The 143,516-nt window shown below is 43.3% G+C and overlaps 12 protein-coding genes across 15 annotated transcripts in view; 7 read left to right on the top strand and 5 right to left on the bottom strand.

The window, feature by feature from the left end:
• The window catches only part of srebf2 (sterol regulatory element binding transcription factor 2), a 20,045-nt gene extending 6,227 nt beyond the window's left edge, over positions 1-13,818 (top strand). For both annotated transcript variants that reach the window (XM_080524181.1, XM_080524180.1), the window contains exons 5-19: positions 67-333; positions 844-958; positions 1,173-1,327; positions 1,644-1,848; positions 4,021-4,196; positions 4,870-5,119; positions 6,346-6,515; positions 6,738-6,909; positions 7,045-7,162; positions 7,365-7,474; positions 7,923-8,055; positions 8,805-8,976; positions 10,631-10,807; positions 11,150-11,264; positions 11,476-13,818. In XM_080524181.1, coding sequence (XP_080380307.1) covers positions 67-333; positions 844-958; positions 1,173-1,327; positions 1,644-1,848; positions 4,021-4,196; positions 4,870-5,119; positions 6,346-6,515; positions 6,738-6,909; positions 7,045-7,162; positions 7,365-7,474; positions 7,923-8,055; positions 8,805-8,976; positions 10,631-10,807; positions 11,150-11,264; positions 11,476-11,693 — 2,553 coding nt within the window. In that variant the 3' untranslated portion in view covers positions 11,694-13,818. The remainder of the gene's footprint in view (positions 1-66; positions 334-843; positions 959-1,172; positions 1,328-1,643; positions 1,849-4,020; positions 4,197-4,869; positions 5,120-6,345; positions 6,516-6,737; positions 6,910-7,044; positions 7,163-7,364; positions 7,475-7,922; positions 8,056-8,804; positions 8,977-10,630; positions 10,808-11,149; positions 11,265-11,475) is intronic.
• A 1,961-nt stretch (positions 13,819-15,779) lies between these two features.
• nol12 (nucleolar protein 12) lies at positions 15,780-19,100 on the top strand. The gene is made up of 6 exons (XM_080524211.1): positions 15,780-15,939; positions 16,268-16,373; positions 16,539-16,587; positions 16,960-17,120; positions 17,235-17,326; positions 18,602-19,100. Exons 1-6 carry the CDS (start codon positions 15,833-15,835, stop codon positions 18,804-18,806), a joined length of 720 nt encoding a protein of 239 aa, XP_080380337.1. The 5' UTR covers positions 15,780-15,832; the 3' UTR covers positions 18,807-19,100.
• A 15,553-nt stretch (positions 19,101-34,653) lies between these two features.
• triobpb (TRIO and F-actin binding protein b) lies at positions 34,654-41,768 on the top strand (the record flags this gene model as incomplete). Its single annotated transcript, XM_080523429.1, has 7 exons — positions 34,654-34,774; positions 35,216-35,327; positions 37,843-38,002; positions 39,468-39,581; positions 40,006-40,092; positions 40,319-40,515; positions 40,722-41,768. The coding sequence occupies 6 exons, from the start codon at positions 34,654-34,656 to the stop codon at positions 40,478-40,480; spliced, it is 756 nt and encodes a 251-aa protein (XP_080379555.1). The 3' UTR covers positions 40,481-40,515; positions 40,722-41,768.
• Positions 41,769-42,633: 865 nt separating this feature from the next.
• ndufa6 (NADH:ubiquinone oxidoreductase subunit A6) lies at positions 42,634-44,011 on the top strand. The gene is made up of 3 exons (XM_080524224.1): positions 42,634-42,790; positions 43,251-43,366; positions 43,793-44,011. The coding sequence occupies exons 1-3, from the start codon at positions 42,652-42,654 to the stop codon at positions 43,922-43,924; spliced, it is 387 nt and encodes a 128-aa protein (XP_080380350.1). The 5' UTR covers positions 42,634-42,651; the 3' UTR covers positions 43,925-44,011.
• Positions 44,012-48,620: 4,609 nt separating this feature from the next.
• Positions 48,621-56,075, bottom strand: fam234b (family with sequence similarity 234 member B; the record flags this gene model as incomplete). Its single annotated transcript, XM_080524183.1, has 13 exons — positions 48,621-49,434; positions 49,692-49,921; positions 50,072-50,180; positions 50,393-50,560; positions 50,968-51,049; positions 51,231-51,434; positions 51,628-51,769; positions 52,988-53,138; positions 53,451-53,566; positions 53,728-53,979; positions 54,362-54,484; positions 54,708-55,259; positions 56,039-56,075. 12 exons carry the CDS (start codon positions 56,073-56,075, stop codon positions 49,692-49,694), a joined length of 2,166 nt encoding a protein of 721 aa, XP_080380309.1. The 3' UTR covers positions 48,621-49,434.
• A 2,759-nt stretch (positions 56,076-58,834) lies between these two features.
• Positions 58,835-71,235, top strand: poldip3 (polymerase (DNA-directed), delta interacting protein 3). The gene is made up of 8 exons (XM_080524195.1): positions 58,835-58,914; positions 59,789-60,273; positions 60,552-60,689; positions 60,942-61,169; positions 61,371-61,448; positions 64,981-65,110; positions 70,048-70,114; positions 70,222-71,235. The coding sequence occupies exons 1-8, from the start codon at positions 58,860-58,862 to the stop codon at positions 70,433-70,435; spliced, it is 1,395 nt and encodes a 464-aa protein (XP_080380321.1). The 5' UTR covers positions 58,835-58,859; the 3' UTR covers positions 70,436-71,235.
• Positions 71,236-71,568: 333 nt separating this feature from the next.
• Positions 71,569-74,496, top strand: rrp7a (ribosomal RNA processing 7 homolog A; the record flags this gene model as incomplete). 3 transcript variants are annotated; one of them, XM_080524202.1, is made up of 8 exons in its annotated part: positions 71,569-71,629; positions 72,104-72,246; positions 72,442-72,585; positions 72,859-72,982; positions 73,132-73,229; positions 73,353-73,560; positions 73,818-73,913; positions 74,381-74,421. In XM_080524202.1, the coding sequence occupies 7 exons, from the start codon at positions 71,569-71,571 to the stop codon at positions 73,901-73,903; spliced, it is 864 nt and encodes a 287-aa protein (XP_080380328.1). In that variant the 3' UTR covers positions 73,904-73,913; positions 74,381-74,421. The 3 variants fall into 3 exon arrangements, with proteins under 3 accessions (XP_080380328.1, XP_080380329.1, XP_080380327.1); XM_080524203.1 differs by having other exon boundaries at positions 72,460-72,585; positions 73,818-74,496; XM_080524201.1 differs by having other exon boundaries at positions 73,818-74,496.
• Positions 74,497-76,794: 2,298 nt separating this feature from the next.
• LOC308150614 (zona pellucida sperm-binding protein 4-like) lies at positions 76,795-82,018 on the bottom strand (the record flags this gene model as incomplete). Its single annotated transcript, XM_080523428.1, has 13 exons — positions 76,795-76,841; positions 77,138-77,269; positions 77,429-77,498; positions 77,711-77,855; positions 78,077-78,260; positions 78,803-78,930; positions 79,252-79,331; positions 79,523-79,695; positions 79,895-80,029; positions 80,222-80,339; positions 80,552-80,676; positions 80,866-80,982; positions 82,000-82,018. The coding sequence occupies 13 exons, from the start codon at positions 82,016-82,018 to the stop codon at positions 76,795-76,797; spliced, it is 1,473 nt and encodes a 490-aa protein (XP_080379554.1).
• A 2,345-nt stretch (positions 82,019-84,363) lies between these two features.
• wbp2nl (WBP2 N-terminal like) lies at positions 84,364-89,356 on the top strand. The gene is made up of 8 exons (XM_080524206.1): positions 84,364-84,494; positions 85,248-85,356; positions 85,736-85,874; positions 86,110-86,202; positions 86,361-86,555; positions 86,764-86,847; positions 87,701-87,777; positions 87,944-89,356. The coding sequence occupies exons 1-8, from the start codon at positions 84,436-84,438 to the stop codon at positions 88,001-88,003; spliced, it is 816 nt and encodes a 271-aa protein (XP_080380332.1). The 5' UTR covers positions 84,364-84,435; the 3' UTR covers positions 88,004-89,356.
• Positions 89,357-90,025: 669 nt separating this feature from the next.
• LOC308151361 (heme-binding protein 1-like) lies at positions 90,026-94,680 on the bottom strand (the record flags this gene model as incomplete). Its single annotated transcript, XM_080524221.1, has 4 exons — positions 90,026-90,203; positions 90,442-90,622; positions 91,218-91,356; positions 94,603-94,680. The coding sequence occupies 4 exons, from the start codon at positions 94,678-94,680 to the stop codon at positions 90,026-90,028; spliced, it is 576 nt and encodes a 191-aa protein (XP_080380347.1).
• A 24,975-nt stretch (positions 94,681-119,655) lies between these two features.
• LOC308150613 (ATPase MORC2A-like) lies at positions 119,656-129,983 on the bottom strand (the record flags this gene model as incomplete). Its single annotated transcript, XM_080523427.1, has 28 exons — positions 119,656-119,724; positions 119,845-120,042; positions 120,484-120,577; positions 120,670-120,764; positions 121,264-121,533; positions 121,625-121,711; positions 122,115-122,294; positions 122,736-122,829; positions 122,922-123,007; positions 123,506-123,775; positions 123,867-123,953; positions 124,139-124,271; positions 124,533-124,638; positions 124,716-124,844; positions 124,961-125,115; positions 125,235-125,375; positions 125,737-125,816; positions 125,959-126,035; positions 126,137-126,216; positions 126,317-126,442; positions 126,655-126,766; positions 126,855-127,014; positions 127,980-128,088; positions 128,197-128,284; positions 128,489-128,557; positions 128,672-128,706; positions 128,880-128,933; positions 129,925-129,983. The coding sequence occupies 28 exons, from the start codon at positions 129,981-129,983 to the stop codon at positions 119,656-119,658; spliced, it is 3,243 nt and encodes a 1,080-aa protein (XP_080379553.1).
• An 8,115-nt stretch (positions 129,984-138,098) lies between these two features.
• LOC308150611 (serine/threonine-protein kinase pim-2-like) lies at positions 138,099-139,985 on the bottom strand (the record flags this gene model as incomplete). The annotated part of the gene is made up of 7 exons (XM_080523425.1): positions 138,099-138,190; positions 138,303-138,384; positions 138,494-138,588; positions 138,730-138,886; positions 138,999-139,235; positions 139,410-139,460; positions 139,905-139,985. 7 exons carry the CDS (start codon positions 139,983-139,985, stop codon positions 138,099-138,101), a joined length of 795 nt encoding a protein of 264 aa, XP_080379551.1.
• Positions 139,986-143,516: the final 3,531 nt, after the last annotated feature.

Raw genomic sequence — 143,516 nt, 5'->3', positions numbered from 1 at the left:
CTCATCCCCTTGTGTTTCACTGAACATCACAATCGCTTTTTCCCTCTTTTAACCCATCCCTCAAAGACTCTGATGGGCGGTAACATCCTGACCACCATGCCTGTCATGATGGGGGGCGGGGACAAGCTGCCAATCAAGCAGCTGTCGTCAGGCAACACCCACTGTGGGGGCGGGGCCAGGCTAACGATGGACCAGATGATGATCGGTCAGGTGGGGCCTCTGAAGGAGGGCGAGCGGAGGACCACCCACAACATCATCGAGAAGAGATACCGCTCGTCCATCAACGACAAGATCCTGGAGCTACGAGACCTGGTCATGGGGGGCGACGCCAAGGTCAGTCGCGCGCGCACACACACACACACACACACACACACACACACACACACACACACACACACACACACACACCTGAAGCCAAGGTCAGTCGCCTACACACACTCCCTTAAGTAATTTTTACTGACATGGCATTTGTTTACTTTTTTTCTTATTTGTGGTTATTTTACTTATTATGACAATTGTTTTTCAAGAAAGACCTGGTCCACCACAGCAGTTGGTCCTAGTTGGATTGGATTTGCTTTGTGCCACTGGCTAGTGGTCTGAGGATATTACAAGTAATATGTTGTACAGACGAGCACTTATAACACTGAGTACACAGTGATGCGTTCCCAAATGTTACTTTTATGTCACTGTTAATATCTCAAATATAGCCAATTCAGTCTCCTTATTAGCTATGTTTTCACATTTCCTGAGAGAAAAGAAAGCAGCCATTGTAGACAAGATCTGTGTGATCCTTGCGAATGTACTTTTCGTGCATTCACGCATTACCATTGTGTTTGTTCACAGATGCATAAGTCAGGTGTTCTGAGGAAAGCCATTGACTACATCAAATACCTGCAGCAGGCCAACCACAAACTACGACAGGAGAACATGGCCCTCAAGATGGGCAACCCGAAAAACAGTATGTCCTCCTGTAGTAGAACACACCGTGTGTGCGTGTGTGCGTGTGTGTGTGTGTGTGTGTGTGTAACCTACAGTCTATTATGAGTTCTATATGAGAGTGAGAATGTCTCTAACAATCTGTCTTTTTTTGCTCTCTCTCCTTCTCTTTTTCATTTTCTCTCTCTATTTCTCACCCCCCTCCCCCCCTCTCTCTCTCTCTCTCTCTCTCTTAGAGTCAATCATCTTAACTGAGGACGTGGAGATGAAGCCAGAAGTGGTGATGATGTCACCTCCAGCCTCAGACTCCGGGTCTGGATCTCCCCACCAGGACTTCTCTCCCTACTGCATCGACTCAGAGCCTGGTAGCCCTTTACTGGACCATGATCAGGTAATACACACATACACATACATAGGGCATGTATAATACACACACACACACACACACACACACACATAGGGCATGTATAATACACACACACACACACACACACACACACATAGGGCATGTATAATACACACACACACACACACACACACACACACACACACACACACGCACACGTGATAGGAGCTGGTGTTTTGTTCCCCAAGTCGGCAAGGACATTTTTCTGTTCTCTTTAAAAAAAAATGTTCATTTTCCTTCCCGGTTCCCATACTCAGTGACTACAGTTCATTCATTCCCTGTCTTGCCTTTCCTCTCTCAGGTGAAGAGTGAGCCTGACTCGCCGTCCTCCGTGGGAGTGATGGATCGCTCTCGTCTCCTCCTCTGTGCACTGACCTTCTTCTGCCTCTCCCTCAACCCCCTGCCCTCCCTCCTGGGTTCCGATGCTCAGGGGAGCCCCGGCCTGGCCACCGGCCACGGACCCTCCAGAACCCTGGTCTGGTTCCCCAGTCAGACCCAGAACTTTGGTGAGACACTTTATTTACAAACAGATATGGTATTTTCTTGGTTGTTTGCAGGATACATTGCTGATTGTTAGCTTTTGATATCAGAATCCCAGAGTCAATGAGAGGCAGGGGGCTTTGGTTTTGGTAGACCGGAACCTTCTTCCAGATGAGAGATATTGGAAGAGTTGGTGACCGGGGTGAGAAGGATCAGAGATGATCTTTCCTGCTCTCTTACTGGTCCTGTATCTCTCACACAATAGATTCTGTCTTATTGAGAGACTAATCCGGATAAGTGACGGTACAATCGATTAGAATCTTTTAGAACACATCATATATTTACCTAGGGCTGGGTATCGCCACTGATTTCCCAAAACGATTCGATTCCGATTCACAGCTCCCGATTCGATTCGATTCACGATTCGATTCGATTCGATTCGATTCCGATTCGATTTAGTTACAATATACCAGGGACGTGCCGTCCATATAAGCAGGGTAAGCAGTGCTTACCCAACGAAAAAAGAAAAAAGGACCGTGAAAATATTAAAATAAAAGTGCATGTAACCGTTTGTTTGTTTTCATTAAAAGAGTTGTATTTTAGGTCCCAGGGCAGCAGGAGTCATTCATTTTGACGTTGCATTTTTAGCGCCACCTGTAGGAGTAAAGCACTCCCTACTCTGCGTTGCGTATAAGCATTCCTCTCTCTGCTTTCCCTCGCGTACATTCGAATGCGTGAAAATGTCTTTTTTATTTTTTTCCGATGCCTCAGCCCGCGGTTTAATGTGACCAGGGTAAGCATGCTTACAGCCAATCAGAGTAGGTCTTTCATTCCGATAAGAGCTACTGATTGGCTCTTATCACTTTCAAGTTCACTTAACATTTCACCTCTCGCCCGGCAGAATAGCTTATGCCAGGTAGCTCAAACGATCTAAATAATAATAATCAATAAGGATAACTTGCTTGATTTTGTGAATATGGACATTACTGTCAGCGACCTAAAGGGATTTCGTAGACTGGACTGGACTGGAAAAACACAACTACTGGCTAAAGGCCGCCCGGCCGCCCGCTCACCGATGTTCACACTCAGAAAGGGAGAGTCGCCAGCGGCTACAGCAAGCCTGGTATGAGCTGTTTATATGATGTATATGATTCGCGAGGCTGGTGGCGATCTGTGCTTGTTTATATGGTTTGAGTACTTTGAGAGGGAGGGTCTGTGATGTGATGTCAAGTGCCTGTGTGACAAAGTGTGAAAAGAAAGTGTGTTGTGAGTTTTTTTACTATGGAGGATGGAAACGGTGTGTGTCTGTGTTGTGCGTGTGTGCGTGTGCGATGTTGAAACTGGTCCTGGACTTGTAGATTTCAGCAGGTTGGCTACTTGAAAAGATCTTTGAACAATGAGCACCCCTGATATAGTCGAAACTGGCAACTGTTTTTTTTGGGGGTAATCTGATCACAAAGTGACACTACAGTTTATTAGCGGGTTCTAGGGCATCAAAATTGCATTTCCTTGAAACTGCGTTCACTGATAGCGTGTATGTGTAATTACGTGTATTTCTATATCTTATGCTTACCCAATCTAAAAGCTCACGGCACGTGCCTGCAATATACATTTTCCTTGAATATGAAGAGATTCTCAGAACTAATGCTATAAATGGTTCAAGGAACCCTATAACATGTAGCATTGTTAAACATATCAATGTTTACATTAAGAATTGACTCCAAAGCAGTTACATGAATGTACTTCTTATTGGAACATAAATGAACATCATTGACCAACATTTTGCTAAATCAGACACTACAAAAAGTGCTTTTTAACGTGCTTTACTGCAGCCAGTGTAAATAATGGGGCTACAAACATAGCCTATCGGTAAACAAGACATCACATATCCCTCAGGACTGTCTCAAATAGCTTATTTGCATAATAATTTTTACATCCAAAATGCACCCAGACATCTGCCTTTAAGCCTGGTCGTTGCGTGAGATATGATAAATTCTTGTAGCGCGAGATCTGGCCACGAGATCTCGTTGCGGGTTGAAGCTGCAAGCAGAAAAAAGAAAAAAAGAAGAAAGATCGATCTCGGGATTTATGAATCGATAATCGCTCATTCAATGAAGATCGATTCAGAATCGGGAAATCGATTTTTTGAACCCAGCCCTATATTTACCCCGTCTCCCCCCCCCCTCTTCTCCCCCAAGCGTCGTGGCTGTGGTGCCTGTTGCCGTGGGTGACGGTGTGGGTGTTGAGTGGTGTGGGTGCGGTGTGGGGCTGTGTGAGGGTGCTTCACCTCTGGGAACCAGTCACCCCCCTCCACTCGCCCAAATCTGTCTCCTTCTGGAGGCACCGGAAACAAGCAGACCTGCATCTCAACAGGGTGAGTCTGCACCCCTCACGTAATCTCACCTGTCTTACCTGTGTCCCTTGTCTTTCCTCTTCTGCCTAGTTTTGGTCAGTTTCTCTTTCTTTCGGTCATTTGCTTTGTGCTTTAGAGGTCAACTCTGGGATAGGACGTCATAGCAAAGACGAGCGAGGCGACCCTGCCAGGGACTTTTAAAAATAAAACGGAGATGCAATAGAGGACAGAATAGACCAACAGAGTGGTCGACAAAGCCTGTGTGTCGAAAGTTTTGTTGTGGAGTTGTGAGCGTCTCCGATAGAATACAAGTATCTTTAGTTCTCATCCAGCCAGGCAGCTGTTTACTTTAGGCTAGTTTTCTGAGAAGGGAACCACAAAAGAAGAAACCAAGGGGCATGGTAAGAAAGTATGTGAAAGTGAAGGGCAGCTCTCGTTGGCTCTTGTTCACTACAGTACCGTATATCTGACGAAAGCTGTTTTCACGGGCGTGGCCTCATATCCCTGAGGTCTACCATTATACCGTTTCTTGATTTGAGTTTTCTTGCTCACAGATTCTCCGATATCATTTTCTTGATATTGGCGCCCCCTCTAGGACTCTCTCATTCTCTCTACACGTCTTAATGCTACACTACTACCTCAGTATGAATTCTCATAGCCGTCTTCTCCTCTCCCCCTCCCCTCTGTCCTGCAGGGTGACTATACAGCAGCGATGGCCAGTCTGGAGACCTGCCTGTCGGTCTTGACCAGAGCCCTGCCCACCACCGGGCTGGACCTCGTCTGCTCCCTCTCCTGGAACCTGATTCGCTTCATCCTCCATCGGCCCACCCCCCTGGGCTGGCTGGTTCGCCAGGTTGGTGGGAAGCATGAGGGGGAGGAGTCTAAGACCAGCGCCCGGGACGCAGCTCTGGTCTACCATAGGCTGAGCCAGCTGCAGCTCACAGGTGACTACACTAACACCACTCAGGACTGAGGTATTTACAGATCATTGGGTTTACCGTCTCAGTTGTTATGATGAGAAGCAAGGCACTGGTCCAGGTCCAGGAAGACAGGCTAGTTGTCTCCCTGGTTAGTTAGTGAAACCGTGTCACTGTGTCACTTATATTATCACTGTGACTTAAGCACTCCTTAGTCCACCAACAGATGTCATTGTGGTGTGTGTGTGTGTGTTAGGGCTGCACGATTTGGGGGAAAAATCGAATTGCGATTATTTGGACAGATATCGCGATTGCGATTAATTTGCGATAATTTTTTTTTTAAATAGCAAAAAAAAAAAAAAAAAAAAAAAAGAAGTTTTTGTAAAGTGTGGCCATATCTCCGGCTAGGAAGGTCGTATCAACGTGCAGTTTGTTTGTACGTCTTCAGGGGACTTAGAGGCTCCCTCCTCTAGCACCCCCACAAGTGCTGATATAGGTTTGTGGTGTTGCCTCTGGATGTAGCGACTGTTCCACGACAGGTCGTGCACAACACCTGTTTTTGTTGCACATCAGTCGTCCTAAATCCGAAATACTTCCACACAACAGAAGTGCTGCTTTTCTTCGGGACTAAAACGTCCAACGTTGCTTCTGGTTCTGCTGAAGCCATTATCCACCATGAATGTTGCTAGCTACCGAAACGTGGGCGTTTCACTTGCGATGTTGTTGGTGTGCGTTCATTGACGTTGACGTTCATTGACGTTCACGTCCATTGTTGACGTTCATTGTTGACGTTCATTGACGTTGACGTTCATTGACGTTGAATCCGACGCGCTGTATGACGTATCCCATACGGGTAGTGGTGGTCTAGTGAGTTGGACTTGTGATCGGAAGGTTGTGTGAGTTCAAATCCCGCCTGAAACCACACCACTACTAGTGTGCCCTTGAGTAAGGCACTTAGCCCTCAGTTACTCCAGGGGGAATGTCCCTGTAATTCGTAATTGTAAATCGCTTTGGATTAAAAGCGTCTGCTAAATAGCAAAAAAAAAAAAAAAAAAAAAAAAAAAAAAAAAAATCGCGGGCAAATCGCAGGCTTTGCGATTAGCTAATCGCATCATTTCAAATCGCGATTTCGATTTAAAATCGATTAATCGTGCAGCCCTAGTGTGTGTGTGTGTATGTGTGTATGTGTGTATGTGTGTATGTGTGTATGTGTATGTGTGTATGTGTGTATGTGTGTGTGTGTGTGTGTGTAGGGAAACTGCCCCAGCGCCGTGGCCTGTGGTCCCTGGCTCTGTCTCTCAGCGCCGTCAACCTCAGCGAGAGTGCCCAGGGCAAGATGGCCGCCACACAGCTGGCCCAGATCTACGTCACTGCAGCAACAGCCCTGCGCACCGTACTGGGCCACCACCTCTCCTTCCTGCCTGTGAGTGTCTCAGGGCACATCCTTCCATCCTCTCTTCCTCCATTACTCCCCCCTTCACATCTCTGCGAGTTCTTATCACTGCGAGTTCGAGAGGACCATCGCTTATGTGAAGGACTAATAAAACTTTTCTAAGAGAATGATTCCATTGTGAACAGGGTATACTTTTTCCCGTCTGTGGTACTGTCATCTCACGCGTCTTCTCTCTCGTCACGCATCTCCCAGGGTTACCTGTTGAGCTGTGCTGAGAGCGTGGCCAGCCAATCAGAGTCGAAGCCCATCCCTGACTGTCTGCGCTGGCTCTTCACCCCATTGGGCAGGCAGTTCTTCCTCAGCTGTGATTGGTCTGTGAAGTCTGAAAGCAGAGAGGGCGTGTACACCTCTCAGAGAGATCCAGGCACGTACACTTACGTCTGCACAATGGAGCTGAGTCATTCTCATTCCATTGAAATGTTCTTGTTATACGTAACTTTTTGTCATATAATCCACATTTACAGAAACAGTTTTTGAAAGATTCTCTCTCCTACACTAGCGGACCCTATCGCCCAGCTTCATCGCTGTTTCTGTGAGAAGCTGCTTGAGAGGGCTGTGCACTCCCTCATCCAGCCCCAGAACGACACGGAGGCAGGCAAACGCAAGGACGGCTCAGGGTGAGGCTGGGTGGGGTCCTTACAGTGCCTGATTTTTCTGTCACTTCTGTCACTGCAGTCTGTCACACTGATGTTGTCATAGTCTGGCTTTGACAGATTGTTTATGTGCTCTATTTTCTCTCTCTCTCTCTCTCTCTCTCTCTCTCTCTCTCTCTCTCTCTCTCTCTCTCTCTCTCTCTCTCTCTCTCTCTCTCTCTCTCAGGGAGTTCTCCAGTGCCCTGGAGTTTGTCCAGCTGTTGAACAGCTGTACGGAGGAGTCTCCCTCCCCCTCTCCTCCCTTCCCAGCCCTGCCCAGTCACACCACCATGGCAGGTAGCTACAGCACATACACACACATACACACACACACACACCTGCGCTGTACAGGTTCTCACTGTTGATTCATATTCACATCTCTCTTATCTTCATTCCCGTCATTGACGTTTGTTTGACTTCCGATGTAATGACTATGAGAAGTTAATCATCATCGGAGTTAATAAATGTTCTGAATGTCTTATTATTTTTTCCATTCAGTTATAAGTGATGCACGTTATTACATAACGCTAAGCAATTAATACAAAAATAAAAATTCAAGCATGTCTTATATCATTGATTAGTGCTAATAAAAGACTTATAAATGTAGAAAATATGTTGCCTAATCTCTTCGACAAGCCACGGTGGGTTAGTGGCAAGTCAGATCGTCTACTTCATACCCCAAACACAAACCTAACTATTTTACTCCCAATAGAGAGCTCATAATGTTCTAATCTCTTCTGCGTAGTGGCGGACCCAGTGAGTCGCTGGTGGGCATTGGTCCTGAAGGCAGCTGTCCATTGGCTGCAGGGCGACGACATGGCCGTGAGGTCACTGCTGGCGGAGGCAGAGCGCATGCCCAGAGCTCTACACACACTGGAGTAAGTATCTAGTGTGTTTCTGTGTGTTGTCTGTGCACGTACAATGTATAAACATGTGATGCAATGTGGGTGGGCAGGCGGGCGATAACATCCGTCCACAGTGCATATAAGCCTGGAATAATGACCCAAACCTGGGAGTCAATATCGGGAGTAAAGTATTGGGTGGGGGGGGGGGGGTAGCGGTGGTCTAGGGGATAGTGAGTTGGATGATGATCGAACGGTCATGGTCGGAAGGCCATGAGTTTGAATGCCGCCCGGAACACCACCATTAGTGTGCCCTGGAGTAAGGCACTTACTTACAAATCTCTATTTGTAAATCGTTTTGGATTAAAAGCGTTCTGCTAAATGGTAAATGGATTAAATTAAATGAGTATTTGTCATTTACAGTCATTTGATTTCAGTGAATCACACAACTGCAGAAAGGTGTGGTGCACACGCATTGGAGAGCGGAGTTGTGGGAGATGATTTTGTTGATTTTGTTGTTGTTGATTAAGCCGATTAAGACAATAACTATGAGACTTGCAGGTTCTCCCGGTCCTTGTATTGTAAACAAAAGGTCTGGTGTCTATGTGTCTAGGGATGAGATTAGGCAGGCAATGACTGTGATGTAAACATGTTGTGTGTGTGTGTGTGTGTGTGTGTGTGTGTGTGTGTGTGTGTGTGGTGTGTCTGTTTGCGTGTATGTATGCGTGCATATACTGTACACAGTAGACAGTGACTCTAGTGTTAAAAGCCCTGTTGTCTTTCAGCCACCCTCTGCCCAAGGCGGTGCTGCTGCTGTGTAAGGCGGTCCAGATGAGCCTGACTCCTCTGAAGGGGGAGGGGACCGTAGCCTGCCTGTCTCACTGCGACCGGGCCAGCAGCTACCTCCGCACCAGCATCTCTGTCCCCCTCGCCCAGTCTGGCAACTGGCTCAACAAGGTACTGTAACCATAGTTACACACCCAACATAGGCGCTGCCAGGGAACACACACACACCCCGGGGAGGGTTATTTTCACCATCTTGAGTGTCTTCATGCGTAGCTATGGGGGTGAAAGTGGCCTAGTGGATAGTGAGTTGGACTGGTGATCAGAAGGTCGTGAGTTGAAATCCCACCGGGGGACACCACCACCGCTAGTGTGCCCTTGAGTAAGGTACTTAGCCCTAGGTTACTCCAGGGAGACTGTCTCTGTAATCTCTAATTGGATATCTGCTAAAATGGTTAAAATGTAAATCTGAACCGGCATTTATAGAAGTATTCACAAGGTTTTAAAGGAACAAAGTTGATTTTAAGATTTCCTGTGGATATGCACAAACACACTAGAGAGAACTCAAACTGACAAAACAGACCAATGCTGCAGCATTTATCTCTATGTGACCGTTGTGTTGTATAGTGACAGTGTGAAATGGATGCTCAGTACAGACTCAGTCAGGCTGACATACTGTGGTTGTTGTAGCAGGGGCTGTGGGTGTGGGTGGTAGGGGGTGGCTGTGGTGCATTGTGGGTGTGGGTGGTAGGGGGTGGCTGTGGTGCATTGTGGGTGTGGGTGGTAGGGGGTGGCTGTGGTGTATTGTAGTTGTACCAGGGGCTGTGGGTGTGGGTGGTAGGGGGTGGCTGTGGTGCATTGTGGGTGTGGGTGGTAGGGGGTGGCTGTGGTGCATTGTGGGTGTGGGTGGTAGGGGGAGGCTGTGGTGCATTGTGGGTGTGGGTGGTAGGGGGTGGCTGTGGTGTATTGTAGTTGTACCAGGGGCTGTGGGTGTGGGTGGTAGGGGGTGGCTGTGGTGCATTGTAGTTGTACCAGGGGCTGTGGGTGTGGGTGGTAGGGGGTGGCTGTGGTGTATTGTAGTTGTACCAGGGGCTGTGGGTGTGGGTGGTAGGGGGTGGCTGTGGTGCATTGTAGTTGTACCAGGGGCTGTGGGTGTGGGTGGTAGGGGGTGGCTGTGGTGCATTGTAGTTGTACCAGGGGCTGTGGGTGTGGGTGGTAGGGGGTGGCTGTGGTGCATTGTGGGTGTGGGTGGTAGGGGGTGGCTGTGGTGCATTGTGGGTGTGGGTGGTAGGGGGTGGCTGTGGTGTATTGTAGTTGTACCAGGGGCTGTGGGTGTGGGTGGTAGGGGGTGGCTGTGGTGCATTGTAGTTGCATTGCATTGCATGATCCTGAAGCTCAGTGCAATGCCTCTGCAGTGCAATACAGAGGCCTCCCAAATCTGCAACACACCCCACCACTCACCCCCCCCAGAACACAGAACTGTACGCACACACACACACACACACACACAATATAAAGTAACTGTGCATTATGTTCTATCCCATAATGTCTCCGCATTAGCTATCTCTCTAGCTAATTATATAATGATATATTATAAGTCTCGTAGGCATAGCAACGTCCCGACCACCAATGGGCTTTTTTAAGATATACGAGTCGTAGTTAATCAAAGCCTTGTTGTTATAGCAGAGCAGTGATCTACTTGTTTCTTCTGTGGCAACGTTTGTACACTTGCAAAGGTTGAAGTTTGTTGAAGGTGTGCAAATTGCTTTTGAACTTAAAAACTTAGGTTCCATCATCAGCCTTACCATTGTCTCTCTGGAACACTAAGGGGGTGGAGCTTCTTGTCTGTGACCTCTTGCTGACCCTGAGGACCAGTCTATGGCAGAGAGCAGGAAGCAGCAATGGCGAGCCAGGCCCCGCCCCCGGCTCCCAATTGGCCGGATTCCAGAGGGACCTGAGTGCACTGCGAAGGCTTGGCCAATGTTACAGACAGGCCCAACACAAGGTGGGTCGGCCCTCTTCCAGAAAGCAGCTTGTTCAGCAGTATACTTAATGAAGTTGACTCAAGAAACCTGCTTGTCTGTACTGTACCAGAACGCCTCATCTTTCCGATCAACTGCTGCAATCAGATGACCCCTTTGGGAATCAGTCAAGTACAATCTGATCTAATCTTATCCTAGTGATGAGATTTTGTGAATGTATCCAGTGCAACTGATGTTTTGTTGTAATTTTGGCTGTGATAAATGAACTGTAACTGATGTACAGTAGTGTGTGTAGTGTATTAATGTGTCTTATCTCCCACCCCCCTCCCCCTCCCTCCCTCCTCCCCCCTCCCCCTCCCTCCCAGGTGTTCCTACATGAGACCACAGTGAGGCTGATGGCGGGGGCCAGTCCCACCCGCACACACCAGCTGCTGGAGCACAGCCTCCGACGCAGGAGCAACAACCCTGGATACACAGCCGGTAAAGACACACACACACACACACACACACACACTTAATTTGATTCATGTTGATATCAATCATGTTATGATTATTACTTAGGTTTTAATCTCTTTCTTAGCAGATGTACTGATCCCCCCAAAAATATCTCTTTATATCCTTCCACCTCCCTAAACAATCCAATCCTTCCCCCTCTCCCCCACCCCCTCCTCCTCCCCTCTCCTGCCAGCAGAGGGTGACTGTGTCCTGGGCGAGCGGGAGCGCGCCCACGCCATCCTGCTAGCGTGCCGTCACCTGCCCCTCCCTCTGCTGACTCCACCCGGGCACCGTGCCCGCCTGCTGGCCGAGGCCAAGCGCACCCTGGAGCGTGTGGGCGACCACCGCTCCCTACAGGACTGTCAGCAGATCCTGCTCCGCCTCAGCGGGGGGACCACCATCGCTGCCTCCTGATGCGCCCCTGCTCTCTCACACACACACATACATACACACACACACATACACACAAACACACATACACACACTCATGATTCATACATTTATATATCAGGCTACACATACTGATCTCAGATCAGCCACCCAGCTCCATACACTTAGATTAGCACACCGTTTTATCATGGACCATGCTAATGATTTGACAGTAAAGATTGGACTCACGTTGTTATCTTCATACCAGACACACTGCACAGGACAAACTAAAGGGACCTTTTATCTTCTTGTTGCTACGCAACTGCAACATTCATAGACTGATATTCGCATTCAGACGATGGCATATTTACTGTCTCACACACACACACACACACACACAGACACACACAGACAACACCCCCATATATCCACACAGATGGACTTGCTGTACATGCTCTCCCATGCTCACTGGAATGATGCTAACACTGCTACGGCCCCAAAGGGGAATATAGGGACCAAACAAGATGGCTTCCATTTGGTTCTGCCCCCAATCCACTTTATTTCATTAGCTAACAGCTGTTTTGAAACGTACCCCCTTTACAATAAGCAGGCATATTGATAAACGGACCCCACCCTTGTGTACTCAGAATGGTCTGATCAAGTCAGTCAAGTATGACTGAGAGACTGTGTTACTACTAATGTAGGGTTTACTCAGAGGAAACACAGTGCATTGCATTGAGTCTCAGCCTCGGTAGATGGTAGGCTGTATAAGCACTGGTACCACAGAAAATGCTTAATGCTAATAGTGTCATGTACACACACTCGTGACACTTACATATTGAAATGCATATGTTTTTGACAAACATAGAAACATACTGTGGCTTACAAAAAGGCCTTCAGTGTATTGAAACTTTGTCAGTCACCCTCCCCAGCCTCTACTGCACGATGCAGATTAGCTTGCTTCTCGCAGTGCAGTGCTGAGTAGTGTCTATCAGGGGAGGCTGGTGGAGGAGGATGGGTTAATCTGTAATGCATGGAATGGAATGAGGAATGGTATCCAACGCGTGTCACAACAAGCCTATCCTCTGATTTCTTCCTCCACCAGCCTCCGCTGGTATCTATTTATATCTACCTCATTGACTGTACAATGCCAGTGTACTGTAGCGAGCAATATAGTACCACATCAATTGGCGAGATGACAGTTATCAGTGGCGCACTTAGTACAGTGTCACATTAATTACTGTCCCCAGAGCAGCTTTTATTTTTAGACTTGGCAGCACAGTGCAATACTAATGGGGCTAGCTAGTGCTGTGAAAATGCTATTTATTATCAAACCAGGAAAAGGTTCAAACTAACACAATTGGAGAGTCACTTAAAGGTTACACACACACACACACACACACACACACACACACACACACACACACAGTCAGTCAGTCAGTCCCATACATGGTATCACAGTCATGTGATTGTATATAAGTTGTACATAGCCAGGTAGAGACAGCAGTCTTAAACAGAGTAAAGCAGGATGTTCTTACCTATGCGAGAGAGAGAAAGAGAGAGAAAAACAACATGCAGAGGAAACACCATAACATCTCAAATGAAGGGGTTCGGGTTCAATCATGAACACTAGCCAGGGGCCAGAGCTATTGGGCTGGAACAGCTCAGTCATACATGAGGTTAGCTGATCTATCTCTATCTGCACCCTGTGTTGGAGTGAAGTAGACACAAAGAGCCATGCCAGATTAGGCAAATAGTGATCCATTTGTAGATGGGTGTTCCAGCGAAGTATACAATAACACAGTATACAAGTATACTATATATAGTATAATCGATGGTGGAAAGCTCTCGAGCATAATGGCCTTGATGTAGTTAAATCATTCTTTTATTATGTTTTTGTTTTGTTGTGTAAGCTATCATTGTGGAATCTCAGTCCAATTGCTTTTTAATTGTGTTGTCTGTTGGCTAGGTGTGTGTCTGTCATTCCTGTAATCTATATGTTCTGATTTTCTTATTTAATGGCTGTTCTATTATTATTATTATTATTATTATTATTATTATTATCATTATTATTATAAATGCTCAGTTTTTTAGAGAGCGATGTTGTTTGAATATCATTGTTTTATATTTGCAAGGCAACCTAGGGACATGAACTGTTGGAAAGAGAAGGGGACTTTTTTTTATTAGGGTTAAATAATTGTATATTTTATGCATATTGTAGAATTGTCCATACAACAAATTAGCATGCCAGTTTAAGGATATTCTTGGGCACCTTTTAGTGTTGTTGGCATGGACTCAGTCAAACACAATTATGCCCATACACTTTATGCAGGCACAATTTTTTTTAGGAAAGAACCTTTTATAAGGAAAGATTTGCCCCCCCCCAACCAACTATCTGGAACGATTGCTTTGATGATGTTACAAAATGTATTTTTTTCTTTCGGTGTTTTGTTGTGTCTGGATTTCTATGTTAATTTTGAGTTTGTTTTGTAATAAAAAAACAAAAAACTGATGACGGTCAACATAAAACATGACTTTGTCAGAGTCTTTCTTTATGTGAATATAAATCTGTGTCTCACTGAATTGCTGCTTTGAACCTACATTGTTCATAAGATGTTGTCCTACTAATCAGCTCTGTATTTGGCATGACCCAATAAGATATAATGGCCCTTTCTCATTTGTTAGAAACTTGATTCCTTGTGCCCTCATCTCAGTCCTGCACTCCTTCCTTCGCAAAAGGCAATGGAGAATATCTGAGTAGAGAAACCTAGATCTTCTCCTCCAACGAGCTTTGAGTAGGAAGCGAGTGGAGGACGGAGGAAAGGATGTGAGGAATTGAGTTTCTAACACTTGAGGAAGGACCAAAGTTGATATCAGCAATCCAACCTTTCCCTGAAGTCTGCACTTGTACACTTTCCCACATGGATATAGTTAAGGTAAGTATAAGTATAGCCTACATATAAGATTGCTCTAAGCATGGGCTCCAACAGTAATCCATTCCCATATAAATCCATAGGCTATGAGGGAATGCATACTTCAAAGGAAACGGTGGAGATATATATGGGACACAGAATTTGTCATCCTGATCCCCAATCTGCCTTGCACTACTTACACCCCCACCTCCTCCCCCACTTCTCCTGTTTCCCTGCTCCAGCTCCCCTCCCTGAGTCGTTTCTCTCTGAATAGTGGTGTCTTGCAGCCACTCCCCACAGCAGAAAGGAACTATTGTGAGTCCAGACTGGTTGTCTTTCTGTTTTTAATCCATAGGAACTCCCCAGGGGGACAGTGGCTTGTGTTTGTTCAACTACCTGATGTATCCTAAAGTGTGGAACATTGTCTGTAATGTAATTGAAACATTCTCACCCAAATAACCTGTTCTCCACACCTTTATCAAATGAAGGTTAGACTGCTGTCTATAACCATATTATGGTTCTTCTCTCCCTATCCGGTTGTTAAGTCTGACGTCAAACGTGACGTTTTGCAATTTCCGGGTCCAAACCAGAAATTCTCCAGTGTACTACAGCGGTAGAATGACAGTTTAATCGTTTTTTAGACTCGGATCTATTCATACAACAAGGGACACAGCACTTTCCCGTTTCCCCCATATTGTCAGGGTATTTGAGCCTCGGAAAAGCGCTATATAAATATAATTTAATAATAAATAATAATAATAATAATAATAAATATAATTTAATTTAGACAGCGCCTCAACCAACGTTGGACCCGGAAACACGTCACGACTTAACAACCGAATCTTAGAGAGAAAATGCTTCAAAGATGTGTTTTTTTTATCTGCAGATTGTTTTGCTCTGTATTGAAGAATAGGCTACAGTGTGATTTCAAGTACATCAAGTCACTGGCATTTATCAAATCAATTTTTTTATTTCTCACGTAATTGACATAGTGAAATGCTTTATCACTTGTTTTTGTTCCCTCGGTCAGTGTGAAGCTCGTTAATATACACTACTGCTAATAACGTGACGCCATACATACATGACCAACATGACAACAGTTATGGAATCTTTCGGAGAGAGAACTCACATGTTGGGGGAATGTCATGTGCTTGCGATCTTTCTCCCATTTTCTCGCCGGACGACATTGAGTGACGCACTCGAAGCAGGAAGTTTGGGGATCAACAAGCTTGTGCTGCTAAAAGAAGCACACGTGTTTTCTAGGTCGCAAAAATGAAAAAGCAATTTCAGAATGCGAAGCAGCCGGGGAAAGGCAGACCTGGGTCGAAAGGCAAGAGAGAGCCGAAGCTCACCCTCACGTTCGACGACGCAGTACGAGAGTAAGTTTGTCCACACATAGCTACCCAAAGAGTACAGCTTAGCAACTGGAGGCAGCTAATGTCATGTCAGCCTTCCTCAAGTCAACAGTCAACACATCACAACCGAGTTCTCATTCAACAATCTGGTTTTTGGCAAAAATGTTCATGGTTATTATGAAATACAGCGAATCATCAGCGACATAATGCAGTGGATGCTGTGATGATGAATGTACCAGACCACTACAACTTGTGACTAACTTAGCTAAGTTACATTCATTACTGCATCACAGTACTGTATGATGGTTAGTTTACTGACTAATGTTCTCCCTCCTCCCATGCTGCCTCTCAGGGAGTATCTGACAGGGTTCCACAAGAGGAAGCTGGAGAGGCGCAAAGCAGCCGTGGTGGAGATCAAAAACAAAATAAAGGACGAGCAGAAAAAAGTCAAAGAGCAGGTAAAGGACAACCGCATGAAGAATACACATAAGAGGATTTCCCATGTCATTATTTCATACTGCTGATTATGCTGACAGGTAGAGAAAGAAATGGATGCGGAGAGAATTCTAAATCTATGGACCCTGGACAGAAGGGGGCACTAACCGTGTTTCCTCTCATTCCAGAGACACAAAGAGTACCTCAGGTTGCTTGAGGAGAGGAGAGAAGCTCTTGGTGAGTGATGACAGTTGAGGAAAAGATATCAAGGGTTGATGCTCAGAATCGACAGGCACTGGCAATGGCTAAAATGTACTGGTGTAGGGCAGAGGAGGCTGGTGGAGGTAGAAAATCGTAGGGTGTGGGCTAATTGTAATTAATGGAATTATATCAGTCACACCATTCCTCATTCCATTTCATGTGTTATGGTTTCTACCTCCGCCAGCCTCCCCTGGTGTAGAGCCAGCTGGCTCAAAGAGAAGATGTAGTGTGCAGTAATGCAGACTTGATAGAATTTTCATGGCCATCTTTCACATATCAATAAGTTGTTTGTGTTACCCAGACCTTTTTAAAGAAAATTCAATCTATTCGATCTGCTTATGATGATAGGTGAAGAAGAGGAGGAGGAGGAGGAGGATGAGTTGGAGGCGGCAATAACTGCCACAACAGAGTCTGTACAGTACGATCACCCCAACCATACTGTGACCGTGACAACCATCAGTGACCTTGACCTCTCAGGGGGCGGCATCCTTGGGTCAGCAACCAATCAGGTAAAGAAAGCGTTTTCTTAACCTACTCGGATACTGGTGTAGGTATAGCCTAAACATAATGGGTGGATGTGCAAAGGATTGTCTCTGACGGATATATTTTTTTCTCCTGTGAAGGTTGCTGGAGACAACGCAAATGAGGAAGGTGGGACTGAAGGGGGGATGAGTTCTATGCCCAAGAAATCCTTTGAACCCATCCTCAATAAAAAGTATGTTTCCTTGATATCATCTCTGACATCCAGTGAAACGCCCTAATTTGTACTAATTACTATAATAAACTAGTTTATTAGATTGTATCTATCAACATATGTCCGGTTCTGTTATCATTGTGTATCCAGTCCTGGGGCCGGATTCACCAAGCGTTTTTAAGAACAAATTTGTTCTTAAGAACAACATTTGTTCTTAAGACAAAACTTAAGAAGATTTGGTATTCCCGAAGAAAATCTTATCTTAACTTTAGTTTTTTCTTAACTTTCTTCTTAAGATTTTTCCTAAGATAGAACTTAAGAACAAATGAGATTCTCCAAAACAAAGTTCTTAGATTTCTTCTCAAATGTCTTCTTAACTTTATGAGAAGCTCTCACCTGTCTTAAAGCAGCTAAAGTGAAAGGTAAGTCTTACTTGAACAATTTTGTATTGCATTTATTTGATTTTATTAATATTTAGTTTAGCCCTAGACAATGTGTTAACACATATTGTTAATTCAAGTTGGTCAGAGTACTTTTGTGTGAATGTCTATCACATGTTTGTATGTTTGAGATATAACTGAAATGGGCCTTTCAGCCTGTGTCACATGTAGGCCTATTCCTAGATTACACCACAATGTACTCAGAAAGTAAATCAAGGAGGCAGTTGTTGTATTTGATGTATACTACTTAATTAATCATTATGAACATGTTATTTAAGTAGGCCAAGTAACTGAAACAATGTCCTTACTATTATTTATTTTATATTCACATTTTAGATGGAAGTTCTTCATAAGTTCAAGAGAGAGAGAGAGAGACACACAGGTGTAAAAATCACAGTTCAAAATCTAAGAACTTCTTAAGTGAGAAAACTAAGAAGTTCTTAAGACATAGGACAATTCTTAAGAAAAAAATGGTGAATAGCGTTTAAGAACATTCTTAGGAACATCTTATCTTTTTTCTTAAGAATTGTCTTAAGAATTATCTTAAGAACACTTTGGTGAATCCGGCCCCTGGTGTCTAATATGTCACCAGCACACCTGATTCAACTAATCACGTACAAATCCTAATTGATTTGTACGTGATTAGTTGAATCAGGTGTGCTGGTGGTGGAACAGATCAAATATGTGGAGCGGCTGGGGTTCCCTGAGGAGAGGGTTGAGAACCACTGCACTAGAGTAATCATATGAGCACAATGGTGTTGGCTAATTCTCACCAACCCCGCTCTCCTGGCTGTCCCCGTCTGCTTTGCTGGGCTGTGTTTCTCTCTCACCCTGGGCTGTTACCCCCTCTCTGTAGGATCAGCAACCTGAACGCCTCGCTCCACTCTAACACCAAGCATGGGAAGAGGAAAGGGAAGGCAGGGAAAGGAAAACTAGGCCGGATAACAGACAAGAAGCCGGCCAGTAGTGGAGGTGGCACGGACAGGAAGAACAGGCTCGGGAGGACCAGCAAGAAGCAGAGACGCAAGCAGACTGGGAAGAGGATACACCATCAGGACTGAGAGAGAGAGAAAAGGGAGAATTGCAATGTGAAGAACTTCCTGTTTTGGTCAGGATCCTAAGCAGCCATGATGGACTTTGATATCTCAATGGTGCTTTTTCTTAGACATCTAATTGTGCTCAACCATGGAGCAAAGAAGTCGCACAGTGTCTACTCAGTACAGAACAGCCCTTCCTGCAGTCTACTTTGTACATTGTTTGCTCGTATATCTGTTTTGTTGTAATATTGTATTTCATACAGTCTAAAAAAATATTGTATTTCATACAGTGTAAATTCCCTGAACTTTGATTAAAAGCTTAAGAAAATCATGTGCTAATATATTACTTTCAAATTTAGTCCCATATTTATATGAACACAGTCAATTGTGTCACCATGTCTCTGTGAATCCCTCTACTTCTATACTCTATTGTTTGATAGGAAACCCGACTCCCCGGTCAACATCCTCTCCTGAGCATCAGGATGGATCTCTTGTCTAAACAGTGCATTTATCAACTCATACCTTCACATCAGGGGTACTGTTTATCGGGTTGTATTCATACCTATATTACACCCTTGTTTGTTTGGTTAGTTTCAAGAAATGTGGATTAATGTGGAAATGTGGATCAAGTGGATTAATGTATGTTAATAATCCCATACCTCATTGGTGTTCATTTATTTAAGTTCACCTGAGCCATCGCGTGCCATCTGTCACAAGCCTGAGTGTTTCATTTCGCTTTCTAAAGCCCATGATATTTAATACAACCCTCAATAGAGGAACTGTCATGCCACTGACTCCATATTGGCTCTATACCTGTGTCATCCAGATAGGTTCTATACAGTTTCAAGCAGAGCCAACATGGCCGACAGATGTGCATCAGTTTCACCCATTGTTAGAGCAGCCAATGGGATCTATGTGAGTTTGGGAGCTTGTGGGGGACTGTGAGCGTGGGGATGAGGCATGTGCCGGTGGTGTGATGGACATTTTATTTTCTTACTCTAAATGAAATATTGTTCAGAGTTCAGATGACGGTGGAGGTCTCTTCTGTCAGGTAATGATGAAAACCTCTACCTCTCACCTTATGTAGATGAAAATTATCAGAAATAAATGTATTAAGATAGCTTTGTGAACAAACAACTAGTCTAGTTATATTCAGTTTCATTGTTAAACAGCTTTTAATTGTTGGTTCACTGTGTGTGGTCTGTGGTTAGCAGTAGTGATATTCTGAGTAGAGTTGTGACTCCACAGTGAGCGCTGTGACAGTATTGTGTTCCACTATCCTTGTGTGATTAGTGTTCACTTAGCTTAACTCTTCCGCTTTAGATTGTGCATCAACCATGCAATAATTGCTGTTCTTAGTTACATATCCTACTGCAATGCCTACAGCTATATCATATATAGAACTATACTAACCCAACTAATGATGTCAATAACATGGTTTATTTGGTTTATCTTAAACTTTATCAATACAATTTAAACATTATTGGTTAAATTGGTTAAATTAAATATTTGTTATATATTTTTTTGTGTGTGTATTACTGTTTCCATGTGTTATTTGTGAGTTATTTCCTACCATGTGTACTTTAAAAAAAAATCATGTACAACAGCATAGACTGGTTTTACACATTTCCTGTTTCTCTATGTGTTAATGTGGGTGAGTTCTTGCAGTGTTTTATTTCACATTGCCCTGATACCCTGTGTTCTTCCCCTGTGTTCTTCCCCAGTGTTCTCAGAAGGCTGCAATGAGTGAGAGAGTGCCCCCTCCGGACGCGCCATGCCCGTCTCCGGCGACGACTTCGTCTGCCCCAAGTTCCAGCCAAACATCTTCGACTCCTCCCGCTGCCACGACTGCCTGCGCCAGAAGCACCTGCACTCAGGCACGGGCGCTGTGCCACAGCTGAGCCCCGCAGCGGAGCCAGAGACAGCGCCTGGCTCCACCTGTCCTCCGCCACCGCAGCTACCAGGGCCAGCAGAGGAGAGGGACGCCAGCATCAAGGTGAGAGAGACCAGGCTTAGAGAAAGGGAGAGAAGGAGGGAGAGGGAAGAGCGCTGAGTGAAAGGATTATTAGAGGCCAATAGACAGAGGGCAGACAGTCATAGATCAAAACCTAAGAGGAGAGATCTGTGTGTGTGTGTGTGTGTGGGTGGGATGGGGGGGGGGGGGGGCCTAGATGCGCCTAAAATAGTAAACACCGCTTGTGACGTACGACCACAACTTAAAATATAGATCAGTGGTTATGACTCTGTGTGGGGTGTAATGAATTAAGGACAATGGGGGTGGCGTGGAGGAAGAAGCATGACAGACAGAGAGATGAGGAGGTGAAGGGCGGTGGTGAGAATGTGCTCCCATTACTAATTAATGAAGGGAGATCATTTACTACCCTTCTGGGAAACACTGGTAACGTTATACGTGAAGGCTGGGTACATAAATCCACACAGAATGTCATTGCAAAGCCACACTCACTTAGTGGCAGTGCATTGTGTATCTACGGCCTTTCTTTAATTGCTGTTATCAAACACTAGCAAAGTCAGAATGGTGATGATATAGGAAACAACCAATTGTGGCTCATTTGGTAGAGCATGGCGCTAACAACGCTTAGGTTGTGGGTTTGTTTCCCGCTGGGATGATATATACTGAAAATGTATGCCCTCACTGCAATGTAAGTTGCTTTGGATAAAAGCATCAGCCAAATGGCATATATGTATATATATATGAAAGAGAGATCTCTTCTCTTACAGGATCTCGTTGAGAGTTACATCATAATAACATTATTTACATGCATGTCTACTACCACAATGTTATAGAAACACACAAAAAAATTTGCAATGGTTCTATTGAAATAGATGTGTATGTCTTAGTACTGTTACATCAAAGACAAGGAGATCCTTTTGAAGACAACCCATTTTGAGAGAAGGCTAAATGTCAGGTAAAAAAGCTGTAATGAAATAATGATGAGGAAAGCCACGGTCTAGGTTCAGTTACAATGGTGTAACCCTAATCGAGCGACAGACAGAACATATGAGATAATGAGAGAGATAGAGAGAGAGAGAGAGAGAGAGAGAGAGAGAGAGAGAGAGAGAGAGAGAGAGAGAGAGAGAGAGAGAGAGAGAGAGAGAGAGAGAGAGAGGAACAGTAGGGTAAGACAGAGGAAAAGTCACTATTGATGAACTTCCACACATGAACATGGATCTATAAAAAGAGGCTTGGAGTTGTTAAGTATGTTTACGTTAGACAATGGATAAAGAGTGGTGCATGTATGGGACTATGGCTTGACATTTGATTCATTGTTTGGTTATTGTTGTCTTAAGCAATTATATGTTTATTTGATCTCTAGATGGACACGAGTATATGTTTTACTCTTAAGCAATACTTATACCAAGCTATTGGGTGCATCTGTTGCATTTGTTGTTTGGTAGAAATCCTTTTTAACCACAATTATGTAAATGTAACAAGTCTTCATCAACATGGCCATTGGCTGGTGATGTGGTCGCCCGATGTGTCATTGATCCTGTCGTTTGCGGTCGACCGATCAGGAGGACTCTGATGGCCTGTCAGTGGTGAGCAGCTACTGTGATGTCAGCAGAGGTCAGCGGGGGTACGAGGAGAGCTCCCTGTGCATCCTGAGCCCTGGCTGTGAACTCTACGTCTGTGACGGAGACAACGACGACGACAGCACTGACAGGTAAGCTACCGTAGCTGGCCAGGTTGTCTACGGTGTGGCGGGAAGGTAGAGGGTAGGTACCATGGGGGAATGATTTACTACTGTAGAATGTCTACAGAGGATGTACGCTTTCTAAAATGATATTATCCCTAAACATAAGGTCACTTAGGTGGAGTTTCTCCATCTGTGTTCAAGTATATCTGACCTGAGGACTTCATGTTTCGGATTTAAAGTTCTGTTACCATGATATTTTAGTGTACCAACTACAGTAGAGTACAGTATGTATAATTCATCACTCTCTGCCTCTCTCTCTCTCCCCCGCTCTCTCCATCTCGTCTAGCTGTGACTACGCTGAGTTCAGTGGCTCCATCAGTGGAGACGACTACCTGCCCCTCCAGCGCCGCCCTGTCCATCGCAGCATGACCCGGCTGGACCCGCCCCCCCACAGACCCAATCCCCGTGCCTGGATGGAAGAGGCCAGGAGCAGGGACAGCTTCGGTGGTGGAAGACACTCAGGTGAGAACCACAATTAACCTTAACCACACTGTATCCTGTTACAGCCATAGGTGTTGTTTACATAATGATGCGGTCAGGTACGTGTGTACGATGTCATGGGATGACGTTGGGCCCGTGGCAGCACCTACTTAAAGGAATAATTAAGCATGTTTAAAAGCATCTTCTGGAACTGTAATCTGGATTTCACATTTTGAGCTATAGAATGATATGACTACTTTCATACATGTGCCATTACCAGGTAATTAAAGTCAGGATGTCCAACAGGGGAGGCTAGTGGAGGTAGAAATCGGAGGACAGGCTCATTGGAATGCATTCCTTATTCCGTGCCATGCATTACAATGAGCACATCCTCCCATTTTTCACGCCCCTCGATGTCCAATATATCCTCTCTAAGTCATAAATTACTATTGTTTTTTCAGGGTTCAAAGGAGAGAGGGGTCGTGAGAGTGGGTTTAGAGGAGAGAATGATCGTGAAAATGGCTACTTCTCTCTCGGGAGGGCGGCAGGCGCCCGTTCTTCGAGAGATAAGAGCCCCCCACCCCTTCACCGCCATTATGAGAGGGGGCACCCCCTCTACGGCAACCACAGCCCAGAGCCCAAAGCTACCATCCCCTTCCGGAACCCTAACCTGGGGCTGGCCTCCGAGAGACAGAACCCAGAGATACTAAATCAGGACCTGCCTCCGGAAAGCCTCCCTCCTCCTGACCCCTACGACCTCGCCGTGGAGGTCGAGGCTCAGGTGGGGGCTCGCTCCCCAAGCCCCACCCCTTTTAAGATAGCAGAATCCCTGGCTTCCTCCTCCAACCGGAGAGGCTTCAACAGCTCCCACAGCAGAGGAGGAAACTCCTCGTCCTATCAGCAGTCAGGGAATTTCAATTCATCTAGACAAGGCTCCACCCTCCAGTCTCGCTCCTCCTCTCCCTCGCGGGGGACCTCCCCTTTCAAACGCAGTGAATCTACAGCCTCCCTCAACAAGTGGGGGGCCTTCGATGGCAGTGGGGGGCGGGACCAAAGGCCAAAGAGCCCCTCCCAGAACTCGTATGGACGAGGTCTGGGTTCCGGAAGCTTGCCCAAAAACTTTAAATCGGTTTCCAGTTCAGTCAAAACACAGTCCAACACCTTTACGGATTTTAAAAGCACATTGCGCAAAGGTGAGGTAAACGGCTCGTCAAATGGACGTGGGCGTGACAGTCGTACCTCGTCCCCTTCAAAAAGCGGTTATGACACCCCCAGCCAAACCCTGCTCCGTAAATCTGACATCACAAATGGCTCATTAAATGGTCGTAGTCATGAGAGTCGCAACTCCTCACCCTCTAGGGGGAGGAGTCACGATACCCCCAGGTCGAGCCACACCCTCCTCCGCAAATCTGAATCCAGTACGTCCCTGAGTAGACGCGGCCATTGTGGGCGTAGCGGCTCCCCTATTAGACAGGGCTATGACATCGAGAGCCAAGCTCTTCTGCGCAGCGCAGAGTCGAGGAATGATTTGAATGATTATGAACACGAGAGTTTAAACTACTCCCCTCCCAGGCGAGGCTTTGACACGCCAAGACAATCGGTGCTACATAAAAGTGAACCAAACAGATATGGTAGTAGTCGAGACAGCCGAAGTAGCTCCCCCTCAAAGAAAGGCTACGATGCCCCAAGCCAAACCTTGCTCCGCAAAACGGAGGTGAGCAGTTCGTCGAACGGCCGTGGTCGTGACAGTCGCACCTCTTCCCCCTCAAGGCGGGGCTATGAGACCCCTAGCCAACCCCAGCTCCGGAAAACTGAGACGAACAGCTCTGTTAGAGGTCATAGTAGTCGTGACAGTCGTAGCCCCTCCCCTTCACGGAGAGGCTACGATGCCCCTGGCCAATCCGCACTCCGCAAGTCTGAAACGAACAGCTCTGTCAGAAGTCATAGTCACAGTCGTGACAGTCGTGGCTCCTCCCCTTCAAGGAGTCGTTATGACACCAGCCAATCACAGCTGCACAAAACCGAAACGAGAGGCTCTCTTAGCAGCCGGACCCTCGACAGTCGCAGCTCCTCTCCTGCCAGAAGGGGCAATAATCCGCCTGGTCAATCTGCCCTAAGGAAAACCACCAGTGGTGACTCCACAGGTGACGGCCTCTCTTACCAGAGAAAAACCACTTACAGTGACACTAGGCCTGACTCCAACCCCTCGCCTGGCTCCTGGAGAGGTTCTACCCCGTCACTACATAACTCCTCCTCACCACCTAGACAGGGGAGAGAGAGCAACAGAGCACAGACCCTCTCTCACAAGTCCTCTGTCGTCACCATTGAGACGAACAGGGGTTCTAGTAGTAGTAGGCGGGGTCTTGAGACTCGTAGCTCCTCCCCCGATCCTCCTCCCGCCAACCGATCATCTAACCACTGGAACCACCGGAGTCCCTCCCCCAACATACGCACCTCGTCCCAGAGCTCCATGGAATCCTCGGGATCTGGCCAGTTGTCAGGCGGGTCGGCGGGGCGGAACAGGGAGGAGTACGCCATGATGGCGGACCTACCCAAGGTGAAGCCCGTCCTCCAACGGGAGGGGCCTGGCGGCCATGTGGGAAAGACTCAAAACTGTCCCCCGATAAGACAGGCACTCTTCAAACCAGCAAGGTTAGAGACATGGAAAGAGAACAGTTGACATACGTACTGGAGAGATGGAACAGTATTATATCTCCGTTGTCAGACATAGGTGTGTTAGCTGAGAAATAAGGAGAATGCTGTTGAAAACAGGCAAATGTAGTAATCCTTGATCTGTATTTTGTGCCACTTGATCAGTTTTTTCCATCATTGATTAGGCTTAAACCGTCATTACAATATTCATTGTGACCAAAATATGTGTCTGCATCGGATTTTCTGCCACATTATATATCAGTATCAGTATTTTCTCATTGATCATCCTTAAACCATTATTACATTGTACAGTGGAATCTGAACGTACTGGGATGTGTTTGATGTTTCAGTCACTCGCTGAGCAAGCCTCCGTCCAGAGAGTGGGCCGACTCAGGGGACGTGGAGAGAGACAGAGGATGGCACAACGGCAGCAGTGGTAGACTGTCCAGAGCACACTCCTCCACTTCTTTGCATATGCAGGTACATCATCTTGGCTGTTCATACTCTTGGGTTCAATGAGCCAATCCTCCGATTTCTACCTCCACCAGCCTCCACTGATTCCATACAGTATACACATACTGTACATACTACATATGTCCTTATGAATCGAAAGTGTAATGACACTCAATCAATCAATCCATGCAGACAGTACATTTCTCCTAATAGATGTGTACTGCAGTGTAATGTTTCATCCCATCCAACCTGGGAACAAGGTTATAAATGGCCACAATGTGCCATATAGTACAGTATCACCAGCATTATATGTAAATACCTGAGATACCAGAGATTATAACCACATGTCAACTTTGTCCTAGTGGAGGACAACACCATACATCATCAGCAGACTATCAGTGTTTGTTGTGACAAAGTATAGAGCAGCTATATAATTGCAAATGTATATTACACAGAGGTCTAGCAGCCCCACTATAGAAGAGGCCAGTCGACAACAACACAGATCTTCATCTGAGCAAATGCAGGTACAGTATGCCTGTCTAGTCTGTGTATCTCCTTACAACTGTACACTGCTCGTACGTGTGTGTGTGTGTGTGTGTGTGTGTGTGTGTGTGTGTGTGTGTCCTGCCCAGTGTGTAAACACTTTCTATTACATGAATTTTGTCTGAAGTGTATTGCTCATTGCAGCTTGAATAATGGTTACCATCTAGCATTTACTCACAATGTAATACTGCAACTCAGTGTTTTGTCTCTCTGTGATTCCCTTCTACTGTATGCTGTATTGACTACAGAAGCCATTCTGCCTGTGTTGTACAGTAACTTCTCATCTGTATAGTTTCAAGTAGTTGTCCAGGAAGTGTTTGGGATCTGATACATGAATCTTATTCATTTAAAATGCAGTGGTTTTTTAAACATTCCTCGATTTGACTCAGATGCAGAAGAACGCCCGTGGGCCTCCCTCACCTACACCCTGCAGGCATTTCATAAGAGTGAGCTTTGTCAATTGAGGGCTGCTGGGGCATGCGTTCAAATTCCTGGGCTGAGTAACCAAGTTACCAAAAAAGACGATTTCACCTAGTCAGCAAAAAAAGAGAGTCAAGGAAGAAAAAAGAGTAGATATGTCTTGAAGACGCCATGCGGGGTACACGACATGATCATAGAGTGCGACTTGTCAACTTTCTTATGAGGTGTTGTTGTCCGTCTCGCACTTTACACTCTTGTCTTTGCATTTTAATATGCAAATGATGAGGAATTCAGATCAGTTGATTGGTTAGGTAAGCATTGTTTGCCCAAACGATCTTAACGGGTCCGCCCAGGAAGTGGCAAAAACGGGGCGAGAGTTCAGAACGAGCAAAGAGTGTTCCAAACTGGCCGAAAGTTGGGAAATCAGAGGATTTCGGCGAGTTCTATGCGTCAACGATTCTGTAACATTTTCTGCTGTAACTATTATATGGAAAAGAGGTGTGGCGGGCGATACGATACAGTTCATCTAACTAAAATGGGTAGAAATGGCGCGGTTTGTTTTAATTTCGCATAGCCTCCAGCAAGATAGACAAGTTTTCACCCGAGCGCATCAAGCAGGTAGAAAGCTGAAGCAATAAGCTATTCAACCCAGGTCATCTGTACCACATGTACTCGTTGAACGAAGTGGCTACGAGAAGAATCCGTTTTTCATCTACTTGACTTTTTTTGTGTATTTTTTTTTTTTTGCTGCCTCCTGGATCTTACTATCATGACGGTAAGTCACATAACATTCTCATCAGTCAGTATAAAAACCGTGTTTCACGTTCTTGCATATGTGTCATGTTGTCTCAGGACTCTTTTTTTTTTTCTATTTAAGTGTCTTAACCCTGCCTCGAGCCATGTTATTGTGAATGAAATATTAGAACCTATTGGCATTTTTTGGGGACGAGTGGGTGTGTCCTCTTGCGGTTAGTGTTGCTTGTTGTAATTCTTTGTTTTATAGCTTCATGCTTTTCTGTTTTCCCTGGATGTGTGTACTGGTGGCGCCTGATGCTATTTGTAGGCAAATCAAAAAAAAAAAGCCTCTTCCTATTTGCAAGAAACATCGGGCTTATCTAGAGTTGTTTACTGTAGGCTACGTGTCAATCTTAGAACCAACATTGTGTTCCATATGGTCATTGTTTGCACGTGCAAAGCCCACTCATCCGAACACAACCAATGTCATTTTAAGAGTAGCCGGGAAAGACAACTAATAAGCCTAATGCAAGACATATGATTTTAATGTAAGAAGATGAGTCCATTGAATTCATAGTTCAGTGTTTTCCTAACGAATAAGCAGATAACAGAGGATCTACCTGTGGTGTGTGACAGGCAGGAGCTAACTGGGTGACTGTGGGTCTGTCCTAATTGTCTCAAGTGGCTTACTTTCCTTGTACTTTCCTCAAGTGGCTTCCTCTCCTTGTGTCCTTTCCTTATTGTCATTGATCTGAGACCTGGTTAAAGCAAATCCCCATGTAGTATGCCACCTATCCATTGTTTTCAGATCAAGGCAGATGAGGGGAAATGAGACCAGAAGAGGAAGCAACTTATAAGACGTTGGCCTGCCTTACAGCCAAATGTCAAGTCTTTCCTTGATTCCTCCTGTGCTCTGTACTTGCCCTCTTTTGAGACTTTTGACTTGGTCTCACTCATGCTAACACGGTCTTCATAAAAGAGTTGATGGACATGACAAGTGGAAGCACACCTCTTTCCCTAGAGGTCTATCAATTATAAGGAGACATGAAAAGGGATCTTGATCTTCTGAGCCTCGTAGGCAGTTGTGATGTACTCATCCTGGCACTTGTGGTGTGAACACAAGTTCCCTCTTTAGCCGATTCGGGCTGTCAGCTTCTCAAACACGTTTCTTTTTTTGTTGTTGCTTACAATAGATTTAGCCGACTGGCCTTTCCTTTAAGATGCTATGCCAAATGTGATATATTAGGCCCACGGTACCACCGGCCAGTTTTGTGGTGTTTTGTGGTGTTTGATCACATTACTCTCTCATCTTGTAGGTGAGGTCTAAACTAGATTTGTCACCACCTAACTCCCCCTCATGTTGTTACCATTCCTCTGCAATGGTCCTCAGGACCTTGTAACGTGTTGTTTATAGGACAAACAAAGCCCCAGCAGTGTGGTTGGTTACAGTGTGACAGCTTATATGTTAGAGGGAGAACAGGCTGTGATGCCAGGTACAGGGGGAGGGGGGGCGAGGTACGGGGGGAGGGGGGGGAGATAAAGACTCAAACTCAGGAATGTAGATGGAAAATGTTGCCTAATCATAATCCAGGATCATCTCTTGTGTAAAGTACCTTACCTGTCTTCCGCTCTTCCTGGAACTGTCTCAAACTGAAAGTGTTACGAGAAATAATGAATAATGTCATATTTAATTGAGTTAGCCTAGAATGAGTCCGATTTTAGACGAAGCGTGCGTCAACCTCTAGTTTATCAGACGTGTAAACATATGGGCGAGTTGTGTAACCCCTGAAGCTGTTAACTGTGGTAGAGTACAGTAGAGCGTTTGTGCCTGAGCGGCAGAGTAGACACTGTTACTGTATATGCCCAGTACGGTCTTGTTACTACTGTACATTTAATGACCCTGCAAATCTCTCTTCCCATCAGAGGGGATTTGCTCTGGTTACTCTTTTCTCTGTGTGGATGAGACTCTGTTTCCTGTCTCCCTGTGGACGAGACTCTGTTTCCTGTCTCTCTGTGGATGAGACTCTGTTTCCTGTCTCTCTGTGGACGAGACTCTGTTTCCTGTCTCCCTGTGGATGAGACTCTGTTTCCTGTCTCCCTGTGGATGAGACTCTGTTTCCTGTCTCCCTGTGGACGAGACTCTGTTTCCTGTCTCCCTGTGGACGAGACTCTGTTTCCTGTCTCCCTGTGGCTGAGACTCTGTTTCCTGTCTCTCTGTGGACGAGACTCTGTTTCCTGTCTCCCTGTGGACGAGACTCTGTTTCCTGTCTCTCTGTGGACGAGACTCTGTTTCCTGTCTCCCTGTGGATGAGACTCTGTTTCCTGTCCCTCTGTGGATGAGACTCTGTTTCCTGTCTCTCTGTATGGATGAGACTCTGTTTCCTGTCCCCTGTGGATGAGACTCTGTTTCCTGTCTCTCTGTGGATGAGACTCTGTTTCCTGTCTCCCTGTGGATGAGACTCTGTTTCCTGTCTCCCTGTGGATGAGACTCTGTTTCCTGTCTCCCTGTGGATGAGACTCTGTTTCCTGTCTCCCTGTGGATGAGACTCTGTTTCCTGTCTCCCTGTGGATGAGACTCTGTTTCCTGTCTCCCTGTGGACGAGACTCTGTTTCCTGTCTCTCTGTATGGACGAGACTCTGTTTCCTGTCTCTCTGTGGACGAGACTCTGTTTCCTGTCTCCCTGTGGATGAGACTCTGTTTCCTGTCCCTCTGTGGATGAGACTCTGTTTCCTGTCTCTCTGTATGGATGAGACTCTGTTTCCTGTCCCCTGTGGATGAGACTCTGTTTCCTGTCTCTCTGTGGATGAGACTCTGTTTCCTGTCTCCCTGTGGATGAGACTCTGTTTCCTGTCTCCCTGTGGATGAGACTCTGTTTCCTGTCTCCCTGTGGATGAGACTCTGTTTCCTGTCTCCCTGTGGATGAGACTCTGTTTCCTGTCTCCCTGTGGATGAGACTCTGTTTCCTGTCTCCCTGTGGATGAGACTCTGTTTCCTGTCTCCCTGTGGATGAGACTCTGTTTCCTGTCTCCCTGTGGATGAGACTCTGTTTCCTGTCTCCCTGTGGATGAGACTCTGTTTCCTGTCTCCCTGTGGACGAGACTCTGTTTCCTGTCCCTCTGTGTGGACGAGACACTTTATCTCTGTTGACGAGACTGTTTTCTGTCCATCAGTGAGACTGCTTTCTCTCTCATCAGTCATAGAAAATAGCTTTTTGTTTCCTGTTGCCGGTAACACCTCTGAATATGATCCTTCCTTCCGTGTCCTCCTCACACATTTGAATACACAGCCTAGTGAACTAGTTGTCATGGTGCCGTGTAATATTGCATGACATAATAATGTTGATGTCTGTTGTTGAAATTCTATGGCTAATTGATGGCCTTTGTATCGTGAATGTGAACATCCTTTTTTAGCTACACAGGCACCCTTTGTGTGTGTGTGTGTGTGTGTGTGTGTGTGTGTGTGTGTGTGTGTGTGTGTGTGTGTGTGTGTGTGTGTGTGTGTGTGTGTGTGTGTGTGTGTGTGTGTGTGTGTGTGTGTGTGTGTGTGTGTGTGTGTGTGTGTGTGTGTGTGTGTGTGTGTGTGTGTGTGTGTGTGTGTGTGTGTGTGTGTGTGTGTGTGTGTGTGTGTGTGTGCGTGCGTGCGTGCGTGCCACTTCTTCAAATGTGTTCCATGAAGGCCAGTTAACATGACACTATCATCTCTTTATCTTCTCTGTAGCCTGACCTCCTTAACTTCAAGAAGGGATGGATGTCAAAACTGGATGAGATTGGAGAGGTAAAGTTATGTCTCTAGTGACTGTCTGTCCTCTCTGGTTTGTACAGATATCTGTTGTTTATCTGTTTTCTCTCCTCTTTCTCTCTCATTCCATTCCTCTCTCTTGTGTATTTCTTCTATTATCTCATCCTTTCTTTCTTTCTCTCTCTCTCTCTCTCTATCTTTTCCTCCATCCTAATGAGGAAGGTTGTGTGTAAGTCGATGGCTCCAGACTATCCCATGTGTTAAACCGATGTGTTGTCTCGGTAAGTCGGTAATAGCCTAGTGTGCATCAACACAGCAGATGTCTGTGCTATCATGATAAGAATGAGTATGTATGTTCATAGGCCTATGTGTTTTTCTGTAGTGGAAGAAGCACTGGTTTGTGCTGACCGATGCGGGTCTGAGGTACTACAGAGACTCAGGGGCGGAGGAGGTATGTTCAAATAGTATTTATTTACATTTTTACATATTTGGTCTATTTGGACTATTGTCATAATTGTCACTTGGAATATCAGTCATGAATGATTGACTGCAGTTTGACATTCATGTTTCTGACTGTATTTAATAGAAGGATGATTTGGACGGGGAGATTGACCTGAAGTCCTGTGTGAAGGTGTCTGAGTTTGACGTGGAGAAAAACTATGGTTTCCAGATACAGGTGAGTTGGTGTCTGTTTCACTGTTCCACTTCTTTGCTGTTTTGTGTGGTTGACTGGTATTCACTGAAGATCTGTTTGTCTACCTCTCCCCAACTCTCCTACTGCTTATCTCTCCCTCACCACACCCATTTTTTTCTCTCCCTACCTTTTGCTTTTTCCCCTCATACATCTGTCTCGTCTTATTTCCCCCTCTGTACTGACCTCTTTTGAATTCTCTCTCCACCACTGCTTTCTTCCATCTCTCTCTTCCTATCCTCTCTTTCGACCATCCCTCCCTCCCCTCTTTCGCTCCTGTCCGTTCCTAAGACGCGGGAGGCGGTGGTCACTCTGTCGGCTATGACGGCCGGTATCAGACGGAACTGGATCGAGGTTCTGAGGAAGAGTGTTCGACCGAGCAGCTCTCCAGACCTGACACAGTGAGTTACTGACCCCGTCCGTCTCTGCTAACCGTCTCCCTGTGTGTCCTGGCTCTGCCCTGGAAAACACACTCAGATAAGGAGAAGTCCTGTTGTTTCTCTTATTCAGTATACAGGTGGACATGCTACCAAGCCCTTGCAGAGTTACAGTATGGTAGCTAGCTATACGCTTGGTCAGTCAAGGATTACTTCCTAGTCTCATTAATCTGTTGGAATGTTATGTTACTTAGCGAGTCGCCATTCCTTCTCTGTACATAGTGAGTACACTCTGTTACCCTACGAGCTATAGGACTACCATTGACCCTTTGAACCTCATGATTGGCTATCTAGATTGTTTGTTATGGTCTGTGTGGCTGTTCACCCAATTAAAGAAGCCTGTCTGTGTTCTCTTCTCCCTGTCCTCTCCTCTCCTCCCCACGTCCTCTCCTCTCCCCGTGTTCTCCTCTCCCTGTCCTCTCCTCTCTTTTCCAGACTGCCTGACAGTAGTAGTGACAAGGAGAACACTCACTCCCGCTCCTTGTCCTCACGGCGCCCCGCCTCTCGCCATGGTGACACTCGATTAGAAGTCCCTACCTCCGCCCTAGCCTTACGCAAAGTCGACTACGTGGAACTGTCCCCGGTGCCCGTCCCCTCCAGTCCCATGCTAGCCACTCAGAGAGAGGCAGGGGAGGGGCAGGGCCGGGAGCATGCCCAATGGCAGGATGAGAGGAGAACCAGAGACGCAAACAGTAGCCAATGGGAGGCGGTGCTGTCGAGGAAAGGGCCGGGCCTAGGCTCGGACCCGAGGCGAATGGAGGAGGAGATTGAGAGGAAGTGGGCGGAGTTTGAGCGGCTACCCCTAAAGGAGATGAGGTCCTTGATGTCAACGGGCTCGCGGTCCAGCCAGCCAGCCAATGAGGCGCTGCAGAGGGAGGTAGTGCGTGGAAATGATTTTCAATTTGCACAAACAAGGAAATAAAATGCAAATTAACCATTCATCTACTGATTTCAGATGAATCAAACTTTCTGCCTATTAACAGTAGCGCTGCTGTTCATAGTGCATGTTGGATGCTACTCAAGATCCTCTCCACTCTTATCTGTTCAACTTCAAAATGCCAGGGGGAGGAAGTCTCTGTGAGAGCCATATACGTGGTCCTCTGTGGCTCAGTTGGTAGAGCATGGCGCTAATAACGCTTAGGCACTCACTGCAATGTAAGTCGCATATAGTCGGCATATATTATATATTATTATTTTACGTGTTCTCACTGAAAAGCAGAAGTAAGAAGACAATAGATTCCCCTGGTTGAGTTGGTCAGATAGGACAGGGCTTCTACTCTGACTATCTTTGAGTGCTGTGTGCTCTCTCCGATGTTCTACTCCGTCTTCTCTGGGGCCGTTTTTCCTCTGGTACAAACCGTCCAATTACACGTGGGTTTGATCCAGGAGAAATGTCATCTTTGCACTGTGTCTTCTCTATGTCTGTGTGGTGTGTCCCCACAGTCCCTAAGGCTGCTCCTTTAAGAGGAAATGTTGGAGGTAGATGTTGGACATTAAGGCTGTGGGATTGATGAAAATGTGTTAATATTCATGGAAACCTATTGGAAATAAACACTCATTAACAGTCATAATCCCACAACCTCATAGGGTCTGGAGCCTTCACAATCGTCATCACGACACCTATACCACTCTGTCCATATGTTAAGGTACATGTGGGAATACGGTACATGTGGGAAAACTAGGGTTAGGTGCTAGGGTGCTAGGGTTAAGGTTAGGGTTAGGGTTAGGATTAGGGTTAGGGTTAAGGTTAGGGTTAGGGTTAGACATGCCAGCATGTACCAAGTCACCCTAGCACCTAACCCTAACCCTAGTTTTCCCACATGTACCGTAACACATAGATACCTGCCAGACTGTCTCTGGACAGTTCACATGGACCCATGAATTCATTCCCCCTCTCTCTCAGTGAGCTTTACCCCTCTCTCTCTCTCTCCTTCAGGTGGCGTCACTGAGGCAGCAGCTGGAGCGTTTGCAGGGAGGAGGAGGAGTAGGAGGAGGTGGAGGGAGAGGAGGAGGTGGAGGGGGTGGCTGTGGCCCCTTGGCGTCGTGCGGCCGCAGCCTGGAGGCTATGGAGCGCGCCCACAGACAGGCCATGGACGAGGTACAGAAGCAGCACGTCCGTGAGACCAGGGAGCTGGAGAGAGACAGGGACCGGCTGCTGCGGGAGGAGACCCAGGCCACGGCACAAGGTCAGGGGTCACGCCAGGGCTCATTCAAACTGCACCTGGGATGTTCGGAGTAGTTTCCTCTGCGGTCCAGTGGTCTAGTACCGCGGTCTACCATACACACATTATGCCCATGTCGGCGTGGGTTAGAATCCGGCCCATGCCCTGCTGACCTGCCCTCTCCTCCTTACATCTCCTTGAACTGGTGTGGTCATAACCATGTGAAACACTCCAACCAGGAAACACTAGGGTGCCAGGGGAAACTACTTTTTCTTTAGTAGTTTCTTCTAACACCCTAGTGGTTAAGACCACACCAGTTCAAGGAGATGTTTGGCAATGAGACATGTTAGAGGTCAAAGTTGAGGTCAATACAATATCAGCTTTTGTTGTGAGATAACGTCATCACATGATTTAGGGTGGTAACTTTTTTTTTTCCTTCTATCCCCGTCTCTCTGTGTGGTTCAGTAATGGAGACATTGAAGAAGGCTCACAAGGAGGAGCTGGAGAGGGAGGTGGAGAAAGCGAAGAGACTGAGCGGAGGGGGCGTGGACACACACAGCCTGCGCGCACAGCAACAGTGAGCGTTCAATCACAAAACACAGTCCGCCCGCATGCACATTTGTTCGTACAGTACACACTGCAAACACATTTATGCGCCAGGGTTGCGTGAGATATTGCTCAAGGCTTCCACGCTGACCTGTGCTTATTTCTGTTCAAGCTTTGAAGCTTGAAGCCAACTTTTCACGTAACAACAAGTCTATACACACACACACACTAGGGGTGTAACGGATCACGGAAATTCCGTGATCCGTTCGGATCGCCCTCCACGGTTCGGAACGCATGTGTACCGCGGATCAATTGCAAAATGTTAACAAGTAATAATATTACTTAATATTAGTTAATATCTCTTGTAAATCACAATGTAGAGTTGCCATGAAAAGATAGACGCGACAGTTGCGGGCTTTGTTTGACTCTAAAGCGCAATGATAGGTTGATAATGCGAAAGAAAAATAATCCGTTGTTTGCTCACTACATGTGGAGCTGGGAATCCACAACAACAAGGCTGCGTTCGTAAATCCGCTCTGGAATCTGATCAGCGTTCAAGGAACGCCTCTTGTCCAATCAAATTACTTGGTCGCTTTATGACGTCGGACCCAGTGTGCGCTCCGGCGCTCTCAAAGCGAATTTACGAACGCGGCCCAGGTGTATCATGTTACGTTGTTCGGCGGAGAAGAACTCGAAATGCCTCCCTCATTTAAATCCCATGTATGGGAGCACTTTGGCTTCTCTGTCAACTATGACGGGAGGCACGAAAAAGGTAGCTCGACAACTTCTGATAATGTAGGCATTTTTTTCATACCATGTTCAAAATAAGGGTTCACTTTATTATTTAGTTAAAAGTGGCATAAAACATGTTTATTCATCTGTTTTAAAGAGCCCAGTGACTCACTGCTGCAACCAGGCGCCTCCTCCCTCTCTCCTATCATTTAAATTGAGTGTATTTCTGTATAATTATGTAATGTTTGAGTGTAGAATATGTTATATATATTATATATATGTATAGATATGTATGTATATATATATATATATTACCAGTTTTGACATGACTTGAATGTTGTTGGTTTTTGTCACATAGTAAAAGTGGTGTTTTTACAGAATTCAAGGAAAAAGCAGTTTTTATAAAAACCAAAATGTTTTGTGTTGATCCGAAAAATGATCCGATCCGTGACTCAAAAACCGTGACCCGGTCCGATCCGTGAGTTAGGTGATCCGTTACACCCCTAACACACACACACACACACACACACACACACACACACACACACAGTTCCTATTGCCTAAATCATCTTGTGCTATAAAGGTCAGACAGTCACAAAGGGGTAATGTAATGTTAGGGAATTACAAGGTTGATTATGGACACTCAACAACAATTGTGTATTCTCTTTAAGACCATTACTGCTGTAGGATATAGATCGTTCTTCTTAGGCACTTGAGGAATGCAAGCACATTTGGTCAAAGATTAGACCTTTGCTACTTTCCCCAGGAACCCAACAAACCCACATGCGCGCGTGTGTGTGTGTGTGCGCGCGTGTGCGTGTGTGCGTGTGCGTGCGAGCGTGTGTATGTACATTTGCGTGTGTGTATCTTGAGAGAATGGGCTTTTTTTATGCTATGTGGTTTATGGGTGTTGGCAGAGAAGGTTGTAGTGTGATCTAAACCACTGTAGTAAACAACACTGACTGTCTCTCAAACAAAAACACACTCCACCCCAGAACCGTTCACATAGTTACCATAGTTACGCTCTTCTAACTTCATGTTATGGTTTGTCATATACACTTCAAACATGCATGCTGCTTTTTTGACTCAGTGCAGACTGAGAGAATCTGAAGTGTAATAGGTGGACTTTGCACAGGCAGACGAAGTGGAACGTTGTATAAAGAGATTATCATTAGACTAGTTGAGTCACTCCGGTTTTGGTCATTTTAAGCTCAGCCGTGACGCACAGATGAATTACGTTACATTGAATTAGAATGGTTAAGTCAAATAGTAGGATGGATTTGGGTGCTATAAAAGATTGCTGACAGACTTTCCTCAAAGTAGGCACTTTCTATTTTCAGAATGCTTTCATGCTCACATGTGAGGAAATTATCTGAGCTTAGTATGTCTGCAAGCAGTAGATAAACAAAAGATACTGCATAAAACCTGCAATGTCAGGTTTATTTGACTGTTATAATAGCCTATATGTTGATTTAATAGTTTGTGTATCCTCTCTGGGCGTGGCGGTAGCCTAAAGGTTAGAGAGGCCTGCTAGCACTCAGAAGGTCGCTGGTTCGTTCCCTGCTTCAGGAGGGAGCCGCATGTGCTCTTGAGCAAGGCACTTAACTCCTATTTGCTCCAGGGGCACCAACTATGGCGGCCCCTGTGCCTAGAGCAAAAAAATACCAAATTCCAACAATTGGACTAAGAAGTTCATTGTTTGATTGATGAACATTTGTTAATATGTTCATTCTTCTTCTTCCTCTTCTTCTTCTTCTTCTTCCTCTTCTTCCTCTTCTTCTTCTTCTTCCTCTTCCTCTTCCTCTTCCTCCAAGGGCTGAGACCCAGGCGCTGCAGAGGGAGTTGTCCGGCCTGTCAGAAAGGTACTCCCAGAAGTGCCTGGATCTGAACAGGGCCGAGAAGAGCAACGGCGAGAGGGAGAGAGACGTCAGCCGCAAGGAGAGAGAGATGGAGCAGCTGAGGAAAGAGAACAAGGTGAGCCTGTCGCGGTCTTTCTGTTCGAAGATGGTTACTGAAACGTGTTAAATGTGAAAAGATTTGGTTGTTTGTTGTCAACCATTTGGGTGTCTTGTGTCCGTTTACCATGTCTTCTGGTATTTGTTAGTGATGTTACGCTCGACGCAGTAGTCACGACACAGCGTCGATCTTCCGACGCAATGTGCGTCGATACAAATGTATCGATGCTTGTGTCAATTTGGCATAAACCAAGTGATTACTCGAACGAAGCTTCGTACATCACACAAGCACCTCTGTGTGTGTGTCAATCATTCCGTAAACGAGGCAGTGTTCCAAGTTTCGTACTGCATAAAAAGACGTGGAACTCACTCATATTCGAGGGTTGTAGTCCGAGTGGAGACATACGGACGCTAGACAGAATCCATTTATAGACAGAGACAGAAATAGAAATAGACAGGAGATCGGTAGATATTGATAGATAGATATAGGACATACAAAGATAGTCATAGATTCATAATTGCAACACACAGACTAGCTAGATAGATACACATACATGAAAAAAACGTTGCCTTTTCATGTACACAAGCAATACATATTTTATTGTTCACATAAGCACATCGTTGTATGGTACCTGTACTGTATTAATGACAATAAAGACCATTCATTCATTCATCTCTGTCCAGTTCCCAAAATATAGCCTTGTTTTGCACTCTTTTCCTGTTCCACGAGCACGTCCCCACGCTGTTGGCCCTGTTATGACATGTTGACCATTTATATCTGCTCCAATTGTCAAACAGCCATGTCCCACACATGCCGAAATGTCATTCAGATTTGTATCCTTACATGTCAAGGGGATAGTGGTGGTCTAGTGAATAGTGAATTGGACTGGTGATCGGAAGGTTATGAGTTCAAATCCTGCCTGAAACACCACCACTAGTGTGCCCTTGAGTAAAGCCCTAAATTACTCCAGGGGGAATGTCCCTCTAAGTAGCTTTTGGATTAAAAGCGTTTGCCAAATGACAAATTCTATTCTATTCATATCAGAAATGGACAGTTGCATTTATTCATATATGTATTTATTATAGTCTACTAGACACACCAACATTTAAGACCACATATATGGCCACATACACATCGACACAGTTTGTCACAGCACCTTTATTGAACAAGACATCACAGATGACGGTGGGCTTATTGTATTTTGCCCCAAATTCCTGACTTGTGAATCAGTCGATACAGCCGCCATACCATGACCTGACCAGCAGATGGCATTATGGAGCTGCTGTATCGACTGCATCGATAGATCGACACTTTTTCGGACACTATTGTGTTGAATGTGTCAATGCGTCGAAAGCTTCCCCCATCACTAGTATTTGTAGGTCAGTTGTGTGAATCGGTGCTTGCTGTTCATATTACACATGTGTCTGCCACTGTTAGCGTATTGTCAGTTCAGCTCAATTATTTCAACCTCTCATTCTTTCAGGACCTGCAGGCCCGCCTGACGGAGGAGATCAGCCGCATGCGCTCACTCATGTCTGGCCAGGGGTCAGAGAGTGTCTCCAATGACAACCGAGACAGGACGTCCTCTGAACTAGAGGTGGGTCAGGAGGAGAAGAGCAGTAGAGAAGACACGTTTAACTTAAACCAATATTAACATTAACACAACATCCCGAGGCCTCTTTATTTACAACAGTTGCACAGCAGTGACACGAGAAGTCCGTAAGTGTCCGTTTTTTAAATAGAGGGGGAAGCGGTGGTGAATGGTGTGGCACTGGGCTGATATCTAGGGTAGAGCATTAGGAGAATGTATGTAATTATGTAGAAGGAGATAAATAAGTTGGGAACTTTAACATCAATTTGTGGTTTACTTCACAATGAAACAGTCTGCCCTCTAGTGGATGTATCTGAAGAAGGTGCATGTGTTTCCACAATGCTTTAGATGTTGAATTAGAGGTTTGAGGTGTTGAATTTGTGCTTGTTGTTGTTAGCCTGTGATGCTATTCCGTTTTGCTTTGTCACAGGTTCTTCTCAGAGTGAAGGAGAATGAAGTTCAGTACTTACACAAGGAGATCAGCTGTCTGAGGAACGAATTGCAGTTCCTTAACACGGTACTGGCTATGTTTGTGTTTGTTTGTTTGTTTCGGTGTATGGATGTATGTCATTTGTTTTTATGGTATCAATCAGTGTATGGTATCACTTTGTAACCTACTACGGTATAAAGAAACTGACATAGCTGGTAGCCCCCAGTCTAGCAGGAATGTAAAGCAAGTTTCCCTGAACTCTGTGTCTCTCTCTGTCTTCTTCTGCCTCCGTGTCGACGTGCGCCCCGTGCAGGAGAAGCGGACAGCCTGCGATCGGTATAAGGAGGTGCGCGAGGAGCTGAGTGGGATGAAGAGCAGGAGCGAGCGGGAGATCCACAGCTTGAAGGAGCACCTGAAGCTGGCCATGGCTGCCCTGCAGGAGGGGCAGAAACTGGGCAACAGCCTGGAGCACTGAGGCCCCTGCCCCTGGTCAGAGACACAACGAGAGAGGTAGGGACCGAATGATACAAGAAAGAGGGATGGAGAAGGGAGGGAGGGAAGGAGGGATGGATGCTATGAAAGATGGTGAGAGAGAGAGATATATTGTAATGATGCAGGAGGGGGGGGCGGGGGAGAGGGAGAGCTGTAAAATGTCTTTACATCATGTTTGAATGTCTTCTTTTATGTGTAATGTGTTTTGGGTGTTTGTTTTTCAGTGATATGGGCACGGTGGAGACTGAAACATAGGAGGAGCAGAAGTCCTCGGAGCAGAAGACGGCGCTGGCCTGCCTTGAGGACTATGGATAGTGCCTTAGCTTTCAATCATTCAGCCAATGAGCAGCGTAGACTAGCATCAGCTAATCGGTCATATTACACTGGGTCGCGAAAACATGAATCTGCACTTTTTAAGTTTTTTGTTTTTAGTTTTTTACTTTTCTGTGGGTGTGTGATAGTACGAGTGTGTGACAATATTGGTCTAAATAACTGGAATATTTTAGTAAAAACTGTTCTGTAAAATAATTTGTGACATGGAACAGTACTTGTTCTTGTTCTCTGCCTACCTTGTATAAACTGTCTACATGATTTTGGTTTCAGTGTCTTAACAGTGCAGAATTTCCAAAGGCAGCACTACCATCATCTCAGTTTGGCTAACACAGTCTTTACATCATCTTTACTCTGTCAGCATAGAGGATTTAATCCTTCAGAAATGGGAGCTTGCATTGATTGTTGTAATTTCTTATTTGTTCACCCCAAAACCTTTTGGTTGCTTTATTCAGTGTAACATGTACAGTAAGATGCAAAAGTCCTCGTTGTGTGACTCCTTTGTGACCATAAAATAGACTGTGTACGGATTCTCCATTGGGATTGATACTAGGATAGACTTTCCGGATTGGTCACTGTAGATTCCTGGGAAGCCAAATTGGAAATCAATTTACCAATCCACTTGTGTAGACATAAGAAATCTGTTTTTGCATTATATAGTTCCTTCTGTGTCTCTAGTTTTGCTTGTAGAAGTTTGATGAACTGTACAGTTGTTGTCTTACATCCAAGGATTCTTGATTTTTGACCATGGCTGAAAAAAGTGGATTTTCTTTTTTATTCCAATCCCAACCTCCACTTCCAAACATTGTTTCAGCATGTTTGTGTGCCACAACAAACAACTAGTGTTGCGTCAATGAGCCAATGTTTTTTTTGTATCATGTGTTTTGTGATGAAATGATAAACTAGATATCTGTCTTTTGAAAATGTTTTTCATATTTAAAGTAGGGCATGTGACATCTTTGTAAATTACCAGCATTTTACAATCAATTAAATACAGGTGAATACAGCTGTTTGTGAGTCCAGTCATTCGTGTACTGCTAACAAACGTTATTAGTGTGCATACTTATGTCCTTCACTCTTTACACACCTTTATAAACATTCATACTACAGTACAGGCCAAAAGTTTGGACACACCTTCTCATTCAATGTGTTTCCTTTATTTTCATGACTATTTACATTGTAGATTCTCACTGAAGGCATCAAAACTATGAATGAACACATGTGGAATGATGTACTTGATGTAAAATGATGTAAAAAAAGTGTGAAATAACTCTAATATGTCTTAGATTTTAGATTCCTCAAAGTAGCCACCCTTTGCTTTTTTGTTAATAAAATAAAAAATTGTTGTTGTTAATAAAATATATTATAATATTATATATATATATAATAACATATTATTATTAACACATATTATATTTAATATTATTATTATATATTTTATTAACAAAAAAGCAAAGGGTGGCTACTTTGAGGAATCTAAAATATAAGACATATTTACAGTTATTTCACACTTTATTGTTAAATACATAATTCCTATGTGTTCATTCATAGTTTTGATGCCTTCAGTGAGAATCTACAATGTACCAAATAGTCATGAAAATAAAGGAAACGCATTGAATGAGAAGGTGTGTCCAAACTTTTGGCCTGTACTGTATATTACATTATATGGACAACTTTAATTGACATGACACATGCAGAGTACCTGGCTCGTTGTGCCTCACGTTTAGCCTCCGCTCCACTAGATGGCAGCATGGGTATAAATGCGTCAAATCAGCATCTATTAATTACACCATAGAAGAAGGAGAAGGAGTGAACGTAACAAACATGGCGTCCACGGCGGCGACCCGTACAGCGGCCGGAGCTTCTCGAGTTGTCAAACCGATCTTCAGCAGAGATCTGGATGAGGCGAAGCGCAGAGTTCGGGAACTGTATCGGGCCTGGTACCGAGAGGTCCCAAACACAGGTACGACAACCGCTGTCTCTGTGTCTGAGTGCCCACAAGCTGGATCTCGGCGTCAAGGTCGTAGTAGTGCCACTAGTAGTGGCTGAACAGTGAACGTTAGCCTGGCTCACACTGCTCGCTGTCTTTCATTCTCATGTTGGTCCATCTTCTGACTAGAACAACAACAATGTAGTTTATATGATGTATCGTGAGACTTGCAGTGTGGCCAAACTGTCTGTGTGTTCATGAAGAGCCCCCTGCTGGCGAACCCAACACCTGGCTAGTACTAGGCTCCTTCTCCTTGTCAAGAGGTGTCAAGCCTCGTAGCTTCGTTGTAGCCTAGATCACACAGTTCCAACGTTTGTCTCTCTTTTTGTTGGTTGATCATTGGTTGCATCATAGACCTTGATACTGTATGTGAATGTGAATTCATGACTATATGGCTAATACGCCTGGCTAACCATGTCTTAATGTCACACAGTCGCCACGTTCCAGCTGGATATCTCAGCTCGCCAGGGAAGAGATAAAGTGAGGGAGATGTTTGACAAGAACAAGCACGTGAATGACCCCCGTGTGATTGACATGCTTGTCATCAAGGTAAGACCGCTGTCACCTTACCTTCTGTGCCTCATTCTACACAACCAACAGACCTGATATGTGTAGGTTGTTCTCAATAAGCAATTATGATAGAAAGATGTTTGATTGGGCAGAGGTTTTGCATTTATGAGTCAGCGCAAGCGAGCTACGCCTGCCCCTCAGCTGACAAATCGTTCGCACAGCTATTATGACATTTTTAATGATCGCAACCTATTGTTCTGTTCCTGAAACATTTCCTCACCTCAATAGCCATGATGAAATATCAAGTCTATAGGGGTTTTCTCACTAGACTACCCTATCCTGTCACACTCAGAACCTCAATTGCAGGCAACTTCAGAGGGCTGATGCGCATAGATCACATCACTTTTTGACAGTGTGTAAGATAATATGTGATAAAATGTTCTTTGTTTTCCTCTGATCAAATAGGGGAAGATGGACCTGCAGGAGACCATCAACGTCTGGAAGCAGAAGACTCACCTTATGCGCTACTTCCATGAGACGGAGACACCACGTCCTGTAGACTTCCTGTCCAAATTTTACACTGGACACGACCCATGAACTGCTGCTCCCTGGCGTCTCACCCTCTCATGTCCTGTGTGACAGATCCCGCCCCCCCCCTTTATTGAACTGTAAATTATATACACATGATACCGAACCCTGTGTCAAGTCATCTTTGTACAATGTCACTCATTGTGGTGATGTTGTTTTTCATTATGGAAGTATGAAGGCTCTCTCCTTAGTGTTCCCCTCAGGCAGAGCTACTCTCCTCCTCACTTACATGCTGGCCATTAGTGCTGGCCACTACCTTCCCTCCAAAATACCCTGCTATACAGTAATAGCTTTTAGCGGGCTCTCCACATGACCCAAACTTGTAGCAAATCTACAGCAAGTAGTTTCTCTCTCTCTGCCCATCGGTAACAGCCCATAAGTGTGGTTTATTACAACCTCCATCTTTAGCGTGTGTGTGTAAACTAGGCCTTAAGGCATTTGCCTGTCAAGACAAAGTCATAGGACTTTACTGCTACTCATAAGACTTGGCCTAAGCACACATGATATGCAGCCAGGCAATTATGACAGTCTGGAAACAGCTGAGTAGAACAATAATGAAATCAGGGAGTATCAAGGTGGTTGTCATGGATCCCTGGATATGTGTGGTAATGTCTGCACCGGTTGTTTAGTAATCACATTGGTCATGGTGTTGTTATAAATGTGACAGCAGCTGGTGAAAGCGGGATCAAGTCGGCCACACTTTTATTCTGACATTTTTAAATAAATTATATGAATTATATTATTGCAATGTTATGGATTTGGTGAGTAATCCCCACTACTACCTAGTTAGTGTAGAGTAGTGGGGATTACTCACCGAATCCATTGTAATATTTTGGCTTGACTAGCGAGTATGTCATTGACTTTCAACCACGTTGGAATTTATTTAAATTTTTCAGAATAAAAGAACGTTTTGATTGGTTGCCGACTTGTTCCTACTTTCACCACATGCTGTCACAAATGGCTTAATCGCAGACATCAGATTCTACTCTCTGGAGAGCTTGATTTTAGAGACTATGAATAGCTTGCCACTCATGTCTCTAATTAATTTGATGTTAGACCAGAAAGCTAATTTAAAATCCGGGAATCCAGGAATACCTATCACTTGACTAGCCTATTTATAGAAACAAGCATCACTTACCAGTGCACATTCATGGATGTACAGAATTATTATTATTATTAGATGATCACATGCAACTTTAATTGTCCCAGTTGTTCACTTGCAAATGTTTTTTATTTAGTAAGACTTGGCAGTGCATGCATATGTGAGATCACCAGAGTGAGGGTATCCCTGTCACTTCTCTAAAATAACAGATCTTTATCCATGATAGGCACACGTACGCCACAAGGGACAGGGTGAGGATGCAGGAAGGAGAAGCACCAGGAAGACAGTTGAGATTCAGATCTAATCTCTTCAGCAGTTCACAACATCTTCATATAGTAGTTTTGCCATTGACTGATAATGCATACCGTTGGGAGTGAGATGCTCTGTGGAGAGAGAGAAGGCACGATTATATTATCTTTCCTGACCGAAAAATGGACCCACAATACATCCAATTTAAACAGATTGAATAAATAACAGCTATTTATGTGAATCAAAAGACACAACCAGGTGATTGATATTGATCCTCTGAGCATACAGACCCTTCAGTCATCGTCATCGTCATCCTCTGGGACAAAGATGTCATGCTCTTCCAGCAGTGCAGCAAAGCTCTTGCTGATCTGAGTTCCGACATATAAGAAGGGTATCACTACCATAGCAATCCGGATAAGGCCAAAGGAGGTCTGGGCAATGAGTGAGGATTCCATCACAAAAACAACTTTAAGTTAGTCCTTGTGTGACTGTGGAAAGGCTGTCAAAATGCTGTGCTGTGTGATTGTACATATAATGCAATTATATCCAGACACACATTTCAGTAAATTATGTTCATGCAGGAGTCATGCCGGTGTCCTCAGGTATGTTTCCCAACATGCATTTCTTGCCAATCACCTCAGATAGGGAAGAGTGGGGTAAGATGAGCCAGTGGGTACATTGACCCACGCCCTGTATCTAGGCAACTGTACCCATTTGTTGTCCTGTTTTTTTAAACAGTTTTTTGCTTATCAAGTACATTTTCTATATGTCAGGTATAATGACTGTTATGTCAAAGCTAATTTATCCAGGTCTTAACTAGGGCTGTCAATATTAACGCTCACAATTAATTTAGAAACCATGAAGTGCAATATTAATCATATTACCATACATTCATATTACTATAAATCACAAGCTACTGACATGCCTGGCAAACGCCTGTAGAGGGGTTTCAAGACAGACTGATTTGTATACTGGATTGTAATAATGACAGTCGTTGGTTACATCCCTGACCACTTATGATGTTTAGATATGTTTTTAGACACTAATCACCACCATGTTCTGTCCTTTACACGTGTTCTGTCCTTTATGTCACAGAATGAATGAACATCATATGAATGAACATCCTGTCTGCAATCAAATCGACACACCTTTTTTTCCTTATAGTATAGTATAGTTGAATGAAGACTTCATTATGTTTATTTGGACCAGGAACATCCTATATTTTCCCTTATTACAGAGATTGGGACAGTGACACTAGCTTCAATAACAACGGAGGCTAGCTAGCTAGCCCTGAGCTAGGTTCAAAAGACAGACAGTGTTCTGAGACACAGGCAGCTGTCCTACCCGCTACGGTGGTTAGGTACAGAACAGATCTGCTGGCGATAAGGTCCGGTGTATTTTAAACTTGTGATTAATCATGATTAATCTGATTAATCACAGAATATTATTGTGATTAACTTGATTAAACATTTTAATCGATTGACAGCACTAGTCTAAACATATATATCATACATGTTGGTGATTTGCTAACATGTGAATCACTTAGCTAAAGATTAGCCTGAATTGCTAAGGTAGGCAGTTCTTTCCAAAATGGTGGCGGTGGGGAAAAGTGAACTAAATGCTGTGGGATAAATTGAGTGGTTCAACTTACCCCACCATGAGGTACTGATGTTAAGTTAAGTCTCTGAAGTATAAAATTGGTTAGGGTAGTATTGTATTGTATTACACAACTGATTTGGTTTTACATATTTTAAACATTGTAGAAAAGCCATCATGCCAAGAAAGTACAAGAGAAAGACTGACTGGGGCTCAACACCCCTTGAGGAGACGGAGAGAGCAGCCACTGATGCCAAGGGTGGAAAATCCATCAGAGCAGTGACAAAAGACAGAAATATTGACAGGTCAACCCTGCGATACATTAAAAAAGAGGGAAATAAGTGAAAACAGCAGGGTACAGTGGAACAGCAGAGGCAAAGAGGGTCTTCACAGAGAAGATAGAGAAGGAGCTTGCAGACCACATAAACAAATGGCAGACCAGTTCTAAGGCTTTACTCCAAAGAAATGCTGTGAACTGGTATTTGAATTGGCAGACAGAAACAACAACATACCTGTCCCCAACAACTGGAAAGAGAAGGCTTTAGCAGGTAGGGTGCGAGAGATCACATGATTCAGTAGGTAACTGATTTTGCTAACTGATTTTGTGTAGCTAAATACAGTATCTTAAAAGAATTAATTATATTCTTTTAGGTCAAGATTGGTTCAACAATTTTACGGCACGCTACCATCTCTCCTGCCGTAAGCCTGAACCGACATCTTTGGGTAGGGCTTCAGCCTTCAACAAAACAAAGTGATGTGCTGAAGCTCTACCTCAACCTCAAAAGGCTGGGGAAACTGCAAGGAGGGAGCAACACTTCATATTTCCCTGTAACCTTATGGGTGGAATGTTGAATAGTCGTTGAAATGCCGAACAGATGATGTATGAACATTTTTTCACCACTTTCGAATGTTAGGATTCTGAATAATACATTTGATTTGGTTGGTTTTATAGTGTTTAAAGTTACCTTTAAGAAAATAAATCGAACTATTTAGAAAAGCAAAATGCGTTAGTAATAATCATTTTTTTTAAATGCTCATGATTAACATAATCGTAGTTAGTTAATTTGTCAATTTACCCATTGACTCGACTCAACTAAGCTGAACCAAGTTGAGCCACATGATCACTTGTTAAAAAATATTTTCACAGCCCTTTGTCATAGATGCATTCTTATCATTTCGATTGACAGAAGACATCCTGAAATAAAGGTAGATGTTTTAGTTTTACTTCCGTCTAATTTTTCCTTGCCTAGAGGACATAAGTAAAAATTGGCTCATATTACCCCACTCTCCCCTACGCCAATTACCTAGGGACCATTCCTCAACTCCTCCCCCTCTCCTCTTTTCACACGTATCTATCTGTATCTATCGACCAATAAATAACTCACCTTTTTGGGTTTGGGTAAAATTGCCCCAGAATTCGCGCATACAGCTGTTCGGCACTGAGTCTGTGTCGTCGCAGAGCCATTCAACCCAGAAGTTGATATGCGAATACGAGGTTTTAACGCAGACAACATAGCCAGGCGACCCAAGGCCAACGCCATTTCGTAAGGTTGGATGCAGCGGCAATGCGGAAAAAAATATTCGATGTGCCAAAGCACCGCCCTTGAGCATACGCCGTCCGCACCCACTTTGTCATCATCTGTACCCAAATGATCTGGACCATTATCTATGTCAGTGATCTAGATTCTAGACCAAAAACAACGGCATAGTTTTGCTATCTTAAAATAGATTGACGAATGACATCAATACAAAAACAGTAGCAAGAAGGATTTTAATCTTCTTTTGATACACACATTTTTTCAAGCACATTATCATCCGTAATATTTACAGTTGCCAATATATACACAGCCAATAAAGGACCCTCAGCAATCAAGTATTTTCACAAAGTTAAAGTTAACCTTTTGGTCTAATAAAGCAGATCAATAAATACTGTACAGCATTAAAATATCCATAGACCTCCTATATTACAAAACTGAAAGATTCCCCCTGAATACAGCGGATAGTGTCACTAGCCTATTAAAAAGTGCTTGTAAGAGGGGAATGATTAAGGGGAATGAACTTAGTAACAGTAAATAAAAAAGAACAAAAAAGAGACAGAGAGAGACTGAGGGGTGAATCATATTGAGTGGGCCTGCACTACATTTTTTTGTGCATCCATAGCCCCCACTCTCCCTCCATCTACCTTTCATTCCATTGTGCTTCTATTCTATTTAGATTATATTTTTTCATATATTTTGCAACCTATGCAACAATAAAAAGTATGACATTCATTTACATTCAATTCGATATTTAAAGGTTCCTCCCAATAAAATTAAAAAACAAGACTGATCATAAATAAAGGTATTTACATTAAATTAAATAAAACTTAGTAACCTTTCTTGCAAATGACATGGAATTCAAATCAAACTTAGTGGTGGACCAAACTGGAAATGTAAACAGCTTGAAATGATTCTCCGTGAGTCTCCTTCATTCGGTGCAATAGTGTCTCCACAGGTTTGATCCCCAAGTTGGTTCCCTTCTGTTTACCTCTGATGATTTTCGAGTAAGCAAGTGGTATCCATCCCCTCAATTCCTAGGAATACAAAATGACAGTAGTGTAAACTTTTGTAGCTTTCTTCATTTTCACGCAGTCCAGACGAAAACAAATGTTTGCTAATAAAGCATATGGTTCCTAACATATTTTCCAGACACAGATTAGTAAACTTAATCCTAGACTAAAAAGTGTCTTCAACAGAGACTTTCTATTTAAAGTGTGATTTAGTTCAGTACTAGGCTTAATCTGTTTTCAGGTAACTGCCTTACAGTTCTAATGATCCCAAGACTCTTTACCTAATTATGTTTGAAGGTGAGAAGCTTGAAGAACTTGTTTATCTCAAACACTCCAGGTCTGGCTGGTCCTCCGGCCTGGCTGCTCTCTCCCAGCCTTACGATCTGTCCTCTTTTAACTGCAGCCCTCAGACTCAGACTCTTCACCAACTGAGCCCCAGGCCCCAGGCCAGAGGTAGGCCGGGACGAGACAGTGATGTAGGCAGCATCCTTCTGCTGCTCATGGTAACTTACTAAATCAGATAGGATCATGACAGTTAATCAATCGTGTTACTAGGCTGCCTTTATAATCCAGCACGATAAATTAGATTTAATACATCAGTCATAACTATTGTATTACGATGTAATAAACATGTATTAAATAAGATATATCTGGTCATTACCTGCAGAAGTAAGAACAGTGTCTGTGGTTCTGGCAAGCTCCAGGAGGATGGTGGGATATGCAGGGTGCAAAAGGAACAGTTTTCGAATGACAGGCTCAGGTGGTGCAACCTGGAGTTAATGGACAAAACAATGACGTCACAAATTCAACATGCATTTATTAAACTTCAAATAGGTTAACGGTTGGTATAAAAGAAAGGGATTTATATGTGTTGATAAAAGATGTATGGCAGCACAATCTTGTAACTGAAAGTTTAAGAAAAGCTTAATTTCCCTAATCCTTAATGAAGAAAAACTTCCACCGCTGAACAAACTTGACTCACAGTGGTCTTGGTGAGGTTCTTTGGTGGCCCGAGAGGGTCACCAGCCCAAAATAGGAAAACGGAGTGGCCAGATGCTGTCATGACCGAAGAACCTTCCAGAACAAGGCGTGGACACACAAACTCTGTTGCCCATAGGCCACGCCCTGTGGTTCCATCAACTACCTGAACCTGGAATCATCAGGAATAACGATTAAATGCAACACAATGCGCTTTACAGGAAATATAAATAAAAACTGAGCGGGAGAGAATAAAAAGACATTCGTTAAAAACAATTACAGCCACGGAAGCTCAAAAAGTGAAAGCAAAGAAAGATGACACTGAAACGTATTGTTATCATTCTATGTTCACCAGTATAGGCTGGTGGAGGTAGAAATCAGAGGACGGGCTCATTGTAATGCATGGAATGGAATCAAACATGCATTACAATGAGCCCGTCCTCTGATTTCCACCTCCACCAGCGTCCCCTGATGTACACAAAGACATGATGATGGTATATTGTACATATATTTCTATGTGTATTGTTTGCAATGACAAGTGCTAGTATATATTGTGTAGATTGCGGGTATAAATTGTACCTTTCGTACTCCAGGCGCCCATTGCTGCTGAATGAGGAGATCGGGAATTCCATCATCGTTGAATTGGCCTGGTGCTGGACGACTGAGACACAATGGAAAATTATTCTGGTCATTCTGAATAGTTTGGACTACTTTTATATTCTTTAACTATCTTTAACATCTCTCTTCATTTGTGGTTGGCCGCCTTTGTAACTATATCAGCTAAATTGATCTCTTATTGATTTCTGTATCTCTCTGTGTGTTACTCGATGTGTTTGTCATACCTGTGTATCGCAGAGGAGTTGACGGTCCACTCAACGTGTGCGTCCTTCTCTCTCAGGACGGACAGCTTGCTGAGCTTGTTGGACTTGCACACCAGCACCCAATCACTCCGGCTTGAGTTCAGGGTGGAGATGGAGTCCAGGTTGTTGTGGTTGTTACACAAGCCAGCCACAAGGGGGAGCAGGAACTCCACTTGCTCTGCTCCACTTTGGAAAGAGAAAAGGGGAGAGACACCAAGATGGATAGAGTTCTCCTGCATTCTAAACACTTCCTTAGTATTATCAAAATGTGTTGATGACATACTGTTGTATAAAGTTGGGGACCATTTTTCAAATATGCCATCGTATCATAAAAGACAGATAGGGTCTCATTGGTAACCGAGCACCCTCTCAGCCATACCGGGAGATGTGTATGAGGGAGGAGGAGTTGGTTTTCCTAAGTTTCTCCCAGACGGGGTCCTTCAGTTGTAGGCCAGGGGATATGGGCTTCTTGCCAGTGGCCTGAAAGTAAATATCTCCAAGGGAGACTGCCTCTACAGTACCTGAGGAGGGAATTGTCGATGAAAATGCATAATACGATTCTTCATCACTGTATCTGATACAGATTCAGTCATCATACTTTGTACTGTATTATATGAATTATTGCTTTGGTTTATCTGTATTGTATTCTGTATTATTCCTTGTATGTATGATACATTTTGTGAGTGAGAGGAGCTATCTTTTCCCTAGCCTGAGTAAGTGAACTTAATCTTGTTTAAATCATTGTGTTATTGGTAGCTGTGTTGCTTGTAGGAGTTGCTTGTAGGAGTCGTAAAAGTCGCATTAAACGCGACATGACAGTTCAGACAGCAGGCGCGTTGCTAAATATCAGACATGTATCCGATGTAATACCACCCCTGAACGCGACCCAGGTCGGATTTTAAAAAGTCAGATTTCATGTGACTTGCGCTGTTCACACGGTCATGAATAAATCAGACCTGAGTTAAATGTTGGCAAAAACGTCGGATTTGGGTCACATTTCACTGCCGTGTGAACGAGGCCTTAATGGCTGTGTGGCCTGGATTCTAGTTTCTATTGAAAGGCTATTGCTGTCAATTCGCACTGAGAGAAGTTTCTTTTCTTTAGCTATTTATGCCTGGTCAGCTGTGACATTGTTCAATACATTTTGGACTAAGTGAGTACACCTGTCCAGTCGTTGATCGTTAGAAGGGAGGGGCTGCAAGCCTGCTTGTCTTCAGCGATTACAGAATCTCCATTTCTATCCGGACGGTCAGAGAGCAACTCAAATCAGCTCTCCCAACTGTTTACATTATAGAGCCTCCAACTGTTTACATTTTCTGTACGTCATGCTTCGAGATAGCTAACGAAATGATATACCAAATAAATAACTAAAAACTATGGCGGCAGTGGGCGGACATAGCAACCGTGACATCATGTTCCTGACAAAATGGCCTCTGGCCCGAGTATAGATTACTTTTTCTTTGCGATGACTGATGGATAGATGATTCACTTACTTAGACAAATGTAAGTCGCTTTGGGTAAAGGCGTCTGCTAAATGCCAAAAATGTAAATGTAAAATGAGCTGGTATGTTGTATGGATTTAATTAGTGCATGTCTATTGACATGCTTTCTACCTACAATTGCCCCAAGGGAAAATTAAGTATTATGGTGTTTGGTGTGATTTTATATGGTTTGGTAAATTATTCCAGTCTACATGAAGTTTTATTTGGACAGAGAGTTTAAAAAAGAGGTTATTTTACCTAGTCCAAAGAGAATGTAGAATGCCCCTAACTCTGTCTCATGCAGCAGTGGACCAATCAATTTGCCTAGTGCTGTGAGGTTGAAGGTCACTGCATGTCCAATCGGATCACCGGTGAGCCCAGAGAGCAAGAGCAGTGAGAGGTCAGACACCTAAAAATGAACAACAGTTCAGGTTTGCATCAATTCTAAATGCACTGGATATTGTCTGTCATACACACTGAATCGGAAGATCAGGGAATATGATCCACATCATACTATACAGGTCTATAACCATAGAGGTCTAGTAATTCTAGTAAAACATGATCGTTCTCAACATGAAGCAGGCCAAAGAGAGCTGTATAATGTATGATTGTAAAGTTGGGTAAGGGGGATGAGCTGGAGGCTGTTTTATTATCTTTTGTGAAGCTCATTGTATTCATGTATGAAATGTGCTTTATTAATAAAGTTAGATTTTATTTATACCTGGTCAGCAGGCAGAGTAGAAATCAGCAGGTCAGGAACAGTGTCACCTTGGAGATTTGGCAGCGACACCGCCCGGGACTCAATCCTTCCAGGTGCCACAGACCACAGCTGTTTACCTACAAACCAAAACCTAATAAACCATCTTCAACTCCTAACATAAGCCTACTGGCCACCCACAATACATGGTCAACTGCTTCTCTACATCAACAGTTAAATGTTTGTTCCTGATTGTTAATGTTAAAACGAAAGGGATAAGTGGTGACGGCTGGTGTCGAACCTGTGTTGCCGTTGACTGCAGTGAGGTGCACAGACCCGACGAGCAGACACACAGGCCCGCTGGCCTTCTCCCTCTGGCCAGACAGGAGAGGGGAGCTCTGGGGGTATGCTCTCAGGGCAGCGCCCCCTGCTGGGAGGGGTGCTGGGCGGGCCTCGTACTGCAGACCACACTGGATGGACTCCACTGGCTCCTGGAGGACCCTCTTCCACAGCACCTGGCCACTGACCGCAGACAGGGCCACCACACTGTACTCTGAGTGAGGGATGGGGAGAGAGAAACAGAGAAGGTATGAACAAAAGGGAAAGAGATGCAAAGAAAGCATAGAGAACAGAGAGAAAAAGAGCAAGAGAAAGAGGGAAGGGGAAGGAGCAGGAGGAAGTGGGAAAGAGGAAGGGGAGAGAGAAAGGAGAGAGTAATACAGGTGGGTTGGATTTATTGCATGTTTACAGTAAAATAGTGTGTCTCAGCAGCTTACCTGGACTAGCAGGATTAAATATGGAGATTAATATTACATAATGACAGATAGCCCACTGTGGTGTACGGGGGTTAGAGGAAGAGGGACATGAGAGAGGAAAACAATAAATATCAACGCTCATCATTGTGGACAACATTGGCTTACTTTTGCCATAGATACCTTTGCTGTTCCCCATTGAGCTGGAGGGTTGGGTGTCGTTGGACCTCTTGGTGACTCCTATCAGCACGTCCTCTACTGAGTCATCATCAACATCCCACAGTGCTAGAGGAGGTGACGTGACACCTTGACATAATTCAAAAAACTGTGTGTTACAGATTGTATAACCAGTTTATAAGTAGCTACACCTACAGTTTGTGTAACCATTTTATAACTACACCAACAGTTTGTATAACCAGTTTATAACACTCTTCCTCTGGTGAGAGGAAGGTCTGGTGGTGTAAGCAGCAGCGCACAGACAGGCTGATAACTCTAGAACCTGTATAGTTTTTCTACGCTTGTAACTCACCTCCTACATCACCCAGCTCTCTCTCCCACTGCGGCCGTGTGTCCGACTCCCCCTTCTGGCAAGGCACCAGAAATGCACCGAGCAGCACCAGCAGCATGGCAGACACCAGAGGCACCAGGAAGAACGCTGTCCGGATGGTACTCCTCATTCTTGCCTTCTTCCCATCCAGATCAGCACCGGAGCCCACACCCAGTCCAGGGCCCCCAGAGGCCCCAGGAATCCCTTCATCCTCCCCTCCCCCATCCCTGCTCGTCTCCCTCTGGCTCCAGTACTGCATGCCCTTCATCTCTTCTCTCTCCTGTCTTGTTTTGTTGGGAAGCCGTTCTCTCCATTCATCCTCCTCCTCTTCCTCCTCCTCCACTTCATCTTCGTCCCCCCCCACTAGCCGCCCTGTTCTGCTTCCCCGCAGCTCAGAGGACCCTGCCCCTATGCAGTTGCCCCTGCCGAGGCCGTTACGGGGATAGTTCAGGACCAGGTCGTCCTCTTCGCTGTCGTCCTCACTGTCGGCCTGAGTGAGGGGGTCATACTCTCCAAGCTCTGAGCCCTTTTTCCCTGAGGGAGAAACAGACTGTTGATAAAGGGATTTGCATACCATCTGCATACCGATACATTCCCAGAGTTGACCGACAAAGTGGCCCATGCAAGTAGGGCTGGGTTCATTTCAGTGGCTTTGTATTATGGAAACATCAGAGATTATAGAGGAACATATTCTGGATTCTATATTCTGGATTCTAAGGCCTAACTTCAGCCTAACTTCAGTTCAGTATTTGCCTGTTTCTTTCTGTCATGCAAAACAAGGTCATTTTTTACCTGGCTTCTGAGTTTTACATGTACGACATTGTAAGGAATAAAAACAATAACTTTCAGTTCAAACAAAATACATCTGAATACTGAGTGTTATTCGTATAATTCCCGTTATAACGTTATTTCAACTCTGACTATTTTAGTCAGCAACTTTGAGGTAGGACGTTAGCTACTACTACTGTGCGCCACCAGCCAGGATCATGATTGTATTGAATAGAAAGGAAAAAGCAACTGTGGAAAATAATGTATTGAGCCTATCTCTCGATACTGAATAGACCAAATGAATGCCATTTCAATCGACATGGCATCAACCAATATAATGTATGAAAAGCTTTTCTATCCATTAGCTCACGCTAGCTTGTTGTAGGCTAACGTAACGTAACGGAATAGCACCAGTCCAGGTAAGCAAAAGATAACAGCCTAGGCGTAGGTAGACAGATAACTACATACTGGTCATGCGAACCAACACATTGCATTCCTTATTCTGAGTTCATTTATCTATTCATCATATTAATAGCGCATCTTACCGGGCAATTTGAGAGCACGGGATAAAGCAGCAGCCATGGCAGATTGTAACGGTACGAGGAGGAACGCTGCACACAAGCTGATGTTTGACTCCCCCCGTGTATAGAAAAAAATACATTGGCGTAGGACTCAGTGTCCCATAATGCACTAGCCAGTCCTGCACTGTGCAGGACTGGCTAGTGCATTATGGGACACTGAGTCCTACGCCAATGTCCTACGCCAATGTATTTTTTTCTACGAGGCCCTACCAAAACCTCTGGCCTTGCTGCACTTGGTTCCACTTTCCTGCACCGACCTAAATTACAATTATCTCTCAATTGTTTTATTAAGCTGTATCCAACTCCTGTAGAACTCCTGTTGGGCTTTTGGGGTGGGGGTGGGGGGGTTTTGATTGATTGATTGAAAACTTTATTAGAAGGTTTGCAGAAGTAGGTACATGAAAGTACATATTACATACAAGGTCAATCTAAAAGGATAAAAACCCAAGAAAGCCACTGGCTTATTTCAATTGGGGTCCTTGATTTTCAATTCATCGGGTTCGTTTGGGCTGGAGGTTTTAGCTGAAGTTGAGGCTGGGGCTAGGGTTAGGATTAACAATGGATAATTGGTTAGGTTAGGGTCAGGGCATAACAATGGACAGTGGACACCATGTGGTCCACCTGAAACCTTGACAAAACGTGAAACTTAGCTAATGCTCTGTCATTTCTAGGACAGTACAATAATAGGCACAGATCAAATGGAAGTGGTTGGTTTTGCTCTCATTTACACTATATGTATATACTTTACACAATGCTGCCACCTTGTGCCATAAAGTCAATATCTATAACAATGGAACAACCTTGATGGTAAATATTTAATGAATGTATGAAACAAGTCATATTTAATAAATGATGATTAAGTTCAGATAATGCATGGCCTCAGACAGGTGTCATTTACATGATCCAAACAGCTTAAATAAATATTTCGTTAACAGCTGAAGGGTCGGGCAGATCCTTATTCCCGCCAGGCATCTCACAAAGTAGGTGAGTCACCTGAACAGGCGGACCTGTGCCCGTTCAAAAATTGATCTCGTAGTTTGAACGAGGACACGGGCGTCACCCCGCGTCGTTATTTTCCTTACTCATCAGTTTAAGGCATAACCAATCGATGGCCGGAGACATGGCTATATCCCGTTGGAAGGTTGTTAAAGTCATGGTGTTCACCTGGTCGAGTGAATTGAGAACAAAAAAGTCAGCTTTTTCATTATTTTTTTGTTACGCTTACATTACAAATGTAATATGTTTTCAAGTGTTGATTTACAATAAAGTATTCTTTTTATATTAGAATTGATACTTGGTTTGCAGCGTTCTCAATTTGGCCGCAATGGCTTATGGGAATAGCATGACGTCACATTTATAGCTGGGGTTTTTTCTTTGTGAAAAGCAATCGATAGCAGAGGTATACAATGATGGTTTTGTGTTTAATGTTTTTTAATGTTCCATTTCCAATGGAATTGATCTGATAATTTACTGGTTGCACGTAATTCCTGATGTTCCCTGACAGAATAGGCCACAAAGAAAAACTCTCGCAGTTATGCATCTATTTAATATGATCCACTCTGATTTAAGATCTTAGAGTTACTAGCAAGGGTAAACTGTATACAAATATATGCTACGGTATATTTGTTTTATTCATATTTTTCTCAACATTATATTGTTGACAAGGAGTCATTCGAGAAATGATTATCGATGCCGTCTGTTTTGACCCAACGTAATCTCCATAGTCTCATTTTCTCCCGTCCCGAATCCCGTCTCGAGACTTCAGGGGGTGGTAATGCGCCACACAGTCCAGTAGGTGGCGGTAATGCACCTTAAGCTGGTTGCCAACCGCCAATCAAATACAAAGAAGAAGAAGAAGAAGAAGAAGTCTCGAGACTTCTGGTTCCGTCACGCACGCGCTAGTCAGTCAAGAAGATGGCAGACATTTCTTTGGATGAAGTGATACGCCGACGCGGTTTTAACGCAAAAGGACCCGTTCAAAGGTATTCAATTAGTAATATCTTAGTTACCGTGTATTTTATTAAGCTTATGCTGTATTTGAGTGCAAACTGTGAGATTTTTGCGAGAAAATACATATTCCTGAAATCCCGTCTCAAGTCCTTTGAGGAGTCGTTCTACTGAAGGCCCGCCTGTTCTTAACGCTCATTGGTTTACAGCTGTTTTATTCTTAACGCTCATTGGTTTACAGCTGTTTTGTTCCGGCTTTCTCCCCAGCAGCGTTCTCCTCATTGGCTTATTTCCCTTTATCAAGTTGCTTGTCGGTTAGTCATAAGTAGCTAGTTAGCAGTAGCACTGTAACTTCGATTGAGCCAACTCACTGAAATGTGCTAAATGAATATTCAGATTTAGACAAATGCAACATAGTCGAACAAGTTAACGTGTTCAATACAATCATAAACACACATTGTAAAACGCTGGATGTATAGCTGGCTAACTAGCCAGTGAGCTAACAGTCTGCGTATTCCGAATTGAAATCATTAGCTAGCCGTACCAAGCAGCTACGTAGCTAAGCCATTTCAGTTTACAAGGCCAGTAAAGAACCAAACGAACCACGCTCCAGCAATTAATCAGCTCATTTTTACTGTAGACTTACGAGCTACATCTTCATGCGCAAGCACTTCTAATGAATGCTATTTAAATCACAACCTGTTTGTTACGTTTGGGAGAACACATGTATACCCTGAACAACCAATACTACCCCACTCCACTCTTCTCTTTCAGGCCTATGTTTGGTAGGGGTGCAGGAGGGGTCGGGAGGAAGTTTGATGCCCGACAGAAAATTGGGATGACTGATGTCCGACAGCGACTTGGTGGTGGAGGAATTGGTGGGCTTGGAACAGGTAACAAGCAAATTAGACATGGCATTTCAAACAGCTGTACATATGCATGTGATGTTAATGGGAGAAACTAAGTTTGCATGGTTATTTCATTGTAAACTGGCCTTGGAGCAAGCCACACGCTCTTGGATCAGTTTTGCTTTGACCCAGGACTTTGTGGTGTGGCTACCTGCACTGGAGGTTCATGGGTTTATTGCAGAGTAAAACGTTTCACAGATAAAAGTTAGCCTTTTACTAAATAAAGACTCCAAAAACCCTGAGTGAAGTTACAATTGTTTAATCCCAAGATGCATCAGTTGAAGTGAATACACAAACAATGAGAGCTGAATGCAGCTCTCCTAATGTACTCCCATGAAAACACCACCCCACCCCAAGGCGGTGTCAAGATAAACTCTTGAAAGACACGTGTCAATACAATCTAATGAGTGGTACAATATAATGAGCGGAACACATTTTCTTTGTCTGAGAGAACACCAGCAAAGCTCTACTCCCCAATCTTATATTCTGAGACAGTGCTCCGCAAAGCCTTGAGAAAATCAAGAAGACTTGGTTTCTCAATACCTGTTACACAGGTGGTCTATCAAGCCTGTTGCACAGTTTTTGAATATGAAGAACCTAATATTGAAATTATTACTACTTGATGGACAGATTTCATGTCAAGTCAATGGAGGACATGAAAAAACCCATTGCTTAGGCATATCTGGATGGGTTGCTCTTTAAAGAACGTTGCAGCAGCATCCTCTGTTTCTGTTGCATATTATACTGTTAGATACTGTTACCACAGTCACAAACCTTTACTTATGAACATCTATTATCAACCTATTATCCCTCATAATCACAATCCCTCATAGTCATGCTCTCTTTTCCCCCCCAACAGCGTTTCAGGGGATGGATGCCAGGGAGAAGATCGGCCAGAAGGACGCTCGCTTCAAAATCCGTGGAGGAGGAGCAGCGGCAGCTTCCGGTGGGGTCCAGGACGCCCGCCAGATGATCAATTCTCGCAAACAGGGACATAATAATCTGTTTAATGTGGCCCCACAGACCATACAGCAACAACCAGCGGCACACCTACAGACACACGTGCAGCAGATACAGGTGCACGCCAACAACAACATTGCCAGTGTGAATGCCAGGCAGTTCACCCCCAATCTACAAGGACTGAACATTATGCTTGGGGGCATCCCCAAGAGGATGATGGTGGATGCTCGTGATAGGCTGAGCCTCAAGAGGAGCATCGGAGGCACACAGACCCAAGGAATGGGAGGAATGGGAGGAATGGGTGGAATGGGAGGACTGGGAGAACTGGGAGGACTGGGGGGACTAGGAGCCATACCACCTATGAAGATCACTAAAACCATCCAGGTGAGATGAGGCTGGCAATTGGCTTTGAATTTAAATGGATCGTCACTACAGGTCCGGCATCTGGGCTTAGCTGAATACGAGTTTGATGGCTGAATTAGACCCTTATGCTTCAGGATATGATGTAGTTTAATGGAAAGGTTTATCAGAAGTACGATTTAATTCAGGAGTGGTCAAATTGAGTTAATAATGAGTCTCTACATTTATTTATTTAAGTAACATTTATCAAATGTTTCTGTTATGTTTACCTTTCTCTAAACCCCAATAATTTCCTTCAACAGCAGAGGCCAGTAGGGATGTCAAGTGGCATCCGTATTAACATGCCAAACAGGGGCGGCCAACTTGGCGACGATGATGACGACGACATACCTAGTAACCAGATGAAGACGACCGCTGGCAGCAATATGCTGCAGTCACGGGTGAGCAGGCAATCCTATAGTCTTATGTTGGACTACATCACTCTGTCTTGCCCTTTCCCTGTTACTTACTCTATTACGTCTCTCTTACATCTCATATATATTATATATACTCTATATTATACTCTCTGATTCAAACTCTAGTTTCTTAGACACAGATTATGACCAAATGCAGATTCTCCGTGCACTGACTGTCTCAGTGGCTCACTGCCAGCACCCGTCATCAATCACCCTTCTTCCCTGTGTTCCCAACAGCCTGGCACTATGGGTTCCTCTTTCTCCATGTCGGGCCCCATCACTAAAGTGGTAAAAAACGACGCGTACACGGCACCCCGTCCACCAGTGCCCGTGGCGCCCACCAGACCCAACCCGAGTGCAGGGCCTGCCCGCTCCTCAGCGTCCACATTACAGCCTGTGTCCAGGACCCTCCAGCAGTCAGCACCCACAGGGGGGGATGCCAACCCACCGCCTGCTCCAACTCAGGTGAGTCTACACGCATCCCTTCACCAAGTCAAATACTGAGTCTTTATTGCGATAATGGGCACAAGCTTAATACTGCTTTTAGGCTTTCTTTTTACGGCTTATTTCATTTGTGTGTATATAGTAGGCTCATTTTGTGATGTCTCATTTAGCATTCTTTGTGTGTACTGTGATTATGTATTGTGTTGATGCTCCCTTTTCCAGCCCACATTTAGTCCTCTGGAGGGAACCAAAATAACAGTTAACAACCTGCATCCTCGTGTCACTGAGGAGGACATAGTGGTGAGTACCACACACAAAGTATTCATATTAACCATTTAGCAGAGGCTTTTATCCAAAGCGATTTACAATTAGAGTTTACAGGGACCGTCTGCCTGGAGTAACTTAGGGCTAAGTGCCTTACTCAAGGGTGGGATTTGAAGTCATGACCTTCTGATCACCAGTCCAACTCACTATCCACTAGGCCACCACTATCCGTAAATACAAAACACACACTGCACCTGTCTTACGTTTTAGATTCAGACATCTCTGCATTAGGGATGGACGGTTTCCAATTATTGAAACCGAAAAACCGTCAAAGACTAAAACCGGGGTTTTTCGGTTAACCGGAAAATACATAAAAAAAAAAAAAAAAAACTTTTATTTCCCTTTTTTTTTTTTAAAAGAGCGCCAATTTCAAATAATTGAGCCCTACTGCTACAATACACTCATGTCGAACACCATTAAAACACCGTAAGCACAGTCGCAACACATTTAGGCTACTTAGTTTCACAAATATAAGTGGAAAGGCAGACTTTTGTAAGCTACACCATACAAGAAAACACATGAACACTTAACACACCAGCTCCGCTGATCCAGGGTGCACGCTGCACGATTTGGGGAAAAAAATCGAATTGCGATTATTTGGACAGATATCGCGATTGCGATTAATTTGCGATTATTATTTTTTAAAATAGCAAAAAAAAAAAAAAACTTTTTGTAAAGTGTGGCCATATCTCCGGCTAGGAAGGTCGTATCAACGTGCAGTTTGTTTGTACGTCTTCAGGGGACTTAGAGGCTCCCTCCTCTAGCACCCCCACAGCCCGAGCTACGAGTGAAAGAACTAAACTTACATTGGGTTGCTTTAAAGTTGGGTTGCTTTAAAATCAAGCTTCAGGCCCCGCGGTGGTGTAGCGGTCTACGCACTGGCCGCTAGTGCATGCTACCCACCGGGGCCGGGGTTCGTATCCCGGCTCGCCAGATCCAGAATATGGCCGAGGCACACGGGAAGCGGCATATTGGCCGGCCGCTTCCGAGGGAGGGTATAGGAGTATTTCTGGACTAGGATCCGTCGCGCAACACCGCCCCCTGGGGTGCCGGAATAACGGTACTGGGCTCGAGGAGCCAGTCAGCTTAGTCTGCCTGGCGCCCTCCTCTGGGACTGCCGGCCACGGGGTCGGGCGGCGGATCCAATGCAATAGGCAGGGGATAATTGGATGCTAAGTTGGGTTAAATTGGCTACCAAATTGGGTGAAAAAGGGATAAAATCTGAAAAACAAACATTTAAAAAAAAAAAAAAAATCAAGCTTCAGATTAAAACATGTGATGGAGCATTACTAACCTGACTCAGGTGGTTTGTTTCACACAACCATCTAGGAAAGCTTAATTGGAAGCTGTTTGGAAAAGGGCAGGTACTTTCAAAAAATACTTGGCAGGTGATTGGATGAATCTGTCTATCATGGGCTAATTTCAGAGAGCATTACCACATGATACCATCAAACTATTAACTGCTCTAATTCTAATGCAAGGATGAGAACTTAAAAGATATGAATTGTATATATGATAACCTCATCTCATCTAGACAGGTGGCTACTTTCTAAGATGATCCAGCTATTAAAATGATCATTTGGGGATACACTGTGACTATAACTGAAAGGACCACATCTAGAAGACTCGGTCAACAGTCGAACTGATGAATGATAGAATGGTGGTCTCTGACTATGGAGCACAGACACACGTCACCTTGACTTAGGAATCTGTGACATACTTCAGCCCAAGGCTAGGCTAGGCTAACCTCTGCGTCTTTAAAGCCGGCTGGTATGAACGAATGGTATGAGGTTATGCATACAGGACACATTCATGTTTGACAACAGAACAGTTAACTTCCATGTATCCATAAGCCTGCTATACTATATAAACACCAACCCGCAGGTTGCTGAGACTGTCAACTCTGTGTCTGTACTTTAACGCCGGGTTAGCATGAGTAGCTAAGCTAAGCTACCGTCTCGAAGACTACAAGTTAGCTAAGCTAAGTTTAAGGCTGGACTAACAGCACCGACATGCACTTGGCTGGTACAGTTAGTATAGTGAAATTGTACACTTACCTGTCGCAATTATAACATACTAACGTTTATCATACGTCCAGTAAGCCATGTGGTGTCTAATTGTCTCCGTTACGTTAGCCCAAAGTCTCATAATAATTGGACTGACTGTCGTGACACAACCTATGCCTGCGTTCGTAAATTCGCTCTGAGAGCGCCGGGTTCAAAGTCATAAAGAGACCAAGTAATTTGATTGGACAAGAGGCATTCCATGAGTGCTGATCAAATTTCCAAAAGAGGTTTTAATCTCAATGTGACTTCCTGGTAAAATAAAGGTTTTAAAAAAAAAAAAAAAAATCGCAGGCAAATCGCAGGCTTTGCGATTAGCTAATCGCATCATTTCAAATCGCGATTTCGATTTAAAATCGATTAATCACGGAAGATCATCTCTTGGAACAGCGTCTTCATTGAATGAACTGCTTTCTCAATATCTTGGTTCTTAGACAAAGTTTCAGCTGCTGCTCAATGTATTTAAATATTTGAATACTGCTCAATAATTACTGAAATATTAGACTTAGAATTATGCAGTGAACATACTTAAAGCTTTTCATAAAAACCATATGCCGCGAGACTGACTCGTCCTGAACTGTCGTAAGTCAATCAACAAAGAATGCCCCATCAAAATAAAAGTGCCCATGGTAGAGCTGTCAAAATAGAGCTTTCAAAATAAATGTACTAATACAGATAGAGATAAATACAGAACTACCTTTGCGTCACTAAGTGACCGCGTATCTTCTGAGACATGTGTTCTGTCCTCACTTTCAGTAGCGCCTTCACACACAGTGGCGCTGTGCACAAACACTCTTGATCCGTATAGCTCTTGTTTTATTATATTGTGGTTTAGTAAATACTGCACTTGGAGTTACATTCAATGCATGATTTGTGCTATAGAACATAAATAAAGTTTGATTGATTGATTGATATCAAATCACATTTTATTTCTATAGCGCATTTCTCACAAAAGTGACCCAATGCGCTTTACAGAGAGCAGCGAAAATGATCTTATTAAATGTAAGCGAGTAATTGTAAAAAACCTTTCCTATCTACCAATAACTGAAGGCAACTATCTTTCCCATAGAGTGATTCGTTACCCTTAAATATAATCCCAATTAGATATTAATCCTCAGTTATTCTTCACAACTGACCAAACCTCTCACTCATTGCGCAGCAGATTCAGACTGTATCATTGTTATTTTCACACACGACAAACATGTGACATGTTCCAGTTTTATTCTTATTCTATTTTATTCTTCTAAAAAAAATAAAAAAAAAACGGTTTCAGACGGTTTTGATAAAAAACCGGTTCTATTTTTATAAACCCCGGTTTTCGGTTTAACCGAAAAACCGTCAATCCCTACTCTGCATGACCAGATGCGGTCTTACTTATGACGCAAGCGTGATTCATTCTGCAAACTGACCTTTTTCTGTTTGTGTTTGCGTGTTTCTGTCCACAGGAGCTGTTCTGTGTGTGCGGTGCCTTGAAGCGAGCCCGTCTGGTGAAGGTGGGGGTGGCTGAGGTGGTGTTTGTAAAGAAGGAGGACGCTGTGAGCGCCTACAGGAAATACAACAACCGCTGCCTGGATGGTAATGGCCTGCCTGCAGAAAGGGCAAAGATAATTTATCCGTAATAGGGTTTATTTTGTGCACTAAGCTCTATTATGCATGCAAGTGATGATGAGGTGGATGTTGGAGGGCAACATTTTTTTTCTCCCTTTATTTTTCTTTCAAATGAAAATTGTTTTCTTTTCTTTTGATTTGTATTGTTAAGTGGAGTTATATATAGAAAAAATAACTGTTAATTTGGGCACTTTCTGAGTGCAAATGGAGTAGGGGTGCAACGGTTCTCGGTTTTATATTGAACCGTACGGTTTGCCGTCCACGGTTCGATACGCACTAGGGAATGTCGGTTTTTCGGTTTATGCTGCGTTCCGTAGAAAGTTGGAGGTCGAGTTTGTCTGGAGTGCAGTTGCTTCTTGTTCATGGCGAGCGGAGTTGAGAACATGGCAACAGTTTGAGGAAGCCCCGGATTGCTACAAATCTGCGTTGTGGGGTCATTTTGGTTTTTGCTCCATGCGTGTTGTATATGCGCATAATGCGCATTTGGTCAACCTGTCCAAGCCTAAAAGCCACTTTTACATTTGAAAGTGTTTATTTATTTATTTTACATTTGAAAGTGTTTTTTGTTTATATATATATATTTATATTTTTTATATTATACTTTATATTATAATATACCAGTCATATTCTGGAATGTCTGAATGTTAAAGTTCCATAAGTAACTTAAGTTTATTTAAGTAACAAATTTAAGTAACAGTTTGTATATAAATAGTACCATTTTCAGTGTTTCCTCCAGGATTTTTTACATTGGTGGCGGATAGCCCTGAGCGCGCGCGCCAGGGTTTCCGTTAGAAAAAATTGCCGCCGGACATCGTGTCCGGGAAGATTTCGATTTACCGGACAAACGTGATATATTCCGGTCATCATATTAAAATATAATAACATTTTTTTTTTCCGAAATCATATTTTTTCCCCAAAATCTAATATAGCTGTTTGTCGCGGTGATTACTGTTGTGTAGCGGCCTATATATGCCATTTAATGTCTATTTCTCATCCGATACGATTAGATGCGAGCTATATAATATATAATAATATAACATGATTCGCATGCGCGCTATGCCATTATGTCCAGCGCTGAACGGGCGCCTCACTGGGAACTGAACAGACAGCATCGATCAATGAACGGACTCCACATTACGTTAACTGAAGTTTGTTAAATTGTTTGGGATTAATGTGAGTTTTCTATTTTCTCTTTCCAGTTTTACCCTTTTTTTTATCAATAAAACAACGTCATTTCTATAACCAGGTCTCGCTGGTTGGGAAGGCATTTCGTTTAGCTGCCTGTCAAATCATACTTAATCGGACTCGGGAGTATGACAATGAGGAGAACATAACTGTTTATTGAGAAACAATAGGCAGGCTGGGATACGTATATAAAGAAATACCACAATGTCTAGATGTATAACATTTTATTGAACAGTGCAAGCATGTAGGCTTCTGGCGTGACATCGTACCCCTAACGTTCTTAGGGCTTGTTTGAAAAGCTTAGACTGAAAGTTAGTGCCCTGGTCAGATTGTATAACAAGAGGAAGACCGAATGTGGAAAAAAACGTTGTTAAAGCTTTCATCACTGAGCTGGCTGATATGTTACGCAACGGAACAGCTTCGGGAAAACGAGTAGCAGCGCACATAATAGTGAGCAAATACTGACTTCCACTTTTAGTCCTAGGCAAAGGTCCAACACAATCAATTATTACACGTTCAAATGGCTCCCCTATAGCAGGAATGGGATGCAATGGTGCGGGTGGAATGGATTGATTAGGCTTACCCGCCATCTGACAAGTATGGCAACAGCGGCAGTGCTTGGCAACATCCGCCTTCAGTCCGGGCCAAAAGAAATGTTTCAATATCAGCTGATAAGTTTTAGTTATACCTAAATGTCCTGACCACTGGCTCATGTGCTACAGATAACACCTGTTGTCTATAACCCACAGGCACAACCACTTGTTTTACAGTATTCCACTCACAACCATTTGCATTAGAGGAGACCATTTACGCATTAATATCCCATCGTTAAGGAAATAAACTACGTTGCCCCCTATTTCAGATTCCTCACTAGCTGCATGTAAAAAACATTTGTTTAATGACTGATCAGCTACTTGAGCGACACGCAATCGCTCGCCGGTTACAGGCAGAGATAGGCTGTCAGCGGATGGTATGGTAGGACTCGGGGAGGATGGTAACTCTACCACTTTCTCCCTGGGAGAAGCTGAAACAATCGGGTTCTCATCCCTTTCAGAAAAGGCTTGCATAATCACACTATCACAGAGAGAAACATCGCTATCCTCCTCTCTGCCTCGACTCGATTGTGCACGAGTTATAGCGCACACCGGAAACAACCGCTGTTTCGCATAGGCAGCCTACACATTAGGAGTCATCATCATGCCGGTGTCAAATCATATCATAATAAAAGAAATACATAGCCTATATATTCGTCTTTTTTAAAATAGAAGGAATCAGAATGTGAACTTTAGCGAATTGTATTCAAATTGTGCTTAGAGGGAATTATTTTCACCGGACATTTATGTCCGACGAGTTTTCAATTTGTCGGACTTCAACAAATTTTACCGGACAAAGACCGGTAATTACCGGTTAACGGAAACCCTGGCGCGCGCATGAAACGCGCACGCGCGCTCAAAACAACGATCTAATCACAGCCAAAACTAGAGGATGGCCAAAAAATAATAATATGAATATACAGAATATAAACTTGTGACTGACAGTCACATACACACACACAAAGATCATCAGCAATGATATAATACGAAGTAGGCCTACATGAGCACAAAAGCGGCTAACGTTACTGATTAACTGTTTACTGTAGTGCAGAGAGATGGTAGTCGTAGGCGGCGTATCAAATGACAAAGCTAAACGTTTAATGAAGGACATGAACGATTGTCAACAACACACTCAAGCAGTAAATAGAACAGTCTAAACAACTTGGGTACTACGCAATCAACTGCGGACGGAACAATACTCTCAACCTATAGTTCCGTGCGTGAATTATGTCAACCCACCACATTACAGAAGTAAAATCACAGTCAGATGGAGCATTCGGTAAACAGCTGAGTATCAGCTGAGTTAAAGAAAACAAACTCTTACCTTTGATGACACCCACATCAGCCCTGTTTTCCCGTACTTCTCCCGTGTGTCTCTTATTGTCCAAATGTTCCCTGAATTTTAGCTGCATGTTTTTCCAGCATGTAATTCCGTTGTCAATAAAAAAATCGTCTCCCCTTCTTTTCCCCTTGACAATACTGTGTCGTTGCTAAAGTGACGGCACATAAGAATCGTTTTTTGACTTGCTAATGTCTGCTAACGTAGCACTTGAAACTGGCGCCGTTCTCTGGACTGCAACTGCTCCCGCGTTAGCATTAGCATCCATCTTTTCTTCTCCCTTCTCACCGTCACGAGCTCAAATGACACTTGTCGGCCGATCTAACTCTTAACACTCACTTACAGGACTTCTGACACCATGTCGTGTTATTCTATTAAACATACACGTGAGTCCTTCTGTATTTCAATGTAAGTGTCTTTATTTTAACTCGCTCTGTAAGCTCTACAATACCGGTCTCTTGTTGTCTCGTCGTAACCTGCCCACCTGACCTGGGGGGTATTCCATCAACGTCGCTAGGGGAAAATCCTGGCTTATTTTTGATAACTCTCGCGAGACCTATCAGAATATGTGTGGTGGCCTGGGAAAACCCGTCGGATGTCGCTGGCGTTCGTTCGTGGCAAAGAGCAAATATAGATGGGAATCGCGATTTTGGCGATTTTGATATTATGTGGTATTCTAGTACTTTGAACTCCATACTACATTATGGTGAATAAACATTTTAAGAAAACAAAAGAGAAAGTACTTATTTTGATGTTTTTGTGGCGGGTAGTTTGCTAGCGAAACAACATCACGTTGAACGTGTCTCATTCTCAGTTAAGCAACGCACGCACACATGAGCGAAAGGAGAGACGATACTTCCACCTGTGTTATTGCCAGTTTACTGATGCTCACAATAAGCATAAAGTAATAAAATCTTAACTAGAAGACACACAAATGGATCTGTCCCTCGCATACCGACGAGGCGAGCAGACTACCACCGCATCACAAGCAGACAAACGAGACCGGCCGATCTGCATAGGCTCCTCCCCCGACCCGGAGGAGAAAGGGGAGGATTTCTCCCCTTTCACTTTTTTTGACATGCTACATTAAAATGCTCATAACTTTTTTAAATAAAGGGCTATCTCAGTCATTCAACCAGTTATGAATAGCTGAGAACTTCTAATTTATGGAAATATAAAAAAATGAAAATGCCACCATGTGAAGGGTTTTCCCAGGCCACCACACATATGCCTGGATATTTTTAAGAACTCTCGCGAGATTTATCAGACTAGACCTGGATTTTCTCTTTGGCGATGTTGATGGAATACCCCCCTGATGTCACTACGGTGGCCTGTACACAATAACAATAATACCACAGTTCACATTTAGACCAATCAGGAGCCCTTGTGTCACGTCGTCAACTGAATGTCATTAATCTGATTTTGGATCAGCGGTTAGAGAGAGATGGGCGTGGATTTAGGTGCACTTTTAGTCAACATCCATTATAGCGCTGATCTAGGATCAGATATATTTTAATCAGCTAAAATGTTCATATATGTGTTTTTTTTTTTTTTTTAATATATATTTTTTTTTTTTTGTGGACTGAATCAATTCGTGGCGGAGGAAATTCATTCGTGGCGGCCCGCCACCAATAAATGCATGTAGAGGAAACACTGATTTTCTTTCTCCTTACGCAATAAAACACGCACCGAAACCATGACTCAAAAACCGAGGTTCATACCAAACCGTGGGGCAACTGAACCGTTGCACCCTTAAAATGGAGTGTCTAAAACCTTCTCTTTCCTAGGCCAACCTATGAAGTGCAATCTCCACATGCAAGGAAATGTCATCACTTCAGACCAGCCGATTCTTTTGTAAGTGTGTCTGTGCTTCATTTTAACGGCTTTTCCTTACATTTGCTCAGGTTGTATATTGTATGTCACATGAAATCTCACGTGGATTTCTTCCACTTGTTCCACAGGAGGCTCAGTGACACGCCAGGCAGTGGCAGTGGAAGGACAGATGGTCTGCCCCTCTCCTTGTCTCGCCCCGGGGGTCGTCCCGCCTCCTCTCAGCCCACGCCGGAGGTGGACCCCCAGACCATCCTCAAGGCCCTGTTCAAGTCTACAGCCCAGTCCTCTTCTACCACTGAGTCCTCCGGCTCACAGGCTACAGCCTTCCGCATCAAGATATAATGAAGTGATACACATTTACATGCACTCAGATACATGACACGTAACACATACATACTCAATATTCACAAATTTCACTCTAGTCTTTGACAGAGTATACACTGGCAGGCACAGATAACATGAAACCATGTAACTTGTGTAAGTTTTACAGATAAACAACAATTTGGAACTTGATTAATGAATTATCAACGTTTTTAGAAAACAAACCTTATTTGTTGTCAATGCATAAGTCACGCATGTGTCTCGGAATGGATCAACTTGAGGCAATCTGTTCATTTGTTTTAATCGAATTTGATGGGGGATACAATTTAGAAACAGGACATGGGATTTTTGTGTCACATGGTTTGCTTTTATTGTTGAAATAGTTCACATTGAACCCCTTGGAATCTTGAGATTTATTTTTTCTGGTTGGAATTTTTACCTCCAAACAGAACCTCACGATGACTGAAATGTTCACACCGTTGAAGATACTTGTACAGTTAACCACGGGCAACAACATTTAGTGTAAGACCGGTGGTATTGGATGTAATAAAACATGTTTGTTTTCAGCATACTGAGTTGCTAGTCAGTCATATTCCATTCATGTGGTATTTGGTTTGGCATTCTTCTCCTTTTTGTGGCATACAGATTGTTCTGTGCTTATTTGTGGTTATTTTACTTGCTTATGATCGGTTTTGGAGCAGTGAAAAGCAAAGTCATACTAGTATGTTCCAACACTAGTTGTCTGTAAATGAGTCTTTCTACCGCTGCATCGTATGTCTCATGAAGGTAAGGTAGTGAGGTCCGATCTCTGTACAAATGAATTTCTGCCATTAAATATGTTGGTTTGTACAAAAAAGAAATGTGTCCAGACGTCATTGCCTGTCATTGATTTTTATTTCTCCGGATATATATATTTTAAAGCCACGTAATTTTTTGTAGTTCTTATTATCAATGTTATCCAAGCTAGCCTACTTTATTGAGATAAGATTGAATTGTTGTATGAATCGTTGTATGAGGACTATATTTGACACCGAACAGAATGATATCAATGTTGATCAGTGATCCATGCCGAAGAGCGCGCACACTCTTCTCAACAGGACTACAATCACCAGACTGACGTATTCCCACTTCCTGTGTAAAAGGTCACAACGAAGATGGCGCCTTCCAAGACAGAACATGCCAGCCAAGCTTGTGTTATCCCTGGAGGTTTTACAGGTAAAAGTCGCCGAAATCAGTAGTATACAATACCTTATGATACATTTATCAACGTTTTCTGATTGGAAAGCTCACCGTCTGTTTCATTAGCCCAACCACTATGACATTTTCATACAATTTCGAATTTGCTTCGTCGTCTCAAGCCCTATATAAACATGATGCATGAGGCAGAAGCAGAATAGTGCCATAGATCGTGATGCTTCGTGAAGTTGGGGCATTAACTGACGTTGTATGTTCATTAAGTATGTACCTTTGGTTTCACACATAGATCAACATTCTCGACTGCTACTAAAACATAAAGCTAATACACACACACACACACACTGACTGACTGACATAACAGCCTTCCTCATTTAACCAGCCACTCTGTCAGAAGACTCCGTACCGAATAAAGTTCGATTCTTCTAGCAACCTTTTCAGCCAGATGCTTGTCTGTCACTGAATGCTATTAAACCGCTCTCTCTCTCCTCTCAGTGCTGTCCCTGAAATTCAGCTCAGACAGCGTTGCTCAGCACAGTCTGTGCGTGAAAGAGCATAGAGTTCGGGCAGAGAAAACTGCACACAGACCCCTCGACAGAACACTGTTCGTTCTCAACATTCCTCCATATTGCTCGGAGGTAAGTGGTGTATAGAATGTCCATCACAATGATAACCTTCATCCGTGCTGTTGTAACTATCCAATACCAGCAGTGATGCCTTAAGCATACCCTAGCTGTATTACTGGTAGTTAAAGTCCCCACAATATGGATGGAAAGGAAAAACTCAAATGAAGAAGTAAGATTTATTCTAGTTGTCTGACCAATAACAGGTAGTCTCCCACTATCTTCCAGAATATCATCAAGGAGTTGTTCTCTCAGTTTGGTCCTGTTCAGTCTGTGGAGCTGAGGGAGAAGCCAGGGTCTTCTGAGCACACAGGACCCAAACTGGCCAAGTACTTCACACCAGCACAAAAACAGGTACTGTACTGTAACTATGTCCAGAATCTGCTATTGAAACAGAGGACAGCAAAGGGTTGTGTTTTAGATCAGATTATTGAAGAGCTGGCTCTGGTTCTCTGGATACTTCTCTCTTTTTACATTCTCTTACAGTGGAGGTAGAAATCAGTGACCTGAAGCCTCCCTTGTTATCGTATAGTTCTCTTTGTATGTAAGCTCTCTTGTGAATGGTCATCTTCTCCTTCTCCTAAAGGTCCTTTTCGTATTGTTGCTTCTTGTTTTCATTTCTTACAGGGGTTCAGAGTGGGATATGTTGTGTTTCAAAATGCCTCCAGTATTTCAGCAGCCAAATCTCACCCCAATGATGTGCCATTGGTTGTCTCCACAGAGGAGCACCCTGTGAGAACCGGTGTACAGAGTGAGTGAAGTTAAACAATGAAACATTTGTATTTACGTCTGCTTGGATCTTTGGCGAACATAAGATAATAACAATGATTGTTAAATTAAATGCAGCTTGGGTGTCTTTTTATGCTTGTCTCTCAAATCACTTATTCTCCCGTTTCGTAGAATGGATTAATCAATACAAAGCGTCGTTCGTTCAGCCAGACAAACTTCAGGAAGAGGTTGACACCTTCATGCAGAATTACGATAAGAGGAAAGAAGAGGTAACATTTGCCCTCCATCACCTCAAACTCACTACCTCGTCTTTCTTCAGATATTTTTGGTGAGTCTGGTATCGTGCCAATGTTAACTGTCTCTTCTCCCCTCTGTCGCTCCTTTTCTCCCAGGAGGCAGAGCAACAGAAGAAGGAGGCTGAGGAGCAGCAGGAGGATGAGGAGGGCTGGGTGAAAGTCACAAGAGGAAACAAGGGGACCAAGGCTCGCCCCCACAGCGAAGTAGCCAACCAGAAAGCTATGCAGAAGGAGAGCAGCAAGAAAAGGAGAAAGGAGCTTATGAACTTCTACACCTGGCAGCACAGAAACTCACAGAAAGAACGTAAGTTGTCATGGTTACTGTTATGCGATAGTAGCAGTAGCCAAACTTGGAAATTGAGGGAAATTATGATATTCAGAACATATATCGTCAAGGATTGGTGCAATTCTGGTTTCACTGTTGCTAATTTCGCCCACCAGACAGCTCTCTCTTTCAGGCTGGGATTTTGCTAGAAAGTCCAGCCTAGGGACAAGATTACACTGCTGATAATGTCAGTTACTGTCCGCGCACTGAAATTTTTTATTTTCTCCTTCTTTCAGACATTGCTGAACTAAGGAAAAAGTTTGAAGAGGACAAACAGAGAATCGCTTTGCTAAGAGCCCAGAGGAAGTTCCGACCTTACTGAATCAATTGCTAGGGATGCTCCGATCTGGATTTTTGGGGCCGATACCGATCACCGATTTTTTTCCTCAAGATCAACCGATACCGATTTTTTTTTAAATACATAACTGTAGGCCTACTGACTGGATAGCCTACATATTTTTTGCTTTTTAGACAAAAGTTTTGATCCATTAGGCACCAAGCAAACGCAGACCCATTTTTATGGCATAGTAAAGGTCTGGCCTATCACCCAGTTAGGGCCTGAAGCCCAAGTCAGTCGATATGGCTGTATAAAAGACATCATAAACGTGGCCTTCATGGTTTACATACTGTTACGTCCTCCTATGTTTTCTGTTCAGTTATCTGTCTTCCCCAGGAAAAAAAAAAAAAAGATCGGTTTTTGCGATCGGCCATTTTTGCCGATCACCGATCGAGTCATTTGGAGTGAAATCGGCCGATTTAAATCGGTGGCCGATAAATCGGAGCATCCCTATCAATTGCTCTCCTGAGCATGTGCCCTTGGTTCACCTGATTTTTTTTTTTGCAATACATCTATTGAGTTTATTGTATTCTCATATGTCTTCAATTTTGTCTTTACTCTGAATATTAAGAATAAAATATGACTACCACTGATATCATGAGTAGTCTTTATCGATTCTAGAAATTACTGTATGGTGTTCTGACACAGCAAAGCGAGTAGTGATACAGCAAGGGAGGCTGGTGGAGGTAGAAATCAGAAGATGGGCTCATTGTAATGTATGGAATGAGGGAATGTCAATGGTATCAACTCTATGGAAGCGGGGACTGTTAGAGCATCAACTGACTATGGGGTATGACAGGGGTAGTGGTGGTCTAGTGGATAGTGAGTTCAAATCCCGCCTGAAACCACACCACTACTAGTGTGCCCTTGAGTAAGGCACGTAGCCCTCAGTTACTCCAGGGGGAATGTCCCTGTAATTCGTAATTGTAAATCGCTTTGGATTAAAAGCAAAAAAAAAAAAAATGGCAAAACTATGGGTGTCATCCGGGGGAGGCGGATGGGTGTTGTAGATAGTATCCTGCGGCGTAGAGCGATGGGTATTGTTGATGGGACTGGCGTCACACGGAGTGTGGGGCCAGGTGTTGTAGAATGGAAAGTTGGCTGAGATGGAGCAGCTCTCGGGGTGGGCTCTACTCCTGTCCGTAACGGGGGGGGGGGAGAGAACGGGGGCTACAACAAAGCGACAACAGGTAGACTGGAGAGACAACAGCAAGACAACCCCCAAAAAGGAAATGGTTTTGCAGGTGGTGGCCACAGACCATTTCTCTCTCCTTATCCTTTCTGACAGATTTTTCTCATAGTTTTGCATGTTGTTACTAGTTACTAGTTTGTTACCCTTGACACTACTGGTAGCATGAGGCAGTACCTGCAGCCCATTCGGTTGCACAGGTAGTCCAGCTCCTCCAGGATGGCACATCCAAACGTTCCGTCGCAAGAAGGTTTACAGTCAAGAGCATAGAGATGGCGGGAGACGGGCCATTACACAAGGAGAGCTGGACAGGGCCGTAGAAGGGCAACAACCCAGCAGCAGGACCAGTATCTGCTCCTTTGTGTGAGGAGGAACAGGAGGAGCACTGCCAGAGCCCTACAAAATGACCTCCAGCAGGCTACTCCTGTGCATGTTTCTGACCAAACTGTCAGAAACAGACTCCATGAGGGTGGCATGAGGGGCCGATGTCCTCTAGTGGGACTTGTGCTAACAGGTCTAATCGGCATCTCGATATGCCACACCTGTCAAGTGGATGGATTATCTCGGCAAAGGAGAAGTGCTCACTAACACAGATTTAAACAAATTTGTTAACACAGTGATAGGGCTTTCACACCGCCATGGAACCGTTCACGTTCTGGAAACTCTGAACCTTGGTGCTGTCTGGCAAACCAGCCCGCGTTCGTACCAGTGTAACCTGAACCATGAGTGTCATCAATGTTGGGTGACGAAGGGGCGGGATAAACAAAAATGTCACAACAAGATGGCAGCTACTTCACTGGAAATGAGGATAATATCTACCACTACAGTATCTGAAATAAAAACTATTTTCTATGAAAAAAAACAAGACACTTTCTAAACACGTTCTCTTACTAACCAGCTGCTCCATTACTGGAATAGAAATGGCTTACGAAGTTTGTGTGTGTGTGTGTGTGTGTGTGTTTGCCGAGCATGTGAGGAAGATATTGATGAAACTTGATCATTTCTTTTAGCACTAATAATTAGATTTAGATTATATTACATTGTCTCCTTCCTTCTTGCTAGTCTTTGCAACCTAGAATATGAAACACCCACTGACGACATCAAGGTTCTAGTTTTTGGTTCGCACTGACAACCACTATTTTCTGGTTCCAGCTGCGAACCAACTTTTCAGGCTCCGAACCAATTTATTTTCGGTCTGAATGCACCGGCCGGTTCCAGACTGGGTTTGCGAACGCGAAACGGAACGGTTCCTTGGTGGTGTGAAAGCCCTATTAGAGAAATCAGCCTTTTGTGTACGGTACATAGAAAAAGTCTTGATTTGCTGCAACGTTTGCAGGAAAAGTGCAATACAAATGAAGGTTATTATTATTATTTCAACTGATGAAAGATTGGAGCAAAATAAATAAATAAGTGTTTCGTGTTTATATTTTTGTTCAGTGTATTTACTTTTCAGGTGGTGCACTACCACTTGTGTACTCCAGTACTGATGCTTAGTATGTGTACAAATGTACATGAACTGGTTTTTGAACATATTTCAGAATTAACACTTTCTATTCGTGTGTATGCTCATGACATACATTGTGTGATAGTAGGTGAAATAAGTTGAAACTGAGTGTGAACAGTTATTTTGTTATTTATTGCGATTGTTCTGTCTGTTGGCTGCTCTTATTGTTCCTGGTTTCCATCCCTACATTGCTGGCTTCCTCTTCTTCCGACTGAGGGCTCCTCCTCCTCCTCCACACAGAGAAGACGAGGAAGAATAGGATGGAGGAACAGATGGCAAAGAGGGACACAGACACCTGAAATACTGTGAAATGGAGCGAACCAGAGAAAGGAAATTAGTTGCATACGACATTGGACATTAATTTGTGTATTCATAACTGGTTTGATTGATCATATTTCTTTGAATCGTACTCCATGTACAAAGTGCCTACACATTAAGCTGTTGTGGAACTATGAAACCCAATAAACTAAAATATGTTTTTGAAAATGAGTAATTTCACATCCCTCACAGCTATACATGAGCTCACCTGTATTCAGGTGAGACGACTCCGGACTCCCCTCCAGGTCAGGTGTGTTCTGATCCAACAGCAGGGGGCCGGCAGAGACCAGCTGGACCTGATCTGACCCAGACTGCCTCCTCTGCCGCTCACCTTCAGATGCTGTATGGAGGACAAGATAGCAAGACTGTTAGATTGGAAATATGAAATCCTACAGTACACAATACTTGTGTGTGAATGTAAAAAAAACTACATAGACTGCATAGGACGACTAGCATCCTTCCACTTGTAGCTGTAATACAGAGACCAGAGAACACTCACAGGTAATGGAGCAGCGTTGTTCACATTCTACCTCCTCTGTACAGATCTCCACCCAGCAGTAGAAGTACATCTGAGAAAAAACAAAATGTAGCATTATCATCCAAGATCTGGGAATGAGTGAATGAATCCTGATGCAGATAGAGACCACATTGCCCCCAATGTTTCAAGATCCTAACAATGCCTCTGCCTATTGTTCAACAACCCATTGTTCAACAGCCTGAAGTCTTTCCACTTCACATAAACTGGGAGATAGATGCACTGACTGGTTCTGATAGACCTCACCTCCTCCACACTGGGATGCCCAGTCTCAGGGTCGATGAAGGCAAAGGTCTTCACATCGAACCTCCTGACCTGGGAGTGGGAGTTAGTCTTCCCCTGCGTGTCCTCAGGGACGGAGCTCCTCATGTTGTCCAGGAGGTTAGGACACCTGTCAGGGAGAATGAGGGGGGTGGGGATACAAACCAATGATTATCAATCAGCTGTCACTTACTCAACCTGAAACAGAGGTTCTCCAACCAATAGGGAAACATCTCTGAAGGACTCGATGAGACTCCCCTTTAGTATTTTTTCGCATTATTTTGACAGGAGGAAACCAGGAAACCATGAGCAACCAGAAGCTTCTCTGGGGTCTGGCTCCCTCCATCTCACCCATCATAGAGCAGTGTCCACACTGAGTGTCTGGAGGCTGGGTAGGCGAAGCAGTCACGCACGCGCAGGGAGAGGCCTGGGTCAGGGGAAAGTGGAGAGATGGACACCTCCACATACACAGGCTTACGCAAGGTGAGGGTCAGGGGCAGCTGGTCCTCAGGCAGGAAAGAGGTGAAGGACTTATCTGGAAAACAGATAACGGTCAGGATGGTGAATATGAGAGATGACAAATTGCTTGCTAGGAACACTCTACCTCGACCTGGTGTATCTAAACTTGGTAAGGATTGGAATATCTGGTCAGATTACAGTCTGGCAAGAAAGGCTTGGTCTACAGGTCTATAGTAAAAACCACATTGATCTACACAACCTTGTTGAGACCAGGCTTTCCTAGTTTGTAAAGCCTGGGGAAATCCTTTTCACAAAGCAGCTATAAAGGGGTGGAAACCTGTTTGAAATGAGTGACGCCTTGCGACACATTAAACCAATCAAATACCTTGCATAGGCAACAACTCTCTGCAAAACAGTCCAACCCAGTAGGAAAAGACACCACACATGGGCATGTCTGGGGGAGAGTTCTTGGTATGTAAAATACAATGAAATTGCGAGCACATTGTCCCATCGCTTCGTCAAGTTCAATCCAAGCCAGAGCAGCTAATCTAATATCCTCCAGACCTCCAAAAGTGGTGTGAGAACAGTGTGATCTGGCGGTAGATGCAGCCACAGTACCTGTGGCTATTCTCATCTGCACTCTGACGGTCCCGAGTGCAGTAACGGGTGGGAGGTTGGTTGGGTACTGCGACTGCAGACCTTTGTGCAGGAGAGCTGACGCTTCGTATTGGCACTGGACCTGCAGACTGCAAACCCAGTCTCAGTAAGAGGTTCAGTACATACTAATAAATGCCATTTAGCTGTTTTATCCAAAGTGATTTACATTGCAGTGAGTGCATACATTTTTACCCAGCAGGACCCAGCAGGAATCGAACCCACAACCTAAGCATTGTTAGCACCATGCTCTACCAACTGAGCCACAGAGGACCACAAGTACAAATATAATTTCTGACTAATCACATATAATGAAGTTCTGTATGAAATATCAGCATTCATCTCAGGTATGACAACATTGTCCAGACTGTACAGGTGAACAACACGCAAAAAGGAAGACAATTAGAAGTTACCTGAAGGGAGAATATTTGTCCACAGTCTTGGTTTGCCGCTCTTCAACCTCCACCTCATAGCTTACCACATTCCCATTGGCCTTTTCATATGAGACAAAGGAGATAGAGATTCATTTTGATTTGAGTGAGAGATGCACTGTTGTGCTCTATGGAAAGTAGGTGTTCTCTATGGAAGTATTTCATGGTTTACCAAAGGCATCCTGACCAAATATACTGCTCTAAAAGGTAGGGTCAACAGCTCAAAGTGTGAATTAGAACAACACAGACTCACCACCATCTTAGTGCCACACTCCATCACCCCAATTTTAAAGACAGCCATATCTGCATTAGTAACAACAGGGGAGCACTGTGGCTGTCCCCTAACTACGAGGCTGCTGGGGATGAGAGGGGGGTCTGTGTCTGCCGCCTTCACTGAGAAAACAAAATGGCCATCTAGAGAACAGGCTGAAAGAAAAGGGAAGAAGCGGACACAGCATGAACCAGAATGCAGAGAACACGTAAAAAATAAAAAAAAAGTCAATACCAACATCATCCTGCACCAATCTTACAGAAGCACTCACTTGTATAACTTCAATTTCTTATCCAAAAAATGTATACTCCTATTAGTTGTGACAAAATACTTTTCCTTTTACAATTTCCTTACCATTCATCCTGTAATAGCAGGTTGAGTCATGATCATCATAACAGCATCCTAGTTTGAGACAGGCAGCGCTGGTGACGCCCTGGGGTCCACAGTCCACATGCAGAGCTCTCTGGGTGTTGCATTGTCCTGGCAGGACTGGAAAGAAGCATGTATTACTTGTGATTAGTCTTCGCAAATGTTTCTATTTTCCCAATGCTAAACTGCTTTGTTAACTTTTATCTTATTAAATGATGTAGACATAGGTCAACTAGCGTTTTCTTGAGCTTGCCTGGACAGCCACATGGTGCAGGTAGCTACTTGGACCCAGGTCTAGTACTGCTTACTCACCAGTGGGACTGATGCTGGGTATCTGAACTTGCTTCTTGAGGGGGCAGCTAATATTAACCCTGTACCATTGTTCCCCTGCAATCAGCTGGACACCCAGAGATATCACCACGGTGTCACCCTACAGATAAATCAAGCATATGGTATAGAACAGAGAGATAAGAGTTGGTAAATATGCCAATCAATCAATAAACACACACACACACACACACACACACACACACACACACACACACACACACACACACACACACACACACACACACACACTCACAATTTCCAATGCTAAGACCAAAACTGAAGAGACAGGATTTTAGATAAGGCCTTATGTACCTGTGCATGTGCATAGCAGCTGTCATATCTACTGTAGAACGCGAGGGCACCGTTCTTGTCTATGCCCCTCCTCACCCCACAATCTTCTTTGACTTTTGGCACAGCCGTACTGATCCCAGACCTGTCTGAGTAGGCGAGAAGCAGAGAACGACCGTATCGGCACAGACCTGATCACTGAAGCCTTTGAAATACTTTTCAGTCATAAAGTGGATGGCGTGTTGTAGAAAGGTGATAGTTTCATTTGAGAACATCATTAAGTAGAATAAATGCACAGCAGAAATATTTACCATAACCTCAAATATAACGTGTCTAACCTTTGACGAGAAGACTGTGTCGAACCGCATGACCGAAAACTGCGCGTATCCTCCGGCTGGTGCAGGTGACTCGTGGCAGGGCATCCTGTGCTCTTGATTGAGCTGTACTCGGTTTCGCTGTAGGTGAGGCGCCCCGGCAATTTTGCGCAAAGAAAGCAACAATTATTAAAAGTAGTAGTTGCATTGGTAAAGGGGAATGCATTTGTATTTTTATTGAATTATTCACGATTAAGTGGTGTAATTCTGTGACTAATTAATTACACGGATTTTGTCCGGAAGTAGCCTGATTTAAGTGATTAAACTACCCCGTTGCGCCACATCGCACGAGACTTTGTAATTAGAATGATTTAAATCAGTAGTTGTGATGGATTATCATGGGACATTAACTGATTGGACTGCTCAATTTAACAATTTATAAAAAGATGTATTGACCAATGGTAACACATTCAATTGCCTGGAGTTGAGAGGTCTGGACTGGTTATCAGGAAATTATCTTAGATCCCGTTTAAATATCATTAATTCATCCATCCTCCCTTCTATAGCCTACTAACACTGAACTGGGGTTATTGCAGAACAGTCATATACTGAACACTGTTCTTGGGTTGTAATGTAAATACACTGCTAACATTTTTTTAAGGGAACACTTAATCATCGCAGCATAACACCAAGTCAATTAAACGTCTGGGATATCGATCTGTCCAGTTAGGAAGCGTAAACGATTGTTAATCAATTTCACCTGCTTTGGTGCAAATGAAAGCGACAACAGGTAGACAGGAGAGGCAACAGCAAAGACAACCCAAAAAGGAAATGGAACAGTCCATTGATGACAGCATGAGGCGGTACCTGCAGCCCATTCAGGTTGCACAGGTCCTCCAGGATGGCACATCCATGGGTGCCGTTGCAAGAAGGTTTGCTGTGTCTCCCACTACAGTGTCAAAAGCGTCGAGGAGACACGGGCCGTTACACGAGGAGAGCTGGACAGGACAGGGCCGTAGAAGGGCAACAAGCCAGCAGCAGGACCGGTGTCTGCTCCTTTGTGCTAGGTAGGAGGAACAGTGTGACTGTGAGACCTCCAGCAGGCTACTCGTGTGTACTCGACGTCCTCTAGTGGAACTTGTGCTCACAGCCCAGTACTGTGCAGCTCGATTGGCATTTCGTGAGCTTAGAATTATAAGGTTCTATCTCCGTTTAGGGTAGTTCAGAGATATTGAGCGTCAAAGTTTTGACATTCCATTCTGTTTGGTGAGATGGAACCTTTGTATTTGATGAATTACTAACTCAAAAATGTCAACATTTTAAAAATAACACCACACAGGCATTAATAAAAAACCTAATGGATCAGATTATGTAAAAAAAACTCAATTTTGACAAAAATGGAGATAGAACCTTATCATTCTAACGTCACGATTTGCCAGAGAACACCAGAATTGGCAGGTTCGCCATTGGCGCCCCGTTCTTTCCACAGATGAGCGCAGGTTCGCACTGAGCGTGTGTGACTAGTGTGTGACTAGTGTGTGACTAGTGTGTGACTAGTGTGTGACTAGTGTCAATACAGAGCCGGAGACGCCGTGGCGAACGTTATGCTGCCTGCAACATCATCCAGCATGACCGGGTTGGCGTGTCAGTAATTGTCTGGGAAGGCATATCCTTGAAGTGTTCCTCTAATTTCTTTGAGCAGTGTATGTTACTCTGTGCCCATGGTCGACACCATGTTATGAAAACAAGATTAAAGCAAGCGTCCTTTTGGTAGCCCTAGTACCGAAGAGATGCTCACATAATATTTTAAATAAATGGGCAAACCAATAATTTTAGGGAGATGCTATGTCTATGCTGTCCTTTTGCATGTGTACTTTTTACCCCCTTCGATTTGGAAGAAGCTACAGAACTTTTCACCTGGGAATGCAAGTAGTAGAACTTTATGAGCATAGTGAGAATGTTCAAAGTCAAAGATCATCGCTGATGCCATCAAGTTTGACGCTTTCAATTGATGGTTTTAGATTAGCCGAGTGTTTAAGCATATGGGTGTTTTTTTAATTTTTATTTATTTTACAGCTCTTTTTTTAATGATTTTACACCATTGAAAAAAATGTTTAGTTGCTACTGAGAGGATAATGTACATTTTTGCTGGTTATTGGGATACTGATCACATAAGAAATAATGGTGCAGCAGGCCACTCCATTCTTCTTCAGCATTTCATAAAATCCTATCCATAAGTGCACTGACCTGAATGCGATTATTTTTGTCATGATTATTGAAGACATGACACCTGTTTCCACAATCTTGGATTGGTTTTCTCACAACAGGATCACCTCTTTGAATACAAGAATCAATTAGCTCAAGAAGCTCCTCTTCTCAGGTGAAAATGACACCGCAGAAGCTGTCAGCTTTTTCCACAAATATCTTCTTAATGTTTTCCAATGTATCTAGTTACTTCTTTGTAATTCTTCCCATCTCTAGCACTAGTAAGAACATGTGAGGACAAGCTAAGAGGCTGGTACATTTCACAATGTCATCTTGAACTGTATCTTTGTGAGAGCTTTGTCAAACAGACCTGGGGGTATTCCATCAACGTCACTTAAGGAAAATCCAGTCTTATTTTGATACGTCTCGCGAGCCCAAAATAAGGCTGGATTTTCCTTTAGCGACGTTGGTAGAATACCCCCCTGGGGTGTCACCCCATTTGCCTTGAATTAAAAGGTCAGTGTGGAAGTAGTGCATGGCACTGTGCATACTTTATTAGGCAGTATGGACATTTTCACCTCAGGGGCAGTAAATTAAATCATTACATAACAATAACCTTGTGTGGTAATGTTTGTAACCGTCTAATTAAGTGATTCTTCTCACTATTTATTATATTTTATTATATTTATAAGGGGCTTGTTATTATAAAGAATAATCATTATAAAAGTGCATAATCACTTAGTTGCTAGGCTAAATTGAATGATCAACCCTAATTAATGCCATGCAGACACAAAGAACCAAGCAAATATTTAGCAGAATTGGATTAAATATATGTAATGGAGATATTGTTATAATCGTTGACCTCTGCTGACAATAGAGGGCATGCTGTTCCATCAGTCATTATGGCTAGACATGGACTTTGCAGCAGGGATACTGATGACATCTAAATAATGGAGCATCATTTAGATAATACTCAAGGCCTTCACGTTATGTGTGTTTTTTCTACTTATCTTACTTTAAATGTTACCATGGGCCTGATCATCAAGTCATACTGTAGATTAGGTATATTTTGGCTCCATTTGTTGAATTGGACTATTGAACTATGCCAAGCCACCCATTAGCACAGAATGGTTACTACACTGAAAACAATTTACTTAAACTCATTCAAACATGCCAAATTCCACTTGTACAAAGATTATACACGAATCAATTGTCTCTCTTAACGAATACTTTACTTGTTGACACAACACTGTTGCCAAACAAAACGTTTCACGTGGTCACGGGATAGGAGACAGCTGATCCTCTGACGTAACCACATTTCAGACGTTTTTGGGGCATCCTTCCTGTACAGTGTCCCTGCTGACGGAGCAAAGTAGACGGCTTTTAAACATGGCTTTGAACCGAAACCACTCTCAAAACGGAGGGGTGTTGATCAACAACGGCGAGAGGTTAGTAAATAATACAATTTCAGACAAGCTAGCCAGCCAGATAACATATATTAGCAAGCTAAGCTAAGTGACGTAAGCAGCCAGTAGAATGTTAGCTACCTCGCTAGCTAGTGAATCGCACTCAGCTATTCACAATAGGTCTAACTTAGTTAACTAAACTATGTGTGATATGTTCATTCTTGTTGAATAATTAAGTGCCAGTCAGTAGATAGGTAATATTGTATCTTGCTAGATTTGGAGTGTGTTAGCTAGTAGTAATAATAAACAAGACAGGCCCATGGCATTAGCCAGCTAGCATAACAATAGCTTAGCTTAGCTGTCAAATGTGGCTTTCGTGCTGTGACACATCGCTTGAGTAGTAGCGAACGAAGAAGTAACTAACTAACATGCTCTGTTTGTAGTTACTTTAGTTGACCAACTAACTGAACGTGGAGCTAGCTTACTAGATAGGAGATCTTGAACTACATGAATGTCTTGAGATTATGCGAGCTAGCGTTAGTCAATGATTAGCTAACCTGAGAGGAAGGAGCTAATGAAATACGGGCATTTCACAAGCCACATTGACAACAAGGTGTTAACACATTCAGGAAGTTTCAACTTTGCTGCCAGTAAATGTCTTTAGTGTGGTTTACAATGTCCCTGGCCCTCGCACACTTCTGTGAAATTGTATGCGGTATTTTTCCACAATGTGATGATACCTTTCCTCTCTGTCGGAGTTGATTGTCTAAGCTTGTTATGCATCTACCCCCCTAGTGTGCTGAGGGAATGCAAGAATGTAGAGCTGTCCTTCAGTGATGTCACCGGCAAGACAGATGCACTGAGGGGGACTAAAAAGGGCACTGTTTACCTCACTCCATACAGGGTACAGTATACAGTATATAATCCGTCTGTAATTTAAACACCACACTAGTTCTATGTGCCTGTGATGGGATGTTGGGAAGTCAACCCCTATTATCTGGATCCTGTCACATCCTTGCTCTCTTTCTGTCACTCTCTCTCTCTTTTACTCTCACTCTTCCTCTATCTGTCTCTCTTTCCCCCCTCTTTCTGTCTTTCTCTTTCCCCCTTCTCGCTCTCTTTCCCCCTCATCTCCCTCCCTCTCTCTTTCCCCCTCATCTCCCTCCCTCTCTCTTTCCCCCTCATCTCCCTCCCTCCCTCTCTCTCTCTTTCCCCATATCTCCCTCTCTCTCTCTTTCCCTCTATCTTCCTCCCCTTCTCTTTCCCCCTCTCTCCCTGTTCAGTTGGTGTTCATGTCCAATAATGCCAAGGACAGCCTGGGGTCTGTGATGTTCCCATACTACCTGATGAAGGGCTGCAGCATTGAGCAACCAGTCTTCGCCGCCAATTACATCAGGGGAACAGTGTCTGCAGAGGCTGATGGTACAGTGTTTACCATCTGCTTGACATTCACTCACATTCACCTTATGTGAAACCCTGAGGGGCCTTATTATTATTGAAGTACCTGTTTCAAATGGCTATTGCCTTACTCCTGATATTGAGATTGTCAATAAGTGGCACCAGCACCAGTAATGGGATACCTGCAGAAATGATGCTCAAAGGCTAATTACATCACAGGCTCATCAATGTATTGACATGACCTTTTCTTTGGTTTCAGGAGGCTGGGAGGGCCAGGCCAGCTTTAAGATGTCCTTCAGCAGTGGGGGAGCCATAGAGCTAGGCCAGCATCTTTTCAAACTAGCAACCAATGGTAAGGGTTTCCTTTGTCGCTCAACGCGTCTTTCCTTTCCCAGTGCAATTTTTCCACCATAAAGAACTCCTAGTAATAAATACAAAAGTTTGCTATGTAATGTCTTTGGTCAAATCCAGTCTGTTTGAGTACTAAACTTGGAATTGATTGTGTTTCAGCATCTCGTGGCCCTCCTGCTCAAAATGGGGGTGCCTCCTATGGCTACCCTTCACCTGGAGTAATGAACGGCTATGGTGCTCCCACTGCTCCTCAGAACTACCCCTTTGCTCCCCCACCCCAGCAGAATGGATTCTACCAGGGCCCCCCCCCTCCCCAAGCCAACATGGGCTATCCCTACCCAACAGCAGCTGCAGGTTTGTTTTTTTAATATAAGGATGTTTGTTTTGTTATGCAGCAAGCTTATGGCATTGTTATTAACGATAAAGGGAAATATTTCAGACAGCTCACTGGAGTATGTGATGATTGTCATTGATGTCAGTATTTATTTACAACTGCTTCAAGTAAATATGTGTTCCCTAAGGCTGTCATAATGACACATGTATTTCTTCTCTCGTGGTCCAGGAATGTACCCATCTGCTCCTGCCTACATGGCCCCCCCTCCCCCCTACCCTGGACCCCCCCAAAACTGGACTGCTCCCCCTCCAGGTCTGTCTCCCTGCCACCTTCCTTCTTTATTTCTTAGTGTTTACTTTATTCTCTCTCTCTCTCTCTCTCTCTCTCTCTCTCTCTCTCTCTCTCTCTCTCTCTCTCTCTCTCTCTCTCTCTCTCTCTCTCTCGATGTCAGCATCACTGCATCTGTCTGATCCGATCAGTCTGCCTCAAAATGAGTCACAACGACGCACAGTACTGAGAGAGGGGTGCTGATGTCCAATCCGGTACACGTCAAATTAGAAAAGAAAAAACAAACAGAAAATACCCATCACCCTTACTCTCCTCTAGCCCTATTGTTAGCCTTGATTTCAACGGAACAACCTTTTTCTTGTAGTTGTGTGTGTATATTGTGTTATATTTCTCCATACAGTATTGTAATTAGGAATGCACCGATATCACTTTTTTTCAAGTACTTACATTTGGGTACTTGCCGATACCGAGTACCGATTGCCCCTCTTCTGACTACCTGCTATGAGAGGTTACGTTACGTTGCCGTAAAGTGATATCGGGAGTAGTTTTACAAGTATGAGTACATGAGCACAGTATCGGGTACAAGTACGAGTACTGGTATCGATATTGGTGCATCCCAAATTGTAATGATGATTTCTGGTATCGAAGTATAAAATCCAAATGGGTGAGGAATAAAGTTCTGCACACATGGGTCTTGGCCTGGTGCCAGGAAGTCTAGAATCCTTATCACCTTCCTTGGGAACCAAGTCAGTTAAGATGAACAGGAAAACAAAGAAAATGCATTAGGAAGACTTTTTATCCCATCAATGCCTTCGGAAGAATTTTCATCCTAACAAATATCATGTGTTGTTCTTCACTCTCTCCCTCCCTCCTTCAGGTAACGCCAAGGCGGCTGAGGCTGCAGGCAGCGCCTACTATGACCCCAGTAATCCACACAATGTCTACATGCCCATGGTGAGTGACCTTTCATTTTCTTATTTTAATGACCTCTACATGCTTGTGTGTGTGTGTGTGTGTGTGTGTCCTTGTGTGTATTTCTGTGTGTGTGTCCTTCTGTGACTGCACGTGTGCTATCATTTTGTTTCCTATTTATAACTGGCCTCTGTTTATTCCCTCATAGGAGCAACCTCCTCCCTATGCTCCTTACCCCACCAACTACCCCGAGAAGAAGAACAACTGAGACTCCACCATTCGTCTGATTACTCCCTAATTCCCCAAATACACAACTGCAAATGATAATGATTTTGACTATGATTATTATTATTATTATTATTATTATTATTATAGATACTATAATTATAGACTACAGAAAAACGTTCTGTTCTTTATTTAGATAAAAGCAAAAAGATGTTCTCGGCAATTCAGAAATTCACTATTTTGGGAAACAACGTCTTAAATCTTCAATTGTTTGAAATGAAAAGAGAGAATCTCCCCCGAACCCATTGAAGATGGATTATTTCCCCCCCCCCCCCCCTACCACAACCATTATTTGAGCCCATATATTACCAGTTGGAACTTTTTCACTTTACAAATAAGTATTTATAGTTTCCAGTGATCATGATGGGGCTCTCTCTTTCTGTCAGTCTGTTAGAATGTGGGTCTGTCCTGTGTGAGTGCATCTGAACTCTGTCCTTATGAGTTGAAAATAAATGTAAAGGGCAGTATGGGGAATGTATAGGCTTGAGATATTTACTGCATTTTTAAAAGATAGAGATTTATTACCAAAAACATTTTATAAACATTTTACGATTACAATTCTAATATGCTTATTAACAATGACAATTTCTATTCCTACTGGTACAGAATTGTAAAGTATTTTTACATTCACGCTGAAAGTAATAAGTGATTCCTACATGTTTGTGTGTTGTCTATGTTTGTGTTAGAGAGCCTGGAGTGAAAGCTAGAATTCCCAGTGCTCTTAATGACATACAACAACATACCCTTTGCCTTTTCCTGAAAGATGGAAGTGCATGTTGTTTGATAATGGAGGAAGTGCTTAGATGAAGCTTATTATGATTATGTGCAATGTTCCTACATCTCGCAAGAAACGTCTATAGAGCAAGAGCCTGGAGATTAAGGTTATTATGGGTTACCTGAAGAGACCTTGCCCTAGTCTCAACCTTTAGTGTATTTATGAATGCAACGCCAGCCTGAAACCAAAACCTGACTCTGTGTAATTACACAAGTGTGGGGTTACAAGGCCATGTTCTGGCATATAGACTGAAGCAGCTACTCAGTGCTTGCTTGCCTGCAGTTGTGACTAATTTACTTGTGAATGCAACTCATTTATTCCTGATGAAACTGGGGTGAAGTGACTAACAGACTGTATAATTGCTCCCTTCTCTGTGTGCGTAGAGAGAACCTTCTGGAAGACATTTTGCACTAGTTATTAGGATAGAGGTTTGGTGAGTTTGATCTTCTTGAACTAATCTGATGTCTGTAATATCTTGTTTGTAAAATCCTATTCATTATTTTGAGTTCCTTATATTAATAAAAAATTCTAATACTTAATTATAAATAAATGTTTATGTGAAACCTATACCCCGACTGGCTAATGTGTTTTGGTTTCTGGATGTGTGCACTAAATCATTTAGATAATAGTACTTAAGACGTTTTCTTGGAGAAGGAACAGATTTTAAATATTGCACAGACAATTGTGTTATATTGAATGACATTTTTATTATGATATGAAAAGCTATCAAATCCTGACAATATCTTCACTTCATATTTTCACAGAAAATCACACACTATACAAAGGTATTTCAAGAAACAATAATAACATCACATTTCAAAGACTACAAGCACAAACACACCAAAACATTCACAACACAAAACTGCTGTCTTGAACATATTCCATGTGATAATCACAAATTAAAGAATCTGATGCTTCATATTATATATATTCATACTAAAGAAAACCTTTGACTATTACTACTCTATGGCTCAACTCCTACTTCTTTCCAGTCCCCTATTCCTAGGGGAAATGAAATTGTACTTTACCCCCCCCCCCCCATCTGAGAGGCCTGGACAGGTGAAAGTAAATACCTTTTTGGGCCGCCATTTTCCTTTAATTTATCCTTTTTTTTATCAAGTTGAAGATACTACAGTGATCATTGTGGATCAGAGATTAAGAAGATTATGGACAGGAGATGAGGGAGGAGAGGTGAAGAAGTCACTGTATACTGTTGGAATGATGTCTCACTTATGGCTCTTCCTGTATGAACCACACCTCGTTGCGTCGGCCGTAGGGTTTGAGTGGTGGGTCGTAGCTGCAGCAGAAGTACTGTTTGCGCTGAAAAGGGGCGGTCTCGCCCAGGGTTTTGGTCAGACGAGACGCTTCTGCTCGATACTCACTCTCCCCTGCAAAGCCGCCAAACTGCCTGTGAAAATAGAAGAAAGGGGAGATGGGTCAGAGAGGGGAGAGAAACCTTAACTACATCATCCATAGAATTTATAAGAAAACTATGAGAGCATTGGAACTATGAGAGCAGAGTGAGAGTATTGGTTATTGAGAGGTACATCTCTGAATCTCCAGAATGTCCATAAGCCAATTAAAGTGTGTTCTTGTGAGGGAAGGGGAGAGAGAGATAAGACTGTCTGTAATATTGAGACACCCACAGTGCATAGACAGTCATGCCTGGTCTATCCTCGATCCTGACGCCGGTGTCGGTGGGAGCAGGGGGGCTGATCTGGTAGTTGGACGGGATCTTGAGAGCGACAACCAAGCGGCGTGACATCACGCCATCATCTCTAGGATATACTGTGATGGTTATCGGTACTGTCGTTCCCATCGCCTCGCCTTGAAAGACAGATGCAGAGGACACATAGAGGAGGTGGCACCCCAGGCAGCATGCTGTAAGATGCTACCAGTTCAGTGAGTGAACGGAGGCAGAACATTTGCCAATTCATCATGTGATTTCAACTATATCACAGGCAATTTGAAAGGCAACCCTTGTGAACTCGGGGCTAGTTTCAAACAGATCTTAAACCCCTAACACAGACCCTGAAGGATGGCTTATAAAAATCCAGTGCTTCCAGATATTCTAGGAAGGAAGAATATCACAGGAAGTTGATAGGAGATACAGTAGGAGTCAACTGAACCTGGGGCTGACTCTCAGTGAAGGGGTCCACATCGGAATAACCTTTAAATAGTTCCATATAGCTTCCAGGTTAAGCTCTTTGACGTTGGCCAATGGGAAATTGAACCCTTCATTATTAATAATAATAATAATATAATAATAATAATAATAATAATAATAATAATAGACAATTCTAATGATGAGTTTAGATAATGATGCTGTACAGAAAACAAAGAGAACGAAACAAACAAAAACAAATCGTCCTTATAGAACACTCTGGACTGGCTCCGCTCAATGATTAATGACCATTCTCACCTTGGTCGTTAGTCCCCCCGATGTACATGAGCAGCTTCCTCACAAGCTCTCCTGACACCTGGTTGAAGCTCCGCCCCTCTGAGCTCACCACCACGTACTTGGCTCCGTCGTAACGCCGCACCTCATAGCTGATGCCTTCCTGAGGGAGAGAAGGGAGGTCAGACGTGAGGTCAGACGTGATTCACCCATGACACAAACTCAAATTTCCTCAGGGGAGGGAAAAAACAACCTGACATTAAAATAATATAATGTATGCCTTTTAGCTGATGCTTTTATCCAAAACGACTTACATTGGAGTGACTGCATACATTTGTCAGTATAGCCTATGGTCCCAGGGGGGAACATATTATGGGGTTAGAACCAGAGGTTAGCGGTGGGGGAGTTGGGGGTTTAGGGAGGAGAGGCTATGATTGGCAATATGCATCTGGCCGAAGCTGTGCTCGCTCATGACAGTGAAACGCTTGGTGTGTAAATTAGCAGTGTAAAACCAAATGCTAATTTGATTCCAGTGTTTCCTACTGTGCTCTCAGGACCCTGGATGGTTTAATCAGACGAAAGAGTGGAGCAATGCCTGTTCTTACATAACACACACACACACACACACACACACACACACACACACACACACACACACACACACACACACACGTACTATGAGACTGAGTCGGGTTAATGCACTCACTGACTTTATGCTGCCTGTAGTGTGGGTACACATGAAGCAAACCATTATCTACTCCACCCAAATAACTTAATTCACTCTGAATAAGATATATGTTTTTGCAGTGTATTGGTTCAACATGTTGGGAGCCAAACAGACTTGGCAGCGAGAACACTGGGGAGCTTAGGGGGGCTGACAGTGATGCCATATCTTCAATACATGCTGGGTTATTTCACTACAATTATAGCATGCTATCATAAAGAGTCACTGGTGATAGCTCTCCCGCTGCATAGTCATTATCTTTGTTCTGTTCCCTGCAGTATGTCACTGTGACCAACATTAACATCACATCTAGGTGACATGCTCTGAAAGGGGTAATTGTACACTGTATTCTCTGAGTTTGGTTTAAAGGTGCAATTAGTGTGTATGTTTAGCTGAGATCCAGCAAACCTCTGTTGATAATTATTCTGTGTCTGAGCTAGGTAGACATGGCCATAATTAAAGTGTGGATAAAGTGCTAATATTAGCAAGTCGTTAAATATTTAACTTTCACTCACTCGCCCCTGCTCTCCCTCCCTCCCTCTCTCTCTCTTTCTTTTTCCAACTAATAACTCAATACAAAACGTTTGGCCCTTCACACCAGATACGGTTTCACATGAGGCAGCTTTACTATCATATTGCAAATCACCATTTTGAATCCTTTCAGTAAAGAGCCGATTATGATGGTGTATAGTGCATAAAGCAGCAGCTCATGTGATTTGAGAAAATGATACATGTGATAAATAAGACACAATTTCAATACACAAACATTATCTGTGTATTGCACTTGTAGCCTATTACAATGTGTTGGTGTTCAAATCCAACCAACTTTACCATATTTTAGGCGATTAGAATACACTTGAATGTCATTATTATATGTTGGCATATCAACCAAGTTGTTGGGGTTACATCAGTTTGTGTGTGTGTGTGTGTGTGTGTGTGTGTGTATTTGGATTTGATGTCAGTTTTAATTAAGAGTGTACGGTGTCAGAGTCAATCAAGTTCAACACCGATCAGGTGTCTGTGTGATTTTGATGTGGTCATTTATGCTCCAGTCAAGTTGAGAGATTTGGTTAGATTACTTGAAATGATAACTTTACTCTACTCTACTCATGTATATTTTGATACAAAGGCTTAGTGTTTAGCTTAGTTAGTTTTAGTGTTGTCTTTCTGTTGCTGAGGTGGTAGATGTTTCAGTATAGTAATCTGTCTCTTTGACAGAGGTAAATAAATAAAAGGTATCGGTAAATGTGTCTGTGCGTGTCACTTGATTCCACGATCTCTCGGTCAATTGATCCTCTTCTAGGCTTTGTCCTGTCAAAGTAGAGGTTAAATATAAGAAATCAATCTGGTTGAACATGTAGAGCATGACCACACTAAGAGTAAGACCACGTAATGGCAATTAGGGTCATGCATCGAAGATGCTCATATTTTCATATGACGATAACTTTATTATTATACAACATAATTGTTCTGCATTTGTCATACAACAAAGCACACAATCACTGGTTCCACAAAAAATATTTCCGATGCGCATGCGCACGCACACGCATGCACGCACACAGACACACAGACACACAGACACACACACACACACACACACACACACACACACACACACACACACACACACACGCACACACACACACACACACACACACACACACACACACACACACATACCTAACACACAGTCAGGTTCTGTGTCTTATTATGTAATTTTATAAATTCTACATGTTTGTATTTTGATATCATTGGGATACAGTACCATTGTTGTTCTTAATAGTTTATTTTGTGCTCTCTCCTTCTCCCTCTCTCTCTCTCTTTCTCTCTTTCTCTCTCTCTTCTCTCTCTCTCTCTCTCTCTCACTGCCGTTGGTCAGTGCATCAGTGTACATAGTGATGCCACAGCTGGCTGAGGTCAGGCTGAATCTCACACACGCACACGCACACACACACACACACACACACACACACACACACACACACACACGCACGCACGCACGCACGCACACACACACACACACACACACACACACACACACACACACACACACACACACACACACACTACAAATGGTAAGGAAAATATAGTTTAAGGACTTGAATGCTTGACTTGAGCACAATACGTAAATTCAATTATTGAATTTTAAACATTGACATGCATTCAAACCTGACTTGAGCATAATAAGTAAATTCAAATATTGAATTTGAAACACTGACATTGAAACCTGTATTAACACCAAATATCAGGAAAGCTGAACACCAAATTGCATTCAGCCTCTTGCTGAGTCTATGCATAATACATTGGATCTGACTGGTCCCTACTGGGACCCCACAGGTGCCCACATGTGTGGGGTCATTAATATTAGCCCGTTTGTCAATAAAAGGTCACATAACGCTCAGGTTACATAAATCAATAGTCTGTCTTTGGTGCTGACAAAAATGTCAAACTATGAAATTCATTCAACGGAGAAACAACTGAAATATTAATTTGAAAAGTATGAAAAACACTGAACATGACAGAGGAGCTATGAATAGAAGTGTTAAGATAAGACAGATGCTTTACGCAAGTGTGAGATGTCAAACATTAGCAAGGGACAAACGGGCGCGAGACACAATTGACACAATCTTTGACACGCGTAAGAATAGATAATAATTTGAAAGAGGCGAGGTGTGAGTATCCTACCTTGGTTTCGCTGCTCAGTAATTTGTATTCCGTCTCCTCACTGTTTCCAAAAAGCGAATTCTTTATCATTCCAAACATTGCGCTCTGACCAGGTCACCACACCTCTCCGCGCGCAACCCTTCTATTTACACTTATTTTATATCGCCTGTGTTTCTGTTGTTCTAAACTTCCTAAAAGAAATAACTTGTTGTATCGCAATCTAACGAAATGTCTTCTTTTTGGTAAACCCCTTTAATTTAGAGCCTTATTTGCAGCGATTTCTCTCAAAAATTATTATGCGCAATTAAAAATGATGCGCTCTGTTTTTATTGCTTGGAAGTTATTTCCGAATCCGTATCAAAGTCTGTCTATCCCTCAATTCTCTATTTCTCCTGGTTGTGTCTTGTCTCCTTCTGTTGTAGTACCAATGAGATTGCGAATCTTGGCTCCTCGCTCACTTCACAAGTTGAAGAATAACTGCAACGAATATAGCCAACTCTAGCTGTGTCTCCGCCCTCCCCTTCCCCTCCTTCACTCTTGATTTTTGCCCTTTTCTCTCAATAATATCCAGTTGTTCCCGCACTTGCCATTCACACATTCACACAAAATGTGCCATGGACTCATTAAAGCTCGTTTTCATAGTTTTTGGCAATTTAATTGGCATGTTTGTTCTCCACTGCGTTCAGGTTACACTTACATTAAAAATAAATACATGCACACTGAATACTTAATGTAGCTGTGATGCAGTGATGCAGAATCATGATTGCAATGATTCCTTGTCACTCTCTCTCTCACATAGGCCTACCAACATATCCCCTTAAATACGTTGATACACAACTGAAATACTATGTTATCTCTCTCATGTCACAGTCATTCAGTGTCTGTGTGTATAGAGCGGAGCATAGGGGAGTGGAGTGTAGAGAAGCGTGTTTATTCTGTGCTTTTATACCAATATAATTTGACACTATCCGTTGGCGTGTCACTATGCATTGCATCTTCACTGCATGCATGTGTGTGTGTGTGTGTATGTGTGTTGCGCATGTCCGCATATGTCTAACCCTATGTGTCAGCGTGTTGCTTAGCTCTAGGGTCAGTCTATTTAAACTCACACTGAAGGCAATATTAGTCATTAGTGTAGCATGTACCATCCTGCTACTACTAGAAAGATCCAGCTAAGAAGAAGGGATAGATAATAAGGAAAGACAGCAGTTAACTACAGTAGATAGTAAATTACAGTAGTGGCACTGTTTAGAGTGCTGAGGGTTTGTTTTTTTAACCTTGGGCGAGCACGTAGCAGCAAAGGGCAAAGATAGAAGTGTCAGCTCCCAGAGGGGAAAATACAGTATGTTACTGTCTCACTGCAAGACGGTGGACAGTAGAGACAGTGACAGTGGAAGTGTAGACTCAATCTACAAAAAGGCCCAGCAGCGCCTCCACCTGCTGAGGAAGCTCAGGGCTTTTATGTTATGTTATGTTATGTTAATTTTATTTATAATGCGCCCCCCATCCAACTTTTACATCGGCCCGGGGCGCAGCCCGGGTAAAGGAACAGATAAAGACAAAGACAAGGAACACAGAAAGCAATCAGACACAGACGACTTAAACGTAAATCTCAGGCATACCATTCACAACAAATAGGGAGTAGATTTAGGGAATGTCATTTAGGAAGAGGTGGGTTTTTAACTTGGCTCTAAAGGAGTCCAGAGTGGGGGCAAACTTGATGGCAGAAGGGAGCGCGTTCCACAGGGTCGGTGCTAACACCGCAAAGGCACGGTCACCCTTCCTCTTGAGGTTGGTACGTGGGACCCTCAGGCTGAGTTGGGCGTCGGACCTGAGCCTGGGTCTGGGCCTTGAGGAGGTAGACTGGTCCAGGAGGTCCTTGATGTATGGTGGGGCGAGACTGTTGAGAGCTTTAAAAACAAAGGTGCAGATTTTGAACTTCACTCTCTTCTTCACTGGGAGCCAGTGAAGGGAGATGAGGACAGGCAGGGGCACCGCTAGAGATTCTGGGCCCCATGACAGAATATCATTTTGGGCCCCCCCACCTAAACCACCCATCAACCTAAACCCAGTTGAAGTTGATGAACTATTGATGCACTGCAAGAAATCCAATGATGGACATCTTTTGTAAATGTAATTTAAAATTACAGTTAATACAGGAATCAACAATTCAGAAAAGAAATCTCCACATTCTTTAACTTATTAAATTAAGACTTGAACAACACAAGGACAAAAGTATAATTAAATGAAGATTGAACCCAATTATAAAAGTATAAATCACACAAAAAGTAAAAAATATAATTTTAATGGGGTGGTATTGTGTCTAAATAAATGTAGATCTTGTAAAGATCAGTTGGCCATAATACTGTCAGGATTAGATCAATGAAGAATTACAGCAGAGAGATATTTACTGACTCAGCATTGCTTGTTTCACACAAAGACAAAAGTGTCTTATACAAGAGGGAGCAACACAGACATGGTGCCAGCGAAATTGAATGTGAAATGGGAAGATTTTTATTTTTACACTGCGGCAGTAGGCCTACTGTGGAATAGTATACCTGGAGAGCTAAAAACTATATCTAGCCTAATGCACAACGATTCAAGATAGGAGTAAAGAGATCAAATCAAATCAAAGCTAAACGCTGGGCCTTCTTAGTAGCAAAATCTTTAATAAGATCCTTGAAATCTAGTGATGAAGCCAACTTGCTGTGCTGCTGTCATTGTCCTGTTACTTCTTGCTCTTCTTCTTCTGCCTCTTTACCTCTTAATTTTTTTAATTTTAATTAATTTTGCCATTTAGCAGACGCTTTTAATCCAAACAATTACGAATTACAGGGACATTCCCCCTGGAGTAACTGAGGGCTAAGTGCCTTACTCAAGGGCACACTAGTAGTGGTGAGGTTTCAGGCGGGATTTGAACTCGCAACCTTCCGATCACAAGCCCAACTCACTATCCACTAGACCACCACTACCCCCCCACCTCTGCTCTCCTCTCTGGCTGCCTTGCTTGAAGAGGGCCCTGGCATGGAGTATCCATAGGTACATAATTCATAATTATGTCCTATAATAATAATAATAATAATAATAATAATAATTCATTACATTTATATAGTGCTTTTCCGAGGCTCAAATACTAATAATAGTATTAATAATAATACATACATTACACCAGATTAGCTAACTTAAATGTTATCTAGCTAGCTAACAATATTATTAAGATGCCAGTGGTCAATGTTATTGCAATTACTGGAAGAACTATTAACTAAATATGAATATTTATTAGCTAAAATTGTATTCAATGCTTGCATTGTAATGCAGCATACATTAAAATATTCAAAATCTGTTTGTTAACCCCAAACTCCTACTGCTCACCTCCTTCTCCTTCAACTGGGAAGCTGCATCTGTGCATGACGTCATTAGCATGTAACCTTATACTAGTTAGCTAGCTAGCTATAGCAAGAGTGCATAGCTGCTGAATTCACTGAGCTCTAATAACCTATATTTGGACCAAAATTGCCCTAATCTCATACTGAAATTATACTGACAGTGCACTGTAAGTTAACTTTACTTGAAGTTAATGTTAATTAGCTATAGCGAGCTAACTAGATCATCCACGTAGTGATTAGATCACTAAACCACTGTTTTTAGTGATTTTTTTACTTTTCTCTTTTGAGACCCTGACTTTGGCTTTGCCTTTCACGACATCGTCCACGCACGCACACGCACATTTGATGCATTTCCAATCTGGCTGTCCTCCATCTGTCCCACACACATACTACAGCAGGACATGTTGGTCATGGAAACCTTGTCAGACTATTCGCGGTAATGTTCCTCTAGTCTAGCAGCTCGCGCTCGGTGGACTGAACCATGCAATGAATAAATAGAGGGGTAAATAATAAGGCTTAATTTTGGTAAACATAGAGAAACAAAACTCCAGTTTGTTTCTTTTGTGACTTTTTTTAATACATAGAATTATAATTTGAATTCGGCTACATTAACGTCCTTATGATAATAATAATAATATATTTTTTTAAATTTTAAAAAAAAAAATAAGATTCTCATGGGCCCCTGTCAGAGCTGGGCCCTTAGAATCGTCCTAACTTACCACCCCCTAGCGGCGCCCCTGACGACAGGGGAGATGTGGTCCCTCATTTTGGTGCCTGACACCAGCCTGGCAGCGGCATTTTGGACTAGCTGCAGGCGGTAGATGGTCTTATCAGGAAGTCCAGCATATAGTGAGTTGCAGTAGTCGAGCCTAGATGAGATTAGCATGAGGACGACCCTCCTCAGGTCGCTGGGGGTGAGGAAGGACTTGATCTTGGCTATGATGCGTAGTTGGTATAAACATGCCTTTTAACGTCAGCAAGGACATTTTAACCCTGGTTTACAAATCACTCATTGAATCCATTCTCACCTTCAATAACACATCCTGGTACAACTCCCTCACTGTCAAATAAAAAACCAAACTCTCCCGTATAGTCAATCAGGCAAGTAAAATCATCGGCTCACCTCAAACTCCCCTGTCTGAAATCTACAACCGGTCACTAATCAGGAAAGCCACACAAATCACACAGGACCCCTCTCACCCCCTCCTCCAATCATTTCAGCCACTTCCATCAGGCCGCCGTTATAGAACTCCACTGGCCCGGAAAAACACATATAAAAAATCATTAATTCCCACTGCAACCACCGCCCTGAACATTTTAAAATAGGAAGCACACTGTTTTTCTTTTAAACCACAAACATTTTAGCTTTTTAAATCATAATACTGTTTTTCTTACTATTCTTTTTAAATGACTAGACTTTTTAAATAGGCACTACATTTTATAAACACTGTTATATCTGTCTGTTTTTATTGTATGTATGTGACAGATGTGTGTTTTTAATGTGGATACCGTATTCATGAACTGCACAAAGCCTGTCAAAGGAGAATTTCTGTCACTCTGTGACAGACAATAAAGCAATCTTGAATCTTGAATCTTGAATCTTGAAGGAAAGATATAATACTGTACATAATTGTTACAATAAAACCAAAGCAACTAAAATCCAATTTATCTGTTGAGAAAACAGGGATAAAACATTTCCACAGCTCAATAACATCCAAACCTCTGGGGAAAAATATAGACACGCTGATGATTATATTCCCCAGGTAATTCTTGACAGGGCTTACTACCAATTTGTAGCACAGTGGGTGTCAATGAGTAGTTTGCTATTATGCTGATATAGCTGCAAAATCAACTCCAATCATGCTCCTTCTAAGCAACAACATTATGCTATAGAGTATCTTATAATGATTCTCATCTTATGAAATGGCTCTTCTGTGCTGTAGAATTCTCTAAGTCTAAGACATTGTGTTCTCTCTGTCTTCACCACTGGCCAAAGAAAGTGAGGCACATTTCACTCATTTTAGACACTCAATGAGTTCACATGCAAGTAGAAATAACACACCGTCTATAATGCCTGATTCAGATGCATAAATGATTAGCCTGACATCCTAAAAGAAGTGCACATACTATTATATTAGACATATATTAGCCTGACATCTCCTTGATCTTCTGGGCCCAGTATTTAAAAAATGTTTAATCTAGATCAGATTGACCTGGATTCTCATTTGCGATCCAGAATCAGATCTATCTGCACCCCCCAGAGTGCAAAATATTCCAAATAAATAAAATGAACACTACAAAATTGTTAACAACAAAACAACAGGCTACTGTAGAAACTATAGCTATCCATCCTTTCACCACCATCCAACATCAGTCCTCCAATAACCACGTATGGTGTGTGTGTGTGCACACATACACACACACACACACACACACACACACACACACACACACACACACACACACCATACGTGGTAATTGAGACAGAGGGGAGACCTGCGCCTGGGATGGTGCACACAATCACCCTATTCAGGCAGGGATGGATGAGAGGCAGACACAGAGCTCCTGGTCCACAGCCAATTGGACAGTCCGACAGTGGACCCTTTGCAATGTCTTTTGTTGCATGTGGGCCTAGCATTTGAATTACAATTGCTTTGCATGGCAATGCAAGTTTATTTGTAAAGCACATTTCATACAACAGGGGCAATTCAAAGTGCTTTACATACACCAAGAGGATAGTAAAAAAGAAAAAGAAAAGAAAAAAAAGAATAGATAAGCCTATATAATTCATAAAATAATAGATAATGGATAAAAACACATTGATAGAAGTATGTGTTTAATCATAACTGTTGCAAAACATTAAGGTTTTTAGCTGAGATTTAAATATTTCTTTGGTTTGATTTCTTCAAGGAGTTTGTTCCAGGAGTATGCGGCAGAGTGACTAAAAGCTTCTGAGCCTTTTTTTGTTTTCACTCTTGGAATGATTAGCTGATTAGTCTCAGTTGACCTTAGGGGCCTTGATGGTATATAGGGTGGGAGGACATATGTATTTTGGTCCAAGACCATTTTGTGATTTGTATGCAATTAGGAGTACTTTGAATTCAATTCTCTGAGAGACTGCCAGCCAGTGTAGAGATCTCAGGATTGCAGGATGCAATTCCAGACATTGTCGATGGGACTATAGTTGTTTGGTGAGAGGGCTATGTAGATTTGAGTATCATCCGCATAGTTGTGGTAGGCAATTTAGTTCTTTTTTATGATGTGTCCCAATGGAAGCATGTAGAGATTGAATAGAAGGGGGCCAAGGATTGATCCTTGGGTACCCCACGTCATTTTAATTTTGGTCAGACACAAAGTTGCCAATGGAGACATAGTAGCTTCTGTCCTTTAGGTAGGATCTAAACCAGTTTGGGGTAGTGCCTGAAAGTCCTACCCAGGTTTTTAGTCTATCTATTATAATGTTGTGGTCTCCAGTGTCAAAGGCAGCGCAGCGCTAAGATCTAGTACCACAAGTACCAGTAGTACCAAAACTGACATTTTTGCACGCTGGCAATATGACTGTCTCGGCTATCGTGTGTGGCTTCTTAGCCATAGTTACTATCTCGGCGACTAGATAGCTAGCCTCCAGTGTTTTCTCTGACACTTTAGTACACTTCATCATTACTTGCTCTTCTCGGTTGTGTTGACTTAATAATCTGCACACTTGCTGGCTAGTGACAGATGATTTGTTGTCAGGTGTCTTTTAAGTTTGCTCGGAACCATCGCTTGGTTTGACAATTTCATACCACATACCAGGCACATAAGAGGGCATGATGGATCCCCCGGTTAAGATGAAACCATGCAACAAGTAGCTGTCTTTTTTTGTCTTGCTGCTGGCCTCTACTACTGTCTCTGCTGAGCTAACACTGGATGATTGAGAGTTGAGAGCCTTTCTTTTCAAAAACAGTTCCATGTGCTTCACATAACACTAACGTGTCACGCAGTACTACAAACAAACCAAAAAGAAAATGTAGTCTATTGCTACCATACGCCTGACCCTGGTGTTGATGTTGTGACAGGGGTAAAGGGGCATGTGAGACAAATTTGTATGATGTATGAGGCAGCTAATGATCTGCATCTTCATGATGTGTTGCATAACTATGCTCTTTTTGGAATTCTAATCCATTTTATTATGTCAGCAACGTCAGAATATTTTTGGGGATGGCACTCCTGACGAATCCAGATGGCACCCTGGTTGAGAATGACTCATATAGACTGTAGAGCTCTGCACAAAGCTTTCACATTTTTATTTTACTTGAATTGAATTGAGAATACATGTGTAACAGGTAGCTAGCAACAAGCGATTTTACAAGAAATAATATGAGAAACCAATGAACAGTGATTAATATTGTACTTTAATTGGCAAGATTAGTCACAAAGAAAACGTATTTACAAATTGTTCTCATTATACCTGTTGCTCATAGCATCAAGGAGACATCTAGAATAGGGATGGTGGTAGAGAAACCTAGTCAGCCATTTAACACTTTCATATAGCTTTGATCCTCCTTTTTGTCTTCACAAGTCACAGTCCCCTTACAGCCTTTTTCTCCTCCTCTGGCTTGTAAAATAGTAGATTAACATTAGGTCCAGTCCAGTCCTTCCAACACGCATCGTCCTCCAGGATGGTTTTATAAGTATCTCTCCCTCGCTTTCTCTCACTCCTCCCAGCCTTTTCCTCCAGGCTGGGTAGGCAGCCTGAGCCCCACCAAACCTGCCGACTCGGCTATGCTCCGCTCCCCCTTGCCGTGGTAGAGGTCGTGCAGGGCCTTATGATTTCGGGTGGAGTTGAGCAGACACAAGTAGGTGTGGGAAGCATGGAGGGCCTCTTGCTGGGCACGGCAATACCTCTCCCCAGTAATCTGATTGGACAGAGAACAAAGAGAAGATGTGTTAACCAACTGAAAGGTGACATCTCAAACAAACTCTTCGACTGAGATCTTTGTGAGTAGGGAAAGCTTTTATGTTGACATGGAAGATAAATCCATCAGTGGAGACATGACAAACAAATACACAGAAAATGTACTGTGTGATGTATTCCACGATAATGACGTAGCTACTAGCAAACTATATAAGGCTATATGGACACAGGCTCTATATAGGGTACATTCCCTATATAATCTCATAGAACTTGACAATATATGCATGTTACCAAGTAGACAGTTATAATGAATTGCGGGCAAGCACTTCCCTCCAGCTATGGTACAAGCTGTAATAACAACTCCCTTGCATGAGTGACTGACTGCACATGCATATGACTACCCTGGCGAAATGTGCTCCATGAGGCATAAAGGGCCTTAGCCGATATTCTGGAGTATTCAAAAAAGAGGCGATATGATAATGGGTTATCTTCTCTGCCTCAATTTCCACCAACTGTCATGTTCTGTCGGGTGGTCGGAAATATTATGTAACAGTGAGGGTTTGCATTATGATCTAACCTAGTTAGACCAAGCACACGGGGAGGCGTGATGCATCCTCTTCCTGAATATTTATCAGACATGATACAATTCCTGATGGAAGATGTGCCCTCTTCCATCTCATGAGCACACCACTGGCGGATTTGACTAATCCCTGAAACGGCATGTTTCAAATAGAATCAGTTGTTGGGTCATGTTAGATCATTACTGATTGGGGCAACCAATAGATAGAAAGAATCATTCTTGGACGGGTAACTTGGTTTGTAAATGTTGACATTACATATGTGACACGGTTTGATTAATAGGTCCCCATCTCGGCCATTGTGAAACCTCGCAATCGAGCCAAACAAGTCTTGTTGTGAAAAAATGTGTTTTCCGGTTTTTGGCATAGGACGACAAACGAAGCGATGAAGAACCCACTCGATATCATATCCAACAGTTTTACATTCACTAAATACCTACATTTAGTTAGCAAAGTCGGGAGGGGGGTATTATTCGTTTTAGTGTGACAGTGTATGTAGCCACGTCCACCCCAGCTGTATGTAAGGAGCCACCTGCCTTTGTTTACAAATGTACAAGATGGAGGCTCAAGCTCTCGCTAATGCTATCAACTGAATTTCATAAGCAGGCAACACATATAAATATCGACAGTGGGCAATTAATGAACTCCTTCATATTGGACTATACATAACGGGAACTCCGAACTCCGAATCTGACAGATGACAACGGAATTTCAGACATTGATCTCCACTTCACTTTCATGGGACAGTCGTCTGCACAGACCTTCTGCTGTGTTCTTGCGTAAGTTTTAGTGAGTTACATGTGTTGTTTACTAGGATTTTGTGTTGTTTACTTAGGATAGCCAAACAGTTATTTGTTGTTTTGTGAGTAAGGTAGATAGCCTTTGTTAGCATCAGTTATCATGCCACCCCTCTCCAAAACTAATGAGATGGTGGGAGAAAGAAATAGGTTGTCAAAGATAAAACATAATGAATAAATACATTTGTTGGAGACCTACTAAACATGCAACATAGTGTAATATGTTTCATGCACCATTTTAGTGTGTTTGTGTGTACCAGCTAGCCAAACAAGTGTTAGCTTGTTAGCTAGCTAGCTAGCTTTGTTAGAGATATAATAGATTATAGAAAAAGTAAATGCTTTTGTAATGAACGCTAATGTTGTCGCTAATGTAATCCTTATATCAAAAATAAGGATTAATTCATTGATATGTAGATTTGCTGTAGAATAATACTGTGGATTGAAATGATTTCACTAGCCTACTCCTTACAGTACAACAATAGTACACTGAGAGTCTATGGAAAACCTACACTAGCAGTGTGTCCACACCTCTGACCTGACATCTTTGTTACAGAATGACGAGGTGAGAGGTTCTGAGAGATGACACCTTGATGAGTCACCAGCACTTCAGGTATTTGTCATTGTATAAGCAATTCTATTTTATGAACATAGTAGGATTTTGTAAAAGTGGTGTTGGTAACAGTGGGCAATCATTTTAAATGTACTGTCTTCTTTTTTTATTAGGCTACAGCTTTGATGCCCGGATGGGAAGGAACTACACCAAGTCCCACTAGATGCTTTATGGACTATAATGATAAATGCATAAACACGGACACAACATTATACTTTTTTACCATTCTATTATTGTATTGCTCAATTGTATCTCCCCACGGCTGTCAGAACGGCAGAGTCACTACCCATCTTCCGTCGTAGACTGAAGACCCATCTCTTCAGGTTACACCTTAACTGCTCCTCCTGAGACATCTTCTGCCCCTCACCACTACGTCTAGTAAAGACACCCGCTTTCCCCTCTACTGTGTCCCTAAGAACTTCTATTGCCCCCCTTGTACTGTTTCTCTGTTTCTCCAGTGTAAAAAAACAACAAAAAACTAGGTTTTAAAAAACGAAGGGGGATTGGGGATTGGGGCTACCAAACTTCGAATGGTATTATTGGTCCTTTGTGCTGCGTCCTCTCTCCACATGGTTTGATCCGGCTGCTCGTGTTTCTTGGCGCCCCTTAGAGGAAAACATTGTCCATCCTCATAGGTTACAAGATGTAATATACTGTAACATTTCTATTAAACAGTCCAAATTGAAATTCGGCTCCATCATCACTGAATTAATCTCAGTTTGGCGATGCGCAGAAAAGCTCTGCAAAATCTCAACCAAATGGTACCTCCATTCGCCTATATTTAAAAATTCAATTCTCCAGTTGGGAGGCCGTCCAATCTCATTTCCCCAGTGGAGTGACAAGGGAGTTCACACATTCTCAGATTTATTTGGGGCTGAGGGTCTCCGCTCATTCCAAGACATTCAGAGAAACTTTAATTTACCGGGTACGTCCTTTTTTTTCTACCTTCAATTACGTACAGCTATGCGCACATACGGGGTACCCTGGAATAGCTCATTAGACATACATCCATTTCACATAGCGTTCACCAGACCCAGGGGTCAGGTCTCAGCTCTTTACTCCATCCTGGTTAAGGCTTCTTTAAAACCATTACACATTGACAGAGTGTGGAAAGATACTTTATCACACAATAACTTAAATTGGCAATTAATTTGGCAAAACATATCCCTTTCCTCCAGAAATCCCAACCACCAGGTTATCCATTTCAATTTTACTCATAGGACATACTTCACTCCATATCTGCTACATAAAATAAAGACCATACCTTCACCTAACTGTACTCTTTGCACCCGAAATACAGTTGGCACCTTTTTTCATATGGTATGGGAATGCCCGGGAGTGGCTGATTTCTGGAGGACAGTTTGTGATGCATTGTCCCTGATCCTGTCCAAACACATTCCACACTCACCATTAGTCCTATTGTTAAATGACAGTTCAAACCTGGATCTAAACATCAAACAAAGACGCATCTGGCTGGCCGGCCTTACAGCAGCCAAAAGGCTTATAGCTTGCAGGTGGAAGTCACCCCATTTCTTGACTACGCAGAGATGGATATTAGACTTCATTGACATAGCCAGCATGGAACACTGGATAGCCAACAGGCATCATGCAATTTCGGACAATGTTTCATGCTGGGACCAAACTATAACCATCCTCAAGACACTATTATAGGCTAATCGATTTGCTCCTTCCATAGGGTCCTGTAGGGGGGGGGGGGGGGGGGGGGCGGGGGGCTGTGATTGGGTGGGGGGTGGTGGGCGGGGGGCTGTGATAGGGGGGGGTGGGTGGCGGGGGGGTTGTGATTGGGCGGGTGGGTGGGAGGTATCTGGCGGGAGGGACATTTGTGGGAGGAGGGGTAGGTGGGGAATTATTGGGGTAAAGGGAGATTGGGAAGGGAAGGGGAGGGGGGGGGGGTTGAAAGGTTTATGCGCATTTTGTATTTGTACTGGTAAACAGTATTTGTGTTATTCTATTTTCTCCTTTGTTTATTTGTATGTTACCACTCCCCTTGTTTTACTCCCTGAAATAATAATAAAAAATTGATCACAAAAAAAAACAAAACTAGGTTTTAGAAGAAGGTGATAGGAGATGGTTTTTCCTTCTATCAATGGCCCCGGGCCTGAGCTAGATTACTCTTCCTGCTACGAATGGTGGACTGATGATTCTCATGCTTAGTATTCAAATGTATTGATTGTAAGTCGCTTTGGAATAAGGTGTCTGCTAAATGCCAAAAATGTAAATGTTGTATCTTGCCTAATTGTTTCCATTGCCATGAATTTTACTTTTGGCACACATGGCAATAAAATGATGATGAATCATGAATCTTATTATTATTATTATTATTTAGCTATTATTTAGCTATTTAAATGTGTCAGCCCTGCAATTTTGCTTCCTGAGGGTTAGCTGACAACCCCACTGACAGATGACAGGTAGAGTAATGGGGGAGTGGTTGTCTTGAGGGTGCGGTTGTATTGAGGGAGTGATTAGGGTGGAGTTAACCAGCTATTGTTCCCACCCATTACCTCTGTGAAAAACGTCTCTGAAGACATCTCAGGCTGGATATCTCAGTATATCAGGTTCAGGGGGTATCACCATTAAACTATCCATGACTTCTTCAACTTGTTTCAGATTTCAATGTATGACATCATTTTAAAGCTTACAATCTACCCTTTCATAATCTGGAAGAAACAGAAAAAATATTTTGCCCTAGTTGCAGACTTTTTAACCATGCCCTGTCACATATAGGTCCACATAGCTGGGTTTTTGTAACGTAAATTCCATTCGAGAATTTAGACTGACCTCTGCTGGCTGGCTGTCACCCTCACACGCGCGCACGCACACACACACACACACACACACACACACACACACACACACACACACACACACACACACACACACACACACACACACAGTCTGCGGTCACCTTGGATAGCTAAGACTCTAAAGATTGTATTAACAATAATAATACCTCTCAAATTAGGCCTGATGAACGGCTTCAGCTGGGCAACGTTCACACCCTGCTTTAGCTGAGGCCCTTTGGTGCTGGACAGCATCACCACACCCTTGGGTGAGATGGAGGATATGATGTGCTTTAGCTGAGGCCCTTTGGTGCTGGACAGCATCACCACACCCTTGGGTGAGATGGAGGATATGATGTGCGGCCCAAACCAATTGGCCTCCAGTCACCCTCCTTTCCGTCCCTCCTTCCGCTTGTTTGCCCGTAGGACCTCATCCCCAACTTTGAAGTCAAAGGATTTGACCCCCTTTTTGTTCCGGGCCTCGTAGGCCTTTTTCTGCCTTGCCTGGGCAATTTGGATGTTCTGGTAAATCTGAAAAATTGTTATCATTTAATTAATTGTCCCTTGAAACATATTCATATTTTATAGCATATATTGCCATTGTATGCATATTTGTTATTATTAGATATTATTATGCATAAATTGCCATTTTTACATCACCTTTGCATGTAGATCTGTAACTTCGACAGTCTTCGCCTGTACATCCTCCTCTGGCAAATCAACCACAACCACAGCTGAGTCGTCACCCTCCTCAGTCTGTGTTGTGTTGATGACACCTGGGCTGCGAGGGTGCCGTCCGAACAGTGCCAAGTACGGGGTGTACTTGGTTGATCGCTGTAAAACAAAACAAAAGTACAATCAATAGCATTTCACCATCTTTCTATATTGTTTGAATTGTTTTTTGTTTCTTTCTATGTTTGTTTGAATTGTTTACATATGCAGTTGTTACACAATAGTAGGCTACCTGCTTAGAGGTGTTGATGCTCATTACGACGCCCCTCAAATGGGCATCCCAGTCGTTCTGTCCCTCCCCACAGTACTTGGCAAGCGCAGTCTTCACGTTGCGGTTTGTGCGCTCGTCCTGTCCATTGGCCTGGGGGTGGTAGGCTGACGTGATGCAATGTTTGACACCCAGAGCCTCAAAAACACCACGGTTGACCTGCAGATGCAGGATAAAGGATAAAGGCATAAAGATGCATTAGTGTATGCAATTAAATTAGATTAAATTACAATTATCAAATGTCACACATCACATACACTGTGTCTTATATACATAACTGTACCTCATTCACAAATTCCCGACCTTGGTCGTTAATGATCCTCTCTACCAGTCCAAAGTCAAGAAGAATGTTGACTATCTTCCTGGACACCTCATTGGCTGTTTTGGTGTAGGGCTGCAACTAACGATTATTTTGGTAGTCGACTAATCTGTCGATTATTTTTTCGATTAGTCGCGATTAGTCGTGTGGCTTTTCGCTGCGCGTAAATGGCGACGCAGAAGCATAAATCCGGCTTAACTAGCTATCTAACCTAACGTTACGCCAAGCTACAGCTGCTCACAGAGCTAGTTGACTGGCTAGCTAGCATTGCTGGCTAGACTACAGACAGCTCACGTTAGTAGGCTACGCTTGGCGCTGTTTATCTTACAGACAGCTCGCTGGTGGACTCAACATAATTGAAATAGCATTCACTTATCAAGCATCATTCATGATCATCCACCATGACTACCTGGTATTTTAATAGCGACCACCCCTCACTTCATTTCATCTCGCGTTCTCCTGGCTTCAACATGGAAAACCCCTGCTACGTAACGTTACATACAAGCGCCTCTGTCTGTCACATGCGTGCCACAGGGCAAATAAATTAATAGCACAAACGCTCATAGCATGTACAGCCCTGTCCATGAGACATTGTTTTCCAACATGTAACAGTAAAGCTAACATAAACATTACGACCCTAACAATATAACGTAAGCCAGTTGGCTAACAACGTTAGCTAAAACTTACCCAGCTGATTCTTGCATGGCTCCCGGAAAAAAAAAAAAAAAAAACGTTTTTTTAACATTTTTTTTTAATGCGATTAGTCGACAACAACATTTCACGCCGACGAATTTCCGTAATCGATTAGTCGTGACTAGTCGACTAATCGTTGCAGCCCTATTTTGGTGTAGAGGGTTTTTGCCACAACCCACTTGGTGAAGAGGTCGGTTGCAGTCAGAATGTATCTGCAATGAAAAATGCAGATTGTTCTCCATTAGCTACAGCATTGCAGCAGCTATTCCTCATGGGGTCCACCAAAAACTTGCTTCATAATTTTTATTGACTTATCCAATACATGATGTCAGCTTATCTCACTAGCTTTAACCAAAAGGGGTTACACATACTTCTGCCCAACATTCAGTAGCTACCTTTTGCCCTTTGCAGTGGTGGGAAGTGGACCAATGAGATCAATCCCCAGGACACTCCATGCCTCTTTCACTTGGATGGGATGGAGTACAGGTGCAACTGTCTTTATTTTCTCATGATGTTGACAGCGGGGGCACTCATCAACCTTTAAAACAGTGACATTTCAGAGGAAATTATCTAGAGTCAGAGAATTCTTGATGTGGTTGAGGCGTCATGTTGGTGGTGGTGGTCAGCTGCTGGGCTTAGTGCCTTAGGTGCAGAACTGCTGTGGTTGAGGGGCCGCGGCCTGTATGATGGTCTGGGTGTTCCAGTGCAGAATCAGATTGTGGTCAGTATGAGAATTACACAAGAGTTGGAGATCTTTGAGTAAAAGATCATTGCTAACGGGCAGTGTATAAATTACAATGTTCACACACACCATGCACTAATGACTAGGGATGCACCGAACATTCGGCCACCGAATGTATTCGGCCGAATATCGCAAAATAAAGCACATTCGGTATTCGGCCGAATGTGTGAAAACACCGAATGTTTACCACCGAATAGTGGGCGTGTTTTGATGATACTTGCCAGGTCATTCTTAGGGAAGAACTGACGATGAGTGAAGGGAAGTCCAGGGTAGATGTAGACAGAGGGCTGATTGGGAGTGGAGACAGAGGGTTGATTGGGAGTGGAGACAGGTGTGCAGGTTTGGCTGAAGATCTAATTAGCGGGGACAAGCCTCAGCTGCGGCGGAGAGCACGCTGTGCTTGAGCTGTGGGGGCGGGGGAGGGTGTGTGAAGGCCCAGCCGTAACACTATGTCATTGAACCATACGGACATCAATACTTAAGCCACAACATACAGAATTATCAAAATCCTGTAGGATCTCTTTAAAGAGAGTTCACCTAATTAGTTAACTTGCAATCTTCCAAAGTATTTTGTAATAATATTATCATGGCACATCATTCTTGTTAACACAAGTCATGAATAAAGCTTCGGCCTACATTGATGAAAGATTTTCTTTCAGCAGCTATTCAGGGAAAACAAAAACATTTAATTTGACTGATTTATTGTATTTATTGTGCTTTGTTGGTATAGACTGATGTCTGCTGGAATGTTCAATAAAAGTTATTTTTTTTCAATCTCAATTTCTTTCTTTGAGAAGCATGAATAAAAAGCAAAATGTATTTAGTTTATGCAATGATAAAATTAAAAACTGCCGATACACATTCGGTATTCGGTATTCGGCCAAGTGTTTCCTTAAATTCGGCTTCGGCCTCGGCCAAGAATTTTCATTTCGGTGCATCCCTACTAATAACATCAAAAACTCACCCATTTTGTGACATCCTCCCGCAAGGTGGACCAGTGGTAGGACGCCATCACCTTCTCCAGCGTTCGGCGTCTCCCTGGATGACCCCCAGTCCCATGGTTGTCGTGGCACTACTTCAGATCAAATCAAACTTCATTTGTATAGCCAATTTCTCACAAAAATGTGACACAATGTGCTTCACAGAGAGCAAAGAAGATAAAACAACAATAGAACAAATGAAACAACAATAAAGACAGACATTTAAAAGGCGAGATTGAATAAGTAGGTTTTGAGGTCTCCAACAATGATAATCTTGTCATAATTGGGAAAGATGATGGACAAGAACTCAAGTCAGATAAGAAAGTTACCATCAGGACATCACGAACTCCATCTTTGTTGCACACCACCAAGCGAAGTTTGTCCTTGCACTTATAGTACAACTCCTCACCTGATGCAGCAGAAAAATACCGCATTCATTTAGAAGTGCAAATATAAAGCCACTGGAAATAGGTTTTATGCACACAATAGTTAGCAGATGCTTAATGAGACACTCAATTTTGATATAGGCCTATGCATTTTCGCCATTTCAAGCAGTGGCTTCAAGAGTGGATATAACATAGTTATTCACACTGACTTACCTTTCATCAAGTAATTCTTGGACGCCTTTCGAATCCTTGATTTAAGGTTTCCAACCTTGGGCATGCCAGGAGGATACATATCATGCATCAAGTAAAACTTGAGTGCTGTATCAAACTCCATCTCTGTCACCTGTCTAGGGCTGCAACTAACGATTATTTTGGTAGTCGACTAATCTGTCGATTATTTTTTCGATTAGTCGCGATTAGTCGTGTGGCTTTTCGCTGCGCGTAAATGGCGACGCAGAAGCATAAATCCGGCTTAACTAGCTATCTAACCTAACGTTACGCCAAGCTACAGCTGCTCACAGAGCTAGTTGATTGGCTAGCTAGCATTGCTGGCTAGACTACAGACAGCTCACGTTAGTAGGCTACGCTTGGCGCTGTTTATCTTACAGACAGCTCGCTGGTGGACTCAACATAATTGAAATAGCATTCACTTATCAAGCATCATTCATGATCATCCACCATGACTACCTGGTATTTTAATAGCGACCACCCCTCACTTCATTTCATCTCGCGTTCTCCTGGCTTCAACATGGAAAACCCCTGCTACGTAACGTTACATACAAGCGCCTCTGTCTGTCACATGCGTGCCACAGGGCAAATAAATTAATAGCACAAACGCTCATAGCATGTACAGCCCTGTCCATGAGACGTTGTTTTCCAACATGTAACAGTAACGCTAACATAAACATTACGACCCTAACAATATAACGTTAGCCAGTTGGCTAACAACGTTAGCTAAAACTTACCCAGCTGATTCTTGCATGGCTCCCGTTTAAAAAATAAAAAATAAAATAAAATAAAAAACCCGTTTTTTAAAAATATATCTTTTTATGCGATTAGTCGACAACAACACTTCACGTCGACGAATTTTCGCAATCGATTAGTCGTGACTAATCGACTAATCGTTGCAGCCCTACACCTGTCTCTCTCTCTCACCTAAACTCTCTCTCTCTCACCTAAACTCTCTCTCGTCGCTCTCTGTCTCTCTCTGTCGCGCGCAACATCCATGTATCTTAAGGTAGCTACAGAGATTAGATCTATAAACAGCCAAAATTACTGCTGGGTAAAAATGGCGGTCATCATGTGATCGTAAGTCATCGTCGTCAGCGAATCATAGCGCTACCTATGGCCGGAAAGGGCAGAACCTATGACCGGAACCGGAAAAGTGGGAAAATCTGGTAGGGTGGGAAAATCCAGTACCTACAACGGCAACACCTCAACAGGGGAGAAGGTTCCAGCTGCATCCGTCGTTTGGCGACACCCGGACGCATGGAGACCATATTTGGTTCGAGCGCGTCATCACAGAAGTAACCGCGAGAAACCGCGAGATTTCGAAGGATCTTAAAGGACCGCGAGATTTTAAAGGACTTTAGAGGACCGCGAGAATTTAAAGGACAATGGCAAATACAGCTCAGGTGAGAATTTCGAAATATGATTAATGAACATATAGTTATACATATATGTATATGATTAATGAACGTTATAGTTTTCATATTTGTATTTGTATGTATTTATTATTTAGGTTGTTGGATGTGTTACGCATTTGGCTGTTTCGCACATACTTTTGTTCATAAATCAGGCTTGGCTAACTGGGTAATCCTATGTGGTTTAGCGTTATCAGATATGAGATTAGATTCAACTTTATTGTCATTGCTGAGTACAAGTCCACCCCAGCAACTCCATCGTAAAGTTTGCAGACGACACCACCGTGGTGGGCTGCATCTCGGGGGGGGACGAGGCGGCGTACAGGGATGAGGTAGAGCAGCTGAGCAAGCTGTGCAAGGTTAACAACCTGCTGCTGAACCAGTCAAAGACCCAGGAAATCATCGTGGACTTCAGGAGGAAAACATCTAAGGTCCAGCCCCTGCTCATTGACGGAGAGAGCGTGGAGAGAGTCTCAACCCTCCGATTCCTGGGGGTGCACATACAGGATGACCTGTCCTGGAAGAACAACACAGCAGCCACCATCAAGAAGGCACAACAGCGGCTCTACTTCCTGAGAGTCCTCAGGAAGGAACACAACAAGCAGGAGATACTGGTGGCCTTCTACCGTGGCGCAGTGGAGAGCATCCTCACCTACTGCATCTGCAACTGGTTCTCCAGCTGCACAACCGCAGAGAGAAATGCGCTACAGAGAGTCGTGAGAAGAGCCAAGAAGATCACCGGCGCCCCCCTCCCCTCTCTGGAAGAGCTGTACACATAGACGGATCATGAAAAAATGGGCCCCTGGGCCTGGACGTGTAGAAAGGCCCCCCCCCCCTCCCCAGCGCAAACATTTTTTTTTTTTTAGAGCGCAAGTAAACACAATGCCAACAGCATATAAGACATAGCCTACGTTCACCTGCATCTCAACAGGTTTTACAGCGGAGGAACACTCAAAGCCAACAGCACAATAACTAGAAAAAATTCACCTGTATTTCAACGACACAGGATTTACAACACAGGCATGCCACACTCAATTGAAGCCAACAACAGTACATGTACAGTAACAAAATACACCGCTTTCAACCAAAAACAATTGGCAACACTATGGTATCATATATAGCAACCACAGGATGGCTTTATAAGACTAAATTAATCATAAAATAGTCTTACCTTATGCAATGCATTTTTTCCTGGCTCTGCTTCGTGCAAAATCATCCACGATATCATTAAAGCCCAGTGATTTGGTCAGTTCGCTCTCAATTGCCATGAGAGAAAGAGCCTTGAGACGGTGTTGCGTCATTTTAGTCCGCAATTCGTTTTTAATCCTGGACAGCACAGAGAATGACCGCTCCCCATCGCAATTGGTTACAGGCAGAGTAAAAAATAGCAGCAGCGCAACATAGACATTTGGAAACATAGATTGCAGGCCACAATCGATAATTACGCGGAGTAGTCCTTGTGGGCTTTTATCATCTTCAGCCTTAATAAAAGATCTGTAAAAGACCTGCACCAGTGTGACCTCGTGACCTGTCCCCAGTACACAAACTTTAATGGCGCCCTCTAGTGTCTAGTTTCTATAGCCTACTCATTAATCTAATGGGAATGTAGCCTGTATTCGCATTAGAATCTGAGTAGGCTATAGAAACTATGTAGCCCACACAAGCTTCTCTTTTCTTTTTGCAAGACGTGGGCCCCTATAAATTATACAAATTATACAATTATACAAAAGTATATTCAAAATAGTTTTTTTACGTTCATATAAGGAATCTCATTTGTCCCAGTTACAGTAGGACATTTTCTACCGGCATCCCTGCGACAAGAAATGCAAAGGGCCCCCTGATCTCTGGGGCCCCTGGGCCTAGGCCCGGTAGGCCCGTTCAGTAATATGTCTTTGGCTGTACAACACACGCTGCCTCAGGAAGGCCTCCAAGATCTCCAGAGATCCAACCCACCCTGGGTACGAACACTTTGCCCGGCTGCCCTCGAAAAGGCGGTACAGGACCATGGCCGCAAGGACAAACAGACTGAAGCTCAGCTTCTACCCCAGGGCCATCCAGGCCCTGAACACAGCAAAGAACTAGGTTCTGGGCCCTGGACAGTCTGGACGGATTGATGGCAGCTGCTGGATTGAAAAAATCAGGTGTAGTGCTGAGGCACAAATGTGTACATTTCAAGCCTGCAAACTGCGACACTTTAAATGAATGTGCAATAACACTATGTGCAATATGACAACCCTAGTCGTTTTATCTGTGCAGTATAGTATAGTGGATAGTGTACATAGCCTTTATTTATGTAAACCAGCTCCTTTCCCTTCTTGTTTTTTTTCTTTTTTTTTTCTTTCCTAGCACCAGGGGAGCCACCCCTCCCAAATTTCGTTGTTTGGTACCTGTACTATAGCAATGACAATAAATACCATTCATTCATTCATTCAAGTACCAACAACAAAATGCAGTTTGGCTTATAACCAGAAGTGCAAATAGTGACAAAACAAAGATAATTATATACAGTTATGAGCTGTTATGTACAGTTAATGTATTTCTATTCTATTTTTATTTATATCCCCCCTATTTATGTCTATTTATGTCTAATTCTTGTTTTTTTAATTATCTGTGGACTGTGTTTCCAATAAGAAAGCCATGGAAATGTATACATTTGGACCACAGTATGACTTGAGGTAAGCTGGAGAGTGCTAATACAATTTCCATGACAGTTTGCAACCACTGATGCCTGTGAGTTTCTTAAATTATTTATTAATCACTTCTTTATAACATTTTGTCTCAACAGTGAGAAGCAGCTGTTTGACCATTACATGGTCGAAAATTTGAGCAAAGAAGAAAAAAGGAAGCTGAAAGACCATAGAGACAATGTTAAAAGAGCATTGGCGATAAAGTGCAAACAGCAATGATTTATCACTCATAAGATACACACCGGCTAGACCCCTAAGGTCTAGTGGCACTTTTCCTGGAGGCGCTGTGTACAGGTTTTTCGCCCCTGCTTGCCTGCCGTGCGCTGGGCTCCCTGGGCCTCTCCTCGGGGGCCCCCGGCCGGCCTGCGTGCTTGGTCTGTTCTGCCGCTGGGGCACCTGACCCGGCTAGCCTCGTGCAGGGCTATGATAGTCTGAGCCTGGTGGGCTGGGCCGGGTGCGCCGGTGGTGGGGCGGGTCGGGCGTGTGGGGTCCCTCGGGGGGGTTGTGGGGGCCGCAGCTTTGCACTGGTGGGCAAACTGGTAAGTAGTCGCTCTACGACTAGAGGGCTGCAGGGGAATTTTCCTGGATGCACAGTGCACAGGTTTTTTACCCTTGCGTCCTTTTGACCAAGCTATCACTGGAACCTGGACACTGGACACAACACTGAACACTACACTACACTGGACACTGAACATCATTACGTGAAGCGCATTGAGTCGCATCTTGTGAGATGCGCTATACAAATAAAACTTGAATTGATTTGATCCCTTGTACACTTTTTTGGCATTTGTGTTGCAACACACCTGTACATTCTGCACTCTATCCTGTTAGGCCCTTATTTTACTCTAGACAGAAGGGTTGTAACACTTGTTATTAATTCCATTTGGTATACCTCATACATTTTCTTGCATTTCTGGTGTTTGCATTTTACATATTCTAAATATATGCTATCTACATGTCGCACTGGATGGGGTTAGTGCTGTTGACTCATCAGAAAGTAAAGACTAATTCACAGAGTGTATGAAGATTCCAGTAAGGGTTTTGTGAAGGAGCCCTAGTGCTGTTGACTCATCAGAAATAGAATGTTTTATTTAGCTCATCAGTGGGCACTCAGCACCATGGACACCTCCAGCCCAGCACCTTGCACCACGGTTCCTGCCCTGCTCCATGGATTACAACGATGATCGCCTGACCCTTGCCTGACTCCACCAAGTCCTTTGCCTGACCCCTTAAACCTGTTTGACCTAATAAAGTCCCACACCTGGGGTCATTGACATTCATTTATTTATATACAGTTAGGTCTGGAAGTATTTGGACAGTGACACAATTTCCATAATTTTGGCTCTGTAGATGTAATTGAAGTGCATACTTTCAGCTTTATTTCAAGGGGTTGAACAAAAATATTGTATGAAACGTTTAGGAATTGCAACCATTTTTATACACAGTCCCCTATTTTCAGAAGCTCAAAAGTAATTGGACAAATTAACATAATCATAAATAAAATGTTCATTTTTAATACTTTGTCGAGAATCCTTTGCAGGCAATGACTGCCTGAAGTCTGGAACACATGGACATCACCAAATGCTGGGTAACCTCCTTTGTGATGCTTTGCCAGGCCTTTACTGCAGCAGTCTTCAGTTGTTGTTTGTTCGTGGGTCTTTCTGCCTTTAGTTTTGTCTTCAGCAAGTGAAATGCATGCTTGATTGGGTTGAGATCAGGTGATTGACTCTGGCCATTGCAGAATATTCCACTTCTTTGCCTTAAAAAAGTCCTGGTTTGCTTACACACTATGTTTTGGGTCATTGTCCATCTGTATTGTGAAGCACCACCATCCAATCAACTTTGCTGAATTTGTCTGAATCTGAGCAGACAGAATATCCCTAAACACTTCCGAATTCATCTGTCTGCTTCTGTCTTCTGCCACATCATCAATAAACACTAGTGACCCAGTGCCATTGGAAGCCATGCATGTCCATGTCATCACACTGCCTCCACGTTTTTTCACAGATGATGTGGTATGCGTCGGATCATGAGCCGTTCCAAGCCTTCTCCATACTTTTTTCTTCCCATCATTCTGGTACAGGTTGATCTTAGTTCCATCGGTCCAAAGAATGCTGTTCCAGAACAGGGCTGGCTTTTTTAGATGTTTTTTGTCAAAGTCTAATCTGGCCTTTCTATTCTTGAGGCTTATGAATGGCTTGCACCTTGTGGTGAACCCTCTGTATTTGCTTGTGTGAAGTCTTTCTTTTATGGTACACATGGATAATGATATGCCTACCTCCTGGAGACTGTTCTTCACCTGGCTGGATGTTGTGATGGGGTTTTCCTTTACCATGTAAAGGATCCTGTGATCATCCACCACTCTTGTCTTCCATGGACGTCCAGACCTTTTTGTGGTGCCGAGCTCACCAGTGCGTTCTTTTTTTCTCAGAATGTACCAAACAGTTAATTTGGCCACTATTAATGTTCCCACTATCTCTCTGATGGATTTTTTGTTTGTTTTTACAGCCTAAGGATGGCCTGTTTCACTTGCATTGAGAGCTCTGTTGACTGCATGTTGTGCGTATACAGCAACAGCTTCCAAATGCAAATGCCACACTTGGAATCAACTCAGACCTTTTACCTGCTTAATTGATAAATAAATAATGAAGGAATAAATAGCCCACACTGGCCCATGAAACAGCTTTTGAGTCAATTGTCTAATTACTTTTGGTTATTATATATAAAAGAGCTATAATTCATAAACCCTTCCTTCAATTTGGATGTGAATCCCCTTAACCTAAAGCTGAGAGTCTGCACTTTAAGCCCACTCCTATATTAGACAGTAAATTCTGTTGGAAATCTCATATAAGATACGTTAGATCCAAAGTATCAAGGAGTATTGCAGTATTGTGCAGGGCAAAACATATTCTGGAACAGAGGATGTTGTATACTCTATATTGTTGTCTTGTCTTACCCTATTTGAGTTACTGTGTGGAGATATGGGGAAATGCATATAAAAGCACTTTAAACCCATTGATTACACTACAGAAAAAAGCTATGAGAATTGTACATAAGGTCGGATATCGTGATCACACAAATAACTTGTTCCTAAAGTCAAATGCCTTAAAGCTCATGGATTTATTCAAATTTAAATTGGCACAGTTAATGTATAAAGCAAAGACTCAAGAACTCCCAGGTAACATTAACAAATTATTTATAGAGAGGGATAAGGGATATCATTTGAGAGGTAACCACAACTTTAACAAGGGTTATGCTCACACCCATCTCAGGAGCAGGTGCATATCATTCTACGGAGTTACCATATGGAATGGGCTAGAGGAAAATATGAAGGAAAGCAGAAATATTGCTCTATTTGAAAAAAGAAAAATTATTTTTAGTAGTAGTAGTAATAGTAGTAGTAATAACTTTCAGACCAAAATGAACACAGTGAACAGTCACATCAAGATGACAAGATAATAAAATAGAGTGGAGAGCTGTCTTGCGAGTAAGGAACGGAGTGGAGACTCTTTGTCTGTGTTTGTCTCTGTTCATTCTTCTCTCCTCTTCTCTTTTCTAATCTCCCTCGGTGAGCAAGTCTTCTATGTAAGCGTCCAGTTCATCATCTGTGTTTATGACAATGTCCTACAGGAGGGAAGGAGAGACATTAGTGTTCAGCGTATGACTGTATATGTGTGTGTGTGTGTGTGTGTGTGTGTGTGTGTGTATGTAAGTAAGTCTGAGAGACAGTGTGTGTATAACTACCTCCTGTACTTTCTGTACCAGAGCTACAATGTTGGTTCGTAGTTTCTGTAGTTTCTGTAGTTTCTCATCGGCCTCCCTCAACTTATTCTCAGCACTGCTGCTCTTCTCCTCCACAGCTTTGGCCCTGGCATCAGCTCTGCTCTGGTACGAGTTACACAATGACTGACGAGCCAACTCGTACTGTTGAAAATACTCCTCCTACAGGGACACACAGACAGGATTAGATACAGATACATTATTGCACGCATGCATCTCTTCCATTCGTGATAATCCATCTCTTCTGTTTGCATTCACTTTGCCAAATCAGCTTTGTTTAGCTTCTCCACATGCGTTCCCTCTAACTTCCACTTCTTCAGTATGCTTGCTGTCATCTACCTCGCGAGCGATGGGCAATGATTGTGTGAAGAAATTTGAAGAAACCAAATGAAACTTAAAACTGACCTAGTCGAATTATGAAAACATCCGAGGGATTTTTTCAACCCTTTTTCCATTTGGAACCTCACCTCCATGACACCATGATTTGTCAGATTTTGTCTGCTTTAAGAACCTTGCAGATCAAAGCCCGGAGAGACCAGATTAGATCTCTATAACTGAGGATCACGGTAAGGGTTGTGTGTACAAATCAGCGGTCAGTCTTACCATGGGGAAGGCCACCAGCTCCTCTGCTGTCATACTGTTGACGTCATCTTTTGGGATCCGGAAATCAGGGGGCAAGAAATTACGAAGCTGTGTCCTGGAGACACACCACGCACACACCATCATACAGCAGCAGTTACATCATATCCAAACAATACAGCAATACCAGTGATGACATTGTTAGCTTACCTTATCATGGTGACCAGGCTGTCGGTCACCTCTCGACTGGTTCCTGGTTGGGTGGTGTCAGGTCCCATGGGGGCGGTTCCTTTTTCTGTCTCCTGCTGTACAAGAAAAAACTGAGTGAAGTGGAAACCAGCTGTGGCATTTACGCTACCTATTTAGACCAGGCCACAACAAAGGCCATAGGTGTTTTTATAGCAGCAGACAATACTCTGTTGTCAGAACACAGGTTTTAAACACATGTTGAAAGTGAAAATCAAGTCTTGTTACGTAGTTCCCGCTCGTCCGCATTTCAGCCAGCAAATCATACCAGCCCTTTATAAACAAGCACAAACTACAGTTGACCATGACTTATCCATGGCATCTGCTATCACTCTCACAACCTATGGGTGGACATTTAACTATCTACATACAGTATATATATATATATATATATATATATATATATATATATATATATATATATATATATACAGTATGTGTTTTGTGAATTTTTCAATTTCATGGATCTTACTGTTCACCTAGCCAACACTTTTGGTTGAAGTATAAACCAAATAGTCACAAAAACAAGCAAGCTGATGAATTCCACCACACACTTACCCGTGAGCTGCGGCTGGGTGGAGGGGGCTTGGCAGGGGTCTTGGCAGGTGCTTTGGGGGTGGGTTTTGCAGCTGGGGGTGGGAGCTTTGTTGCAGCTCTGGCTTTAGATAGGTCAGCTTTGGGAGCAGGGGGTGGAGAGGGAGCTGCAGCAGCAGTCCGGGCATTAGTGGGTTTGCGGCTGAAGGATGGAGGGAAGCTTGGGGTGTTTTTGAGGACGGCGGGTAAGGGGGGAGAGCGGGGGCGTGTCACTCGCTCTGACGACCTGGTTGCCTAGGAGACCCAGAGAACAGGAGATTGATATATGTATATATTATATTATATTTAGAAAGCAAGAGAGAGAGTATGTACCAGTGTGAGGTACCTGAGAAGAGTTCTCTGTGTTAGGTCTCAAGATGACATCCAAAGGTAACTTCCGCACATCTGCTGAAGACCTGATAGTACTAGTTTTCTGAGGACACGAGGACGGACGGACACACAGACACACACAGACACACACAGACACAGACACACACACACCAATTAGGGGGTGCAGATTTACGCCATTCATCAAAAACAGTTTGGGCTCAAGTCTATTTAATCAGCAAACATGAGAAAGTTGCCCTCTGAAAAAGGAGTGTGCATGTTTATGTAACTGTGTGTCTACCTGAAGTGCCTGTAGTTTCTCCTGCTGTTGTTTGATCTTATCTGTGAGCTCTTTTTGTTTGTCCTCAAAAAAAAAAAAGGGAAGGAGAGACATTAGTGTTCAGCGTATGACTGTATATGTGTGTGTGTGTGTGTGTGTGTGTGTGTGTGTGTATGTAAGTAAGTCTGAGAGACAGTGTGTGTATAACTACCTCCTGTACTTTCTGTACCAGAGCTACAATGTTGGTTCGTAGTTTCTGTAGTTTCTGTAGTTTCTCATCGGCCTCCCTCAACTTATTCTCAGCACTGCTGCTCTTCTCCTCCACAGCTTTGGCCCTGGCATCAGCTCTGCTCTGGTACGAGTTACACAATGACTGACGAGCCAACTCGTACTGTTGAAAATACTCCTCCTACAGGGACACACAGACAGGATTAGATACAGATACATTATTGCACGCATGCATCTCTTCCATTCGTGATAATCCATCTCTTCTGTTTGCATTCACTTTGCCAAATCAGCTTTGTTTAGCTTCTCCACATGCGTTCCCTCTAACTTCCACTTCTTCAGTATGCTTGCTGTCATCTACCTCGCGAGCGATGGGCAATGATTGTGTGAAGAAATTTGAAGAAACCAAATGAAACTTAAAACTGACCTAGTCGAATTATGAAAACATCCGAGGGATTTTTTCAACCCTTTTTCCATTTGGAACCTCACCTCCATGACACCATGATTTGTCAGATTTTGTCTGCTTTAAGAACCTTGCAGATCAAAGCCCGGAGAGACCAGATTAGATCTCTATAACTGAGGATCACGGTAAGGGTTGTGTGTACAAATCGGCGGTCAGTCTTACCATGGGGAAGGCCACCAGCTCCTCTGCTGTCATACTGTTGACGTCATCTTTTGGGATCCGGAAATCAGGGGGCAAGAAATTACGAAGCAGTGTCCTGGAGACACACCACGCACACACCATCATACAGCAGCAGTTACATCATATCCAAACAATACAGCAATACCAGTGATGACATTGTTAGCTTACCTTATCATGGTGACCAGGCTGTCTCGACTGGTTCCTGGTTGGGTGGTGTCAGGTCCCATGGGGGCGGTTCCTTTTTCTGTCTCCTGCTGTACAAGAAAAAACTGAGTGAAGTGGAAACCAGCTGTGGCATTTACGCTACCTATTTAGACCAGGCCACAACAAAGGCCATAGGTGTTTTTATAGCAGCAGACAATACTCTGTTGTCAGAACACAGGTTTTAAACACATGTTGAAAGTGAAAATCAAGTCTTGTTACGTAGTTCCCGCTCGTCCGCATTTCAGCCAGCAAATCATACCAGCCCTTTATAAACAAGCACAAACTACAGTTGACCATGACTTATCCATGGCATCTGCTATCACTCTCACAACATATGGGTGGACATTTAACTATCTACATACAGTATATATATATATATATATATATATATATATATATATATATATATACAGTATGTGTTTTGTGAATTTTTCAATTTCATGGATCTTACTGTTCACCTAGCCAACACTTTTGGTTGAAGTATAAACCAAATAGTCACAAAAACAAACCCTGACCCAGCAAGCTGATGAATTCCACCACACACTTACCCGTGAGCTGCGGCTGGGTGGAGGGGGCTTGGCAGGGGTCTTGGCAGGTGCTTTGGGGGTGGGTTTTGCAGCTGGGGGTGGGAGCTTTGTTGCAGCTCTGGCTTTAGATAGGTCAGCTTTGGGAGCAGGGGGTGGAGAGGGAGCTGCAGCAGCAGTCCGGGCATTAGTGGGTTTGCGGCTGAAGGATGGAGGGAAGCTTGGGGTGTTTTTGAGGACGGCGGGTAAGGGGGGAGAGCGGGGGCGTGTCACTCGCTCTGACGACCTGGTTGCCTAGGAGACCCAGAGAACAGGAGATTGATATATGTATATATTATATTATATTTAGAAAGCAAGAGAGAGAGTATGTACCAGTGTGAGGTACCTGAGAAGAGTTCTCTGTGTTAGGTCTCAAGCTGACATCCAAAGGTAACTTCCGCACATCTGCTGAAGACCTGATAGTACTAGTTTTCTGAGGACACGAGGACGGACGGACACACAGACACACACAGACACAGACACACACACACCAATTAGGGGGTGCAGATTTACGCCATTCATCAAAAACAGTTTGGGCTCAAGTCTATTTAATCAACAAACATGAGAAAGTTGCCCTCTGAAAAAGGAGTGTGCATGTTTATGTAACTGTGTGTCTACCTGAAGTGCCTGTAGTTTCTCCTGCTGTTGTTTGATCTTATCTGTGAGCTCTTTTTGTTTGTCCTCAGTTGTCTGCTTGTCCTTCTTTAGAACTCCATACGGTACATTCTGCTTTTGCTCAGCCGCATCACACCTAAAACACCAGAACGCACACACACACACACACACACAATGATGCCAATAGTTCCATCATATCAGTAGCGCATACACATATTGTCACCTTCTTAAAATAATGGCTTACATCATATTTCTAAAGTGTTGCAAAAGTCTGAATAAACTGAACCAAATCTAGAATATATGATATTTAGGCAAAAACATAATTTTCCTCAAAAGTGACTTAAGCCATTATTTTAAGAAGGTGACTATATGTAATAGTGGGTGTCTCTCTGTGTACCTATCCTGGGTGCTGTCAGGGTTCATCAGACACACCCAGCTGTCTGGATATCGTTTATCCACTGAATCCATTTGGAATGGCAGAGTCCTCCACTTTAAACACTTATCTGTAGGGGATGGAGAGAAGGAGATCAGTGTCTTTGTATATGTGCTGAAAGTTACTGTGTGCGTGAGTGCAACTTACCACACTGTATAGTGAGTGGTATCTCCATGGCACGGCGTCTCTTGTACCTCTGCTCTGAGGAGGGGGTCGAGGACCAGCTGGCAGACAGGTACCCAAACTCATCCCAAAACTTAACAATGCCCTTCTGAGCTACAACACACACACACACACACACACACACACACCAAAACACAGAAACAATTTGAACCATTCTATAGTGGTTAAGGGGTTGTGTCAGTGTAACTCTGCTGTTGCGTGAGTCTCACCGATGTTGCTATCCTTCCAGTACTGGGCTAAGTGTTCTCCCATGGCTTTCAGAAGATGTCGGTACTCTTTAGCATCTGCAAAGTCCTGCTTGTTGTGAGTGGGCTCCAGAACCAGGTAGGGAACATCCACAACCCCCACCACACCTCCACACGCCCTGACATACATACAGAGAAATACGCATTTATAGTTGATAGTAGAGTTAAGCATTAAGAGTCCACAGTTAGCATACTTCCTCTTCAGTTACATATGTGTGTGTGTGTGTGTGTGACTCACATTCCTCCCTCCAGTTGAGGCCCTGTTTTTTCGTACAGTTTGATGAGGCGAGAGCAGTTATACACAAACATCCCATCCAGGTCCCTCTGCCCGATGTTCACCCCAAAGATAAAACTCAGCTCCTTAGGCTCCTTTAATGCTCTGAGGGGGGTAGAGAAAGAGACGCGTTGGGAAGAGGGGTGGAGAGAGAGTGAGAGAGAAAGAGAGAGAGAGAGAGAAGTAGGGATGTGTACGTTTTATAGTTGTAACTAGCTTAATTTTATTTGTTTATTTATAAGGTAGACTGACTTCTGTAAATTAATAAACCCTTGCATTTAAACAATTGTTTTTATTGTCTTCACGACTGCCAATGGCCCCTGGCCTGAGCTAGATTACTCTTCCTGCTACGACAGGTGAATTTATGATTCACTTGCTTAGTCAAATGTATCGATTATAAGTCCCTTTGGAATAAGGTGTCTGCTAAATGCCAAAAATGTAAATGTAAATGATCGTCTCGACTGACTTCTGTTTGGTCTCCAGGATCTTCCTCTTCATCTCGGCATCTCCACGAAGCATCAAGGCCTGGGCTTTCCTCAGCATGGCCTGGGGAAGTGGACCGGGCATGATATTGCAAGTGGGTTGCAAGATATTGCCATGTTTATAGAATTAAAAAAGAACAATAACTTCCATGCAACAATGTGATGGTTCGTTTTGTATGTGTGTGTGTGTGTGTGTGTGTTCTTACCCGTGCATCTCTGGACAGGTCTGGTCTGGCCTCCAGAGCTAAACTCTTACTCTCCGCCTCGCGAGCCTTCTCGTCAGCTGAAAGACACATACACGCATTCAGCCAAACAGCACAGGTGGTTTAAGTGTGTAGAAAAGGGTTCTGAGAGTTAAAATAGTTATTTAGAATGGAGACTCACCGATCTTAGCAAGGTGGTCAGCCTTCTTCACTTCCTGCTCAGCACGGGTTTTGAAGCGAGTTGACGTGTACTTATACACCCTGATGACACACAGACACAGTTGTTGTATAGACTGTATAGAGTGCACCTGGATTTCTATGAGGTGCACGAAGACCTCTTTGTGAAGTGTGTGTGTGTTACCTAGGTTTATAAAGGCAGCAGGACATTCTCTTGGTGCTGACTTTGTGTCCTTGAATGAAGATCCTCATGCGTGGGTCAATGTACAGAACAGCTGCGTATGCTCGGAATGATCGCCGCTCTGGCTTACTGTGGGGATGGAAGTGATGCTGTCACTACACACACATAGTCTTGATCACTACCTTAAGTACAGGTTAGTCATGCACATTTACAGTACAAATGTTTATCCAAAATATATATTTTCCCCCCTCATGTTTATGTCCCCCCCCCCCCCCCCCCTCATGCTATCATGCACGCATGAAAACACACACACACACACACACACACACACTAATACTCACACTCCCTCTGCTGGAGTCCCAGCCATCAGAATATCCTGGTAGTCTGTCTCTACATCCAACTCTGGTTCTCTAGTATCCATCAGCTTCAGATTATAGATGATCACCAGAGTACCTACACACACAAATTACTGCTGTTAAAACACACAGCTGCCCCCCCCCCCCCCCCTCCCGGCAAAACACACACACACACACACACTTACCACTGCTACCTTCTATCTTGTTGAACTGCTCCATCAGCTGTTGTTCAGTTTTAAAAGGAGAGTACTTGTAAATGAGCTCTGTCTCAATGGCATACTTCTCAGGGTCAGCTGTGACTGGCTGCCTGGTCTTCAGTTCCCAGGTCGGGAGAGGCACAATCACCTGACAGGGGAGGGAATAACTGAATATTACACAAATGCTTAAAGGACAATCTCCATCTTACTGAGTCCTAACCTCATCGCCTGACAGAGGAGTCACTCATAGGGCTTTCACACCGACAAAGAACTGTTCCGGTTCACGTTCGTGTTCGGGAACCTCCGAACCTTGATGCTGTCTGGCCAACCAGCCCGCGTTCATACCAGTGTAACCAGAACCATCCGCGTCATCAACGATGGGTGATGAAGGGGCAGGATAAACAAAAATGTCACAACTAGATGGCGGCTACTTCACTGGAAATTAGGATAATATCTTCCACTACAGTATCTGAAATAAACACTATTTTCTATTAAACGAAACAAAAGACACTTTCTACACACGTTCTCTTACTAATCAGCTGCTCCATTACTGGAATAGAAATGGCTTACGAAATTTGCGTTCGCTTGTGTGAGTCTGTGTGTTTGCTGAGCATGTGAGGAAGATAGAGAGAATGATGAAACTTTTGATAATTGTTTTGATCACTAATGATTAGATTTAGATTAGATTCCATTTTGTCGCCTTCCTTCTTGCTGGTCTTTGCAGCCTAGAATATGACACACCTACTGACGACGTGACTGTTCTACGTTTTTGTTCCCGCTTGAGAACCACTATTTTCAGATTCCCGCTGCGAACCAACTTTTCAGTTTCGGTCTGAACGTGGTGGCCGGTTCCAGACTTGGTTTGCAAATGCAAACCGAAACGGTTCTTTGCCGGTGTGAGGGAAGATAACCAGCATTATTGTACAGGCCATACACACTGAATGGAATAGGTATAAACAACAGAAACTAGTGAAATCATGGCCCTATTGGATACACCTCTCCAGTCCTTTCAGATCTACATAAAGTGCCTGGATGCTAGGAGTCCATTTGGGATTCAACAAAAGACATCCTACACTTTATTGCCAGATTAAACCACTACAGCTGACCCCTGACCTCATCCAGCCCCTCCTCTTCATGGAATGTTCTAGACAGGAACAGGCAGGTGAGTGTGTTCTCCTTCTTAGTGAACAAGATGAAGTCCTTCCCAATACGCATGGAGCCCCTAAAGAACAGACACACCACAGTAAGTCAATAACCTCCAAAGACACAACACATCTATTCAGTGGGGTCTGTCCGTCAGCTTCATCTGGGAGTTCCACATGTCTCTTACGATTTTAGCCCGTTGCCGTACTGGCCGATGTGAGTGGACTGAGTTCGCTTACTGGACTTCCCAAACTGAATCACATGAGTAGCTTCATCTGAGAGTGAAGGATGGAGAGAGAGAGAGAGAGTGAGTGAGATGTAGAGAAAGAGCCAGCGATTAGCATGGTTCAATGCTGCACTGACTTGTTAGACTAACCCTACCATGAGACATGCTAGTATAACTTGGACCTCAGTCTCTGTTAGTTAGAGCCCTGTTATTGTAAGTCATTGTATATGAGTGACAACAGTGTAGCACTCACTGGGATCCATTCCTGTCCCATCGTCCAGGAAACTGAGCATGTAGCCTCCACGGAGGTCTTGTCTCTTCTCTGTCAGCCAGGGGAGGTGCAATACAGGTTAGAACATGATGGTAGATGTGTGTTGGAGTCGGAGTGTGTGTGTGTGTGTGTGTGTGTATATATATATGTGTGTGCATGGCGTACCTGTGTAAATGTCGATCCGGGTTGCATTTGCATCCCTGTAGGATAGATGATCGACAGGTGTATGACCGATCAGGGTAAACATAACCTGACACTGCTAAGTTTTATTTTAAGTGATTTAGCAGCACATCTACATAGTGAGAACAGTGTTGTGTATCGTTAATAGAAGAGTCATTAAACTCAAGGCCTTAGCAATTGACATTATTAGTACCTGGAGTTGTCCACCAGCTCAGCCAGAGCTCCAAATAGAAACTCGTGGGTTGTCCTGGAAACATACAACAACCAGTCAATTCAATTGAACATTTATTTAAGTGGCAAAGAAAGTCTGGGTAGAGGCGGGCAAGTAGTATGAAATGATTATGGGTGGTGGTAAGGGATAGCGGGGGCGACTGATTGTGTACTGTGATGGTTGGCTCTAAATCAGTGGGTAGGACCCAGGGGTCCAGTAGTAAGAAAATGAAGATCAACACTCCTGAATGACTGTTGCAAAAATTGTTGCGGAAAATGGCTTCATATGATAAATCACATCTGCACTTTTTCTTAAGCCTGTATATCATCCACCTTTTTAAAATAATGGCGTACGTCATATTTTCAAGTTGAGAAAAACTGAACCAAATATAGAATATATGATATTTAGACAAAAACATCATTCTCCTCAAAAGTGACATAAGCCATTATTTTAAGAAGGTGACAATATATTTTTAAGATTCAGACTCAGTGGTGCCCAGAAAGCAGGCTTCATATAGTCATCCATAGTGTCTATTCTAACTTAGCTTTTAAACTGTGTTGGAGCCCCTACGATTCTGGATTACACTGATAAGACAGTGAAGCCCTTGGCTCAGGAGACCACTAGTGAGTGGCTTCATCTCAAAATCCACCAGCATACAAATGGTTCATGTAACATGTTCAGAGCTCTGTTTTTTCTTTGGAATCATGCAGGTCACCTTGTTATGGATCATGTGCAGTGCAAGTCACAGACTGAGGGTTAAATGGATACAGTACCACCACACCCCAAAGAGCCATTGCTTTTTGGTCAGGCTGCATTTGTAAATAAGAATTTGTTCTTACATGTTTGCCTGGTTAAATAAAGGTTAAATAAAAAATAAAATAAAATAAAAACCTGACTGCAGTCATTAGTAAACAGTTATTCCAAGTCGGCATGTTGGGCAAAGTGAACATTGGTGGCGTGAGAATTGGTCTGGGTGTGATGCATGTGTGGTATGTATTGGGTGTATTTTCCCCAAGATGGTACTTACGAGTTGGTGTGTAGATACGCAAAGGTGAGCTGAGCCCTATTCAGGCTGCTGTAGGCCATTACCACTCACTAAAACTACTATTCTCTTCCTGGTCTTCTTTCTGACTTCCTTTCCAGTGACACTTTCTGTGAAAAAAAAGTAAAAGTGGTTTAATGTTAGTGCACACACAAAAAAAGCACTGAAATTAATTGCAGCCCGCCCCCAATTCTCTAACTACACTTGCGGTCACTCGGCGGTCACTCAAGCTAACTACCTAGCCCACAATTACACTTTAGCTACACCTGACTCAGCCAGCTAAAAGCCATAATGTTATATTCCAGAAAACAAAACAATTCTCTAGCCAGCTAACACGGGCCATATTCAAGTGATGGTGTTACTAACTAGCTAACTAACTAAACATGATGCACATTCGTTCTTTCACTGCAGTCAGAAAAGCGAGTGCTAACTAGCCTATACACCTTTGAGCCCCGGAAACGCACTATATAAAAACAATGAATTATTATTATTATTATTATACTACATGAACTCATATTTCAGCAAACGAAATCAAGCTTCTGAAACGCTCTTGCATCGACTGAATTCACTTGTTAGCTATATTATTATTAGCTAGCTAAATAGATCATGTCACTGGTGAGGTAAAGTTAACAAGCGGGGCAAACGGCAAAAGTATTACACAATTGAACATTAAACTCTGACAAATAAAATTATTAACTCACCTTTTATAATTCGCACTCCTGATATTCTTTATATTCGTTATATTCTTGATAATTGTGATAATTTTCTCGATATTCCTACTACTACGTTCATCACGACCCACTCAGCAGCATCTAATTGTTAATTAGAATCAGGTGAGGGAGAAAGGCTGCTGGATGCACAGGTTGACAAACGGAATTTTGCAGGGGCAGTGTTCTGCGCATGTGCAACAACTGGAAACGTTTTTGACAAGTTGAGTGATCTCATCATTCTGATTTGAGTGGACTATTTTAATTTCACAGACAGGTTGAATGGATTAAAACTTAACATGTCTAGTTGTCTCAACTTTTTGGCAAAATTTAGTTGACCTGACTCACAAAAATGTGTTAAAGGAACTAAAATCCAAAATATTTTTTTACAGTGATGACATGCATTTTTTGTCCTGGGACACACCAATTGAATTATTATTAACTAATTAATAATGTAAAATATATAATAGGATAATTCATTATTATACTTGAATTATTCCAATTGGAACAAGATCGCCTGACTGTCTTAAGACATTGATATTCAGTGTCTTAAGACATCTCAAGATGTTCTGTGTCTTCAAGACACAGAAAATATGGCTCTTATGCTCCATGTCTTAAGTGAGTGAATGAGTGCATGTCTTCAGGTTAGGTCTTAAGACGACTTAAGACATCTTGACAGACAAAGGGCCAGTTTCACAGACAAGGCTTAAGCCTAATCCTGGACTAAAAAGCATCTTCAATGGAGATTTTACATTGAAAGTGTGATTTAGTCCAGGACTAGGCTTAAGCCTTGTCTGTGAAACCGGCCCAAAATGTCTTATTTTGGTTAATTAAGACATCTTAAGACATCTCAAGACAAGGTGATGGCTGGGTATGTGGATGCATGCACGCAAGCACACACACACACACACACACACACACACACACACACGCACACACACATGCACACATGCACGCACGCGCACGCACACACACACACACACACACACACACACACACACACACAGCCCACACACACACACATACTCAGATCACAAGCATATCTCATACCCTGAATATGCAGACTAATCCCTCTGTCGTTCTCAGTGTGAATCACTGTGGCTCACTAACATCCCCTCTCTCTCTCTCTCTCTCTCTCTCTCTCTCTCTCTCTCTCTCTCTCCCTCTCCCTCCTCTCTCCCTCCTCTCTCTCTCTCTCTCTCTCTCTCTCTCTCTCTCCCTCTCGCTCTCCCTCTCCTCTCCGTCTCTCTCTCTCCCCCCTCTCTGTGACTGGTGTTGGGGTCATGGGTGTGTGTGTTCAGACACCCAGCCTGAGGGGAGACCAGCCAGTCACCACCAAATATCTCCATTTCCCAGCGTGAGTAACTCAACATAGCTGACTATGGACTGACTGGATGACTGACTGCATGAGTGACTCTTTGTGTGTGTTTACATTTACATTTTTGACATTAGCAGACGCCACGCCTTATAATCGACTTACAATCGATACATTTGAAGTAAGTGAATCATCAATCAATCCACCAGTTGTAGCAGGAAGAGTAATCTAGCTCAGTCCAGGGGCCATTGGCAGTCTCTGTGATAGAAGGAAAATAAATAATAACATATGTATATATATAGACACTTTTTTTTTTTTTTTTCATCTCTCCATTTATTTATTTTTTATTATTATAGACACTGTGTGTATAGCCCTGTCCGGACGGCATATAAATTACCTGAGGACCTCGGTAATATGTTTTACCTGGGGTAATTCGGTAATTTTTATCCCGTCCGGACCGACGAGGTGTAGCAGGGTGGAGGTGTAGCAGGGTGGAGGTGTAGCAGGGTGGAGGTGTAGCAGGGTGGAGGTGCAGCAGGGTGGAGGTGCAGCAGGGTGGAGGTGCAGCAGGGTGGGTCAGCAGCTAAATTCACCTTTCTATGCCTTCTATATTACAGTGAGCAGTTGGTGTCCCACCCCCAGCGCACCAAGGGAGCGGAGAAGTCTGTTTTGGGAATGTGACGTCCTGCAAAACTTTGATGACACTGAGTGGTACCGTAACTTCCGAATGCCACAAACAACATTCCTCAACCTCTGTGACCAGCTTCGCCAGTATGTCAACCCCAAAACCACGGTGATGAAAGGCCCAGTCTCCCTGGAAAAAAGAGTGGTGGTCACTCTGTACAAGCTCGCAAGCAATGTTGAATTCCACGACCTGGGCAACCTGTTTGGAATTGGAAAAAGCACTGCATGCGACATCTTTTGGGAGGTGTGTCAGGCACTCTGCAAATTGAAGAGAGTGTATGTTAGAAGACCTACAACTGTACCTGAAGTGAAAGCCATCACTGGAGGATTTGAGAGGAAAACTGGATTCCCAATGTGTGCTGGAGCCCTGGATGGTACACACATACCGATTGTAGCACCATCTGCCTACCATACCGACTACCACAACAGAAAAGGCTGGTACAGTGTCCAATTGCAGGGGCTGGTTGACCATGAGTACAAGTTCATGGACTTTGACGTTGGCTGGCCAGGAAAGTGCCATGATTCTTTTGTTTTTGAAAACTCTCGTCTTTGTCAAAAACTTGATAATGGCAGCCTGCATTGTTTTGCACAACTTTTGTGAGATACAGAAGCTGGACTACACACACACCAGGAGAGGACAACCCACCCGAGCAGCCTGCAGATGACGACACACCTGCCCAGCCTGAGGAAGAAGACCCTGCAGAGGGGATCCTCCCTGCACTTACCACTGCAGATAGGATCCGTGAAGCTCTAGTCGCACACATTGCAGGCAGACAGGCAGTAGGATGAATTGTGTATAAAAAAACGTATCTTTATTTAAAGATTTTCTTTTGGTTGCTGACAGGTGAAAAGCACTACAGTTGTGAAGCATGGATCTTCTCCACAAACAAAGTTAACAACTTCAACGAAAAGTAGTGTTCAGTTAAAATAAAAGTATAAATGTAAAAGTAAAAATATGTACAGTGTACAATTGTCAGCACCTGAGAACTTAAGTGCCTTAAGTGTTAAGTGTTAAAGTGCCTTAAGTGTTAAGTGTTTAAGTGCCTTAAGTGTTAAGTGTTTTTTGCCTTAAGTGTTGTTTTTTTAACAGTCTGGGAAAAAAAATAAAAAAAATGTAACATACCCACAGTATTTAACACTTATTTTCACTTCCTATGCCTAAACATGAACAACATTGGCTAGGACAGGGCTGTAGTTCTGTACCAGTCCAGAGCTACTCTAAACTTAGTAACACACGACTAGTCACTTCGCTTTGCTCCTTCCCAAGGAGAGTCTGGCTGGTAAATTGGTGTAGCCATTGGAGCTGGTGGCATAGGAGCTCCATATGGAAATGCGGTTGTGTCAGCCAAAGAACCTGGATATATAGGAGGATACATAAAAGGGGGTGGTGGTGTAGGCACCATATGCTGCATAAACTGCATCATCATTAGCCGATTATCATGAGAGCGCCTCTCTTCAGCCTCCATTTTTTTAATATCAAAGTCGAGGCGTGCCCTATCGAGATCCAACCGCCTGCTTTCCACCTCCCGCTCCCATGCGAATCTCTCCTTTTCATGGCTGAGATAATCACTTTCCTTGTCATGGTCAAGCAGTCGGTCAATACTTTTATCCAGAGCTTCCATGATTTTGGTCTTTCTGCCTCTTCTTTTTTGTGCAACTGTAAAAAAAGAAACAGCCTGCTGAATAAGAACTATTTTTTGGGGGTAATTGATCATTATCTTACATTTTGATAATTGCATCCATGAGATGGTATATGAAACACACTTCTAAAAATCAGAATGTATATTAGTAGACCTCTTACCTTGTGGAGTGCCATTGGATTTGCTTGTGCTTGGTCTGTCAGCTGCTCTGCCAAAGTCAGTCTCAGATGGGGGTTCAGTTGGGGCTTCTGAAATAAACAACAGCCACGTATTATTATTATTATTATTATACTAGTAGCAGTAACATGATCTAGTCTACTCACTGTAAAAAATGGTAGTACTAGTATAGTTGTTACTTCTAAAATCAGAATGTATATTAGTAGACCTCTTACCTTGTGGAGTGCCATTGGATTTGCTTGTGCTTGGTCTGTCAGCTGCTCTGCCAAAGTCAGTCTCAAATGGGGGTTCAGTTGGGGATTCTGAAAAAAACAACAGCCACGTATTATTATTATTATTATACTAGTAGCAGTTACATGATCTAGTCTACTCACTGTAAAAAAATGGTAGTACTAGTCGTACATCCACTCACTATTTGTAAAAAGATATTTGAAATAAGGATGGTGATATCCAATCTTACCAGATGGCTCTACTACAGTCTCATCATCAGAGCTGAAGTTGTCCATGTGAGCATGTCCAGGATTAGTCATAGGACGACAACCTGTTGATATCAACCAAAGTTCAGTTAGTTAGCTGTCCATGTAGAATGCTTATTATGATAATGTTACAATTCAGCCATCCATTTAGCCATCCAGCCCATCTGCTAATTATCCAGCCACCCATCTAGACATTTAATATTAGCAGACACAATTGCACCAGCCAAGTAGCTAGTTGGGCCTAATAACGTTACACTGCACTAGCAAGTGCTAGCTAGCTACATCGTTTGCCAAGCACTAGTAGCATGTATATATACTGTCTCCTTCACTAGTAGCATGTTTATATACTGTCTCCTTCACTAGTATCATGTATATATACTGTCTCCTTCACTAGTAGCATGTATATATACTGTCTCCTTCACTAGTAGCATGTATATATACTGTCTCCTTCACTAGTAGCATGTATATATACTGTCTCCTTCACTAGTAGCATGTATATATACTGTCTCCTTCACTAGTAGCATGTATATATACTGTCTCCTTCACTAGTAGCATGTATATATACTGTCTCCTTCACTAGTAGCATGTATATATACTGTCTCCTCCACCACAGTTGCATGTGTGTATACGGTGTCCTCTATCCTGTACCCACACACACATGGTAGTCAGTCCTCTATCCTGTACCCACACACACATGGTAGTCAGTCCTCTATCCTGTACCCACACACACATGGTAGTCAGTCCTCTATCCTGTACCCACACACACATGGTAGTCAGTCCTCTATCCTGTACCCACACACACATGGTAGTCAGTCCTCTATCCTGTACCCACACACACATGGTAGTCAGTCCTCTATCCTGTACCCACACACACATGGTAGGTGTCCTCTATCCTGTACTGTGCAGCCATCTAGGAAGCTGCTAGCACTAGCTAATGTTTAAGCTAATAACACACAAACAATTATAATCATTCATGTCTTTATTGAACACACCCACTGAACATTCACAGTGCTAGTGAAAAAGTAAGTGAACCCTTGGATTTAATAACTGGTCGACCCTCCTCGACCCTTGATGTTTTCATGTTGGTATGCGGTGCCCTTTTTACACCATAAGTAGTGCTGCGTGTTTTCATCAGTCCACAAAACATTTTCTAGTAGCGTTGTGGAGTGTGAAGGTGCTCTTTAGCAAACTTCAGACGTGTAGCAATGTTTTTTTAGGAGAGCAGCGGCTTCCTCCATGCCATGGACACCATGCCTGTTCAATGTTTTACGTATGGTAGACACATGAACAGAGATGTTAGCCAGTTCCAATGATTCCTTCAAGCCTTTAGTTGTTACTCTAGTGTTCTTTTTTTACCTCATTGAGCATTCTGTGTTGTGCCTTTGGAGTCATCTTGGCTAGGCGCCCACTTCTAGGGAGATTAGCTACAGTACTAAATCGTCTCCATTTATAGACAATGTATAGACAATTTATAGACAGTGTGGACTGAATATCTAAACTCTTTGAGATTACTTTGTAACCCTTTCCAGCTTGATGCAAAACAACAATGCCATAGGTCTATTTTTTTTTTTGTGAGGCATGGCTCTCATCAGCAGATGCTTTGTGCGAATAGCAAATTCTAAATGTCTGAGTGTTTTGATTGAGAATTTTTGATTGAGAATGTTTATTTTGGTCCCCTATACAATTCACAATACAGATATAAGAAAATGTGCATAGTCACAATTTATAACCATGGACCAAAAAGGTGTAGGCTGAAGCCGTGGCTTATTGCGCCTACCCTTGTTACATGTATGCATGTCCCCCCATGAATGCATAATCAAAACATTAAAACTTTTATAAACAAAAATGTCACTTACGCATGTCAACAAAAAGTTCAAAAAGAATACCAAACAAAAACTATATTTAAACCTCTGTTTTATACTTGTTAATCATCTTATTTTTAAATAATTTTAAAAATCCTTTTAAGTGCATGTTCTGCTCTTTCTGGTACCTGACAATGTTCACATTCCCTATAGGCCTATAGTACAGAGGCTAAGCTCTCATATTATGAATATAAATTGTGCACTTTTTGAAGAAAGCATGACATTTCTACCATAGGTAGTTTATACCATAAGGTTTATTTTCAGATGTGGGAGGGAAGTCAGATTTGACCCCAGAGGCCCGGGAGAGCTAGGTGAAATTCTAGATGGCTGCCAGTCCACCATATCTAATGTTCAAACACGCTTAATTTTGGAACCAAACAGAGCAGAAAAACACTTAAAGTGTCATTTCATTTTCAACTAAGTTATGGATGCCCATTAATTTGGTGATACTTTTGAGATCGCTATGAATCGCTAGAATTCACTATGAATTATTTATTGTATCAGAGGGTGCTTGAGGAAAATGTGAGACTGTCCAAACTGTCCAAAATGTTTTAAGCTGAAGCGGATGTGGACCATGCAACATGACAATGATCCAAAACATTCCAGTAAATCCCCCAAGGAATGGCTCAAAAGAAAGAAATGGAGAGTAAAGTAATGGCCAAGTCAAAGCCCAGATCTTCATCCTATTGAGATGCTGTGGGATGATTTGAAAGGAGCTGTGCAGACAAGACACCCCTCAAACATCACACAGCTGAATGATTTCTACATGGAGGAGTGGGAAAAACCTTCACCCAGTCAATGTCAGAGACTGTCCAGCCCAAACTTATTTTTACTGTTTCCTCCCTTTCCTCGCAGGCCTGTAGCACTTGTTTGGTTGTGTGGTTTTATCTCCATGCCCATGCTGCTTCCTGCGTGAACACAACAGCATTTCTCCTGTCTTCTAGAATAAAGATCAGGTGAGTTTGGGGCTAAGGCAGTGTCAAATGTTGCAAATATTGATGACTCTTACTGGTACCATACAGCTCAGTGTGTTTTTTTCTTCTTCTTGTTTTCCTTTTTAAAAAGTTAACTGGATAGGACACATAGTAGGGCACTTCGAGCTGTATTGTCCCAGGAAAGAGTAGTCTTTCTACTCTTTCTAATTTATATCAACTTTCAGCCTTGAATCCTTGGCATGTTTAATCAGGTCAGGGTCAGTGACCTCACACACAGTTATGCTCCCAATGTTTATTTCTTGCAGTTCATTATGCACGATGATAAGAAAAGCAGTTCAACTCTCGTTTGTAGTGTGTGTGTTTCTACTGCATCCAGGGGTGCTCCTGTATCTGCTCCAAGGTTGGGCGGTCATCTGGACTGACGGCAAGACATCGACGAATCAGGTGACGGCACTCTATAACACACACACACACACACACACACACAACAGTAGATAGAAGCTGCTGATATCACACTATTTACACACACAAACACACACACACACACACACACACACACACACACACCTCTGGATATTCCACGTGGGAAATAGATTGTTGCCTTGACGATGCTGGCATCGCTGTAGAAGGGAACATCACCCCAAACCATCTGGAAAAGGAATGTGTCCAGCAGAGCATTAAGAGTGGGAGATTAGTGGTATGGACAGTAAAGTAGTATAGTAGTTGTAGTTGTACTACAATTAGTAGAAGTAGTGCACCTGGAACAGCAATATCCCTAGTGACCACGCACAGGCTGGCACAGCGAAATACTCTCCTCTAAGCACAGTCTCTGGTGGTAAATACTCTGGAGTACCTGAGGAGGGAGGGAGGGAGGAAGGGAGGAAGGGAGGGTGTGATAAAGAGAGAGATTGACAAACCTGGGTACCCTCTTTCTGTGATCTTTGTGTGTGTGTGTGTGTCTATGTGTGTCTATGTGTGTCTATGTGTGTCTAACCTGACACATCCTTGCAGGCCCCCTCTCTGAGCACGGTGGCGGATCCAAAGTCCAGCAGCAGGACGTTGTGATTGGACAGCTGAACCAGGATATTCTCTGGCTTCAGGTCTCTGTGGACCACGCCCCTCGAGTGACAGTGTAGCAACGCAATTACCACCTGAGGCCAGAGGTTGAGTAGTATAATGATTAGGAAAGACATTCTGTGTGTGTGTGTGTGTGTGTATGTGTGTTTGTGAGAGAGTGAGAGAGAGAGAGAGAGAGAGACTGACCTGCTGCATCATGTGCCGTGCCATCCCTTCATCCAGGTAGCCCTCGGTGTTCTGCATATAACCAAAGAGATCGATGCAGGGGGTTGGGCGCTCTAAGACCATTAGGTAGAGGACTTCACCCTCGGACTCCAGGAGGCGGTAGTAGTCCAGCAACTGAGCCACACCCTTGCACCTGGGCGAGGAACACACCTGGCGCAGCAGAGCGATCTCCAACGGCAACGCATCCTCAGACTCGGACTTCACACACACACACACACACACACACACACACACACACACACACACACACACACACAAATCAAGCCTAAACAAATGACAACTTTACTGAACACACTTAACATGTCAAGTCTAAAAGGAGAGATCTTTATCTCGAATAGTTTTCTTCATCTTTGGCTCCTCTGCTATTCTCACCATCTTGGCCCACTTCTTGATGTTCTTCTGGTTTACAAACTTCAGCGCCACCTGCAGTGTATTTAGTGAAGTGAGACATGTGGGTAGATATAATGGACTGCACTTATATAGCGCCTTTATCCAAAGCGCTTTACAACGGCCTTAAATTCACCCATTCACACACACCTTCACACACCAATGGCGGCAAGCCCGCTCACTGGGAGCAATTTGGGGTTCAGTGTCTTGCCGAAGGACACCTCGACATGTGGCCAGCTGGGGCTCGAACCGCCGATCTGCCAACCTTGCGATCATTAGACGGCGGCTCTACCTCCTGCACCACAGCCGCCCCTAGATATGTAATGAACAGAGCTGACATGATTCCCTACTCTACCTACATGCCAGACACTCACATCTGTTCTACATACTAGGCCCCTGCCTGCATACAGAGGATTTATTTACCAATCACATGCTGCCGTATTCTCGCTAGCCAACAGAAGGTAAAGAGGAAATGCATACCGGTTGGCTGTCTGACCTCCTGAATCCGGCGTAGACGTCTCCATAGCCTCCATGTCCTATCAGCTCCCCCTTCACATACATCTCCTCAAACCTCTCTATAACCCACGCACGCGCGCACACACACCAACACACAGAGCTCCCCCATCAAATACATTTTTAAACTTAAGAATATTGACATTATGCACACCACACAGACATAAATACATACCCTTTTGTGTGCGTTTGGGTTTCTCCGTGTTGATCAGAGTTTGAGTTTGGAGTGCGCGTGCATCTCTGCTGCGTGTGTTCATGTATGTCAATTTCTCTGGCTGGGCATGTGTCTTAGCATTCTCGGGTGCGGGGGTGTCTGTACGTTTGTTTGCAGGGGTCTCCTTGTGTTTGCTGGGAGGGTCCTGTGTTTCTACATTAGTGTGTGTGTTTGTGGGGACCGGTGTGTGTACATTAGTGTGTGGCTTGGTAGAGACCTGTGTGTCTACATTAGTGTGTGTGTTAATGGGGACCTGTGTGTCTACATTAGTGTGTGTGTGTTAATGGGGACCTGTGTGCGTGCAGTGGTGTTTGTGTCTGTGGGTGCTGGGGCCGGTGTCTGTCTGTGTTTGTAGTGTATGTTGGGTATATTAGGATGCTGAGCGACAGTCTGTGATGTGTCTCTCCATCTCGTCATGCTCCGTGTTCCCAGGCCGGGACCATACACCAGCCTCCTGTAGCGTTCCAGCTCAATGCAAAATCCTGCCACTGCCTTTCCTCGCCCTCTGCGATTGGTTGTCTTGTCACTGTCCAACTGTTTGACTGGCATGTGGCGTTGGTTTAGGCCAACCCCCTCCCTCCGCTTTCCTCCTCTCTTCTTAGGGACTCCCCTAGATTCTCTCCTTCCTCCCTCTTTCCCAACCTCACCAGATGACTCTCTTTTTCTCTTTTCACCCCCATCCTTCTCCTGCCCCTCCTGTCCTCCTTCCTCATTGGCTGAGATCAAACAGGGGTTGGGACCTATTGGCGGGGCCTCTAGAAAACAGAATGTTTGATTTGTTGGTGCCCTACAATCAATACATGATCAGCTTTACCAATTCTATATAACAGTATCTGTCTCACTTACATGGATTAAAAAAACTAATACAATCTGAAAGATTTCCACACCAAATAATTACACGAAAAGCCCTAATCCTGTATAACTTAACTCCTATGTCCCTGAGATTTAGTGAGTCAAAGAATAGCAGTTCATGAGAGAGAATGTCCCAACACGTAAAGGAAGAACACTGCTTCTTTCATAAGTGACTAGAAATGAGAGAAAACATTTAAAAAATCATGATCGCCAGGATTATAGTAACAACATAGTTACTACTACTAGCTCCTAATTACCACTGCACTACCTACATACAACATACTGCCTCTACAGCTACTGGTAAACAGTATTGGAAGATGGAAGAAGAGGGGGAGAAAGAGATGGAAGGGGAAAAAGAGAGAGAGAAGAGTAGCTCAAGGAGTAGTATCTTGCCTTCACAGGGTTGGCCTGTGGCAACATCACCCTTCACGTCCATCTCTCTGCGCCAGTAAGTGACAGAGCCGAGGAGCCAATGACTGCAGCCCACACACTGATACAGATATTCTACAAACACACTCCACTGTGACCTCCCTTTGATGTCATAATGCAGGTTGACAAGGTCATAACCTGAACTTTGAGAAAGCTGAAATGATTACTATGCTAGAGAGGATGTACAATCCTTTCTCACAAATACCTCATTAGCCTTTTCTTTATCTTCTTAACCACTGGACATATCTCCTAGCCCTAAACCAAACCCTTAGTTAAGAATATATCTTAAGTGCTATAAACATAGAAAATATGCCTACATATTCCCATATGTCCAAACTGTTAAATATGTGATGTCATAATGTTCCTATGTTCTAGGAGACTGGAGTTCTCATGTGCTCCTTTATGACATCAATGTATTCCAGACCATAGAAATAATCTTCCTGACTCTGAAACCATTGGAAAACCCATTATTAAAAAATGGGAACCCTAATCTCAGAATTAATTTTTAATTTAATAATTTTGCCATTTAGCAGACGCTTTTAATCCAAAGCGATTTACAATTACGAATTACAGGGACATTCCCCCTGGAGTAACTGAGGGCTAAGTGCCTTACTCAAGGGCACACTAGTAGAATGACATTACAGTATTAACAACACATGTATCTATTGATTATCTGACTCCAGATGTACCCCTGCCCAACGGAATAAAGAATACCACTTAATACCTCCACACATCAAATATAATTCAAATACATTTCATTACTGCATAATTATGCTTTTCTATGGCTATAGTGGCTGACATCTTGAAGTAGAAAATGGTATGTAACCATTGGCACTCCTGAGACAGGATTAACTGAGATATGTGGCCTTTGACCTACAACATGCAGTAATCTCATGATTTAATTTACAAGTGTTCCGTTTCTGATTGTAAGGCATTGTTTACTGTTAATGTGTAACAGAGTTGGGAATGTATGTTTAGTTGTGGTGAATGTAGATGAGTTTCGCCGTGCTTTGAGCAGCCCTGGTTGTTGTTGGAGCCCCCCTTTGGAGTTTGGGTGTACTGCAGGTCTGCACGTTCTTTGTCCTTCTCTTGTTGCCGTACTTGCGGTGGTGCCAGAACATGGCCGCCATCTTAATGGGTATGTGCGTGATGTGAAATGCTCCTCGTGTTTTGTTGTTTGTATGGAGAATCTTGTAATGTAGGGTGAAGGTGTTGGTGTAGTACTGTGCTGTTTGTTTTTACATGTATTGTGATGATGTGATGTATTGTGATGATGTGAAACAGAACATTTATTGTATGTTGTTTTGAACGTGCAGATTCACAAGCAGACCAGAGAAGAATTGTGTTCTATATGTCTTCTCTGCAGGTATGTTGCTTCACATGTTGTTTGTAATTGTTATTTGTAATGTTTGAGGGAAGTTTGTGTTCTTTCTGTGAACAAATTGTCCTGATGTGAAATGTACATAGACGGTGGTGCCAGAACATGGCCGCCATCTTAATGGATTCACAAGCAGACCAGAGAAGAATTGTGTTCTATATGTCTTCTCTGCAGGTCAAATAAAAGAATTGATTGAAAGAAGTTTGGCTGTTTGACCATCGTTACACTGGTGCCGTGACACGTCGATCTCAAGATCAGCTGAACGCCGATCTCCGTGGATGCTGCGTGGATGCCAGGTCTTAGTGTGATAGATCAAGTGTGGTCAGAGTATTATAGTAAATGGTCATTCAGTCTGAGGTCTGTGATTATATCAGTTTAAAAAGTGCTTTGATTGTTTTGGTTTTTATGTCCTGCTGTAACTTTATATTTTTTTTTAAACATTATTATTATTATTATTTTTTTCATTCAGTAATATTACACAACGCAAGTCTGTACCACTATGGCTCAGAGGCCAGGTTTTAATGATGAGATTTTTGCCAGTCCAGTGTTGCCTATGGGGAGGGGTGCATGGGGGGCATGTCAGAGCAGAGCAGACAGTGCTGTCATAGACATTGACAGTGACAGTGACATTGACATTGACAGTGCTGTCAATAGTAGGGAGGTGGGGTGTTCCCAGTTGTTTACTGACAGTGGTAGAGGCACAGGG

The sequence above is a fragment of the Nansenia antarctica genome (genome assembly GCF_963989245.1).
Source record: "Nansenia antarctica genome assembly, chromosome: 2".
In the NCBI taxonomy this organism is placed as follows: Eukaryota; Metazoa; Chordata; class Actinopteri; order Argentiniformes; family Microstomatidae; genus Nansenia; species Nansenia antarctica.
This window is presented reverse-complemented; position numbering and strand designations above follow the sequence as displayed.

Excerpts from the sequence above, each read along its gene's own strand:
- nol12 (XM_080524211.1), top strand. The coding sequence starts at position 15,833 with ATGAAAAAGCAATTTCAGAATGCGAAGCAGCCGGGGAAAGGCAGACCT. Across the intron at positions 17,121-17,234 it reads TTGGGTCAGCAACCAATCAG|GTTGCTGGAGACAACGCAAA; the intron begins GTAAAGAAAGCG and ends TCTCCTGTGAAG. Across the intron at positions 17,327-18,601 it reads GAACCCATCCTCAATAAAAA|GATCAGCAACCTGAACGCCT; the intron begins GTATGTTTCCTT and ends CCCTCTCTGTAG.
- ndufa6 (XM_080524224.1), top strand. The coding sequence starts at position 42,652 with ATGGCGTCCACGGCGGCGACCCGTACAGCGGCCGGAGCTTCTCGAGTT. Across the intron at positions 42,791-43,250 it reads CCGAGAGGTCCCAAACACAG|TCGCCACGTTCCAGCTGGAT; the intron begins GTACGACAACCG and ends AATGTCACACAG. Across the intron at positions 43,367-43,792 it reads TTGACATGCTTGTCATCAAG|GGGAAGATGGACCTGCAGGA; the intron begins GTAAGACCGCTG and ends CTGATCAAATAG.
- poldip3 (XM_080524195.1), top strand. The coding sequence starts at position 58,860 with ATGACTGATGTCCGACAGCGACTTGGTGGTGGAGGAATTGGTGGGCTT. Across the intron at positions 61,449-64,980 it reads TCACTGAGGAGGACATAGTG|GAGCTGTTCTGTGTGTGCGG; the intron begins GTGAGTACCACA and ends TTCTGTCCACAG. Across the intron at positions 70,115-70,221 it reads TCAGACCAGCCGATTCTTTT|GAGGCTCAGTGACACGCCAG; the intron begins GTAAGTGTGTCT and ends CTTGTTCCACAG.
- wbp2nl (XM_080524206.1), top strand. The coding sequence starts at position 84,436 with ATGGCTTTGAACCGAAACCACTCTCAAAACGGAGGGGTGTTGATCAAC. Across the intron at positions 85,357-85,735 it reads TTTACCTCACTCCATACAGG|TTGGTGTTCATGTCCAATAA; the intron begins GTACAGTATACA and ends CTCCCTGTTCAG. Across the intron at positions 87,778-87,943 it reads ACAATGTCTACATGCCCATG|GAGCAACCTCCTCCCTATGC; the intron begins GTGAGTGACCTT and ends ATTCCCTCATAG.